Raw genomic sequence first — 144,179 nt, 5'->3', positions numbered from 1 at the left:
ATTTTATTTGTTAACTTTTATAATTCTCCGACCAGTCAATTTTCTAACGAGCATTTGTTATCCTTAGAGGATTTCCTATCTACTCATATTGAGAATAGCTGTTTCGAGTATGAGGTAATCCTTATGGGAGATTTTAACATCCATCCTTGCCTGGCAGGTTGTCAGAGGGAAACTGAGATACTTCCTTTTTATCCTTCATCTCCGCATTTTGAACACACTCCAAGCGGAGAGATATTGGAATCATTTTTGGCTACCCTCAACCTTTATGAATTTTGTACCTGCTCAAATGATTTGAGGCTACCAACATATGTGGGCCATGATTCTGGTACAATTATTGATTACATTTTTGTTTCTTTAAGTATTCTACCTAAAACATTTGCTTATATGGTAGAAACTTCTGTTTTTAGTGATCACAATCCTGTGATTTTAGAGGTTTTAGCATATGGAGTCCTGGAAAATAGGAAGATTGACACATTGTGTGCGACAGGTCTTGCGCTAAAAGATCAAAATCGTAGACTGAAATGGGACCAAGTTATCCCAACATCCTTTTTACAGGAGACATTGGCCAAAGTTGCTGATGAAATTGCTATTTGTTTAGATAACGAAAACCCGAGTGCCAAAATGGTGGATGCCTTTGGTGTCATATGTCATCAAGTTAATTCAGATTTGACTGTAAAGGCAAAGTTAAACAAACCAATGGGCCCTAGATGGTTTGATACAAGCTGTTCTAGGGCCCATTCAGCCCTTCTTAAGGCCTTAAAGTGTAAACCCAGAGACAGAGTACTGATAGCAGCATTGAGGAAACAATATAATTTTGCTATTAGGAAGAGGAAATCTGAGATTAAAAGTGAGGCTTGGAATGATTTGCTACTGCCCGAGACACAGAAAGATAGTGCTAAATTTTGGGCAGTCATAAATCACCCATATTTCGTGGGACTAGATAATCAAAGAGCTGACTGTATTATCCCAGACGAACAGTGGGTGTCACATTTTAGTAACATTTATAGTCAAACTCACACTACAATAGATTATGAAACAACAGTATTAAAACCATTGACTCATATTCCTCCTTTTACTCAGGAAGAGGTGATACTTGCAATAAAAGACACACTTTGCAAAAAGGCACCGGGGCCAGACGGGGTCCCTGCGGACTTCTTTAAGAGCGCTCCTCAACTTAGCTCAAAAATTTTAACTAATATTTTTAATGTAACAAGGGAATTTATTTTCCCCCCCAGTTGGGCAATTTCGACCATTGTGCCAATCTTCAAGAAAGGACAGAGGACAGACCCGGCCTGTTACAGGCCTATCTCTCTTATTGATTCGAGTGTCAAAATCCTGGGGAGAGTCCTGTTAGGCAGATTGTCCACGATTCTAGAAAGTAAGGGTATTTTATCTAATGCACAATACGGCTTTAGAGCCAACAGAGGAACTTTAGATCAGTGCCTAAACCTAGAGCTAATTATAAACAAATATGTAGTCGCTAGGGGTGGTTCACTGTACATGGCCTTTATGGACCTCTCCTCAGCTTTTGACCTGGTTAACAGGTCAAGGCTGTGGGGGATCCTTTTGGGCATGGGCCTTGACCCACCTCTAGTCGATTACTTAGCCGAGCTACATAAGGATCTCATGACTTCAGTTAGTCACTAGGGAAGGAAGATGCACCTGCCTCTTTAAGTCTGAGAGGGGGGTTAGGCAAGGGTGCATACTCGCCCCCCTCCTCTTTACCCTATATATTAATGACCTTGAGGCAGTAATGAGAACATCACATAGTGATATTCCGCGCGCAGGGGAGACAAAGATACCTGTCCTCCTGTACGCGGACGATGCTGTTCTTCTTGCACGCTCTGGAGTTGCATTGAATAAACTCCTTTTATCTTTTGGAGCTTTTATGGCATCTTTGGACATGAAAATTAATACAGAAAAATCACATGTAATGATCGCTGGACAAGCAGGCAGAAAAAAAAAGATGCTAACATTTTATTGCGTGGGGAAGGAGGTTAAGAGAGTTCCTTCTTTCCCATATTTAGGAGTGACTTTTGACGAAAAGGGCAATTGGGGCCCCCAGCTTCTGGTTAAAAGTAGCGCTGTTGCTAGAGCGACCGCTGGGTTGTTGGGTTTTGCCAAAAAACTGGGCGTTCGTCCTATGGAAAGCATAATTAAAGTTTATAAAGCAAAATGCTTGTCAGTCGCCCAGTATGGCTCTATTATTTGGGGATATATTAATTCTACTAAAATACAGAATGTAGAAAATAAATTTTTAAGATCTCTCCTTTCTGTTCCCCAATCAACCCCGATATTTGCACTACATACAGAGGTAGGCTTGGGCTACATATCTGATACTTTAAAATTAGCCCCAGTGATTGGTTGGCTAAAAACCTGGCTTAACCAGGAGCTCACATTAAATCACATCATTTTAAAAGATTGTTTAGCCCTGGACAGAGCACTTAAAATCCCATGGTTAAGATACGTAAGAACTCAGCTGTCCCTAGCAGGCCGTCCGGAGCTCTTCTCATCTCCAGATGAAATAACTCACGAAGATTTAAAATTAGTTAAAAACACCCTGTTAAATCTATATGCTATGGAAAGGGAAGCACAAGAGCTAAAAAAACCCATGGTAAGGAAACATTATTTGCTTACCTCTGTTCCTGGAATGGAACCATACCTTTTTTGGGTAACAAATCCTTACCATCGTTTTCTCTTAACGAGATTTCGTTTCGACTTAATTCACTTCATATTGGGTAATTTTGGAACTTGGGCCAGACCTGATGACGCTGAACCATGCGATTGCGATTGTTTCTCAGTTCAGGACACGATGCATTTTATTATGTTTTGCGGTCATTATACTGAGATTAGAAAAAGATACTTGCTCCCTATTTTACGTACTCAGGGCTTTATTCAGGTAAAACCAGCCCTGTTGTTTTTGCAACTTCTTCCTAATACAAAAGTAGCCTTTGCTGTCGCTAGTTTTCTAGTGGCAGGAGCACGTCTAAATAAGTTCCAAATAAGGGACAGGCACTTTATCTCAGAAAAATGAATTTCCTCTCTTTTTTAATCAACCCTTCTTTTTTATCCTTTTTAAAATATTTATGTATGTTTTATTGTATAAATGTAATGTTTCTTTTTGATAATTGTATGCAAATTTAATGATCTGATGAAATGTTGTTATGTACTTTTGCTCGATCTTTTATGATTTTTAATAATCGAATAAAGATAATTGACTGACTGACATGATAGATATTTCGTCCGTCGTATTACAAGTCCCACAGTATACACTAGATTTGTAATACAAGGGACAAGCTGTTCCACACGTATGTGACGAGTAACCAACCGCGGCACGCACTGGCCACGGCTGCGAGTAACCTTTCAGCCAAACTCTGAATCTGGCCCTTAGTCTGGTGTAGAACGTTGTTATTCATGTGGACTGTGTGATGTCATGAGCTGCTTACATCACAATCTCCGGGACAGTTGGTTCCGGGATAAATTACCCGGATGCTTACTACTTGCCTCCTAATTCTTCATTCCAGTTTGCAACTTCTAGACTCTACAACAGCTGACCAGGGTCCTGAACTCACATTCATGTGCTTAGATCTCACTGATATGTACACAGGCGCGCACACAATTGGCAAAGTTGCCATCAGTAGGATTTATTATGAATCTCAACTTCGAGATGAAACTCGAGAGTCGTGATTTTTGGCACCAGGCCGTCTCTTTAATTTATTATTTTCAGTCACAATTCCCCTTCACCCGGTATGATTCTGGTCGTGTTTAGCGTGAAGCGAGATGGCAGGGTGACAAATCAGTATTTACATTCAAGCTTGACGCCATTTGAATGTTATGTTCCTAAATGCAGGGGTGATAGGCAAGTGTTGTGTTTATTATGCGCTTCTGTTCACATTCTGGTCCATACCTCGCTCTGTACTGTCCACATCAGCATGAGTTCTAGAGTGCTGGTCAGTGGACGTTGGAGCCGAGCAGGGACCGGAGGCATTTGCTGTACCGGTGTTTCCTTTGAATAAATCTAATTTGAACTGTCCCTTGTCTGGCTCCACTTTACAGGAGGGCCGGATCCCTGTCAGATTTTCAGGATCAGAAATGTATAATAAATGAGAAAACGTAAATTATTTTATATGCAAATATATTTTATGCTATCATTTTGAAAATCTGGCATGGGCCCAACCCTCCTGGCACACTCGCCTCCCGTTTTACCCAGGGCTTTAAGTGTTCCGGGTCTCACCGGTGCGGAGCACCGGCAGTTTTTTAAAGGGGGCCTCAAAACGGGTCTCTATCGGCTCTGTTTTGTGCCCTGGCAGAGGCGGACTGCAATGACTGCAGGCACATCCATGTGCGCTGCTCACACTGCTCACTTCTCACTAGTGCAGAAGTTACGGCATGACGTCAGGCCAGGTGAGCGCTGTAGGGAAGGGAAATCCTTTAAAGAGAGTCATTTTCTCTCTGGATTTTCCTTCTCTTTTTGCAACTCAGGAGCAGCAACATTGTCGTGGTGTCACCAGGGCTTTAAGTGGAAGCTTTTTAAATATTATATACAAGCCATAGTTGCTGCTTATTTACTCATGCAACTAACAACCATTGACAAAGTCAATAGTCCTAACTTGTTGTGGGTATGATGTTACTTGTTGTATCATATATCTGGATGCAAAGACAGAAACAGCAAAATACATGTCGGGATGCACACTATGCTAAGCACAGATTTGTCATTGGCCACGCCCCTTTGAGAAACACCCCAGTTTTTTCATCCCACTTAAAGCCATGGTTTTACCCAATTTAGTTGTGGGTTATGGTTTCTAAAATGCAGTGCTTGCCATCACAAGAGATAAGAATTCAGGGTAGCTTAGTACAAGGGCAGACTTGAGATCAGAAGACGATAATTTTCCAACCTTAAACTCATATTATTTTATGTGCAAATGCAAATCTATATGATAACTGACTGACGATTTGGAAACTGAACGATATGCAAACCAATCAAACGGTTTTAACTGTGTTCAAGAGTGTTGAGCTTCAGGCATCTATGCAGATTTAGTTACGTAATATGCAAATGTGAATGTCAGTTACAGGGCAGAAAGATGCAAAAGCTTTATGCAGCATTTTACTTTGTTCTGAGCGACAGGGTTTTATGCTTCTTCAAAGCGGGTCCCAGTCCTGAATTCAAATAATCCTGTCATCGCGGGGCCGATGATCAATATTTCGCGCGCGCTTAAACCCTCGCGGCGCTCCGTGGACGACATGGAAATGAGGCTCTGCGTGAGCATGTCAGGCGAAGACGATGATTATTCCCTCACGCTGGAAGGAGCCGGCTCCAAAAATAGAACCGTCGAGTTCACAAGACGTAATGCAGGATGCTGTAAGAGTGGTGAGAGCTGACCTGGCAGTCTGGGATTGGGGGGATCCCGTAACCATGGCAACGCCACGCTCAGGACAGAATGATAGCATCTTCCGCGAATCTGAGGGATCGCTAATGACAGGCCCGGCCGCAGACGGCTCCAGGGCGATCATTTATGGCGCCCCCCCCCCCCCCCATGCACGTGCGGCGTGCCTCGGAAGGGGAAGGCGGAGCCTGGTTGGAGTGGGGAGGGAGGCCTTCCCAAACGCACGCTCGGAGATATAGGTTAACCATCTGGTATTATTTGGGGTTGTCCACTGAGAACTGTATAAAATGATCCAGTTAAAATCTTTTTGAGGGTCTTGAGGCCTACAAAAAAAAGTTTTAAAACGTTGAATCTCGGTGGCAGGATGTCGAAAGACTTTTGCGCGCTGGATTTGGTTCGAAATATTACTCGTGACATTACACATGCCTACAATACTGGATTTTACCTGTGATTTGTTTTTCCAGGTCTGGTGGCTTAGTGGACTAGTGCGTCCACTGTAGGGGTCTGTGTTCAACCTCATGGTCATAGATTCAAATCCCAGCGGGTCCACTCAGCCTTTCATCCTTCTCAGCTCGATAAAATGAGTACCATTGAGGTAGGGAACAATACACGTAATATGTTATACATCAATAAATATAAACAGTGTTGTATTTAATGCTGTAATAGAGCGCTTGCAGGTGTACATCGACACACAGGCCAATTCCTATATGTATGTATGTGGTATTTGTGTAGCATGAACCTATCTGGTAGGCACCGGGTCACTTAGAGGGTCAAAGCAAGCATACCATCAATGAGCGGTAAGAGAGGTCGCTGGTTATTGGACTGTGGCTGCATTGTGATGCAGTGTTCTGTAAAGATTTGTGGCTGCAGCTCACTCCTAAATTGGAGCAGTGTTGGGGAGCTCCTGGAAGATAGAGGTATGTTGTTCCAGACCATGGGTGCATAGATGGAAAAGGTCTGCTGGCATGTGATTTTTTTCATTTTGTAACACTTCTTAATCTGCAGTCTGATAATATCCTGGCTGCTGCTGTGCAGAGTACCACCAGAGATAAAGAGCTACTTTTGGACAGGGGAGATCAAGAGGGAGCTATACCCAAAGAGGCTTAGCCTAATGGAAGGGTGGGTTCCTCAAGGGTTGGGAAGAGAGAGCGAGGGGAAGGGGCACTTAGGGGAGGTTATAGGAGTAGGGGGGGAGGGTTCACAGGGTGGGGAGCAGATAGGGAAAACAATCACACAAAAAAAGCCTCACCTCACCAAATTAATCATTTTACTAACAGATAAAGTTCTAAGAAAGAGAATTCATCATCTGGTAATATATGGCCACAACAGGTAGGGCGAATGATAGCCGTAAAATTCATTACATTTCTTGGAATTTAAATGGTCTGAGATGTGAACGTAGACGAAGGCTGATTTTAAAGTATCTAGAGCTTGCCCCAGCACAGATATGTTTACTGCAGGAGACACATTTAAATTCAGTGGAATTTCAAGTACTTTTCTCCAAAGTCTCATGGGTACAGTGTTTCTGTGCTTGACAACAAGCAATAAACTCTCGGGGGGTAGCTATTGTTGTTAAAAAGGGGGTTCCCTGTAAGATTAAGTCTGTCCAAATGGACCATTCAGGTAGATGGGTAACCGCCCTCCTGGATCTAGGGGGAGTTGAAATAACATGTTCATCTTACTATGGACCGAACCTGGATGATCCATCATATCTGGTTAAACTACAGGGAAGCCTAATTTCAGCAACCCCTCCGTTGATAGTAGGAGGTGACTTTAACATAAAGCTTGACCCAGTAAAGGATAGCTCTAGGTTAAGTCATAGTACAACAACTCCCAAATCTCGTAGAGTCATGAAAAACTTAATGTTAAACTTGAATTTAGCTGACTTGTGGAGATCTAAGGAAGGAAACACCCAGGGATACACCTATTACAGTAAAAAATACGGTCACTCCTCACGGATTGACTACCTATTGGTGAATAAAGAAGCATTAAACAACGCCACTAGTATAACGATACTACCAACTCACCTATCAGACCACGCACCCCTATTAGCAGTCTACGTAGCATGTGTCAATCGGCCTCGGGCAAGATGGACATTGAATAGAGCAATGCTAGCAGATGCTGAGATAATCCAATCTATAAGTAAGTCCTCTATAGAGTTTTTTTCCTTTAACTTGGGATCAACTTCTATTGATCAAGTATGGGACGCCTATAAAGCTAACTTGAGAGGCGTATTACAAGTTCAAATAGGTTATAAGAACCGCCTAAAGACCCAAGAACTGTATGCTCTTGAGGAGAAGATCGGCACTCTGGAGACTGAAAGAAGGAATGCCATAATTGGAGATACAGGGCAATTAGTTAAGATAAACGGTAATTTAGAGGAGGCCAGGAAAAATCTTAGAACTTTTTTAGATCAAAAATGTAAAGCACAATGGCAGGCCAGAAACATGGAGATGTTTGAGTATGGAGAGAAAGCAGGGGCAATCCTGGCCTGGAAGGCCAGGCTAGATAGGGCAAAGAATGATATTAACGAACTTGTAATAGATAGTAGTGGAACTAAATCTAACGATCCGGAGGAAATACAACAGGCTTTAATAACATTATTTTCAGATTTGTATACAGAAGATCTTAAACCCACACAAGACCAGATATCACAATGGCTAGTGGATAAATCTTTGCCAATTTTATCGGAGGCCTCTAGGGAAGCTCTGGATGCCCCTATTACCACAGAAGAGATATTGGCTCAAATAAAGCGGGCAAAAAACAAAAAAGCTGCAGGGCTTGATGCCCTTCCTAACGAAGTATACAAACTATTACAAGACGATCTTCTTTCAGTCCTACACAGGCTATTTAACTCAATATACTGTTCTAATGGGGCAATGCCGAGATCATGGAGTGAGGCCACGATAATGTTAATCTTAAAACCAGGGAAAGACCCTTTACTGGCAGACTCCTATCGTCCAATCTCCCTGCTAAATGCAGACTATAAAATATTTATGGGGATATTAGCAGGAAGATTGGCGAAACTGGCACCTAGCCTAATTAATCCCGATCAGAAGGGCTTTATACAGGGGAGGGTAATTCAAGATCAAACCCAACTGCTGATTGGCAATATCGACCTAGCGGAGGCTAGAACTGATCCATTGGCCGTGGTGGCAGTCGATGCAGCCAAGGCATTTGATCATGTGTGTTGGAGATATCTCTGGGGTGTCTTAGAGGCAATGGGAATTGGCCCAGTTTTTGTGAGGACTATCAAGCATTGTTATCTAGGAGCTTCATCCAGAATTCTCTTGAACGGCTCACTTTCCCCTAGCTTTCCAATTCAGAGAGGGACCAGGCAGGGATGTCCCCTGTCTCCCCTGTTGTTTAATCTTTATATAGAGCCCTTAGCTCAAACAATTAGACTGGACAGAGATATCATCCCATTTAGATCATTAGGATATGAATGCAAACTGGCACTCTATGCCGATGACGTGATAGTCTATACCAGCGATCCAGAGCATACAATCCCATACCTGGTCTCCATGTTGAGGGAATTTGGCAAGGTTTCAGGCTACAGCGTCAACTCAGATAAAACTGAAATAATGTGTTGGAACACCATATACACGAGAGGCCCCATAAGCAAGGAGTTTAGGTACTTGGGTATTAAAATAGTTAAAGACCTAAATAAGATTCCTTCTTTAAATCTTGGGAAAATCGAAAAAGAAATAGACTATCTCTTTGCTAAATGGAAGAACCTCCCCTTGACAATATATGGCAGGGTTAACCTTGTTAAAATGTCTGTACTCCCTAAATTGACCTACCTATTCAATGCAATCCCTTTAACATTCCCTGGAAAAACTATAACTAAAATACAGGGTAAAATTGGTAGCTTTATATGGGGTCATAAAAATGCCAGAATGTCATGGAAAAAGCTTAGGAGGAAGCTCCTTAAGGGAGGACTAGCCTTACCTGACATAAACTGGTATCTGATGGCTTTTCAGTTTAAAGGGATAAGAATGCTATTATCTCACCCCGAACGAACATCCTGGGGGAGAGTACTGGGAGAAATGGTTACGGCTGAAGGTGCCAACAGTCAAGACGGGTTTTTGTACAAATTTGGTACTCCAAGGTTTTTTAAAAAGGTTCGGCTAAAGGTATTGAAATCAGCATTACAAACCTGGTATAATTTAAGGAGGATATGGGGAATTGGATATTTCTCGGACTTTGCTCCAATATGGGACTCGCCTGGGACACCGCCCCTTATGTGTGATAGTCTGGCGATTCCGATTAAAAATTCAGGTATGGAGCGATGGCTAGATCTAGTGGACTCAGAGGGCATTCTACCGTGGGCAGCTCTATCAGCCAAAATAGGCCCCACCTTCTCAAGGTTTAAATATATTCAACTGAATAGCTGGTTTGAGTCTGAAAAAGGAGATATAGGAGGAAAAGGGGAATTAGAACAGCTTTTTCAAGATCCGTCCCCAAAGAAGAAAGAAATAGCCTTATGGTATGCCCAAATCCAAGACGCTGAGGAAGCCAAGATCCCCTCCCCAATTTCAGTTTGGAATGACTCACCTTTGGCCGCCCAAATTGAGGAACTGCTCTATCCATCATTAAAGACGCTGTATAAATACATAAAGCCTGCTTCCTTGAAGAAAAAACATTTTTATGTAATAAACAGGCTATACTATACCCCGGCTAAAATAGCCAAATTTGCTCCTATTCCGCCCCCAAGGTGCCCAAGATGTAGTCTCACAAATGCAAATGACATACACATTTTTTTTCAGTGTCCGGTGTTAACCACATTTTGGAAAGGAGTGGAGGAAGTGTTGACATCTATTCTGGAGGTGGATATAGTTGTAGATCTCTCTTTGGTGTTCTTTGGTAAAAATGAGTCTACTGATGGTGTACCTTCACAAAATCATATGGCCTTAATATTATATTTAATCATCTTGGCAAGGAGAGAAATATGTATCAAGTGGAAGGACAAAACCCCCCCTGGTAATGAAGATTGGCTCAGAGCCGCCTTTAAATCGGCACGATTAGACCAAGATACCGGAGTAGACAACCAACCCAGTACTTGGCAACCATTGATACGTTGGGCACAACAAAGGTATTTGATCTGATGGATTAAGGCAATATCCCCCCCCAAAAATGTTCCATTTCCCCATGGTCCTATGATTACACCAGTCCTCCAATACAGGAGGAAGGCCATGGGGCCTAGACAGAAACAGTGAGCCAAAGAGGCCCTCAGGAATCGAGAACAAAACCTGGCTTGTCAAATCTGTGGAAGTTTTTGGTGAGATGAGGACAAAAAAAAAAAAAAGAGATAAAGAGCTACTCTGTATGATAAGCGGGGTGCCGATCGTGATGGCTTTGTTAAAGATGCAGCTGTTTTTTAAGATAGTGCAGGCCATGTCCCACTTTCTAAGATCCCACCCTGAAGACACACCTCTTTAAAGAACACTACATCACCTCACAGTAACAGTTTGCATCTTATCTCGGAACCCATTGCCCCTTCAAATCACTTGTTGATATTATTTTTGCCTTTCTTCCCCTATAGTTGGCTATTCCCCTTTAAGAGAGATATAAGCCATACAAGTGCCATATACATGCATACATACAACAGGAGTACACAGTGTTTCTTATTTGACTTGATTTAATATTTTCTCAAGCACGCGATTGCCCTCGGACTACTTGACACCAGGCACGGTCGATGCAGGTAAGAGCGGTGGGTTAGGGTGGTGGGGAGTCGGCAGGCAAAGACCAGGAAAACGTACATTTTAAAAAAACGAAAACCACTTACCTTGCACTTGCCGCATCGACAACTCGGCGATGTGGCAAGCAAAAGGTAAGTGTTTTTCGTTTTTTTAAATTTAAGTTTCCCTCATTGTCTGTCGACTCCGCCCCCCGCCCCAATACTCCAACCTGCATAGGCCGCGCCTGCTTGACACTAGCATAATCCTACATCTTACGTCCAGCCTAACGTTTTGATAATAAAACAATGATGGCTATATAGAAAAAGAGAACAACCACATTGTTAACTGCTTGTGGAAGCAAAGAAAGTTAACCTGACTTTTGAGATGCATGTGCAGACTATTCCAAAGATTACAAGCGGAATAAACAAAACTGCGACCACCCCATGCTGCCTTCTTAATTTTAGGATTGATTACTGATCTTGAAGTAGCAGATCGTAGTGATCTTTTTGAGGAGTTCCAACTAAATTTGCATTTGCTATACTCTGGTCCAAATCCATGCAATGCTTTGTGTGCCAGGCATAAGGCCTTAAAAGCAATCCTTTACCTGACAGTGAGCCAGTGAAGCGCCGCTAGTGCACCCCGTTATGGACTTGAACTTGGACATTTTCTTGAGTAAGCGACAGGCTGTATTCAGCAACATCTGAAGCTTGTTTAATGGTCTCTGTTTAATGCCCAAACAAACCTTTTCAATTGTAGAGATATCCCACATGAATCTAACTAACCTTCATCACACGTGGTAATTGTCCTTCACTCCTGTCCACATGTTGAATAGATAGCAATAATGCTTAATTTTTGCCAGTTGTTCCAGGTAGCGGATACCACACTCATTTTTGAGTAGTGCAACTTACATTTCTTCAATGAACCTGAACTAGTGGTGGACCCAGAGGAACACAGAAAAAGACGGAAGAGAAAGTAAAACAATGATGAAGGGAGAACCAGGGATAGAAAAAAATCTGCCAGAGTGACTTAACCAGACAGGAAGAGTGAGGTGGGGGAAGAAGGAGGCTTAAGGTGTATTTAAGACTAGGCAGACTTGGTATTCAGCAGCACTGGCAAGCAGCAGAACTGGCAGTGGGCACCTAAGAAAAACTTTCAGCTCTGCACTTATTCAGATCTTTATTTATTACAATTTAACCACTCACTTCTAGACTCAGTTCCATTGATCGTGTGCATTAGAAATAGAATGCCTAGCAGCTTGCATGTGGCATTGATAGTGTGTAAGCTGAAAGGAAGGTGCAGGGAACACCTGCCCAGTATGCAAGCATGTCCTACTTCAATCTGCATCTCTCAACAAGGAGCTCAGATCAGACAGTCCTTCCTATACAGCCAGAATAGCTGTGTACCACGTGTTAGACCTGTCAGCTTTAGGACGGTCTTCCACAAAACTTTTTGTCTGTTTGTCTCCAATTTTGCTGGATTCTTGCTTTTGTTGGACTTAGGACTCTGTGCACCTTACCACTGCTCACCAGTGCTAAAGTGCTTGTGCTCACTCCCCTAAACATGGTTTGATAGGCGTATTTAATTTACTTCTAAGTCACTTGTAGAGTGATATACCATATATCCAGGGGCTGTAACTGAAATGCTACCAGTGGGCCATCAGCCCTTATTGTGCCACCCACTCTAAACTTGACCCAGGCCTGCCATTGCAGCCTGAATGCAGTGTTACCGTGCCATATCGAGTTGGTATTTAAGACCCCTTGCCAGCACTTAAACTCTCCTTTTATTACATATAAGTCACCCCTATCGAAGACCCTAGGTAGCACACAGGGCAGGGTGATATCTAATTAAAAGGTAGGACAAGTACTTTTGAGGTTTGCATGTCCTAGTAGTGAACTACTAGGCCACTACTGAGAGGCCAACCCTCCCATAGGATAACACTGGGGAGTCTTCATTACACTTAACAAGCTGTAATTTCTAATTCAGGAGGTCGATCTGTCATGTTTGGTACCTATGGAATTGTAATGACAAACCCTCTTTAATGGCAAATGTCGAAATTTTCCTACCATTTTGAAAATGCCACTTTGAGAGGGTTGGCATTTTAGCACTCTTCGTCCTGTGTGCCTGCAGCCTGTCTCTGATTGCATGTTTGCTTTGGGTTACAGCTGTGCTTTGTGTATGCCCTCTAGTCTGCCACACATAATGGGAGCTCAGGTGTGACCTGATGGGCCATCCTGGCAGGATGGGAGGGAGGAGCTGGGTACTGCTCACTTTCACCTGAATAGGCTATGTCCTGTCCCTACACAAAGGACTGCATATGCCCTGTAGTGTGTCTGAAACTATGACAGGAAGTGAGGACCTCTGTGCACTTTTGAAGGCCGGCCTTTGAAGTCTCCCCCACTACAAAGGCACCCCTGGGTATAAAAACTGGACCTCAGTCCCCACCACTTCAGTACACTTTTGGACTGATGGATAATCTGCCAGAAAGAAGGACTGCTGTGATGCTGAAGAACTGCCATTCTAATGGACCGCTGCCCTCCTTGCCTGGGTGAGGACTGGGCCTGCCTCACTTGAACCCAGAACCCAGACTGACTCCAAGGGCTAGTTGGCTGGCCTCCTAATCTGAAGTCTCAGGGACATAAAATACTTTCAACCATCCTGCTTCAGCACCTGGACTCAGCCATCTGTAACTCTGCCCTGCCAAGTGATGCCACCCCAGTCCTGGACTTTTGGAAGTAGGCTTTAGGTGCTGCTCCTGCAGAACCAACGCATTGCCGTCACTGCGGACATCAGAACCAGCATATCTTCACCACTGTGTGGGTCGTCTCCACGTATTGCCGCGGTTGTGCGGATGAGAACTGGTGCATCTTCACCACTGCGTGGGTCAGCAGGGATGCTCACTGCTGTTGCACAGATTTGAGCTGGCGCATCACCTCATCTGCATGGGTCTGAGTCACTGAATGCCCTGCGATGGCCGCTTTGACGACGGCGCCAAGAACTCCGCATCGCAGCCCCTGTGCTCATCGGAGCTGACGCATCACCTCATCTGCAACCCGCATCCTTGACGTTGACAGGATTCTTGATGTCAAATCATCCCGGACTAAGGTATTTTTGCTCAGTCGGCCAAGCCTTGACCCTGTATCCAGCCAGTGCTCCTTTGCGGTAAGCCTGAACTGTTGACTTTATACTGGTCCAGCGTGGCTAGATATCTCAAGTAAGCACTTATTGCTTCTAAGCACGATTTTACAGTTTTTTCCTTAAAAAATATCTCAAGTTCTATTTATTGGATATTTGTCGTTTTGGTCTTGTTTTATTTATTAAACAGTATTCTATATTTTTCTAAACTATTGTCAGACCTTTTTGTGTTGTGTTTTCGCTATGTTTACTGTTTGAAGTGTTGCACAAAACTTTATACATTGCCTTTAAGTTAAGCCTAACTGCTCTGTGCCAAGCTATCATGGGGTGAGCACAGGTTAATTTAGGGATTGCTTGTGTCTTAGCCTGACTAGGATTGTGGTTACTGCTTGACCAGCACTCACACCCCAGTCAACCAGGAACTCAATTTCTAACACCACTAGAATGCGGGCCTTGCGAACTGTGTGCTCATCAGGCGGCTTTGGGAACCTCCCTCACGCTCTGTGAGCTTAATACTGGAGAGCCTGGATATATCAAGAATTGCTTTTTTATTGGACCCTACATCTTCCAGAAAGAGAAAAACTAGCACATCAAACTGAGGCCTCTAATTCAGTGCTTATACCCAGCATATGCTATACATCTTACGCCAGTCTATCACCTCTATGCAACAAAATTAACCCTCCTTCCATCTTTCCCAGTACCTAGGGGAAATGTACATGCAAAAACCTCTGACTGAATAAAATGTGAGTGAAACAAGTAATGTACGCTATGCGTAAAACTGGATGCTATACCACTTGTTGGTAGTTGGCTAAGAGGGAGGCAAGGTAGGAGGAGAGTGATTTCCCCAGGCATTTGTTCCAACATAAGTGTGGATGTAGGAACAGTGGGTATGTAGTGGTCTAGGTCATCGAATAAGCGCCTCCGCGTCTGTAGGATCTAGTGTGTCATGGAAATGGGCGTGATCACTGTGTAGCACATGGGGATTCATCTTGTCCGACTAGTTGAAGGAACTGTGTTCAATGTAGCCCGTTGTGGAGATATAGGACGGCTGCGGAGATGTCACACCTTCTCGTAGCAAAGGGCATCCACCTCTGCTTATCCCTACTTGAGCAGTGTCCCATACCAGGCTTTCACCGACGGGGCCGGCCACAATCGCCACTGAAGTGTAAGCATACGCTTGGCTAGGAGAAGCACCAGCGGATGCACACTCTATGTTGCTTCCGGCGTTTGAAGATACCCACGGCCGTCGCCGCCCAGGTCCAGAGATCAGGTAATTCTGTGACCTACTGCAACCCCACATCTCTTGAGGGTGGGGAATATTCATATGACAAAAATTACGTTCCGACATTTGCCAATCAGTGGAGAAATAGTTGTTTCCTTACATGTGGAAAAAAAGCATTATTTTTCCATTTATTGGTAGGCTAATTTTTAGTGCTCGTGGTCAAAATAGTGCTTCTGACCTGTTTGGCACAAACAGAGAATAATGAAAATGAATTCAAAGTGAAGTGGAATAGGATTAGGAACATAGGAACAGATGGGATCATGCATTTTATTAATATAAATGATTTAAATGCAAAAGATAAGTACCATGTAAGGAATAGCCAACAGTCAACATTTGGATGGTACCCTTTCTCCTGCTGAGCCAAAAACTCAAAAAGGGATTACGTGGCTAAAACATGATCAAACTGTGGGTGGCTGTGGCTTTCTAGCAGATATCCAGTTACAAAATAGTTTCTACTGGATGAAGTTTCTGAACTATGTATGAGCTGACATTAAGATTCCTCCAGGTGCAGCCATGGGCGTCTGCAGAAATGTTTGGGGGGGTGGGGGCATAATTTTAACATTATCCAGCCTCCGAACCTTTTTGACAATGTCAAAGGGCAGGGGCGTAGACATTAAAGGGCAAGTGGAAAAGCCGGTGGGGGGGGTGGTAGTGGACGCCCATGGGTGCAGCTTGGAACTAGTCCCTCAGCGCAGTAAATGTGTTATTGCTGCCTAAGGTCGTGGCCCAGGATGCGGAACTTCGAAGCACAAAGGGCATTTTTTGTGAATTGACACATAGATGCACCAAAAACCTTTGTGAATCGGGTCCAAAGTGATGTACTGCTTACCTCACGTTGGAGCTATTCCTGTCGATATAACACTCTCATCTGTACAGTGACGCACTGGTCCTTTCTGCCATGCTGTATACAATGCATTTTGAAAGTGCCTCTGATGGATCAATTTAAAAGCTTTTTCAAATATACTTTTTTACTTTTCTTAGAAGCATTCAATTGCTCCTTGGAATTAAGCTTACATAAGAGCAAATAAATAACTCAAAATAAAGGTCTAACATGTCCCCCCCCCCCATCATTCACTCTGCAGTAGGTGCTTTAATCCATCAAATAATTTTACTGGCTGCTTGGTAAGGTTTAAAGAGATTCAAAAAATGTGTTTTCTTTTTAGAATATTGAAATCCCTTCCATTGGAACCCTCCATATTATCCTCAAATATACATCTCTTTAACCCTGCTCCTAGCCCCTCTACGCCTCCTCGTAGCACCATCCCTTTTAGTTGTGCAAATCATGATGGCTGTCTGGAAACCTCAGACCTGCCAAGTTATTTGATCTCATTGACTAAGAAACTTCCCTGATCAAAAATATTTAGTTTCAAGTGTCTAGAATTCAGCACGTCATGTGTAAAAAAAAATGTAAGTGAAGGGACTCAAAGATGTCCTTTGCAACCCATCACGAGCTCTGCCACGCGAGAGCTGCCTAAATATCATGGTTTAGGCTCACTTCTATCTCATATCTCCACCACCCTACACTTCCTGTCTTTATCTCTCCCCCTTTTCCGTCCCTGTTGTTGCCTTTAGTCACTGTTTTCCTGTCTTTCTCTTCCTCTTTTTTACTTCCTTTTCGTGTCCTGGAAGAGGTGATGGCTTTTACATGCCGCGTGCTGTGAACTGCGGTCTGTAAAACGCTCGGGAAGATTTCAAAGGCCGGGAGAACCCTCAGGTCTGTCTGTGGCAGAAACTGCACGTCTTAAGCTTAATCTGGGCGCATTTAGCTCCTTCTGCCCAAAATAGCAGCGTACAAGGAGGTCAAGTCACGAGTCATCAGTATCTTCAGAGAGCCTGTGTATTTCTTTTTTACTCTTGTGAATGAGTTTATACTGCCCTTTTTTTGGAGAAACAAACTCTTTGTACAAAACCCTCTTTTCAAAAGCTGTCATTACCAACGTCACCACCTACTTGCGGTGAGTTGAGATCTTTGGGCTATTGTTATTTTTAGTTTTGTTGCAAAGTTTGATATTTCACCACTATGTTTAAGAGTACAGCATATGCTACGTTGTACAGAATATAATAAGCTGTTTATTATCAGCGCTGAATGTGGGGAGGAGCTATGCTTTGCAGAGGCAAATCAAGGAGTGGGTCAGGTTTTGTTATCTGTGCTGGTATAGCGCCTCCTACTATTAGTAGGGGGGCCAAAGCGCTTTCTTATGCTAGGCGCACTTTTCTGAGAGTTTTGGGATTTCCATTGATTTGTCGTGTTTGGTTGGGCATGGTAAATACAAATGTACTAAGTGGGAAGTTCAGTAATTGTTTGTTTTGGTTAATGTGAAAGTAAAACGGAGCTGATTGTTCTAAAGAGTTTAGTACTATGTTATGTGCATAGGCAGGATGCACCTTTTCCGGTAGCAGTGGTTATAATTATATTACTATCTGTGAATCTGCCGTGGTGTTTCTTCATGTGTAGTAGTTACAGGCAAAAGCATTGAGCCAGGGGATTGGGTCATACCTCCGCCGTCTCGTTTCACTGTATAAAATAAATAAAATGATTTAAAAAAAAAAAAAAGCATTTAACCAGAATAGAAAACAGTGGCTTGAGAGGTAAGATTGACCCTGGGAGACTGGGCCAACTTGTTTTTTTTAGCAAAGTTAAAAATCAAAATATTTATAAAGTCTTTGATGGTTACACAACTGTAAAATGTAGTCATATGTGTTTCTTACTACACCTAACCCAAGGAATGCTTCATACTGGGCCCCATTTCCTATCACTGGCATAACATAAATGTTGGTGCTGTTTCATCACTGTGTTATGTAAGGCAATAGTTCTGCTAAACAAAGTTTCTGGGTACTGGCTTTCCAGACTGATAGAACTTGCATCCAAATGTTCAAAAGCAAATAAAACAGCTTACATGTCATGTATGTTGCAATAACTGAAACAGTAGTTTATTTCATCATTCTATTAGGTTCACCATCTCTAAAGTTTGTGAAGGTGCAAATAAAAGCAGGAGAAAATGTCCATTAAAAGCTGGTTTGCTAAATAAAAACTCTGTGAAAACTTGCTTTTCAGAGAAATCCCAGTACAGCATGGGGTTCAGTGTTTCAGAAATGCTGTATTCCCACAACATTTTAATTGTACAGTTTGCAATGGGAAATAATGCATTAAAACCCCATGTTATCATGTTAGAAGTTGTAATGCTCAACACGAGGTCGTGTCCCCATTCATTTTTACCAGTTATCAGAAGATGTGTTGGGAAAAACAATATGTAGTCTGATTCTGGGGGAAACTTTAGTTTCTGCTGAATTGAAAATACAACAGAGCACATAATGTATTGTAAATGAAAGATATGTTCTTAGTAAACTGGAGTCAGGTAGCCAGGTCACATAGATTATAAGATGTAGATTTATTGAAGAAGATAACTCTTAGGTTACCGGTTCTATATAAATTCCCCACCAGGAGCAGCATCCTCACTTCTCCACCCACTCTCTCCAGTTGACACTCTTACAGCTCAGGCACTCAACAACATTCCATTACATCACACACAGTGGCTCAGCAACAGGGAACTGAGATACTATGGAAAGGTTGCATTATAAAAACAACAGGTTACAACATAATGTTGTTTCCTTCTACTGTTTTGCTTCTTAACATTGCATGCTATCTCAAAAGCCTCCTCTGTATTCCCCAAACCATACATGAAATATTCACCTCGATGTAAAACTTCCGATTGTCCCCTCTCATTTCCTTGGAATGACTCTCTTCTTACTTTCCATCTTCTGCATGCATCCACTCCCTCAGCACAGCCTGCTCTCATTCACAGAAAATACCAATTTCACAAACAATAACAAAAAATTAAACTTTTTAGGAAAAGAAGGCAATTATGCAAAGAAAAAACAAAGTAGAACAAGAAAACAACCTAGAACAAGAAAACAACCCATATAAAAAATATTAGAACAGTATACAAAATGTATTCAATACATAAAAGACACCATTTAAAACAATACGCTCAGAAATATATACTGGTACATATAATATTTGTTGTGAAATACAAAACCAGGCAAGTGGCAAACAGAAGGGTTTATGTAGCAAGGGAGGTTCAGAACAACACTGAAACGACAACAAGCAAGACGATGCGTCCTTCGTTAGTTGCGGACACATATACGTCGATGGCGTTTCGACCTTTGTATAGTTACATGGTCATCATCAGGGCAAAAATGTATTTCTGAGCGTCCAAAGAAATCTATAAAATACAAAAATTACATTCATATGGGTGTATATGTACACTTCAATATTTCTATAAAACAGGAGATTTGAAAAAAGAGAATGGAGGAAGAAAAAATCCGTAGTGGAGGTGAAAAGAGACTTTACACCAGCACACCCAATGTGCAAAAGAAGTTGTTTGTCAAAATCGAATTTCCACAAGTGAAATACCATCACGGCAATAATCTTGTTAACTTTCTTAAGGGCAGATTTAGCATCACTGGCCACATTGCCTTCATTCAAACACCTCTCAAAATCAACGATAATTTCCAACTCTTTTTTTACTGTGCTCTAAAGCAGTGTCAATGCCATGGACAAGCCAATGGCGAGAGCAAGTCACTCCAATATGGCTAAAGCCCTTTCTAAATTTGGGATCATTTATAAAAATCACAGGGACATTATGTTTTCTTGTTCTAGGTTGTTTTCATGTTCTATTTTGTTTTTTCTTTGCATAATTGCCTTCTTTTTCCTAAAAAGTTTGATTTTTGCTTTGGAGCACAGTAAAAAAAGAGTTGGAAATTATCGCTGATCTTGAGAAGCGTGTGAATGAAGGCAATGTGGTCAGTGATGCTAAAGCTGCCCTTGAGAAGTTAACAAGACTATTGCCGAATTGTAAAAAATCGAACGCAGTAAGAAAACTAAGGAAAGACAGAAAGATATAGCCAACTTTGATTAATTAAAGGCACATCCATATTTACAGGATGAATTTTACTCCCAGCCCAAACATCAATACACTGAGAATTGTCCTACCTGGGGTCGCTTTAAGAAAAATAATGCTATTACGTTTTTGGATTCTTCAGCTAGCTCTGCGGATGAATCTGAGACCAATATAAGTTCCAGATCTGGCCCCTCAACATCAGGCTACAATCCTTTTTTGGAACAAGGTGGATGAGGGAGCGGGAGGGTGAAAACCAGACCCCCTCAACTACTTTGGAACTTTCAAGCGGGCGAGAGACAGACCCGCCGGAAGTTTTATCAGTGAGGGCCGCCCTAATAGAAACTTCAGTATCTGTAGTTACCAATTCTGCTGCCCCATTAGATATCTTGGAGCCTGCTGTCACTGAGTCAGATAGTATTCCTATCTTTCAATTATCTGATTATTCTCTTTCTGCAGCCGAGATTTCTCTTTTGAGCAAGGGATTGAGTTTTGTCCCAACAGAGAAAACTTGTCTTTTTGAAACTCAATTGGAACTCTTGCAATTATTATGCTTGAAAGCGTTTTTGCTTGAAGAAACTAGCAATTGACATTGCTAATCCTTCTGGATTAAGGCCACTTTCGACTTCAATCCCCCTACAAGCAAGATGCCAGTCGAGCTGTTAGCTTTTGAATCAATGGTTCTAAAAGAGGTTTCAGCATTGATCAAAGACTTTGAGTATATACCTTATAATATTTCCCTGACTGAGCGGCAAGCATTAAGAACACTGAAACAAAACCACAAAGCCATCATAAAATCCGCAAAAAAGGGCGGTGGGATAGTTGTACAATCCATCGACAAATACAAACTAGAAATCAACCGTCAACTTAATAATGTTAACCATTACAGGATTTTAAGAACTAATCCCCTTCAGAAATTAATTGCAAATGTGACAACTAATGCCAAATCTGTTGGGTTCCTGAGTAATTAGGAATTTGTTTTTCTCAATTCAAAAACTCCAAGGACCCCTGTCCTGTATACCCTTCCAAAGGTACACAAGGATTTGGCCAATCATCCTGGCCGACCCATAGTCTCTGGATGTGGGTCGGTCCTGGAACCACTTTGTAAATATATACACCACAGCACATATTTCTTTTGATCACGTTTTTGTGATTCTGACATGTTGATCCATCATTGTATTCATGTTAATATGTACTGTTAGTTGAACTCCTTCCTGTTTTTCTTTTTTAGCGTTGATATGAAGGACCCCTGACGAAGGGTCGCTACCAGGCCCAAAATGCATTGGGTTGTGCTAAATAATATATGGATAAAAAACAATACACGCACAGGATTATTACTGTGCGCAATGGAAGAATTTGCATGATGTTGAATGCAATTCTATGAAGATTTCAGTATTAAATGAATGGTTATCACTTATTTGAAGTGTATCAACTTTTTTTTCGAAATTTATGATTTGGAATCAGTGGATAGTATTTTTGCTCCAGTAAATTGTGCTCACACCCGCAAGAAGGGTTGTTCCCTTTTGCACTCTTCACTGAATTTATCTTCAAGGCGCCACGGACGGACGTCAGGGTGTTCAAAGCACAGCATTGAAAATTAATGCACTGCAAATTTGAATTATCTAAACAAAAATGTGCACGTTGGCAACAAATAGGTATTTCTACACAATCGGTCTACAGCATCCAACGGTGCACCTACATCAAATGTCGTTCGAAGAAATAGCTTTGCTTACATCCAATAAAGCAGACACCTTAGCGTTTTCCAATGAAGCAGCCTCGTAAATTTACAGTTTGGTACAGGAGGCTAGACTTTTCAGTCCACACATATCGTCAACAATGCAACTATTGAAACAACTTGAATATCTCAGTCGTAAGGAAATCAACCAAAGACTTCATGCTACTACTCTCATTCACTATCACAAGGCTAAAAGGATCCCCAGAGGCCTACGGATTGCTCTCAAACCTATGCTCAAAACATATAAACAATTCATGGAAAGATGGTACCAGATTCTAAATAAGTGCTCGCTGGATTTGATTCTCTTAATAGTGGAGGAATTGTCTAACATTTTAAAATCCTTAGAAGAGGAGATTTTCAACATCAAAGAAGAATTATCGAAAAAGTCTATCGAGAATTTGGATGAATTTCTACAGGAGCTCAATGGCAAACTCGACAAGTGTGCAAAAGAACTTCATGAACGAAAGATTAAGAAATTTCGTCGTGATACCCTAGATTATAAACTCGATGAGGTGTATACATGGGCGGAGTTCTATAATCAACGAAAATGGCAAAGACCACAAAATTCTGGTTCATCACAAGACAGCGTAGTACCCGACTCTGAGTTAGCCCAAAACCGTCCACCAATAAATAAGGATGTAATCACAATTGACAACAGTGCTAGCACGTCAGGAGTAAGTCGGGCTTCTAAATCAACTTTTTTATCTACCAGCCCAGCGTCAAATCACCAACCGGAAAAACCTACACAAAAACAAGGAGGGGAAAGAGGAAAAGATCAGGAAACAGAGTTGGACAAGAGATCTTTACGCAGAAAAACGAGAGCAACTTAGTCATTAACATCTCTAAAGTACAGCTTTCAAAAGCTCTGTTAGACGGACCGGGAGGGTCGGCCGAGGACGAGGGGAGAGGTCTCCAGGGAGAGCCGTCTCCAGCGATCGTACAGACGAGTAACTTCCCCCCCACAGATGTACACCACACGAAGATAAGGTTTAACGTTCTTTATAAGCAATCTTAGGTACGATAAAATGGTACAAGGAGGTCAGGACTCAGGGGTCCCCTCGATTCTAGTCTCTTGGTTGGGAAAGGGGGTAGCGGGACAGTCTTGTTACCAATCTGGTAGATACGATGATATGATGGGTAGCTCACAATCCTCGAGCTCGGTGTTCTAGATGGACGGGCCGCGGCAGCGCCAGCAGGTCCCGGTGAAGGTGGTAGTTACAACGGTCCGCGGCAGCGCCAGCAGGTCCCGGTGAAGGTGGTAGTTACAACGGTCCGCGGCAGCGCCAGCAGGTCCCGACGAGGATGAAGGATGCAGAAGGTTGCGGCAGCGCCAGCAGGCAGGACGGTAGTTCGCAAGGCAGGGCTACGGCAGCGCCAGTAGTCCATCAAGGATGAGTTCTTCACGGTGTCTCTCGACTCCAGGATACAACTGCCTTCCTGCTCTGGAGCTCCCCCAGTTTTAGGTCTGGCGCCCTTTGATGTCCGGACCCTCGCACTTGGAAGTCGCGAGGTCCGGGATGAGGGAGTCCAGACACCCAGCAGGGGGGTGGAGCCAGCGCCCGGGGGAGCTGGGGGGCAATCGGCACCTGGCGGGGGAGAGCCATCGACCCTTCTTTCTCCCATTGACCTGCCAAGTGGTCCGTTCACCTCCTGGGTGGATGGTGGTGCCGGGATGTCGGGGCCTGGCCAGGCCCAGGGTTAGGGTCGAGCTGAGGCCACGCGGCCTCGTGGTGCAGTGTCCAAGATGGCGGCCGGGCCGGGCGAGGGAGCCGGTAGTGGTTCGGCCCCATGATACCGAGATGTCCGGGGGCAGGAGTCCCGTATGAGACGGGGTGCGGGTTGCTTCTGTGGGTAACACCTGGAGAGCCGGGGCTCGGGCCCTGTCATGCGGGGAGGGAGCAAGCCCTTTAGGTGGCCTGTCCAACATGCGTCCCCCCCAGCTGAAGGCGGGGAGAGTCACCCATCCTCTTGGGGACTCTCCTCGTCAAGGCGGAAAAAGCGTGACAGGCCATCCGCGTTGGCGTGGTCTTGGCCAAGTCGATGTTCCACAGTGAAGTCCATCCCCTGCAGGGAGATGGACCAACGCAATAGTTTGGGGTTTTCCCCCCGCATCTGCATTAGCCACTGCAGGGGCCGATGATCTGTTTGCACCCTGAAGTGGGTACCGAAGAGATAGGGCCGGAGCTTTTTGAGGGCCCACACCACTGCGAAGGCCTCCCTCTCGATGGTGCTCCAGCGCCGTTCTCGGGCCAGGAGGCGTCTGCTGATGAAGGCCACGGGTTGGTCAAGTCCCTCGGAGTTCAACTGGGAGAGGACCGCCCGATGCCATGGTCGGAGGCATCTGTTTGTACGATGAATTCCCGACTGTAGTCGGGGGCCTGGAGCACAGGAGCAGTGCACATGGCGGCCTTCAGCTTCTCGAAGGCCGCTTGACAGTCTGGGGTCCAGTTGACCTTCTTCGGATGGTTTTTGGATGTGAGTTCCGTGAGGGGCCCCACAATGCTGCCATAGTCCCTCACGAACCGCCGGTAGTAGCCGGTGAGCCCCAAGAAGGCTCGGACCTCGGTCTGCGTGACTGGAGGCTGCCAGGACTGGATGGCAGCAATCTTGAGTTGTAGAGGGGCCACCAGACCGCTTCCCACCTGGTGTCCGAGATAAGTCACGGACCCCTGACCAATTTGGCACTTGCTGGCCTTGATTGTGAGGCCGGCCCGTTGGAGGGCCTGCAGGACCTCTCGGAGGTGGTGGAGGTGGTCGGACCAGTGGCGGCTGTACACAGCGATATCGTCCAGGTAGGCGGCGCTGAACCCCTCGAGTCCCGCCAAGACCTGGTTCACCAGTCGCTGAAAAGTAGCTGGGGCATTCTTCATGCCGAATGGCATGACTTTGAAGTGGTAGTGGCCATCGGCGGTGGAAAAGGTGGATCGTTCTTGAGCCCGGGGTGTGAGGCCGATCTGCCAGTAGCCCGCTGTCAGGTCGAAGATGCTGAGGTAGCGGGCAGCCCCCATGCGGTCGATCAGCTCATCCGCTCGGGGGATGGGATGAGCGTCGGTTCTGGTGACAGCATTCAAGCCCCGATAGTCGACGCAGAATTGGAGCTCAGGAGTGGTGCCGGGGGCAGCAGCTTTGGGGACCAGCACGACCGGGCTGGCCCAGGGGCTGTCCGAGGGCTCGATGACCCCGAGCGTGAGCATCTTTGACACCTCCTCTTGGATGCAGGCCCGTACCCGATCTGGTACGCGGTACGCCCGATGTCTGATAGGGGGACTGTCCCCAGTGTCCACGTCGTGCAAGCACCAGGGGGTGACCCCTGGGGTGAGGGAAAACAGGGTCGCAAACTGCAGCAGGAGGTCCCGGCAGCCTTGGCGCTGTTCCGGGGTGAGGGCATCTGAGAGTCGGACCCCGTCCACGGAACCATCTTTCTCACGAGTCTTTAGGAGATCAGGGAGAGGCTCGGAGTCTTCTTCCGCTCCACTGTCTGTAGCCATCAGGAGGCTGAGCTCCGAGCGCACAAAGTGGGGTTTGAGTCTGTTGGCGTGGAGGACCCGGAGGGGGTTCCGTGGAGATTCCATATCGATGAGATAGGTGACGGGGCTCTTGCGCTCGACCACTTTGAAGGGCCCCGTCCACTTGTCCTGCAAGGCACATGGTTCGGTGGGGGACATCACCCACACTTGTTGGCCAGGTTCGAATTCGATGGTGGAGGCATTTTGATCGTACCATCTTTTCATGTCCTCCTGACTGGCCTCGAGGTTCGCTTTCGCCATTTCTCTGAATCGCCTGGTCTGATTGCGTAGGGTCAGGAGGTACTTGAAGACGTCTGGAGGGGTCTTTAGCGGGGCCATCTCCCAACCTTCTTTGACTAGGCTGAGGGGCCCTCGCACCGGGTGCCCGTACAAGAGTTCGAAAGGGCTGAAGCCGAGGGACTTCTGGGGCACCTCTCGATATGCGAAGAGGAGGCACGGAAGTAGTACATCCCACTGGCGACGGAGGGGCTCTTCCAACCCCCCAATCATTCCCTTGAGGGTGCGGTTGAACCGCTCGACTAGCCCGTTTCCTTTAGGGTGATAGGGGGTCGTGAATCGGTAGGTGACCCCGCACTGTTGCCAGAGGGACTTCATATATTTTGAAATAAAGTTTGTGCCTCTGTCGCTGACGACTTCTCGGGGGAAGCCCACCCGGGAGAAGATCCCCATTAAGGCCCGGCCGACCACCGGGGCTGTCACAGTTCGCAGGGGAACAGCTTCGGGGTAGCGGGTGACGTGGTCCACCAGTACCAGGATGAACCGATGTCCTTGTGCTGTACGGGGGTCCAGGGGCCCCACAATGTCTATTCCCACCCTCTCGAATGGGGTGGTGACAACTGGGAAAGGTTGCAGAGGTGCTTTAAGTTTGCGGCCGCTCTTCCCGCTGGCCTGGCACGTGGGGCAGGACCGGCAGTGGTTGAGGACGTCATTCCTCATCTTGGGCCAGAAAAAGTGGGTCACCAGGCGACTGTAGGTTTTGTCCTGGCCCAGGTGTCCAGCCAGAGGGACATCGTGGGCCAAATTTAACAAGAAGTCTCTAAAACGGAGGGGCACCACCAGCACTCGACTGGCCCCCAACTCCGCGATTCTCTGTTCACTGTACAACAGGTCGTTGTCCCAATAGATCCAATGGGCTCCGGTGGTGTCCCCTGCGCTCTGGGCGAGGGCTTGCTGGCGGAGTCCCTCGAGGGAGGGACAGGTCTTCTGCTCTTGACGGAACTGTTCCTGGGTGGGCCCCCCCTCTTGACGCCACTGAGTCAGGTCGGGAAGGTCCTGGGGCTGAGCGAGCCCTTCGGGGGTTTGCTCTGGGTGGTCGGTATGGTCGGTGTCCTCCACTGGAGCGATCGGGGGAGGAGGTGCTGGCCATTCTGGGTGTTCTGGTCGGGGGATGGCACGGCCGGCCATGGACCGGGTGGCTACGCACGCCCAGTCCGGGAGGCCCAACATCCCCAGGTGCTCTCTTCTTTCTACGGCGGCCCACGGGGAACTCTCAAGATCATTCCCCAGGAGACAGTCCACGGGGGCATCATCTCGGACCGTCACCTTTAACATGCCGGAGACTCCTCCCCATTCGAAGGGGACGCAGGCCATCCGACATAGACTCTCTGAATTGTCGGCGGAACGGACGGGGCAGAGAATGTTCGGCAGGATCTGTTCCGGGGTCACCAGGTGACAGCGGACGGCCGTCACACTGGCCCCCGTGTCACGTAGTGCTTCGGCCCTGCGTCCATTAATGTTCACCCACTGACTATATTTTCTGGTGTTGGCGGGTAGGGGAGCCCGCGGGACCATGTCTCTTCCCCCTAGGCACGCTAGAATCATGGCAGCCGGTTCCCACTCTTGTTGTTCTTGTTCGCGTTCTTCCTGCTCTTCGGAGATTTGTTCTTCCCCCAGGGCGGCGGCAGCTACCTGGCGGGGTCTTGGGGTTTGGTTCTGTGGACAGCTCGGGTCATTGGCGTAGTGGCCGACTCACTGGCATCGGTGACACGTGATATTGGCTCGGAACCCCGGGCGCAACGGGGGGTTGCCCCGGCTGGCCGGGGGCGTGGTGCTGGCAGCGGGGGCGGCCGGGACGGTGTCTCTTCCTCGTCCCTGGCCTCCTCCTCGGGGACGGTGCTGACCTTGGTTGTTCCGGTTCTGTTCGTGCGGCCCCCTCCGGCCTACTCGGGTGCTTTCCCACCGGTCAGCTTCGGCGGCGAGCTGCCGTGGGTCAGTCAATTTACTGTCGAGGAGGTGCTGCCGGAGCTCGACGAAGCAGTTGTTAGAGAGGTGCTCCCACACCATGAGATTAAAAAGTTGCTCGTAGGTCGTTACGTGGCTTCCCTTGATCCAACCCTCGAAGGCTCGGCTGAAATAGTTCACATATTCCACCCAAGTTGTACCCGGGATCCGGGTGCAGTCTCGGAACCTCTGGCGGTACATTTCGGGTGTGAGCCCATATCGGGTGAGGAGGGCAGCCTTCATGTGGTCGTAGGATGTCATCAGATGGTCTGGGAGCTGTAACAGGGCATCGCGGCCTTCATTGACGAACCTCCCCCATAGACCGGCTCCCCAGTCACTTCGATCGATCCGGTGGGAGGTCATGGCGATCTCGTAGGCCTTGAACCACTGTTGTATGTTGTCGTCTCGGACATACTCTCAAACGACATCCTTGGGGATGTGTACTTTCTTTTCTGTTGCTCCTGGGGTGTGCGGTTGCTCGGGCACCCCCAGTTCCTTGTTCTGCTTCCGTAGGTCTATTTCTGCCAGTTTGCGCTCGTGTTCGTACGCTAATCTCTTTTCTTCGAGCTCTCTCTGCCTCTGGTTTTCTTCCCGTTCTTCTCGGAGCCGCAGATGTTCTAGGTTCAGTTTTTGTTCGGCTAATTTTAGTTCACCGTCCATTTTGAGCCGTGCCATTTCTAACTCATGTAGTCTGCTTTTTTCTCTCTCTTGGATCTCTTCCTGCGAGAGACCCGTTCTTCGCTCCTCGGGAGCCGTGGTGTTCCTCTCTGATGCTGCAATGTTTTGGTCCAGGGGTCTGGCGGCCCCGGTTTCTGCCCACGACTCAATGGCGTGCTTGAAATCGTTTTTGGTACTTAGAACGGTGGTAGCAATGCCTAGTTCAATGCAGAATTGTTTCAACTCACGATGGCTGTACTCTTCCAATTTCTCCATCTGGAATTTTTCGGTGGATCCGCTCTCTTTGGTTGTCATTGTGGTTTTGTCGTGGGGTGAGCTACTCTCTGTACGATTACGCGTTGATTCGGATCGCGCCGCTGGCCACCAATGTTAGACGGACCGGGAGGGTCGGCCAAGGACGAGGGGAGAGGTCTCCGGGGAGAGCCGTCTCCAGCGATCGTACAGACGAGTAACTTCCCCCCCACAGATGTACACCACACGAAGATAAGGTTTAACGTTCTTTATAAGCAATCTTAGGTACGATAAAATGGTACAAGGAGGTCAGGACTCAGGGGTCCCCTCGATTCTAGTCTCTTGGTTGGGAAAGGGGGTAGCGGGACAGTCTTGTTACCAATCTGGTAGATACGATGATATGATGGGTAGCTCACAATCCTCGAGCTCGGTGTTCTAGATGGACAGGCTGCGGCAGCGCCAGCAGGTCCCGGTGAAGGTGGTAGTTACAACGGTCCGCGGCAGCGCCAGCAGGTCCCGGTGAAGGTGGTAGTTACAACGGTCCGCGGCAGCGCCAGCAGGTCCCGACGAGGATGAAGGATGCAGAAGGTTGCGGCAGCGCCAGCAGGCAGGACGGTAGTTCGCAAGGCAGGGCTATGGCAGCGCCAGTAGTCCGTCAAGGATGAGTACTTCACGGTGTCTCTCGACTCCAGGATACAACTGCCTTCCTGCTCTGGAGCTCCCCCAGTTATATGTCTGGCGCCCTTTGATGTCCGGACCCTCGCACTTGGAAGTCGCGAGGTCCGGGATGAGGGAGTCCAGACACCCAGCAGGGGGGTGGAGCCAGCGCCCGGGGGAGCTGGGGGGCAATCGGCACCTGGCGGGGGAGAGCCATCGACCCTTCTTTCTCCCATTGACCTGCCAAGTGGTCCGTTCACCTTCGTATGCTAATATATATGGCAAAACTGGAGACTGAACACATTTTGAGCAAACCAGAATGGACACTACATCTTGTTCTCTACAAACGCTATATCGATGACATATTAATAATATGGAAAGGGGATCCCAACCAATTGGAACATAACATCATCGCTTTAAACTCAATACACGACCGCATAAAATTCACACATCAAATTGAAAAATTGTGCATTAATTTTCTGGACGTACTAATCCAAATAGAACATGGCACTATAAAGACAAGTGTATTCACTAAACCTACGGACAGAAACAATGTTCTACATTTTGCCAGTTTCCACCACACTGCTCTAAAAGAACATTTACCCTATTTCAATTCAATCAGGTTAAAAAGAATTACATCTGATCCAGAAGAAACAGAGGGTGTTGTACATCAATTCATGGAAAAATGTCATCAAAGAGGATATCCATTGAGTATTCTAGAAAAAGCCAAACAAAGAATGGCAACATTCGATCGAGCGAGATTATTATGTCCTACAGTCCTCAAACAATCTGATTTTATAGTGTGTGTTTTGAAACATTCCACACAAGCGAATGCAATTAAATCTATAATCATGAAGCATTGGGACATCATCCACACGGAACCAGAAACCAAAAAAAACCCCACTTTCGCAATGCAGGGATCTAAGAATCTAAAAGAAACGCATAAAGGCATGCAAAGGTGTATGAATTGCGTACACTGCAACAATGTTATTGTAGGAAACTCTTTTATCCATCCCCCCCAAAGGTAATAAAATCAGTGTAAGGCACTCCAGCACTTGTGACACCTCTAATGTTATTTATGCTTTAAAATGCCCTTGCGGAAACATTTATGTGGGAAGGACAGAAAGAAAAGTAAAATTACGTATAGGAGAACATAAAAGCAATATACATAATAAAAATTAGAAATCGACCGTTGCACTACATTGTATGGAAGCAAGACACAATGTAGCTCAACTACGTTTCACGATACTAGAGTTACAAAAACCATCACATGACAGGGATCCACAAAAAGCATTAGCAAGATCTGGATTTTATTGGACCAAAAAATTACAATCTTTACAGCCTCTAGGGATGAATGACAGAATCAAATTTAGCTGTTTTCTTTAAATAGTTAAGACAACATTATGTCAGAAGCAATTTGTTTAGTACACTATTGAGGACTTTTTGCGTTGTTCGAACATTCTGTTAAATACATGTTTATGGCGTGTATTCAATAATTGATGTCATTATATGTGAATAGAGCTACCGCAAACAGCAAAATGATGGAACTGTTTATTATATGGTTCTTTTTATTGCCCACAGTGTGATTGTATTATTTGGCAACTCTACTTTGGTTTTCACTTCGTGTCTGTTCATTTTTTTTGTCTCTAACTTTATTATTTGTACTTGGTAGATCGACTACACACTGTTTCTGTAATACGTTAGCGGCACGGTTAAATTGGCACGTTTGAGCACGTCACTCGCGTTCGTGCGTGAGAAATTCACATGGAAGAACAACCCGGTAAGAGCTGCAGCTCAGCTGCCCATAGAGTGTTTCAGAAATCACTGACGTAGAATTGGTAAATACTTGCGGTAGCACGTAAAACACTCCGGTTTGCATGTTTTAATGAATACGATAAGAGTTTCAGCGTTTCTGCCTTTCGGCTGGCGTATTGCATGTGACACGATAAGAATCTCAGCGTTTCTTACTTTCGACCGGGTTATACACGCAAAGATTTTTCTATCCCACTTCATGTATTGTGTCAAGCTTCTCTATAAAGCGCACATCTTATAATTCACGGTTTTATAACACAGTAGTTTTCTCTGGAACTTCCCATGCACTGCGGAATGAATCATCCATTTCTAATCGGCAATGAGCACACTTTTCACGTCTTCTGCCTTTAGTTCAAACAGGCGGAAATTAGTTATTGGTGTACTAGATGAGTTATGCTCTATATCTTGTTTATGTTTGCTTTACACAGTGCTATTTGGCGGTTCTCTGCACTATTTGGTATGAAGATGCACATATTTCTTTTGATCACGTTTTTTTGATTCTGACATGTTGATCCATCATTGTATTCATGTTAATATGGACTGTTAGTTGAACTCCTTCCTGTTTTTTCTTTTTAGCATTGTAATGAAGGACCCCTGACGAAGGGTCTCTACCAGGCCCGAAATGCATTGGGTTGTGCTAAATAATGTATGGATTAAAAACAATACATGCACACGATTATTACTGTTTGCAATGGAAGAATTTGCATGATGTTGAATGAAATTCTATGAAGATTTCAGTATTAAATGAATGGTTATCACTTATTTGAAGTGTATCAACTTTTTTTTCGAAATGTATGATTTGGAATCAGTGGATAGCATTTTTGCTACAGTAAATTGTGCTCACACTCGCAAGAAGGGTTGTTCCCTTTTGCACTCTTGACTGTGTTTTTCAAATGACAGCTACCATATTCCACTGACACTAATCCTAAAAGTAGAGCTTATCCATCATAAAGCACCCCAGCTAGCTTCGCACATAAAGGTAGATAGGAAGAATGGCATTAGCCTCAAATGGTCTAGCGCTGATGCTTTAGCAATCATGGGTAGAGGTATAAATAAGAATCAAGAAGATGTTATGGTGTGTACAGATCCAGAGGAAACCCCTGAAAGGATTGTAGATGCCTATAACAATATTACCATTACAATCACAGACACCTTAAAAGTTACCATTAAGAGACTAATAATAAGCCCAAAGGCTGGTTTGACACCTCATGTTCATGAAGAAATCGTAACTTTAAAAAAGCCCTACCGACAGTAGGAAGGAACCACAAGGAGGTTACAAAATTAAGACACTGTTATGAACAATTGTTAGGACAGAAGGAGAAGTTACTGCAGGAACAGACATGGGCCAAACTGATTCAGGCAGCAAAGTGTAGAGATCAGACACTCTTTTGGCAGACAATATATTCCCCATTTTGTAAAGATGATATTGACCAGAGGGTTAGGTCCACTGTCTCCTAATCTGATTTGCTTAGTCATTTTGGTAGTATTTCCAATCCAAAAAATAAAAAGAGGGATAAAATACAAGAAGATCAAAAGTCCTCAACAATGATCCCTCTAAGTTCAGTTAGTTTGGCTGAAGTCATTAGTGCAATAGCCAAATAATGATAATCAGGTGATAACTGATACTCAGTAGGATTTTTGAAGGGGTATCGGCACCACCGAACTATGTATCAATAGCAATGTAATGATAGGTAAATGCATTGAAGAAAGACAGCAACACACCCATCTCTGCTTTGCAAATTTGACCAGTGGGTTTGAACAATCAATATCATGACAGAGCCATCATTAGGCGAATGGGATTGAACCTTTAGACACTTCCCCTCATTAGCTTTGTAAATTGATTAATCTGAATTGAATTTAATCTTGAATTCGCTTGACTTTGTGGCTGTAACTCGTTCTGCAATAAGAGGATCATACTGTTTTCGTGTGACTTGGATACTCCAAAAATTAGGCATAAGTTGTGAGTGTCAGATCAGCTCATATATTCAAATTGATTAGTTCCTTCTTTCAAGAGAGTAAAAATTGAGACTTACCTTGCCAAGTACTAATGGTGGTATGTAGCTAGCAGAAAGAGGACATACACTATCCAGGTTATGACTAGTATTTAGGTTTCTCCTGAACAATGAATGAATGAGACAGGCGACTTATATGGCATCATAAGGGATCCCACTTTTTGTCTTCTGGTAGTAGCCACAGAGAACACCTAAGAGTAGGAGAACACTACAGGGTTATATTTTTGTAGTAAATTTACGCTCAGATTTTACTTTTACTGATTTGGCCTGTTGTTGTGTCAAGATCCATTACTTTACACCTAGGGTTCAGTGAGGCCACTAACAAGATCAATATAATGCCCATATTTTCCAGGACCACACCCTCCTCCAGCAACATTTATATTAATATGTATACATTTAATTGCAAGCAACCCTGCCATCTTTGTAAACAATATTGCTACTTCTGTTGGCAGGCTCCCAATATGACGCCGGATGCCAAATGTTCCCTTTCCCTGAGGTATGTTTAGTCATTGCTTGGAAATAGATGCAGTTTATGACAAGTGACCAAAACAGAAGATTTATCCAGAGGACCCTGCATTAAGTTGAGCTCCAGGCTTCAGCATAGCCTCTGACAAGCCTATTACCAGGAGTACTCCCCATCCATAATTGCTGCAGATAGGTTAGAGGGCAAGCCTTGATTTGCATTGAGATATCACTCTGCTAATAAGGCCCACCCCCTGCAGGTGCCACATACTAGTGGTGGTATGTAGCTAGCAGAAAGAGGACTTACAATATCCAAGTTATGACTAGTAATTATTTTTTCACTGAATAGTGAATGAGTGAGACATCAGCTGAACACCATGAGACAGTCGATTTATGTGGCCTCTTAAGGGATCCCACTCGCTGCTGTGCTAGTAGATACAGAGGACACCTAACAGTAGGAGAACACCACAGTTATATTTTTGTAGTAAATTTACACTCATATTTTTGTGAATAGGCAAAAAGTAGTATACTTACTAAAAAGTGTAAATTACTTAAACCTGTATAGACCCCAGGTCTTTCAATTTGATGGAGACATGTGAGTAACTCTTTTAGAGGAAATTTACACTTGTATTTTGTGAATAGCCAAAAAGTAATAAACTTACCCAAAAGTGTAATTACTCAAAAGTTACCTTTTTGAATTAGGCCCTCAGATTTGCTATCTGTAGTCACAAGTTATGTGCAGAAACATTGATTCCACAGCATTCTTCTTACTGTACTATGAATTGGGCATGTATAAAGCACCTTGTACTTTAATGTATATGTAATGCGAATATTACTTGTCTGTATTTTGAAAACAAGCATAAACATTAACATTGATATTGACTGATAGTTTGAAGACATACGATCTTCAATCAGTACTTGATAGTTGTTAGCAGCATTCAACAGGAAAGTAGACAGGAGTTATCGAAAGTAAATCTTGCTGCACACAAAGCTCCTTCTGCACGACTGCAAGAAATTAGATTATAATTGGAGGAAAAAAGTATATTATGTTTATTTCTGGGCAACATATTGATAAAAAAGTCACAATAAAAATTGAAAGAAGTAATGGCTAATTGGATTGTGGCTCCTCTGTCCCGTTCACTATATAAAATATTTTGTTGAACTCTAAAGAAATATCAAGAAATATATTTCCTTAGGTTTGTGGAGATAAACAATAGTGCTGTGTTTGTGCACATACACAGCAAATACCTCCACATACACAGCACTATGGTTTGTTATGAAACTACTAACAAACTTTTATCGTAAATTATTCCAATGTACAGAAGAAAAGAAGTTCCGTTTACCTAATCCCGCGTTGCTAACGATCACCAGCAACAGGCATTCCAGAATATCACACTGCCCACCATAATCCGAATGTGCCAGATTTGAGACGTATTGTGACGTCATTCACTGAGTGGACCCTTTAATGTATTTCCTACTGAACACTTTATGGGCCTGATTCACAAAGGTAAATGTACACTTCTGTGTAAGCTTACGATTGTTTTCTAGTTACAAATTTATTTTATGAGTAGTATCTTCACGACTGCGGAGTCTGCACACATAAAAAGATAGGACAGTCCTATCTTTTTATGTGTGGAGACTCCGCAGTTATAAAGATACTACTCGTAAAATACCTTTATGAATACAAAACAATCGTAAACTTACTATAAAGTGTAATTTTACCTTTGTAAATCAGGTCCTCAATGTTTGATGATGTCAGATTGTGTTTTGAGACATATTGTAATGTCATTCACTGGATGGACTCTTTAATGGATTTCCTAATGATAACATTCAGGGATCCCCCACTGCACCACAAACCCTGTACAGTTCTATAGCATCTTATACAGATTAACTTCTTAAATCAATGTTTTCCTCAGTTGACAATGGCTTCTATTCATAACCTTTGCTCAGACTGATGTGATGGATGCAAAAACTCAATTTCTGCACTAGTCAGTTGATGCAAATGTATTTTTGCACTTGCTGCTCAATGCAAACTTTGGTGCTAAATAACACTGCTCAGTTGCAGATTGATGTGATCTGGTCCCTTATGTGGTTTGCCTCTCAGTTGTTACAGGTACTTTAAAATAAAATGCTGCTACTCTAGTTGCAAGACCCGAAGAAACTTTATATTGAAGCTTACTATTTGTCATGCAGAAATTAGTTGCATTCACTATTTTCGTAGGGCTGAAATTATGAAGAATCCCTGCGCATACCTTAAAAAATGGGAAGTAATGCAATTTATGGATGAATGTAATAATATTTAGATGTGCATTGCAGCCTTAATTACTCCTCTTTAGATATCATTTTCTTAAGAGACTGCAGCGAAGAGTAATTACATATTGCACGATTGCAGAATCATACCCTCTCTCTTACACTCGCATAATCTATGCATGAAGTATTCTAGTTAAAATATATTCATTATCTCTCTGGATATCTAATTAACAACCGTATTAGAAACTATGTTCAGTGTCACAGCCAGTTCTAAAAAATGCCCAGAAATTTGGTGTAAAATATAATTCAAGACGTGAAAGAAAACACTAGAAAATGTTTTCCCAAAGGTGTTGAATCTATAATCTTTCAATTTTCATAGGTGTTTGTAAAACAGTTGTATGGCAGGCTGTGAAAGAGAATGGCAATTTGGATTATGTCACCATGGTAAAACTTTAGTGAAGGAACAGCATTAAAAAGGCACCCCTTCTAAATAAAAGTAGAATTTTCTATTTTAGTCACCAAAAGGAAAATATAAATAACATTTAAAAAAAACATTTTTTATCAACAATAAATGCAATGTGACATAAAATAAATGAGAAAGGCCATTGGAAATGGAAATGATTACCAGTAGAGCAGACTTAGTGACAGTGTTAGTTTATGGGTTAGATTTAGCGATGAAGGAAAGTTTATGATTAGAATTAGTGTGAGTGTAATGTTAAGAATTCCACTAAAGGTTTAGCATTGGTCTAGGATGGGTAATTTTGGTTGAAAAGCTTTTACCTCATCAAGGAACTTATCACACCAGCTTTCTTATTCTAGTTCATCTAATCTAAACCTAAACTTACTTATTTGTGATAACTCATCTTTATCAAAGTATTCTTCATTGCAACATATGTCTGTGGTGAAAGGCTCAGTCATTGAAATAAATATGTCAGTTAAAAGACAAGGATTGGCTAACCCAATATGTCTTGTCTTTGGAAACTATTATGCAATGTTCTTTGGAATTGCTGTCCAGCGTTTGTAAAAAGCAAAATGCTTTTTGGTACATGTAGTGCAACATCAGAAAATAAATAAATAAAAGTGTCATGGCGTGCATTTCATGACAACACTGAAGAGTTAAGAACAATGATTCAAGTATGGCCCAAAAGGGTCCAATAGAAAAGGTGACCCAAGCATTCTTTTTTAAGAGAAGTGAAATCAATTCCGTAGGGAGCAGGAAACAAAGTACGTAAAGGGTCATGTAGGTCAAAAGATAACAGGTATTTATTTAAACAAAGTCAATTTTAGAATGCTCACATAATAAGAAAGCGTGGCGTGAAATAGAGATAGTAGTTTTAAAAAGACATCGCATTGACAACAATATAGTAGTTGAATTCCATAATTGATCTTTACAAGTTATAAGGAATTCATGTTGTGGGGTGGTCGACGGCGTTTCGAACCCAATTATTGGGGTTCATCTTCAGGACAGTGGTGAGCATGTATTTTGAAGGTAAACTGCCTGTAAAGTTCCTAGAGGCTCCAAAGTGGGAGGCAGGGGCTTCAAAGGTTAATGATTTGAAAACAAGCAGCTTGGCAGTACATAGATCCGCCTGGAGAATATAATTTTCTTTTGAGGGGCGACAGGGCAGTGAATGGGAGCCTGAGGCCGAGCAGTCAGAGACGTCCTGCAGCTGCTGGGGTTGGCTCATAACACTACTGGCATTCACCAGGTGCGCACATATGTGATGACGTATGTGGGTGCACACCACCAAGCATGAGCACACGGAATGGATGACATAAACGCCATATATTTTTTTCTTTTTCTTATTTAAAATGGCAGAGTAGCAAATGAAAGTTGCCGGGCCTCAATGAAATGTAAAAAAAAGTACCAATTAATATTAAAATGCCCATGATGGGTAGCCTTGAAACAGTGGATAGATGGAGGGATACAACTGAGAGTGGGGAATGGAAAAAAAAAAAGCTGGTGGAGGACAAGGGCTAAAGAAGGAAAGGAAAAAGCAGCGTACAAAGGAGAGAACAACATGGAGTACAGGGGAGTTGGCAGGAGAGAAGCACATGAAGGGAAAGAGCAGCACACAAGGGAGAGAGCAACACAGACCGCGAGGGGGTGAGGGGATTTGGCAGTGGAGAAACCCACAAGGAAGAGAGCTGGAAACACATGCACTCTCTTGGAGTGCTTCATAATAAAAGAAAAAAAGTAGTTCAGTAAAAGTGAGCTCTGGAAGGATACAAATCAGCCAGTTAAATATATGGTAAAGAGGCTGTGCTCCAGGGAAGGGACAAAGGCAAGAAGAGGAAAGCAGGCCACTAAATATGAAGCAAGTAAATGAGAGTGATAATAAAACCAACCAGTGGTAAGCAATGGTCATCTTTAAGCCTAAGGTAAGTGTTTTGTATGTACCCCAACCGGTTTTCGCACACATACAACTAAAAGCTGTCTGGTGAGTGAGACCTTAAACAGAAATGTATACTCCAAACGAAAAATGTATCAGGCCACTATCATAACACGTCTGAAAAAAATATCAAGCTAAACTGGAGAAAATAGGTTCACTCATTCTGATGGACGTCAGTGAGAATAACCATTTATATTAATGTCTATGGGGGGCACTTTTATCCTAGTGGGAGTGGTCAAAATGCTAGAAAGAGTGACAAACAGGCAGAACTTGACTTATCGGGTCGCCTACCAGTCTGCCAGTTCTGGAGAAGTCTTTGCCTCCATATTGCCAGCAGAGGACTGCTCACCTCTGACCCTGTTTACCAGGCAGGTCGCTCCCCTCACCGCCACGCAGCCCCCTGTGTGACCACTGACCGCTGCTGCATTGTGTCTGCCTGCGTTAGAGTGACTGTGCCCTCCTTCTCTTCTGTACCCACGAGTGAGTGATTCTCCCCCACTGTACCTGTGTATTTTGCTGCCTTGATTGTCCCCCCTCTCCTTTGGTGCCCAGATTGTGTCCCTTTTTTCTTCTGTCTTTCCCCGCGTCTCCCCCTCGCCGCCTGTTTCCCGCCGCCGCGTCCTGTAGCTCCGCCCCCCTCGCACCCTATTGGCCGCCCCGCTCCCACCTCCCAGCTGCTCCTCCCTCCCTCTCCCACTCATATGGAGGTCGCGCAGCAGTAGAGAGAGCGACCTCTGACTCTGTTTACCAGGCAGGTCGCTCCCCTCACCGCCACGCAGCCCCCTGTGTGACCACTGACCGCTGCTGCATTGTGTCTGCCTGCGTTAGAGTGACTGTGCCCTCCTTCTCTTCTGTACCCACGAGTGAGTGATTCTCCCCCACTGTACCTGTGTATTTTGCTGCCTTGATTGTCCCCCCTCTCCTTTGGTGCCCAGATTGGGTCCCTTTTTTCTTCTGTCTTTCCCCGCGTCTCCCCCTCGCCGCCCGTTTCCCGCCGCCGCGTCCCGTAGCCCCGCCCCCCTCGCACCCTATTGGCCGCCGTGTCCCATAGCTCCGCCCCCTCGCATCCTATTGGCCGCCCCGCTCCCACCTCCCAGCTGCTCCTCCCTCCCTCTCCCACTCATATGGAGGCCGCGCAGCGCCCGTCTGCACCTGGCCCGCGCCCAGCGCCAGACCCCCTGGCCCCCGCAGATGCCAGCCCACCCGCAAGACCTACAACGCCGCCACTCTCATCGCACTCAACACCGGCCGGAGCCCCGGCTGCTGCAGAGCCACCCCAGGACGCACCCACGGACCCTTCACCTGCCAATCCTGCAAGTTGTCCTGCATCCGGACCCGTACCGCACCCGCCAAGCCAACCACCAACAGCAACCACCTGAAGCACCTGAAGTGCATCCTGCTCAACACCCACTCCCTCCAGGCACGCAGTGTAACTCTGGAACCTGCTCGACGCCACATGCCCAGACGTCGCCTTCCTCACAGAAACCTGGATGAACGCCTCCTCAGCACCCGACATCGCCATCGCCATCCCGGACGGATACAAGATCACCCGGAGGGACCGTGCCAACCAGAATGGAGGAGGCATCGCCATCGTCCACAAGAACACCATCCGCATCACGACCAACTCCGAAGATACCCTCACAGCCGCCGAACACCTGCACTTCCAGATCCACACCGACCCCAAGACCACCCTCAGAGGCACCCTCATCTACAGACCCCCGGGACCTCGCACACAATTCAGCGAAGACATCGCCGACTTCATCAGCCCGCACGCCCTCCCCTCCGCTGACTACATCCTCCTCGGGGACCACAACTTCCACCTGGAGAACAACAACGACCGCAACACCACCACCCTGCTGGACAACCTCGCCAACCTCGGACTCAAGCAACTGGTGACCACCCCCACCCACTACGCCAGCCACACGCTCGACCCCGTCTTCTCCTCCAGCAAGGACATCACCTTCAGCCACGCCACCGGACTCCACTGGACAGACCACAGCTGCGTCCACTTCAGCTTCAGAAGGACCACGACTCACCACCACCCGCAACTGGTCCCCCGCAGAAGCTGGAACAAGATCACTGCCGACCAGCTCACCACATCCCTGAGCCAGAACCCCCCCACCAGATCAGCGAACCCCAACCAAGCCGCCAACAACCTCACGAAATGGATCAGCAACTGCGCAGACGACCTCACTCCACTGAAGACCCCCCCGCCAGACCCGGCACCAAGAAAGCAGCTTGGTTTACCGACGAACTCAAGAGCTCCAAGAAGAACTGCCGGGCCCTCGAGAAAGCCTGGCGCAGAGACCCAACTACAGACAACATGACCACCCTCAAGCTCGCCACTCAAAGACATCACCAGCTGATCCACGCCACCAAGAAATCCGCATTCAAGGAACGACTGGACAACAACGCCCGCAACAGCAAGGAACTCTTCAACATCGTCAAAGAGCTCTCGAACCCCAGCGCCGGAAACAACGACATCACGCCCTCGCAAGACCTCTGCAACTCGCTCGCCTCGTTCTTCCACAGCAAGATCGCAGACATACACAACAGTTTCAGCACACAGCCAACGCACCCTACGACCGGAACAACGCCCCCCACCACCACCCTCCGCGCCTGGACCCCAGTCAACACCGAAGACACCATCCGCACGATGAACTCCATCCACTCAGGATCTCCAACCGACCCCTGCCCTCACCACATCTTCAACAAGGCCGGCTCCGTCATCGCACCCCACCTGCGGGACATCATCAACGCCTCCTTCGACACCGCCACCTTCCCAGAGAGCTGGAAGCACGCCGAACTCAGCGCCCTACTGAAGAAACCATCAGCGGACCCCACCGACCTCAAAAACTACCGCCCCATCTCGCTCCTTCCTTTTCCGGCCAAAGTCATCGAGAAAACCGTCAACAGACAACTGGCCGCCTTCCTCGAGACGAACGGATCCCTCGACCACTCGCAGTCCGGCTTCCGGGCCAACCACAGCACCGAGACCGCCCTGATCGCAGCCACCGACGACATCCGAGCTTTGCTCGACAACGGGGAAACAACGGCCCTCATCCTCCTGGACCTCTCCGCGGCGTTCGACACGGTCTGCCACTGCACCCTAGTGCAGCGCCTCAACAACATCGGTATCCAGGAGAAGGCACTGGAATGGATCATCTCCTTCCTCGCCGGAAGAACACAGAGAGTCCGCCTACCCCCGTTCAGATCCGAGGCCACCGAAGTCATCTGCGGCGTACCACTCAGCCCCACCCTCTTCAACGTCTACATGAGCCCCCTCGCAGCCATCGCACGCCAACACAACCTCAACATCATCTCCTACACCGACGACACCCAGCTGATACTCTCCCTCACCAACGACCCCGCCACCGCCAGAACCAACCTACACGAAGGGATGAAAGACGTAGCCGAGTGGATGACTAACAGCCGCCTGAAACTGAACTCAGATAAGACGGAAGTCCTCATCCTGGGATCATCACCCTCCGCCTGGGACGACTCCTGTTGGCCCCCTGCCCTTGGCAGCGCACCCAAACCAACAGACCACGCACGCAACCTGGGCTTCGTCCTGGACTCCTCCCTCTCCATGACCAGACAAGTCAACGCCGTCTCCGCAGCATGCTTCAACATCCTACGCATGCTACGTAAGATCTTCCGGTGGATCCCCACCGAAACCAGGAAGACGGTCACCCAGGCCCTCGTCACCAGCCGACTGGACTACGGCAACTCCCTCTACGCCGGAACCACAGCCAAACTCCAGAAATGACTCCAGCGCATCCAGAACGCCTCATCACGCCTCATCCTGGACATTCCCCGACACAGCCACATCTCCGTACACCTGAGAAACCTGCACTGGCTCCCCGTCAGCAAGAGAATCACGTTCCGACTCCTCACCCACGCACACAAAGCTCTCCACAACCAAGGCCCAAGATACCTCAACGACCGCGTGACCTTCTACACTCCCACCCGCCAGCTTCGATCAACCAGCCACGCCCTCGCCGCGGTCCCCCGCATCCGAAGAGCCACAACAGGAGGAAGATCCTTCTCCTACCTGGCTGCCAAGACGTGGAACTCCCTCCCCATCCACCTCCGCCTGACCCAATACCACCTCTCCTTCAGGAAGCAACTCAAGACCTGGCTGTTCGAGCAGTAGCGGACCCCCCTCCCCCAAGCGCCTTGAGACCCTCCGGGTGAGTAGCGCGCTATACAAATGCTTAATTGATTGATTGACCATAATTTGAAATCCCCACCTGCTGCCGGAGATCTCTAGGCAAAGAGTGCACCCACCAATGCAGCAGATGTACAGTAGACAGAACTGAACTCCATGGATGGCATCATTTTTTTGCCCGCTTGGCATTCTTTTTTGCATTTATAAAACACACTCCCAAAGCTCCTCTTGGTGTAATAAAAAAAAAGATCATTGGCTCTCAAGCACTGGTAGTTTTCTTTCTGCATGTTAGGGTTATTGTTTGTTTCCCCTTTTTGCTTGTGCCAAGACTCACATACTGGACACAATCAGGAAATAAATCACTGGTGGTAACCCCACACTAAATAGGGCTGGGCTGTCACAACCAGGTGACCCTGTGGTCAGTGAGCAGAGGAGTTAAGGATTTCTGATGGCAGAGGCAGCTAAGGCTACACCGTGTGAAACCCCGCATCCCAATGAGGTGGTGGAGCAGACAGATTGGTGGGGTAGGAGCACCAACAATTTTTGATAGTGCTCTTACCCATCAAACTCTGAATGACCCAATAAGTGTCCTTATTGATATTTTCAGGGGGACGGAGGTCAAAAGAGATCCAGCTTATTAGTACACACATATTAGCACGGTTGGGTATTTCACTCCAGACAAGAAAGTTACCTTGGGACTTTCTTTCTTTGCTGCAATGCAAATTTGACACCTAGAGGGGGTTTTCAAGGATGTATCCAGTGAGGCTTCAATAAGGTTGAATATTACAGTTGGATCAGCACAAAAAAGAAAAATAGAGAACTTCAAAAAATTCTAAATTGTTACTACCAATAGCCATTGCTGTCAAGGACATCAAAAGTTCTGGACAGCTTTTTACATTTGGTTCTGCTTTTGCTATGAAAATTTAATATGTTATCTGTCCAGCTGGCAGGATGTTTAGAGATTGAGTAGGCATTTAGAATCTCAGCTAGCACTGGTGGGAGCTTCCTGGTTAGATGTATGTAGAGATTCACAAAGCTCCAACCAAGTGATGGTGCTGATGATACTTCCTCTTTTCTGTATCGGAGGTGTTACTTCAACCCAGCATAAAAAATGCTTCGTAATGTTCTCAGCTGTACTGGGAAGTGTTTTCTGGAAATATGCAGTTGCTTTTTTTCTGAACTGTGATTACCCTGTACACATTTGGAGACATTGAAATATGGGTCAGATATACAAAAAAACTTGCTTCAAAATACTAGGTCACAATTTGCAACCAGTATTTATGTGCCCAATAAAGAATTTTAATAACTTACCTATTTAATGATAAGTTGGTTGGCGTGTGCTAAGAACACTGTTTTTCTTGCTACATCTGAGCTGTAACTGCAACCATGGCATCACAGGGAAGACACTTTGGGATGGGATGCAGGTTTTAATGTCATGCAAGCCAAGCGTGTACCTGGGATTTATTCTGGCATTTGTGAGCTAGGTTACTAGCAAAGTGGCTCGGGTATAGAAATGTGTACAAAGGGAGTGCTACATATAAACAGGAAGTGGTCCTAGAAAAAGAGCTGAAAACTTAACGCGGCACAAGTAACTTCTTCAACTACCTTGAGACAGTGCAACAAAGGCAGTAAATGTAAATGTCAAGGTACTTATAGAGCGCACTGTCACCAGACGGCCACCTTGCGGTGTTGCCTTTTGTGGTTTCCTGGCGCTGATACTCATACCACTGTGGAACCCCTCCTGGCTTTCCCTGTGAAGTGTCCACTCCTGGGCACCCCCAGGGTGAAGCCAGGCATCCTTAGCGCTGTTGGGGCCGGTGTGGAGGCTAAGCAAGCTATTGCCCAGAGTTGCAGCGTGGGGCCCATGATTAGAATAGGCACCGAGGCGAGAATAGACAGGTCTGAGGAAATTGAGCACAAGCCCCGCCAAGGCGGGAATCGAACCCTGGTCCCTGGCCAGAACTCTGCTTTAGGGTCTGCCGCTCTAACCATTGAGCCACACTCCTCCCCAACCAGTACCTTAAGTTTTAGAGAATAGATAATAAACTGTACAGCAACCCAAATCACTGCTCCAACTTCTCTGTTCCAGTAGTGTTAACATGCGGAAATTGGCAGGCACAATTAGCCACACCAAAATCATATTGAACTCCAGTCTGCCTGGTTGTTATGCAACCTGATTCCCATTAATTGACTACATCTAGGACCTACACTGTGGTGCTAGATCTCTGAATGCTTGTGAATTCCTAAAGAATCATTCTTATTTTAATTATTGGCACTGTAAGGTAGTTAACAGGAGGTGGTTCTCACTCTCAGTGTATAACACATGAGCTATTTGAACTCCATCATATATTCTTGTGCCTTTTGAATAATGTTCAAGCTTTTTCAGGGTTCATACTTACCTTTACGATTATCTTGCAGTTCCTGATGAGTCTTATGAGTTTATCTGGCACACCATAGCAGTGGAGGAGTTTCCAAAGGTTCCATTCCACCGACTGCTCAATGATGATGCGCAGTGTTGCTTTCTGGTCTGTGCGGGATCTCTCATTGTGGAAGCCAACTTGCTGGTCTCGTAACTGAGCATTGACTTATTCCTTTATTCTGTTCAGGATGACTATTTTGAGCACTTTGCCTGGGCTTGATGAAAGAGTTATCCATCTGTAGTTTGCGCAGTTACTCAGATGACCTTTCACTTACCTGGGTAGTGTCATAGACAAGCATGGTAGCTCAGGCGCCGACGTCAAGGCAAGAATCAGTAAACCAAGGGTTACGTTGATTCAGCTAATGATCTGGAGCTCCAAGGAGCTAACGCTGCAACCCAGGATCAGGCTTTGTAACACCAACATAAAATTGGTCCTTCTGTATGGAGCACAAACTTGGAGAACAACAGTAACCACCACCGACAAAGTTCAGACCTTCATTAACACGTGTCTGAGGAAAAGACAAGCCCTCACCTGGAATCCTCAAGAGAAAAGTAAAAGAGTAAGGCCAAGAAACACCTGGCATCGAGACCTCAAGGCTGGCTACTAGGAGATGGGTTACACCAGGGGTCAGATTTAAAGAATAGTCCACGACAGAGAAAGCTGGAGATTCCTGGTTGGGGTAGTAGGCATAAGTAAGTAAGTATTTATCTTTAACAATCTAGGGCATGATGTGCAAAGGTCTTTCTCAAATCACTTGGTGTGCGAGCCCAAAAGGGGTTTCTTTATGTACCAAAAGCCCTTTTACGGGTCAGAAACCCTTTCCAACTGATAAAAGGACGTTTGTAATCCTTTCTAAATCTCAAATAGGGAGGGGTGTGAATGGGTTGTCCTTCTCCTGTTTCTGATTGAGAAAGATCATATCCATGGATTGGGACAGCAATTGTGATTGCAAACCGCAGATGAGTTACTGGCCCCTGAGGTGTGGTGGTAACTGATTCTTTAAGGGGAAGTGGTCCTCCTTGGGACCCCTTCCCCTTTAGAAATCCTGTTGGCAACTTAAGGGAACAACTGCCTTCGCCCCCTAAAGTGTCTCCAATTTTTTTTTCTCCAATCAGCAGCAGTTTCTTTAAGGAATAATGTGTTTTAAAAAACAAACAATAAAAAAAGCTTTCCCTTTTTGACTGAAATCATAGGAATGATGGTCTCCTATTCCTTGCTGGCCACCATTGGTTTGATTACAGCCAACCATGGCATCGTAAATAGTAACATACCTCACGAATATTAATAAAGAAGGTCATTCTCCTATCCACTGGGATTCAATATTTTATAAACTGGCCTGTTGTATATAGGTTGATTTGCAAAATAATATTCCACTTGAAAAAAATCAGTTCGCAAATTGCAGTATTTTCTTAATGAAATAATAATTGTACATAAGGCCCAAAGTACCTTCACTTCACATTGCTCATTGAAATAAAGTATATTTCTTGTAAAGTAGGGCAGGCAGCCAGATGAGTAAGTAATTGCTTCTTTATTTTAAGTAATAGGAAGGGAGAGCACGGGAACAGGTCCTTCGCAGAGGACTGTAATCTCCAACTGACACAAACTACATTCGGAACCAGAATCCCCAGGAGCGTGGCACTTTGTTACCATAGAACCATGACAACAGAACACCACACTTTTTTATATGTGTCAATTTTAGGAAACATGGCAAAAAACATAATCTCTGAACATTGAGGGGCCCATAATGATGGCGGGCGGAGGCACCACCGCGGTGCTGGCTGAAAATGCAATTTTCCAAACGCAAGCAGCAGACCTCACTCCCGCCATATTACAATGGTGAAACATAGCCCATTTCCCGTCCTCCGCGGTGTGACGTGAACCGCCATAAAAATGCGCCCGCAACCATGGTGGTGGGAGCCAATAGAGACCCATCGCTGTGCGGAATGATGTCCCAACCACCGTACAAATCAGGATGCTCCAAACAGCCAGTCACACCGCGACGGCGAAACCACCCAACCAGAGACGGCGGAAGCACGACAGAGGAGCGCAAAACCAGACTCCTGGTCCCCTCCACCCGGGCCCAAACGCAATTAATCCAGCTCTACATATCTTCCCGGTGCTGTACCTGATACACTACTAGCAAGTAATGCACCGTTGCGGACAACGCCGCAGGTACGCAATGATACAATTCCGCACACAACCACAACACACAACTCCTGGGCTGATATACGGTTCCTGTCCACACCAAACACTCTCATTGGGACAGGAACACATCCACAAGTGTACCCACACATGTCTTACCTGTCACAAAATCACCCCTCCGCATCCAGGTCACCCGTTAACCGCGAAATCACAGCAATCTAACGGTCACGTCACCACAGCGGTGAAGATGCGGGAAAACATGCGCACAATGTAGTAGACAGGGCCAGCACCAGGCATGGGCAGTCCACAAAGACTCACAGGGCTACAACTACACCCTTCACACACTAGGCCTCCCACACCCACCAGGGGACATGCTGTGTGCCCCTCCTGTGCTCCCACCTGCACAACTAACCAGCCAGGTGAACCCAGACCCTGCACCACACACACTAAACAACCAGGGAACCAGTCACAGCAGAAGAACACACAGCACAGAAGCACAGGGCCAGGGCAACTCTCCTCCCCACACCCACACTCCACTCATGTCACGAAAACTGAGTCCAATCACAAAATGAACACACACACTGAATATGAACAATACCCTAACTGTACACACTGCCTGTCAAGCCACCCAGACACACCCCACACTGACACACAGCCACATACACAAACCAGATGGCAGCAGCAATGGAGGACATGAAATGGGCAAGAAAAAGGTGAGGTAGACAGTGATGGGAACACAAGAGATAGCCACAAAGCAACTGTACATCACATGCAAGAGAAAGAACAGATCACAACACCCTTAGGCCAACTAATAACACATGGCTGGCACAGTGAGTGAAATCAAACCACAGTGATCTCTGTGCAACAACTCAGGGCGACAGCAATGCAAGCCATGCATAGGCACAGGGATGATAGGAAGTGTCTAAAGTCAAATAGTGAGCAGTCACACAACTGTACCTACTTACTTGACATGTGTATGTCATCAGCACAACACACAGGCCCATCGACACACGCCATGACTGTCAAACACAACTTTGACCCTTCACACCTACCCCTCCTCCACCCACCTCACACCTGCACCACTCAACACTAGTGACAAACACACAGAATTGTGCAAATAATGTCCTGTGAATACACTGAAAAAGAATCACACTCCCTGGGGTGCATCCACAGACATCACACACACACTCAGGGATGCCGGAACCAATGCTAGCAAAAATACAATAGCCAAACACAAACTTCACAAACAACAGACACAGAAGTACAACATGTGCAGACAAACAGTGGAGAGGCAATGGGATCACAGACAGAACAGGTGTACACAACACCATCACTCAGGACCAATGCACCGACACCATAACCCAACACAGACAAGAAGTGTATCATTTCCAAACAATCATGGACACAAACTGGGAGCAATGGGCCAATAACAAAAAACAGACAGGCATACCACACCACCCATCAAGTCAACATGGTGTACTAGTGTACCACATGCATGCACATATACAATCCTGACAAGTGACAGGTCAAATATGAGAGGAGAAACCACCAAGGTGCACTTAAAACAAGCTCAGGAACAAGAATACTCCTAAGTGCAAGTGACAGACACACAAGTAATTCACACTACACTTGCAACACACATCTGAATGTATCAAAGTGCACAAACAACTCACGCACAATGAGAGGCAAATAGAACATCACACACAGAGCATCTGTCAGCTGAAAGAGACAACACAGGCAAAACACTGCACACATCCACAGCAAACACACAACAGATGCACATGCTAATCCTTCACTTTGCAAACACAGCTAGACATTGGGGGATGCACACCAGGCAATTACAAGGCAACATACACTCACAGCACTGCATGCACAACAAGCAGTGTGTGCACACCAACTAAACCAGTAGCACACTGTTCTGCTTGGGTTTTCGGATCAGATAGAACCCGCTCATCAGAGCCTCACTAACCCAGCCAGAACGTTACCCCCTCCCTCTCCCTAGGGCCTATCTACAACAAGTAACCACATATATCTTACCACCTAAGGACAGGGAATTCCTACTATACATACCAAGACCTCTTATAATCGGCGGCCTCGCGATCCCATACGGATCCAGACCTCTCTGCCCATACGACAGTATCACAAGTGGCGGCCTCGCGATCCCATACGAATCCAGACCTCTCTGCCCATACGACAGTCTCAGCACAATCGGCGGCCTCGCGATCCCATACGAATCCAGACCTCTCTGCCCATACGACAGTATCACAAGTGGCGGCCTCGCGATCCCATACGAATCCAGACCTCTCTGCCCAAACGACAGTATCACAAGTGGCGGCCTCGCGATCCCATACGAATCCAGACCTCTCTGCCCATAGGACAGTATCACAAGTGGCGGCCTCGCGATCCCATACGAATCCAGACCTCTCTACCTAGACGGCAGTCTCAGCACAATCGGCGGCCTCGCGATCCCATACGAATCCAGACCTCTCTGCCCATACGACAGTATCACAAGTGGCGGCCTCGCGATCCCATACGAATCCAGACCTCTCTACCTAGACGGCAGTCTCAGCACAATCGGCGGCCTCGCGATCCCATACGAATCCAGACCTCTCTGCCCATACGACAGTATCACAAGTGGCGGCCTCGCGATCCCATACGAATCCAGACCTCTCTACCTAGACGGCAGTATCACAAGTGGCGGCCTCGCGATCCCATACGAATCCAGACCTCTCTACCTAGACGGCAGTCTCAGCACAATCGGCGGCCTCGCGATCCCATACGAATCCAGACCTCTCTGCCCATACGACAGTATCACAAGTGGCGGCCTCGCGATCCCATACGAATCCAGACCTCTCTACCTAGACGGCAGCCTCAGCACAAGTGGCGGCCTCGCGATCCCATACGAATCCAGACCTCTCTACCCAGACGGCAGTCTCAGCACAATCGGCGGCCTCGCGATCCCATACGAATCCAGACCTCTCTGCCCCTACGACAGTATCACAAGTGGCGGCCTCGCGATCCCATACGAATCCAGACCTCTCTACCCAGACGGCAGTCTCAGCACAATCGGCGGCCTCGCGATCCCCTACGAATCCAGACCTCTCTGCCCATACGACAGTATCACAAGTGGCGGCCTCGCGATCCTATACGAATCCAGACCTCTCTACCTAGACGGCAGTCTCATATGACAGTTCATCCTATGATCACCATAACATACAAAAAGGGAATCAGTCTCACTATTCATCAGATCACACAAGGATTGCCAGTTCGAGCATAGCCTGTTCTCAGGTTCGAGGGGCTCCTCTTTCCCTTATTCAGTTACCACTTACCTGATCAGGGTTAACATCTGTTCACGTAGCCGCAGCTGACTAGAAGAATAGGCTACCCTCTCATACAAGAACACGCAGCACATGTTGGTTCACTACAAACTGGGTACTTTATTACTCATTACATACGCACTCACATAACATTACAATATAACACATAACCTGCAAAGAAAAGTGAAAGATTAAGTTGTACACTCTAATAAGAAAGGGTCGACATCACCTTAGTAGTATGTAGCCTGCACTCAGTGGTCATCTAGGTTCCCTTCTCGTCTGTGCCTCGGCTCGCCTGGAAGTCACACCTCCGCAGTCACGGATACATGTCTGCACCACTATGCGCTGTTCTCTTCACCCTTCTCCGAGTCACTGGGACCTCTTCCTTCTCGGCTACTCTCTCCTCTCTGGCTATTCTGCTAGGAGAGTATCTGTCTCTCGGTTCTTTTCCGCCTTCAAGATGGCGTCTGTCTTCCCTGGAATAAGTAGTAGCTTTACTGCTAACGGCTAGATGCCGCCTACGGACTGAACATGTAACTGCCTCAGACTTTCACTAATATAGAGGTGCGTTTCCTCATGGAAAATTCCGGCCTGTAACCTGCCGCCCACCAAATTCTTGTACCTCCCCGTACCAAGGACACGTTCCCAGCCGGCCGGCCTGATGTAGTGTCTTCGGCATGAAGAAAAATACAATCCTTCGATAAGGGCCGGCCTGAACCGGTTCTCTCCAAGCGAATAACACCTCATAACTAAAACATTACATTTGACCTAGAAGCATCCCAAGCTGCCGGAGCAGAAAGAAAGATGGAGTCTCTCCCGTTTGAGGCCTACCAGGCCTGAATTCAGCACAGCTCCATGAAATACCCTCACTACAGGACAGGTTATCCCTAATACTAACGAATCTATCCCCTAGGCTATGTGTGCAAGCCCTGATCTATGGGGAAGAGCACAGAATCATGTCGAAGTGCCTAGTAAATAGGCTCCATTCACTACTCTAACCCTTAGACTTGAATGATAAGAGACTGAAGTCACATTCCATCATTGTTCCTCACAAGAAGGCCGGGAAAATCGAGCAGAACACACACATATCTGAGTGCCACAACATGATCCCCCACAACACAAATCAGCACAGCACCCAGACAACATCACACTGAGGAAGGGGAGCAGTACCTCAGCAAACACGCATTCAGTTTACCCAACACCCACAAGAAAATCACACATAACCAATTGAGAAACTGTCCTGAGTGGCACATTGGTCCTGTGCACAGATCAGCACCACAAAGCATAGTGTAACAAATGAAGTGGTGGGGAGGGACACACACTGGCAACCTAAGGGTATAGCTGACAAGTGAGTGAAGTGGTGTGTACGTCAGTAGTGGACATGGCAGGAGTGCACCATACACAAATAGATGGAGTGCTCACTCACAATGGGTAGGTATCATAAGCACAGATAGGGGATGGTACAACTCCACATCCCACATGCCATACAGGAGCAAAAAATGGCTTGAGTGACAGCAATGCATGAGAAAACACACCCACAATGTCAGTGTGGCTGTGCAGGTCTGCACAATGAGCACAAACAGTATCAAGAGACATGGCTGATTAACAAAACACAACACTGACGTGCCAGTCACACACTCTACATACTCACAATTGGCACCAACAACAAGTAGGTGTCCCCCAGAAGTGCAAACACTGCACAGTGCACAGCCTACAGCTCCCACATGTGCACACAATCACAAGCACAGGGCGGACCAATCCAATTAACAGGCACTCACATTAAGATTGACACATGTGTGCAGTTACAGGGGCACACACACATCAACACTACTGACAAAGTCACCCCCTTCACATCATGGCCACACAAGTGCACATATTGAAATTTACCCATGTGACTAGGATGACTGGCCATCACAAGATGAGCATACACCAACACTGTCCACACATCAAGAAAGATCACACAGACATGATGGACCCTGGCCAGCCTGCCTGCAATCCTGTGGATAGAATCCCACTCTGTGCTGGCAGGGCATCCAAACATGACACGTGTACAATTTAGCTAACATCACCATAGATTGAGTATGTTAACAGTAGTTCATCACAAACAAGCATCATTGCACCCCCAAGCCTCAGAGTCAAGAAGACCTGAAGTGCCTGTCACCTCTGCGAAACCCTGAAAAAGTGAAATCAGCCATTGGCAATGTTAAAGTTGCATGCAGATAAAGCATACCCTTACATACAACCCTTTATTTAGCAAGGACACTGACAAAGCAGACAACAGGAGTAACTATCTTTATTCACATATTACACAGATATGCATCAAAAGTAGACAACAGCAAGGCCAGTGGCCAGTCCAAAGTGCAGAGTAGGTACATGAGAAGCTGCACAGGGAATGGGCAAACACAGTAATGAACAGCAAGGCCAGTGGCGAGTACAAAGTGCAGAGTAGGTACATAAGAACCTGCACAAGGAATGGGCAAACACAGTAATGAACAGCAAGGCCAGTGGCCAGTCCAAAGTGCAAAGTAGGCACGTGTGCATGAGATCCTGCACAGGGAATGGGCAAACACAGTAATAAACATCAAGGCCAGTGGCCAGTTCAAAGTGCAGAGTAGGTACATGAAATCCTGCAAAGGGAATGGGCAAACACAGTAATGAACAGCAAGGCCAGTGGCCAGTACAAAGTGAAAAGTAGGCACATGTGTGCATGAGAACCTGCACATGGAATGGGTGAGACTGTACACTGCCATGGTCAGCAACACAGTTGGGGGGATAACAATGGGCAGTCCAGGCACCGCTGTGGGAGAGACAGGTGTGTTAGGGGGACTTTGGCTCAGACTTGGCTGTCAGTTGGACTGGGAGGTGGCTGAGTGTCGGGGCCAGTTGTAGGTCTGGACCTGGGAGAGAGAGGACCAGCTGAGGTAGAGGCATCAGTGGCTTTGGGAGCCGGAGGGCTGCTTGGACCGGGTGGTGTGGTGACACGTGGAGGTGGAGTCATGCTGTGGTCAGACACAGTGTGGGAGGGAGAATGTGGAGGGGGTGCCTTTCCACTTCTTAGGGACTCGATAGGGAGGTACTGTCTTTGGTGGAGTGGTAAGTGGGGCGGGCACTACAGGCACACTCTCCACCAAAGCTGCATCAGGTGCAGCCGGTGGGCCACCCTCTGGGGACCTGCTGGATCTGGAGGAATGCATGGCCTGGCCTTGCCTTTTCCCCTCCATCACCTGTTGAGCAGGTGAACCCCCTACACTGACCTCCTTTGCCTGCTTCACAGGGGTCTGGGTGGGAGTAGGGGTTGTGGGTGAATCTGCCTTAGCGGCCTTTTTCTGTTGAGCCTTAGCAGGCACCAGCTTCACAGCAGGAACGGGAACTAACTTATTTTCTTTGCAAGATGCTTTTAGGACAGGAGAGTCCTTGGCTGGGGATGCCTCTGAGGCATGTGAGCCTGAGACCTGCTTCTTGGCTTTATGCCCCTGAGTGTCACCTGAAGGGCTTATGCCTTTGCGCTCTGGGGTGGATTTGGTTTTTTGGGGGGATGGTGTCTGCGCTCTGGCCCACTTGGGCTGCTGCTGTTGTGTGCTGCGTGTGCTGTATCTTGAGCCTGAGGTCTGTGGTGTGTGGTCACTATCGTCAGATGTAGCCACTGGCAGGGCGGTGGCCAAAGGGACTGGAGCTGGACTCTGAGCCTGTGACAGCTGAATGGCTGCTGTCACTGTGGATAACAAAGACTGGACAGTCCGGTGTAGGCCACCCACGTCTGAATGAATGCCCTCCATGAAGGCAACTACCTGTGCCAACTTTTTGTCGTGGTCTAGGAAGGCATTGAGGAGAGTTGTCTGACCCACACATAGCTGGCCCAAAAGGTCCACAGACTCAACACTGATGGCAGCAGGGGAGACAGGGGCAGTGGTGCCTGGGGTAGAGGACACTCTTCCCTTCTTACTGATGCGAGCACGTGCAGCACTGGTGGAAGTAGCTGGGAGGGTGGGCACTGGACGTTGTGTGGTGGAAGAGGAGGCAGAGTTCCCACTCCCTGTGCCTGCCAACATAGATGTGTCACCACTGGCATCAGATGACGTTGAGGTTGGTGTCTCTGGCTGTGATTCCTCAAGCTGACTCCTGTCCCCCTCCGAGGTGCTGGTCACATCAGTGTCAGTGTGCTCGTGTGTGTGTAGCAGTCGTGCTTGATGCCTCACCACTGGTGCCCATCCCCTGTCCTTCCCGTGCCAATTGTGGGTGCTGCAAGAGACAGAGACGTAGGGTCAGTTCAGTGGCATTAACACAAACATGATATGCAAGAAAAGCACTAAACAAGATGATGATATCTCCATGTTGCACACCACCCTGTGCAGTAACATTGTGCAACCTCAATACAAAACTCTAATTTTGCGTATCATCATGCAAACTTGGCATAAGTGACCCATGTGATGACCCCACAGCCAAATTGCCTGCTCGTGGCTATGTGTAACCAGACATACAGATCCTTCTGAGCATACCTAGGGCCCTGAGGGGGTAAAAGATGTACCTCCCAACATGTTGCCACAGTCACATCTGGAGGCAGCAGAAGGGGACAACACAGATACAGACTCCAACATATCAGTCCACAATGGTCATGAGCTCATGCCATCCACCATGTCGTACATTGGGGCACAACTACAGTTGCACATTGGTGTCAGATGTGTAGTCCTCACAATTCTGACGTCAAGCAATACACACATTGATGAAAGCCCACTCAGATGAGGCACACTGCCGTTCCCCTCCATGGGATATCCCTGACTTCCCCAGTGCAGAGGATGCCAGAAGGCCACAACTCAGAATGCAATGTCAAGAGTCATTACTTCAATCACATGAGAAAGTACAGGGAAGGAAAATGCATGACAGCTGCACCCAACACAGAGGCCACTTACAAGCCATTGCATCACACTATCAACATCACAGAGCTCAGCACTGGCCCAGGCTTGGAACACATGCAGCCACTCACAACCAAAGTCACCCTTCCCAGAATACTCGCCCCCAGCTTCATCTCTGCCACGTTTTTGCTCAGCCGGCAGATGTCATCCTACTTCTTGTGACAGTGTGAGCACCGTCGGTTGGAGACACCCAGAGCCCGCACCTTGCGTGCAATGGCCCTCCACACGGCCTTACGCTGGTGGACTTTGAGCTGCAGACATGGGAGACAAGAGTGGGAAAAATCAATGATACAGGGTTATGTACCACTATCTCTCAGTACAGGAGCATGATACTAACTCAGCACTACTTCACAGATATGTCTAGCAGAGACAATACAGCATCTCACATAGTAAATTAGCATGGGAGAATCATTCAAAAATGCATGCAGGTATGAGGGTGGACACAGTATCTGCCCATCTCATACACATGCAGGATGCCAGCACAGAAAGCTATGTGTAGGGGGCCCACATCTGCTATCCAGTTTGTGGGTGAGCAAGACATTCATTATATTGGAAATTATGTTTCGGGGCAGACTCACTGTGTCCAACACTGCGCAGCCCTCAATGTCCTTCCCCTGTGAATGGCTCACTGTGTCATGGAGGTCACATTTAGGGACATGGTCTTACCATCTAACACCCTTCTCACAAGGCCTGTTGTGTGCAATCTACAGGGCTGAGATAGCTCTTTCATGGATAGTCTAGCAGACAACCCATATGTTTCACTCTGTATATTCAGTGATGTGCCCTTGTCAGATTGGGCAGTGCCTGTGCAGACCAGGTGGGCGCACACTGAGGTCCAACGTGGGGCATCAGAAATGTCACATGAAGGGACAATATGAGAGAGTAAACAGTGCCTACACATGCGAGTCAGTACACATGCTGGTGAAAATGGAAGGGGCTCTGTACAAAAGTACAACAATCTGCTGTGTCATAGGTGAATTACCACCAAGAGTGTCACACTCTGGCATTTAAGTCCTGTGCATAGTGCTGACCTATACATGATGGCAATTTTGAGTCAGACACACTTCAATCAGTACCTTCTGGATGTAAACCTTTGGTAATGTCACAGATGAGCCCGTGAAGAACATCATGGACCCACACATCCATTCACACAGGCAATTTCTGTCCTGACTCCTGCTTAACCAACTTGCTGCGATACATGTCTTTCCCATTCTGATGTGCAGCCAGGGAAACATGTAAAACAGGCTACACACCCCTTTCCCCTGGAGTCAGCATGCTAGGCAGTGTATGAAACAACCGCACACTCTCAGGCACATACCGCAGCAGATCAACTTCATGTGTGCACTCCCTGCACTCTCACTTCCACTCTGAAACACTTACCATGACATCTGGAGCACCATATAGCCTCCCATTCTGTGTGAGCACCTCGCCCACCAGGACCTCCAGCTCCTCGGTGGTGAAGGGACGGGCCCTGATCTTCTCAGTCCTCGCCATCACTGGGTCCAGGATAGAGGAGCAGCACCAGTTGGTGGTGAGTGGTGTCAGGCAGCAGTGTCTGGAGACAGGAGCAGCAGCAGTTGGTGGTGAGGGGTGTCAGGCAGCAATGTCTGGAGATGGGAGCAGCAGCAGTTGGTGGTGAGTGGTGCCAGGCAGCAGTGTCTGGAGACGGGAGCAGCAGCAGTTGGTGGTGAGGGGTGTCAGGCAGCAGTGTCTGGAGCCGGAGCAGCAGTCAATGGTGCTGAGGAGCGTCAGGCAGCAGTGTCTGGAAGCAGTGGAAATGTGAGGCTCTCTCCCACACATATATAGCTCCCTGGGGTAGTTTCAGTGGTTCTAAGCTTCTGCAATTGGTGTTTCAGGTCCGATTTTTTCAAATGCATCCATTGACCGGCTCCGCGGTGGTGGAGCACGCCTACCGCTATTTTCAAAATTGCATTAGGCTACTACGATTGCGGTTCCCATTGGCTGTAAGGGCTTGGTCATTGGCGGTTACACACCGCAGGGGCCAGGCGGTCACTACCGCGATCATGCATCTTTCAATTGCATCCAATGAGTGGCCCCGCCGTAGCAAAGCACGCCTACTGCGATTTTTCAAAATTGCATTAGGCTACCGCGATTGCGGTTCCCATTGGCTGTAAGGGCTTAGGCATTTGCGGTGACACACCGCAGGGGGCCAGGCGGTCACTACCGCGATTATGCATCTTTCAATTGCATCCAATGACCGGCCCCCAGTAGTGGAGCACGCCTACTGTGATTTTCAAAATTGCATTAGGCTACCGCGATTGCGGTTCCCATTGACTGTAAGGGCTTTGGCATCGACAGTAACACACTGCAGAGGCCAGGCGGTTACTACCGCGATATGGCTCCCATACATTGGAGCCAGTGACCGTGATTTGTTTAGCAGAACATGCCAACCGCCATTTGACTATAAACATATGTGTATCACTACCGCAAGTTTGGCTTTGGCATTGGCAGTGACACACTGCAGGGGCCAAGCGGTCACTACCGTGATCGTGCGTCTTTCAATTGCATCCAATTACCGGCCCCCAGTAGTGGAGCATGCCTACCGCGATTTTCAAAATTGCATTAGGCTACCGTGATTGAGGTTTCCATTGACTGTAAGGGCTTTGGCATTGACAGTAACACACTGCAGGGGCCAGGCGGTCGCTACCGCGATATGGCTCCCATACATTGGAGCCAGTGACCGTGATTTGGGTGGCAGAGCATGCCAACCGCCATTTGACTATAAACATATGTGTATCACTACTGCAAGTATGGCTTTGGAATTGGCAGTGACACACCGAAGGGGCCAAGCGATCGCTAACACGATATGGCTGCTATACATTGGAGCCAGTGACCATGATTTGGGTGGTGGAGCATGCCAATCGCCATTTGACTATAAACATATATCTATCACTACCGCGAGTGTGGCTTTGTCATTGGCAGTGACACACCGCAGGGGCCAGGCAGTCACTACCGCGATATGGCTGCTATACATTGGAGCCAGTGACCGTGATTTGTGTTGCGGAGCACTTTGACAGCACCTATGGACACATCATGCTGTGTGAATGGCCAATGGCCAGTTCTCAACAGTTCACAGTAGACACATGATTCATGGCACATGATTGTTCACACAATGCCAATGTAACATTTACCCCACTGCTGACTACACATGCCATGTTGGTGTATATGATTGAAAACATTGGCATGTACTCCCTCACATGTCACTTGTGATATTGCTGGGCATGTACCCAGAGCGGTGTTGTGATGGACTCTCCAATGGGTACACACGTCAATGTGTGTTAGGGCTGAGCAACTCACAGTCATGAATGTCTGACTACACATTGTGCATATGTCACTGTCTACTTTGCTTGGCTCATGCACACACTTGTTGTTTACGCACAGACTGTGATCATTGTGTTGTTGATGTGTGCCCTGTTCGACTTACGCAAGAAGGTGTGGCAGGTATAGCAGCTAGGTAGGAGACAGTAGTGTTGCAGTTTCACATATATGCTGTGTGAACTACTCTCAGGGCTGCTCATGCAAGATATGACCATATCTCTTTGGGCATTCACATAGTCAGATATTGTTTTGGAGGTACTCGCTGTGTGAAAAGTGGACAAGTGTATGACTAGTGTAGCTGAAAGTGTCCCTACATTAAGTTGGGCTGTTAGCTGAATTGTGATGACAGTCATTGTTGGTGTTGTGTCAGTCAAAACTTAAGATGTTGGACACATCTCATGGCGGATTGCATCGCACCTAGGAGGAGACCAAATGTGCATCGTCCCTTCACAGTGCTGGCAGACATGGAGGATGAGGGCATCATGTGGAAATTCCGTCTGCATCGACCCACCCCACAAGACCTATGTGCTATGTTGGAGCCCCACCTGCGGCCTTGCAGAACATATCCGACTGCTTTCACACCAACGTCTAAGGTGATGGCGGCCCTGCATTTTTTTGCTACTGGATCATTCCAGTACATGGTGTCCAGCGCAGGTGGGATGTAGCAACCTATGTTCAGCATGGTGCTATGTGATGTCCTGTCCGCTATGATGACCTACAAGGACATATACATCCATTTCCCCAGGAGGCATGAATTGGCAGCTGTGAAGGGTGATTTTGATGCCCTTAGGCACATCCCCAATGTTGTTGGTGCCATTGACCGCACACATGTTGGCCTGGTTCCACCATAGGCTTGTAAGCACATCTACAGGAACTGGAAACATTTCCATTCCATCTATGTGCAAGTGGTGTGCCAGGCGGATATGATCATCGCATAACAGCATTGTGCCACAACTGATGGCTAATCTGCTTCCAGAGCCTGCATGGATTGTGGGTGAGTACGCAGAGTCAAGTTGGTTGCTGTGTGTGTGACATGCTGTCCTCTGCCACAGTTATATTACAAAGTTGATCTGTGTATCTCACACCTAGGTGACTGCATATCCCAACTGTCCTTGGTTGCTGAGCCCACTGCGGAATCCCAGGACCCCAAGTGATGTACGCTACAATAATGCCCATGGGAGGACACGTTGGGTGGTGGAGTGTACTTTTGGTCTCCTGAAGTCACGGTTTAGCTGCCTGGACAAGACCTGAGGTGCACCAAAAAGGTGTGTCAGATTGTAGTTGCATGCTGCAAGCTCCACAACCTGGCCTTGCTCAAGGAGATCCCCCTGCTCCTGGACGCTGATGAGCAGCCGAGGCCCCCGCCTGCAAACCAACCCATGTCCAGTGACGAGATTAGTGGAGAGGAGGAAGGTGTTGGCCTGCGTCAACAGCTCATCAACCGCTACTGTACTTGAAGGTGAGTGACAATGTACAACGGGGCCATTGTCTGCTGATGTTGTTGGTGAAGAGGTCTATATGAGCTTTGTGACTGCAGCCTGTTGTTGACTCAGTGCTGGCTGCCAATGTTTCTGGGACAGGGTAGTTTGGCACAGATACAGGATGTCTATGTCGGTACTGTTGCTCATTGTAATGTGTGCAGATTGGAATACCTTGATGGCAAGTGTTGTATGATGGGTGTGATGCCACCGCCTGACTAGTGAATATTGTTCTGTTGTGTTTTCCTAGGGCCCCTCAGCCTCTCCTTGCCTAAAAAACAATCTGTGTTCCTGGTACATTGTAATCATGGTGAACTTTGCACATCCTGTGATAAACACGGAGCAGACACAACGACATAGGTGTGTAAGGAGTGTTTATTTACAATGGGTACATGTGACAGGGGAGTGAATATTTACAAAAAGGTGAATAGTGAAGCAATGAGTTGTCAGTGATGAAAAATGTGACAATCGAATAGTCACCACATTGATGTGGTGGCGCAGTCCTAGAGATGGATGCCATTAACATGGTAGTGTGGGGAAGGACAGTCAGCAAAGTCAATGGCAAGGTGAAGAGGGGTGACATCATGGCTGGCTCCTTGACTAGCGTTTGGCAGGTGCTTTGCCATGGGTTCCTCCCTTGGATTTCTTTGGACGGCCCCTTGGTCATTTGGCAGGGGGGGCCTCTGCTGCGGGGCCAGTGGGGTCTGAGGTGTCTCCCCTCTCTGTTGTCGTAGGGGAGGATGTGGAACTGTCATCCTGCGGGCCACCGGAGGGAGGTGAAGGTGTTGTTTGTGCCCCAGGCCTGTCCCTCAGAACCTCCAAAGAGGTCCACGATTTGGCCCATGCGGGTGTCTATGGACCTCAGCAGCAGGCGGAGCTCACGGGAATGCTCCTGAGCCTGGCCCGTTTGTCCCTGGACACGTTCATAGGCCCCAAGGACTCTGGTGATGTTGTCCAGGGCTTCGGTCCCAGTTTCCCGTTGGCTTAGACTCCCCCTTGCCCTCCCACCTGCCCTGCTGCCACGGACCTGTTGCCTCACCACTGTACGCACCCACCTACTCTCCCTGCCCTCCTCAGTTGGTGGGGTGGGGTGGTCATCCTCTGGGGCAGGGAGAGTGTTTCAGGCAGCACTGGTGGTGGTGGTGGAGGCCACACAGGTCATTACAGCAGTGGTCAGCGTAGTTGTTGTTGCTGATGTGGTGGAAGGGAGACAGTGGGGTCCTGGGACCTGTTGCCCCCTGGCATGCCAGATGGGCCGGCTTCAAGCTCCGCATCCTCGAAATCTAGGGAGTCATCATCAGAGAGTCCATGTTCTGGGGGTGGAGACTGGCTCTGCAGGTTGGTGTTGTCATCCTCTGTAGTCAGTTCTTGTTCACCTGTGGGACAGAGGGGAAATGGTCATTGACGTGCACTCCTCAAGCTTGGTGTTCAATGTATCTTATTTACAGGTTATGCAACACACAGTTTACCAGTTCTCACCTTGTATGTCTGCACAGTAATTTGCTTCATGACATGATGTGGAGGTACATACATCAGTTTTCCATGGTGTGACATGTCAATGGATACCATGCCCCACGTGCAGATTTTATGATTACGAGGACATGTTGTCATCTGACAACTAGCGGAAATACGACTTGATGTGAAGCATCTTTGCTGATTACTCTGCCTGGCAGGCGTTACATCTGCGCATGAACTAGCCATTGTCTTCTCTTGCAAACCTTTGTCATGTCCTGTGCTTTGATTTATTTGTTCTACAGACCATCCTTGTTTTGTTTTCATATGGTCCTTCAAGCTCAGCCCCCATGGAACTTACAGATAGCATTCAGTGCTTTGCATGTTTGTGCCCTGATTTTCTCCAACATGGGATTTGGTGAGTCACACTTTTGTTTCTGTGACAGTTACATACACTTAGCTGTCTGTACACTGTAATTAGTTATTGTATCTGTATCAATTTTGGTGGGATGTGAGGGCTGGTGTTGTCATATGGTTCCATGCTTTTGAGAGGAATGGTGGGGTGCATGCACTGTCTACTTACCTGTTCTGTTGTCACATTGGGTTGAACCTTCGGACACATCTCTCTGGGTGTGTGTTTAACTGCTCCATCCTGCTCAGGGATGGCACAGGGTTGCCTGGTGGGAGTCTTAGTGCAGGCCTCCCACCCCAAAACACCCCTCCCTGGGAAGATGGATACATACCTGTAGGTTTGCTTGTTGTAATACAATGGCTGACACATGCTTCTAGGGGGGTGCTCCATCCTGCTCAGGGGAGACTGATTGCTATAGTTACTTGTTGTCTTTGTGCTGCATGGTGAGGAAGACCAAATGTTGAGAATATCCCTGAAAAGTCTGCTAATTGAGACAGCAGTAATTGCAATGTGTGTTCATTAATGGATAACATCTTCCTGAGATTCGAGCGAGAAGGGCCACAGCTTAAATACACAGGTTTTCATAAACAATTACAATTAAAGAGAAGACATAGGGAAAATCATGAGAACTGGTTGGGGTTAGCTAAGAGTGTTCTCATTGTTCAGTGGCTGTTGGACTTCAGCGACTGAATCTTATTTTGGGATTGCCCTTGCCAGTTGTCCTCTGGCATGATTGTGGCCGTTCCTAAAATAATGCTGGCCCTGGTATCCTAGTGGTAATTTTTTTCTTACAGCAAATACCTACTGCACAATGGTACCATCAATGCTACCCATGCCACAATTGCGATTTGGAATATCAGAAGAAATTGTGGTATATTGTATAGAACAATGGCAAGATGGTACCCGCAGCTAACACAGTGCTGGGATTTGCATTATAGTGATGTGAAAAAGTGAATTATTATTTAGGGCTATGGTAATCGATCATCGGTAATAATGTCACTATTCTTGTTAGGTCCGGGAAGGTTTCAGTAATTTCAACCTGAGCTTAAACCCTGGTAGCTATGGCACGGAACTGGCCGGCTTAACCTAAGAAGATGTGTAAAGCACTTTTAGAAGAATCTAAAGACTTGAAAAGTCAAAAACACAACACAATTACAATCCCACTCAAATGAATAAAATAGAGAATAATTTAATAAACAAAATGACAAAAATCCAACAAGGAGAGCCAGAGACATGATTTTGTGAAGTTTTAAAAGCACCTAAACTTGAGTTCTTTGCTTCCTTTTTTGCATAATTTATGCATCACTCTATGCCTGAAAGGGTATTTTTTTAACTTATACTGGGCGCTCCCTTGTATCTGGACAAAGCTATACCTCACTGAAGAGCTCTAATTAGAGCAAAACACTGTGTCAGGGGTTGCTTTTACTCATTTCAGGTTGGCTTGATTGGTATTTTACCAATTCAAAGCTGTAATATTGTGCCTGAAGTGGTAAATGGCTTTTGTCATTTTACAGCTCGGCATGGATAGCACTCTGCTAGACCTATGCTTAAAGACTTTGCTGTAGAAATGGCAAAAGACTTTGTCCCTTTCTATCTCGGCATGGATGGCACTGTGCTAATCCTATCCTTAAGGGATTTGATAGAAAAGCAGACATTTGAGGTGAGCAGAGCTAGAGTATCGCTGGTGTTGAGAGTGTTCTATACAGGAGCTGCTTTCCACCTAAACTTGAGTTCTTTGCTTCCTTTTTTGCATATATATACATACATATATATATATATATATATATATATATATATATATATATTACCTACTGGCGGTCGCCAGTAGGTAGTTATAGTTAGGACCACGTTTCCATAGGAAATCCGCAACATTCTATTTTGAATAACTTTGGCGCCGGTCGACGAATCCTCGCGAATTTTTCAAAATAGGTGGGGCGCTACGCTCCGCTCCTACCCTGAAAGTCTCGGGGGGATTCGTCAAGCGGGGGCTGAGATAAAAGGGGGGTCCCAAAACGCGTTTTTCCCATGCATTTTTCCATAGGACCTTTAGACAGGGCTACAGCCCGAACGGCTGAACAGAATTACTAGAAATTTGGCAGAGAGGTAGTCCTCAGGTCAAGGAAGTGCCTTTTGTAGGTTTGGTGTAAATCTGTTCAGTAGATTCTGAGAAAATAGCCTTTAAATCAATACATATATCTGAGCCAGCTTACGGTGTGCTTACGGTACGCTTACCGTACGCGTACGGTGGCGTGCGCGAGCGCGATTCTGATTGGCTCTTAGATCTTAGTAAACATTCGAATCGGCCGAAACCAGGAAGCGGCGGCCGCCATTTTCTCTCTCGCACTGAGAGTGATTTCTAAAATATAAAGCCCAAAAACATGTAAAGGGGCTGTTTAGACAGCTCCCACACACATAGCCATGTTGAGGGAGTCCACAAAGATCCCCCAAGGCCAAAAACGGAATTTTAATTTTTTCGGTAATTTAGCCGATTACGCTTACCGTACGCGTACGGTAAAAAATTTTAAAAAAAAAAAATTATCCACACTCTCTCCACCCCGTGTGCAATTGGTGCCCGCAGGGCACCAATTGTGCATGGCTTTTTATAGATGAGATAAACTAAAATAATAAAAAAAAAAATAATTAAAAAAAAAATTATCCACACTCTCTCCACCCCGTGTGCAAATGGTGGCCGAAGGGCACCATTTGTGCATGGCTTATAAAATATACGAAAAATTAAAATATTACCTTTCAAAACGAAGTGCATCATATGTCCTCCATGTGCGCACGGTGCGCGAAGCGCATCGTGCGTACATGGCCCATCTAGCGTAACGTGGGCACGCGGTGCGCGTAGCGCACCGCGTGCCCACCGCGCGTGCACGGCACTAACTGCGTAAAGTGGGCGCGCGGTGCGCGAAGCGCACCGCGTGCTCACTGTGCGCGCACGGTGCGCGAAGCGCACCGTGCGCGCACGGAACGAACTGCGTTAAGTGGGCGCGCACGCCACGAATGGCGTAAAGTAACTTAGCATTTAAAAAAACGTACAAATTCACTGAAAAAACCATAGGTTTCACACACGTTATAGTTAGGAATTAGCATTTAAAAAACCTTGCAAATTCACTGAAAAAACCATAGGTTTCACACATGTTATAGTTAGCGGAAATTTTACTGATAAAAAACCAATGAAATTCCCCCGTTATAGTTAGTGCAGGCAACTATAACTCACGCGACCGCAATCTTCTGCTGATGACATATGTGTCTTTATGAAAAAAAAATATTTGTAATATATGTATAGCTAAAAATGTATGGAAGAAGACATGGGCAAATAAGTGTCTAAATACAGTATTAGCATCAGCAGAGGATTGCGGTCGCGTGAGTTATAGTTGCCTGCACTAACTATAACGGGGGAATTTCATTGGTTTTTTATCAGAAAAATTTCCGCTAACTATAACATGTGTGAAACCTATGGTTTTTTCAGTGAATTTGCAAGGTTTTTTAAATGCTAATTCCTAACTATAACGTGTGTGAAACCTATGGTTTTTTCAGTGAATATATATATATATGTATGTATTTTTTTCAAAGACCCAGGAGGTTTGAAGGCGCACTCGACAGTACTTGCGAAGCCGTAAGACTTGTGAACATGGAAAGTCAGCATTTTCAGGCGAGGTTAAAAGTTCTTGTCCGACGCGTTTCAAGGCAGCAGCCTCTTCCTCATAGACAGGTAGAAGTTCTGCACGGATGACTCCAATCGCTTTTAAAGGTGCATGCTAAGACCCGCAGTGGATCGTGGTAAGTGCGTTAGTTTAGTACAGTGCATGCTGGGATCGGAGGGAATTAATGACCTTAGTAGGTTCCGTGTAGTCTTCATTAAAAACCATTAATTTGCATTTCAGTATGCCCCCATCTGTCATGCTGGCTGATTAACTTGCAAATTCTGTGCTGGTCGCGGTAGCGGCATAGTTCCTATCCCGTCGTGTGCCATCCCGATGCTGCAGGGCACTTTGAATGAAAATATGAGACACGGCAGCCTGACCGTGGGGATAGAGCACCATCGTCAGCTGGGAAAGGAAGGAAAAACCAGCTTGGTGAGGCTTTGGTTCTGCACTGCTCAGGACTTTCAGCACGACGTTCTATATGCTAATTAAGCATGCCGAATTGCTTTGCAACCTACTATAGGAAATAATGAGACTTTTAAATGTAAAAAGGACATCTGAACTTACCTAAAGGTGTATTAATACTCGCTAGGACTTCATGTCCCATCGTGCATTCTAATAAATATCGCACTGAGCACACGCCCTCTGTGGCGGAAATACCAATAAATAAGAAGCCGGAAATTGAGAACTGTGAGCTTCAGCTGTCCTTTTTAAAGCCCAGGAAGAAGGGGTTTGAATACCCTGAAACGCGTTGGCAGCATTAATTTGAAAACAGAGCAAGAAGGCAAGCTGCATTGAATAGCCGCATGGCAGAGCGCCGTCGTGTGCCATCCCGATGCTGCAGGGCACTTTGAATGAAAATATGAGACACGGCAGCCTGACCGTGGGGATAGAGCACCATCGTCAGCTGGGAAAGGAAGGAAAAACCAGCTTGGTGAGGCTTTGGTTCTGCACTGCTCAGGACTTTCAGCACGACGTTCTATATGCTAATTAAGCATGCCGAATTGCTTTGCAACCTACTATAGGAAATAATGAGACTTTTAAATGTAAAAAGGACATCTGAACTTACCTAAAGGTGTATTAATACTCGCTAGGACTTCATGTCCCATCGTGCATTCTAATAAATATCGCACTGAGCACACGCCCTCTGTGGCGGAAATACCAATAAATAAGAAGCCGGAAATTGAGAACTGTGAGCTTCAGCTGTCCTTTTTAAAGCCCAGGAAGAAGGGGTTTGAATACCCTGAAACGCGTTGGCAGCATTAATTTGAAAACAGAGCAAGAAGGCAAGCTGCATTGAATAGCCGCATGGCAGAGCGCCGTCGTGTGCCATCCCGATGCTGCAGGGCACTTTGAATGAAAATATGAGACACGGCAGCCTGACCGTGGGGATAGAGCACCATCGTCAGCTGGGAAAGGAAGGAAAAACCAGCTTGGTGAGGCTTTGGTTCTGCACTGCTCAGGACTTTCAGCACGACGTTCTATATGCTAATTAAGCATGCCGAATTGCTTTGCAACCTACTATAGGAAATAATGAGACTTTTAAATGTAAAAAGGACATCTGAACTTACCTAAAGGTGTATTAATACTCGCTAGGACTTCATGTCCCATCGTGCATTCTAATAAATATCGCACTGAGCACACGCCCTCTGTGGCGGAAATACCAATAAATAAGAAGCCGGAAATTGAGAACTGTGAGCTTCAGCTGTCCTTTTTAAAGCCCAGGAAGAAGGGGTTTGAATACCCTGAAACGCGTTGGCAGCATTAATTTGAAAACAGAGCAAGAAGGCAAGCTGCATTGTAGCCGCATGGCAGAGCGCCGTCGTGTGCCATCCCGATGCTGCAGGGCACTTTGAATGAAAATATGAGACACGGCAGCCTGACCGTGGGGATAGAGCACCATCGTCAGCTGGGAAAGGAAGGAAAAACCAGCTTGGTGAGGCTTTGGTTCTGCACTGCTCAGGACTTTCAGCACGACGTTCTATATGCTAATTAAGCATGCCGAATTGCTTTGCAACCTACTATAGGAAATAATGAGACTTTTAAATGTAAAAAGGACATCTGAACTTACCTAAAGGTGTATTAATACTCGCTAGGACTTCATGTCCCATCGTGCATTCTAATAAATATCGCACTGAGCACACGCCCTCTGTGGCGGAAATACCAATAAATAAGAAGCCGGAAATTGAGAACTGTGAGCTTCAGCTGTCCTTTTTAAAGCCCAGGAAGAAGGGGTTTGAATACCCTGAAACGCGTTGGCAGCATTAATTTGAAAACAGAGCAAGAAGGCAAGCTGCATTGAATAGCCGCATGGCAGAGCGCCGTCGTGTGCCATCCCGATGCTGCAGGGCACTTTGAATGAATATATGTATGTATATATATATATATTCACTGAAAAAACCATAGGTTTCACACACGTTATAGTTAGGAATTAGCATTTAAAAAACCTTGCAAATTCACTGAAATCTGACATCATCAGCAGGGGATTGCGGTCGCGTGAGTTATAGTTGCCTGCACTAACTATAACGGGGGAATTTCATTGGTTTTTTACGAGTGAAATGTCCAGCTAACTATAACATGTTTGAAACCTATGGTTTTTTCAGTGAATTTGCAAGGTTTTTTAAATGCTAATTCCTAACTATAACGTGTGTGAAACCTATGGTTTTTTCAGTGAATTTGTACGTTTTTTTTAAATGCAATTTTTTTTTGGAGATTTTTGGTAAACCTATGTATAAAATAATATATGTTCTATATCCTCCATTATGGAATGGTTAATTTTTTTTAATGCATTTTTTTCCGTGCGCGTACGGTAAGCTGACGCTACGCGCTCCGTACGTCATAAGTACAGCGCGCTTTCGTGATACGTACGTGACATACGCGTACACGCGGAAGCAACGTCGCGGTTACGCAGGGGCGTGTAATGCGCATGCGTGAGTGCGTCTTACGTACGCGCTCCGTAAGCGCTCCGTAAGCGTCACGTTCGCGAATGCGTACTTGTTTCCGAGCGCGTACCGTAAGCATAGGGAGCGCGCACAGTAGGTCATGTGATCCACAAAGAACACTTTTCATTGGTTGAAACTACTTTCAGTTCCAGAAACTTCAAACACCACACCCATTACCCTCATTACTGCTTGAGATCCCCTAGGAGAAGGAGCTGAATTGACATTGAGATACAATGGCAGAGCAGCAGACCTCTTCTGAGAGTGAGGCTAGCAGCACCACCATCATCCAGAGAAGGAGGAAACAAAAGAATTCTTTTGTATGGGAGTATTTTACTTTTCCAGAGGGGGAGAAAAAGGTCAATGCTCTATTGGTCACTTGCACACTTTGTGACCGTGTTTTATCTAGAGGAAATCCAAGGAAGAAGTATTCCTTTGGAAATCACTCTATGATGAGACACCTTAGGGATAAACATCCCAGGACCTTTGCTCGACATACTGGAGAAAACTCTTCAGTAAGTCACCAGAGCCCAACTTCAGAAGCTCAGCCGAGTACATCATCGGCAGCTCAGCTGAGCCCTTCCTCTGAGGTGGGAGCATCACCTTCTTCTGCTCCTTTGGACGATAACCCTCGATTTGGGAGGGTTGCAATTAGGTGTACAACGTGTTGTGGTCTTATTGTTTTTGGGGAGACCAGTGTTTCCCTTATTAACAATAAGATAGACCAGCACGTTTGTAGATGCTCATAATATTCCCATTCTTTCTTTCCTCCATCCCTGTATTAACCCAACGGCTCTTTTAAGAGCCAACCTTACCTCACAATTTTTTTTATTTTTTTTTAAGCTTTCCTTTTTGTAAACATTTTTTTGCCGCGCGTGCACGGTACGCGTAATAGTTACGCGAAGTTCGCGGAATTCCTCCTCGCGGAGTTTCTCCGTTTACGCCGTGCGCGTACGCTGCGCCAATTCGGCGATTTTTTGAAAAAAAATTAAAATTAATTTTTGCCCTTGGGGTCCTTCTGGGACCCCCTGACCAAGGCTAGGGGGTCAGGAACTGTCCAGCCTGCCCCCTTTTCACGTTATCCACCTTTGTTTTTCACCCCCTTAGATTGCGAGAGACAAAATGGCGGCCGACACTTCCTGGTTTCGACCGATTCGAATGTTTACTGAGATCTAACAACCAATCAGAATCGCGCTCGCGCACGGCAGCGTGCGCGGACGGTAAGCTTACGGTACGCGCTCGGAGCGCGCCCATAGATATATATATTGATTTAAATGCTATTTTCTCAGGAAATACTGAACAGATTTACACGAGACCTTCAAAAGGCACATCCCTGACCTGAGGGCTACCTCTCTGCCAAATTTCAAGTAATTCTGTTCAGCCGTTCGGGCTGTTGCTCGGACTAAATGTCCTATGGAAAAATGCATGGGGAAAACGCGTTTTGGGACCCCCCCTTTTTCTCAGCCCCCGCTTGACGAATCCCCCCGAGACTTTCAGGGTAGGAGCGGAGCGGAGCGCCCCACCTATTTTGAGAATTTTGCGAGGATTCGTCAATCGGCGCCAAAGTTATTCCAAATAGAATGTTGCGGATTTCCTATGGAAACACGGTCCTAACTATAACTATCTACTGGCGACCGCCAGTAGATAATATATAACATTTAATAGAAAACCTTTCAGAACGAAGCGCATAATATGTCCTCCATGTGCGGACGGTGCGCGAAGGGCATCATGCGTACATGGCCCATCCAGCCTAACGTGGGCACGCGGTGCGCATAGCGCACCGCGTATCCACCGTGCGTGCACGGCACTAACTGCGTTAAGTGGGCGCGCGGTGTGCGAAGCGCACCGCGTGCTCACTGTGCGCGCACGGTGCGCGAAGCGAACTGCGTGAAGAGGGCGCGCACGGCACGAACGGCGTAAAGTAACTTAGCATTTAAAAAACCGTACAAATTCACTGAAAAAAACATAGGTTTCACACAGGTTATAGTTAGGAATTAGCATTTAAAAAACCTTGCAAATTCACTGAAAAAACCATAGGTTTCACACAAGTTATAGTTAGCTGTACATTTCACTCGTAAAAAATCAATGAAATTCCACGTTATAGTTAGTGCAGGCAACTATAACTCACGCGACCGCAATCCTCTGCTAATGACATATGTGTCTTTATGAAAAAAAAATATTTGTAATATATGTATAGCTAAAATTTAATGGAAGAAGACATGGGCAAATAAGTGTCTAAATACAGTATTAGCATCAGCAGAGGATTGCGGTCGCGTGAGTTATAGTTGCCTGCACTAACTATAACGTGGAATTTCATTGGGTTTTTACGAGTGAAATGTACAGCTAACTATAACTTGTGTGAAACCTATGGTTTTTTCAGTGAATATATATATATATATATATATATATATATCCAAGGTATCCAACAGTGCATGAGTACGCTCTCAGGAAGGAAAGGCAGACACGATCATTCCCATCACCAGTTTAATGCACACGACGCGTTTCGGCAGAAGCCTTGTTCACGTGTGACAAGCTGTCAATATTCCACACTGATAAAGTTAACACGTTCCAAAGTGAGCAAAATCAACATAGGACAATCCCATAATGCATGACCGCCATCTTGGAATGGGTAGAATACCATATCTTACAGAATCTGGGCTGCACGAGTAACTGGCAAAGTACAATTCCTGTGGAAGGAAAATACGATATGCATACATGTATCATGAGTGCTGAAAACATTGTACCCAGTTAACGTAGAAGATATACAAACGACAAAATGTCGATATACCACACTCTTAAATTAAGTAAGATCCAAAGTAAATAAGGGACAATCCTGAAATGCATGGCGGCCATCATGGAATGGGTAAAATACCCTTCCAAACAGTAGGGAACAAACCAACCCCTGGTCAAAATAATGTGTAATCAAATATACAATTGCTGGGGAAGAAAGACATAATGTGCATTCACGTTAGAGAATAAAATAAAAGAGAGCAAATGTTATCAACTAACCAATACCGGTAGGAGATAAGCACAATGAACACATGGTGTGTCGCTAATATTGCATGGTTATGCATAATGACGGAGAAGGAGAGCGTCAACCAAAATGGTGCGAGTGAGCATCTCATCTAACTGTGAAGAATACAGAATAATAATAAGACTGCGTGGACCACAGAAATCCATGGCTAAGTGCCAAACAATTATGGCTAAGCGAAGGTTTACACATAGTGTGTACAAATTGAACCAGAGACAGTCCAAGCTGTGAGGATAACGTGAAAAAAGTAATATAGGCACACAGAAGAACAAAGTAGTCCCAAAGTTGTTCCGCATAACAGAGCTACCTGGTCAACCTGGAACGTGTCAAAAACAGTGGACGTGGTTGGTGACAGCATAATTAAAGATGTGGCAAACGTGTAGGTCATACCGGATGAAAAAGGTAGGATGCCCGTGCTGGTGAATACGTGAAAGTGGGCCCCTTCCTTTTCTCCTGTAAAGAATGAAAAACCACAATTAGAATTCAAAAATATAAAACACATACAAAAGTTGCACATCCTAACGAGAAGTGGAAGAAGCAAGGAGGTTAAGTATTAAAGTTAACTGAATATACTGACTGTCCAAGACAAGAACTGAAGAATAGTAACAACCTGTAAGACAAAGACATACACAAGGCAAGTCACAATCATACGTGTATGTCTCTACATAATGAGGGTTGAAGGCACTTTCCTTGTCCTGGAACTGTACAGTTTCACAATAAAAAGACACAGTTATGAACTTTCTTTGAGGTGAATGGATAACTCTTCATCCATGTTAAGCCCCCCAGGGGTCTTCGTCTGAAAATCTATGATGTATCTAGATTCGCGTTGTCGTAAAGAGAGTACCCTATCACCACCTCTAGGATTTCTGGGAACATGTTCCAAGATGGTGAAACTAACATTGGAAATATTAGAGAAATGAGATTCTTCAAAGTGACGTGCCACAGGATATTTGGGGTCATGATTGGAAATGGCTCTTAAATGTTCTAAGATCCTCTTTTTCGCAGGACAGGTGGTCCTCCCAATGTACCATAATTTGCAAGGACACTCAATGGCGTAGATCACAAAACTGGTACTACATGTAAGGAATTGTGTAATACTTTTCGTAGTACCATTGTAAGAAAGAGTGGTTTTGAACTTACTATATTTACACGCCTTACAGTGGCCACATGGATAAAATCCAATTAGACCGTGACCTGTGGTGGTGGGTGATTGTGTGATGTCATTCCTAACCACCAGATCTCGGATGTTCTTATTGCGTCTGTAAGTGATGGTGGGTCTATTGGGAGTGCTGCTACCCAGGACACTGTCATTTTTCAGAATGTCCCAGTGTTTGACCAGTATGTGTTTGATTTTGTGTGAATCAGAATTGAAGGTCAGGATCATCCTGGTGTAATCCGAGTCTCTATCAGTGGGAGGCTCTATGGGATCAGAAAGAGTGTTTTTTCTCTCAATCAATTTAGCCCGAGCAGTGGCTTTTTTAAGAACCCAATTGGGGTAACCCCTGTGTTTGAATCTTTCAATGATGTTATCCCTTTCCTCAGCATAAGATGTCTCATTGTTGCAATTTCTCTTGGCCCTGAGTAATTCCCCGTAGGGTATGCTCCACTTCAAAGCTTCCGGATGACTACTGAGAGCATGTAAAACACTGTTACCCGCAGTAGCCTTCCGAAAGAGAGAAGTGCAAATCTGGCCCTGTTTGATCTCAAGGCAAACATCAAGGAAATCAGTCCGTTCCGCATTAATGTTACCCGTGAGTAAGATGTTGTACTTGTTCATGTTAAGTTGCTTGATGAAATTTTCAGCCTCCCCTTTGGTGCCTTTCCAGATAATGAACAGGTCATCTATGTAGCGAAGCCACATGACGACCTGTTCAAAATCTCTCTTGAGTGTGGTGCTACACATAATCTCCTGTTCCCAAAAGCCCATAAACAGATTAGCGAAGCTCGGCGCGAAGCACGAACCCATGGCAGTGCCATTGATCTGCCTGTAGAGGGCGCCATTGAATGAAAAAATATTGTTGTTGAGACAAAAATGTATCATTTCCATTATCATCCTGCTGTGTTCACGGTATCTGAGCGGTCTCTGTTGTAAAAAATGCTCGCATGCCTCCATCCCCTGTTGGTTGTCTATGATGGTGTAGAGTGAATGTACGTCAAGAACAATAAACAGAAAATTGGTGTTCCATTTTAACTTGTCGATTTTACAAAGAAAATCTTTGGTATCTCTCAGATAGCTGGGTAACTCGGTAACGTACTCCCTCAAAAAATGATCAACGTATTTAGATATATGTTCGCTGACACTGCCAATAGAGGAAACTATGGGGCGCCCAGGTGGTCTCATGTTATCCTTGTGCAATTTAGAGAGAAGGTAGAGTATAGGAAGTTTGGGATGGTCATTTTTGAGGTAGCAATATTCCTCCCACACTAACAAACCCTTATCTTTCCAGGTAATGAGTTTTTCCCACAAGTGGGTAATGCTCGAGTCATAGATATCTTGAGTGATGGGTGCATAGAATTTGGTGTCATTCAACTGCCGTAAGGCTTCCTTTATGTAATCATCTCTGTCTAAGATAACAATGTTACCCCCCTTATCGGCAGGACGGATTACAATGTTGGTGTCTTCACGTAGGTTTTTGAGAGCTTGTCTTTGACTGAAGGATAAATTATTGGCGTTCTCCCTAAAGTGATTTTTGTTTTTGCGTCTTAACTCCATGAGTGCCTGTGTGGTGCAATCATGGAAGGTGTCAATATTATCATGAGGCAGTGTGGGTAAAAAGGTGGATTTGACCCTAAATTCCGTCCTAGCGGATGCATCTTGCTCTATTTCCATGTTTTCAAGAATTTGAGAAGTGGAGATATCTTCATTAGGACTCTCATTGGTGTTATCAAGTGAGGCCAGGATAATGAGATTATCGACATCACTGATGGTGAGGTTATCGTTAGACATGATAGTGTGTTGTTTCACCTGAGCGTGATTAAGCCTTTTCAGTTTATGCCATTTTTTTAGTTTTAATTTTCTCACGAATTTGAACAGATCTATTCTAGCATCCGTATAGTTAAAAGGCGATGGATAATGGATAGAAACATGGTAAACAAAACAGTGGTTAACCTGTCTAGCAGACCTATCAGTGACTTGGATAAAAAAACTTTGTGTCTGGGACTCTCCTTCTGTCCCTCCTCGCCTTTTAACTATACGGATGCTAGAATAGATCTGTTCAAATTCGTGAGAAAATTAAAACTAAAAAAATGGCATAAACTGAAAAGGCTTAATCACGCTCAGGTGAAACAACACACTATCATGTCTAACGATAACCTCACCATCAGTGATGTCGATAATCTCATTATCCTGGCCTCACTTGATAACACCAATGAGAGTCCTAATGAAGATATCTCCACTTCTCAAATTCTTGAAAACATGGAAATAGAGCAAGATGCATCCGCTAGGACGGAATTTAGGGTCAAATCCACCTTTTTACCCACACTGCCTCATGATAATATTGACACCTTCCATGATTGCACCACACAGGCACTCATGGAGTTAAGACGCAAAAACAAAAATCACTTTAGGGAGAACGCCAATAATTTATCCTTCAGTCAAAGACAAGCTCTCAAAAACCTACGTGAAGACACCAACATTGTAATCCGTCCTGCCGATAAGGGGGGTAACATTGTTATCTTAGACAGAGATGATTACATAAAGGAAGCCTTACGGCAGTTGAATGACACCAAATTCTATGCACCCATCACTCAAGATATCTATGACTCGAGCATTACCCACTTGTGGGAAAAACTCATTACCTGGAAAGATAAGGGTTTGTTAGTGTGGGAGGAATATTGCTACCTCAAAAATGACCATCCCAAACTTCCTATACTCTACCTTCTCCCTAAATTGCACAAGGATAACATGAGACCACCTGGGCGCCCCATAGTTTCCTCTATTGGCAGTGTCAGCGAACATATATCTAAATACGTTGATCATTTTTTGAGGGAGTACGTTACCGAGTTACCCAGCTATCTGAGAGATACCAAAGATTTTCTTTGTAAAATCGACAAGTTAAAATGGAACACCAATTTTCTGTTTATTGTTCTTGACGTACATTCACTCTACACCATCATAGACAACCAACAGGGGATGGAGGCATGCGAGCATTTTTTACAACAGAGACCGCTCAGATACCGTGAACACAGCAGGATGATAATGGAAATGATACATTTTTGTCTCAACAACAATATTTTTTCATTCAATGGCGCCCTCTACAGGCAGATCAATGGCACTGCCATGGGTTCGTGCTTCGCGCCGAGCTTCGCTAATCTGTTTATGGGCTTTTGGGAACAGGAGATTATGTGTAGCACCACACTCAAGAGAGATTTTGAACAGGTCGTCATGTGGCTTCGCTACATAGATGACCTGTTCATTATCTGGAAAGGCACCAAAGGGGAGGCTGAAAATTTCATCAAGCAACTTAACATGAACAAGTACAACATCTTACTCACGGGTAACATTAATGCGGAACGGACTGATTTCCTTGATGTTTGCCTTGAGATCAAACAGGGCCAGATTTGCACTTCTCTCTTTCGGAAGGCTACTGCGGGTAACAGTGTTTTACATGCTCTCAGTAGTCATCCGGAAGCTTTGAAGTGGAGCATACCCTACGGGGAATTACTCAGGGCCAAGAGAAATTGCAACAATGAGACATCTTATGCTGAGGAAAGGGATAACATCATTGAAAGATTCAAACACAGGGGTTACCCCAATTGGGTTCTTAAAAAAGCCACTGCTCGGGCTAAATTGATTGAGAGAAAAAACACTCTTTCTGATCCCATAGAGCCTCCCACTGATAGAGACTCGGATTACACCAGGATGATCCTGACCTTCAATTCTGATTCACACAAAATCAAACACATACTGGTCAAACACTGGGACATTCTGAAAAATGACAGTGTCCTGGGTAGCAGCACTCCCAATAGACCCACCATCACTTACAGACGCAATAAGAACATCCGAGATCTGGTGGTTAGGAATGACATCACACAATCACCCACCACCACAGGTCACGGTCTAATTGGATTTTATCCATGTGGCCACTGTAAGGCGTGTAAATATAGTAAGTTCAAAACCACTCTTTCTTACAATGGTACTACGAAAAGTATTACACAATTCCTTACATGTAGTACCAGTTTTGTGATCTACGCCATTGAGTGTCCTTGCAAATTATGGTACATTGGGAGCACCACCTGTCCTGCGAAAAAGAGGATCTTAGAACATTTAAGAGCCATTTCCAATCATGACCCCAAATATCCTGTGGCACGTCACTTTGAAGAATCTCATTTCTCTAATATTTCCAATGTTAGTTTCACCATCTTGGAACATGTTCCCAGAAATCCTAGAGGTGGTGATAGGGTACTCTCTTTACGACAACGCGAATCTAGATACATCATAGATTTTCAGACGAAGACCCCTGGGGGGCTTAACATGGATGAAGAGTTATCCATTCACCTCAAAGAAAGTTCATAACTGTGTCTTTTTATTGTGAAACTGTACAGTTCCAGGACAAGGAAAGTGCCTTCAACCCTCATTATGTAGAGACATACACGTATGATTGTGACTTGCCTTGTGTATGTCTTTGTCTTACAGGTTGTTACTATTCTTCAGTTCTTGTCTTGGACAGTCAGTATATTCAGTTAACTTTAATACTTAACCTCCTTGCTTCTTCCACTTCTCGTTAGGATGTGCAACTTTTGTATGTGTTTTATATTTTTGAATTCTAATTGTGGTTTTTCATTCTTTACAGGAGAAAAGGAAGGGGCCCACTTTCACGTATTCACCAGCACGGGCATCCTACCCTTTTCATCCGGTATGACCTACACGTTTGCCACATCTTTAATTATGCTGTCACCAACCACGTCCACTGTTTTTGACACGTTCCAGGTTGACCAGGTAGCTCTGTTATGCGGAACAACTTTGGGACTACTTTGTTCTTCTGTGTGCCTATATTACTTTTTTCACGTTATCCTCACAGCTTGGACTGTCTCTGGTTCAATTTGTACACACTATGTGTAAACCTTCGCTTAGCCATAATTGTTTGGCACTTAGCCATGGATTTCTGTGGTCCACGCAGTCTTATTATTATTCTGTATTCTTCACAGTTAGATGAGATGCTCACTCGCACCATTTTGGTTGACGCTCTCCTTCTCCGTCATTATGCATAACCATGCAATATTAGCGACACACCATGTGTTCATTGTGCTTATCTCCTACCGGTATTGGTTAGTTGATAACATTTGCTCTCTTTTATTTTATTCTCTAACGTGAATGCACATTATGTCTTTCTTCCCCAGCAATTGTATATTTGATTACACATTATTTTGACCAGGGGTTGGTTTGTTCCCTACTGTTTGGAAGGGTATTTTACCCATTCCATGATGGCCGCCATGCATTTCAGGATTGTCCCTTATTTACTTTGGATCTTACTTAATTTAAGAGTGTGGTATATCGACATTTTGTCGTTTGTATATCTTCTACGTTAACTGGGTACAATGTTTTCAGCACTCATGATACATGTATGCATATCGTATTTTCCTTCCACAGGAATTGTACTTTGCCAGTTACTCGTGCAGCCCAGATTCTGTAAGATATGGTATTCTACCCATTCCAAGATGGCGGTCATGCATTATGGGATTGTCCTATGTTGATTTTGCTCACTTTGGAACGTGTTAACTTTATCAGTGTGGAATATTGACAGCTTGTCACACGTGAACAAGGCTTCTGCCGAAACGCGTCGTGTGCATTAAACTGGTGATGGGAATGATCGTGTCTGCCTTTCCTTCCTGAGAGCGTACTCATGCACTGTTGGATACCTTGGATTGATTTTCCGGTTTTGCTCCACCGGAGCGTACGCCACTCTTCGAGGGTCCCAGCGTTCCAGTAGGAGCTCTGTCTTGGAAGGATATATATATATATATATATATATATATATATATATATATATATTCAATCAAGGCTCCTGGTTCAGGAAAAAATCCACACGCACTCCCTGGTATGGTGCAGTTCCAATTCAATTTAATAACATCCCAAGCATGGCAAGCAGGTTTACAAAACCCAACGCGTTTCAGTCAGCTTTGCTGACTGAAACGCGTTGGGTTTTGTAAACCTGCTTGCCATGCTTGGGATGTTATTAAATTGAATTGGAACTGCACCATACCAGGGAGTGCGTATGGATTTTTTCCTGAACCAGGAGCCTTGATTGAATCTTACAACGGCTGACTCTGCCGTCTCCACATTTCTCGCACCGCCAAGAGCGCCAAATGCCGCCAGTAACGAGTCCTCGCTGTGGAAATATATATATATATATATATATATATATATATATGCAAAAAAGAGAGCAAAGAACTCTGGGTAGTTATATATTAGGGCAAGGGCATTTTTAGGGTTTAGGGTAGGTAGAAGTCTTTGGATGGCAAGGGTATTTTAAGGGTTGAGGGTGTGTAGGGGTATTTGCGTTGCAAGTGAAGTATTAGGGTTTAGGGTGGGTAAGGGTATTTGGGTGGCAAGGGAGCTTTTTAGGGTTTAAGTGGATAAGGGTATTTGGGAAGGAAGGGAATTATTTAGGATTTAGGGCAGGTAGGGGTATCTGGGAGGCAAAGATAGCTTTAGGGGTTAGGGTGGTAAGGGTATTTGGGAAGGAAGGGTATTTTTAGGATTTAGGGTGGTTAGGGGTATTTGGGAGACAAGGGTAGGTTTAGGGTGGGAAGGGTATGTGGGTGGCGAGGGTATTTATAAGGGTTAATGTGGGTAAGGGTATTTGGGTGGTATGTGAATAGGATGGGTAGGGGTATTTGGGTGACAACGGTATTTTTAGGGTGGGTAAGGGTATTTGGCAAGGACATTTTTAGGGTTTAGGATGGGTAAGGGTTTTTGGGTGGCATGAGTATATTAAGGGTTTGGGGTGGGTGGGGGTATTTAGGTGGGAAGGGTATTTTTAGGGTTTAGGGTGGATAAGAGTATATGGGTGATAAAAGTTTTTTTTTCATAAACACTGTGAGCATCGTGGCAGACTGTGAGCAAGGAGCTGTGCTTTGAAACGCATTAGGCCAGAAGTAACTTCCAAAAGTAAAATGCTGGTTGCTTTTAATAATCTGTTGTGGAGTGCGTTTTTAAAATGCGGGCAATTTGATGAATATATATATTTATCAAATATATGGTTGCAAGTAGGTAGTTATAGTTAGGACCTGGTTCCCATAGGAAAAGCATTTTTTGATTGGCCAATATATTTGCACGGTTTGGCGAATCTTCACGAAATTCTTAAAGCTAATGGCTCACTCTGACAGCTCCTACCTTGAAAGTTTCGGGTTGATCCGTCAAGCAGGGGCAGAGAAAGAAGGGGGTCCCAAAACGCGTTTTCTCCATGTTAATTTCCATAGGAACTTTTGTCATGGCTACAGCCCGAACTGCGTTCAGTAGTTTCTGAGAAATGTCAAAATAAAAAATATCGATATCTGGTGACTGAGGAGGATTTGGGAACCCTCCCGAGCACGAGCTTCATTCTGATTGGCTGCCAACACTTCAAATTGAGAAGTGTTGGTAGCCATCTTGTGACTCCGTAGAACCGAGTCACAAGAAAAAGGTTACAAATTACAAAAATGGGGCAGGGTAGAAACACCCTAACCCTCTAGGCATGCTCAAGAGGTCCCCTGTTAAGGGGGTCCCTGCCCATAAAAGCATTTTTGGCGGAATTCTCGCTGGGTGCGCAAATCCGGATGAAAAAATGAAAGAAAAAAGAAGCACAGTCTCCCGCGTTTTGTTTTAATAAGCACCCGGGTAGGCCAGGTCCCGAGGGCAATGTGCAAAATATATGTGGGGGTTGCGCAGGCCCCCGCAGCAGTCCCAGGGACCGCCACCTTCCTGGGGCTTTTCATACATTTATGCAGGGGGCCTCGTGAGCCCCCCAAGCCATGGGGACCGCCACCTCCCCGGGGCTTTTATTTATTTAGTGGGGCCTCGCAGGCCCCTCCAAGCCCCGGGGATTGCAACCTCCACGGAGCTTTACTTAATTATGTCCCACCCCCAGGACATTGCAGTTTGCAATGGCGGGGCAGGAGCACTGCTCTCGTTTCCATGAAGGATGTGGTCTGACGGCTAGACTGCCGACTTTGAAGCTGGGAAACCAAGGTTCGAGCCTCGGGGTCGCGTCCACATCCTGTGATTCTGGGCAAATTACTTAATCTCCCCGTGCCTACCAGAAAAAAAAAATGAATGTGCCCTTGTGTAACGTAACTGGTGCTCATGTAAAGCACTCCAATACCTTTGGGTCGAGTACACGCTATATAAATCTGCAAAAAAATAAAATAAAGCAGAATTGCTTTTGGACAAGGGGAGCTGCATGTCAACAGCTCCCCTTTTCCAAAAGCAATGCCGGCTCCCACAGGAGGCGGGGAGCCGGCTGGGACTGGGGGTGCATTGGGGCTCCCACCGCAGTCACCAATGTAAGGCCAAGCACCTGGGGATTGGTTCAGCAGGGCCATAATTGGCCTCAGGAGGGGGTTCACGCACCCCCTCCAAAATCAAAAATAAAGGCTGGCCAGGCCCAAGGGGATGAGGTCCCCTGGGCCAAAAGTGGCCTAAGGAAGGGGGGCCACACAGCCACCTCCCAAATATTTAATTTTTTTTTTTAATGAGGCAATGCCCAATGGGATTGGGTCCCTGGGGCCGATAAAGGCCTCAGGACGGGGGCCCGCGGCCCGTGTCATTTAAAAAAAAAAACGATGTCTCAGGCCCTAGGGGATGGGGTTCCCAGGGTCAAAAAATAATTAAGGGAAAAGGGGCTACACAGCCCCTCTTCCGAAAAAAAAAAGGAAAAAAAAGCTGGTATCTAGCCGGAGGCCTCACCCCCTCCCTGCAACACTCTGGAAACGCGCCTCCGGGCGTGTTCAGGGTTGAGGAATTAAGTCCCCAAGAATATTAAGGGTTCTTAGGAGCCAACTAGCCCACCTGGTACCTCCAGTAAGCCCCACACAGTGGGATTGCTGAGAGCTGGTCCTAGGTCACACCCCTTTTTACACCACTCTGTAAACATGCCTCTTGGTGCACTGCTGGTGGGGCGATGAGGTCCACATGTGTCCTGAGTACCTCAGGACTAAAGTGGCTTCATCCCCCGAGCTGCAGTGTGCCAGGAGGTGCATTTGCAGAGTGGTTTAAAAAGGGGACGTGGCCTCAACCACTCTCAGCAATCCAGCTGTGTGGGGCTTACTAAAGGTAACAGGGCTATTTGGCCCCCAGGGACCATCAGGAGGCAAGGGGACTTCATCCCCCAACCGTGCCAGGAGGTGAGTTTGCAGAGTGGTGGAAAAATGGGAATTGGCCTGTATTCACCTCTCAGCAATCCCACTATCTGAGACTTACTGGAGGTGTCAGGTAGGCTAGTTGGCCTCTAAGAAACCCCAGCATTGAAGGGGACTTTAATCCCCATCCAAGAGCGAACCGGGTAGCGTTTTTGTAGACGGGTGGGCAAAGGGGGCTTAGCCTGCTTTAAGAACTTACCAATGCTGCTCTGTGGGACTTACTAGAGGAAATAGGAAGGGCAGTTAGCCCCCAAGGACATCCTTGGGGGCCAACTACCCCTCCTGTTACCTCCAGTAAGTCCCACACAGTGGTATTGATAAGAGGTCTTCGGAGGCCGCGCCCCCCTTTCTCCACCACTCTGCAAATATGCATCCTGGCACTCTACAGGTTTAGGGATGAAGTCCACTTTACTTCTGAGGGACTTTGGAGGCCAAGAAGCCCTCCTAGTACCTCCTGTAAGTCCTATGAAGCAGAATTCCTGAGTGCTGGTCAGAGGCCCAGCCCCCTTTCAGTACCACTCTGCAAACACAACTACTACGTTATAGGTATAAATTAGCATTTACAAAACTTTAGAAATTAACTGAAAAAACCATAGGTTTCAGGGACGTTATAGTTACTTATTAGCATTTTTTTAAACTTGGAAATTCACTGAAAAAAACATAGGTTTCAGGGATGTTATAGTTAGTGATTAGCATTTAAAAACCATAGAAATTCACTGAAAAAAACATAGGTTTCAGGGACATTATAGTTAGTTGGACATTTGACTCATACAAAACCAGAGAAATTCAGCCGTTATAGTTTGTTGAGCTAACTATAACTCCGGCCCCAGGAATGCACTGCTGATGACTTCACATATTACATTACTCATGACATGGTCAGTGACATCACTGATGACATCTCAAATGACATCACTGATGACATCATCACTGGGTGATTTTTAAAAGTTTAAGAATGTTATATATAGATACGCAAAGGTGTATTGAAGTATGAGTGGGTGTATGAGTGTTTGAATGGATGATTTAGCAGGTGCGTGACTGACTATAAGTGAGTGATTAAATGTGTCTTAGTTAATGCATGGGTGAACGACTAATCTGTGTGAATGTATCAGTCTGTCAGTTTGTGTATACGTGGCTGCATGGGTTGGTGAGTAGCTACATGAGTGTCTATATGGGTTAATGATTGGTTGTCTGAGTACCTGTATGCGTGCCTGAGTGTCTGTGTGCTTGTAACTCCCTGCATGGATGTGTTAGTAGGTGATTTAGTGGGTGTATGGGTTCATGGGTGCGTCTGCGAGGGGCTGTATGGGTGAGTGAGCGTGCCTATGGCTGTGTCGGTGAGTGAATGGATGTCTTAGTGGTATATGTGTGAATAACTACATATGTGAAAGGCAGTATATGTGAGTGTTGGAGTATATAACTAACTATATGTGAGAGTGAGTGATTGTGAGAGTGGTTGTATGCATGAGTGTGTGCTTGTATCAGTGATTGTAGAAGAGAGTAAGTAATTGTTAGTATCTGTATGAATAAGTGAAGTGGTGTGCGTATAACTGTATAAGTGAGTAAAAGGCAGTGTTATTGATTCTTTGCATGACTGACTAGGTGTGTGAGTAACTCTATGGGTGAGTGACAGTATATGAGTGTCTGTATGGGTGTATGAGTGCATATATCAGAGGCTGTATTGATGAGTAACTACGTGTATGAGTGACTGTATTGGTGAGTGAGTGGATGTGTAGACCTATGAATCAGTGAGTGGGTATGCACTAACTGGTATTGGTGTGTCTATGGTTTCAAGAATGGTAGTCTGCATTTTAGAGATGGTATATGAAAGGTTATTTTAGGGTGTGAGGAGGTGCATCAGATATTAACCGGGTGATGTCATCAGTGATGTCATCAATGATGTCATTTGAGATGTCATCGGTGATGGCATCAGTGATGTCACTGACCATATCATTGGTGATGTAATATGTGACGTCATCAGCAGTGCATTGCGGGGGCGCGAGTTACGGTTAGCTCAACTAAATATAATGGGCGAATTAATTTCTATGGTTTTGAATGAGTGAAATGTCCAACTAACTATAACGTCCTTGAAATCTGCGTTTTTTTCACTGAATATATATATATATATATGTATATATATATATATATATATATATATATATATATATGTATATATATATATATATATATATATATATATATATATATATATATATATATATATATATATATATATATATTACCTACTGGCGGTCGCCAGTAGGTAGTTATAGTTAGGACCCTGTTTCCATAGGAAATCCGCAACATTCTATTTGGAATAACTTTGGCGCCGGTCGACGAATCCTCGCGAAATTTTCAAAATAGGTGGGGCGCTACGCTCCGCTCCTACCCTGAAAGTCTCGGGGGGATTCGTCAAGCAGGGACCGAGAAAAAAGGGGGGTCCCAAAACGCGTTTTCCCCATGCATTTTTCCATAGGACCTTTAGACACAGCTACAGCCCGAACGGCTGAACAGAATTACTTGAAATTTGGCAGAGAGGTAGCCATAAGGTCAAGGAAGTGCCTTTTGCAGGTCTGGTGTAAATCTGTTCAGTATTTCCTGAGAAAATAGCATTTAAAAGCATATATATATGTGGGCGGAGCCTAACCACACATCTCATCCTGAGATCTGATTGGCTGTCAGCACTTCATCCAAGAAGTGTTGGCAGCCATCTTGGGACCAATATACATGATAGCACCTCATTAAAAAGCATTGCAGTTAATAGAAGGTTTTCAGACTTTAGTTACATTATAAATCATTTGTTGATGGTACCATACTCATTTTAGGAATTGTGGTATGTTCTAAGGTGATTTCACCATGTGAAAAAGCCTTCTGCTGGGATATCATGATTGAGAGAAAAATATTTTCTCATGCTTTTACCACAGAGGTTTGGAAGGTGATCTATAGGCTAAACTGAGAGCTTATTTTCTGTAAATTCACATTATCTTTCTCAGTCATGTGAGAATGAAGTCTGACATTCTCAGTAAAACATGTACATCCAACAAGGGCAGAGACTGTCAGTTGATTCCTTTGTGTTCTACTGCAGCTTCCCAGAGTGTTCCAAAGAACTACTAGAGCGCTAACAGTCCTACTTATGATAAACGTATGGCACACCTGAAGCCATCTTGCTTGGATTAAAGTGGTAACTCTTAAAACATTTGATTTAAAAAGGAACAAAATGAGGGGGTTCATTTTTCCATAAAAAGTATGATTAGTGCTGCAGAAAGAAAAATTAGGGCACATTTTGAGTGACTTCTCAAATCCTCTTCTATTTCATTAAAAAATTCTGACATGCAGACTGAAACATGCACTTTCAATACCAGCAGCAGTTTTCCCTGGTGAGCAGTAGCTTTACTACAGTGATCTAATGAGCAAAAAGAGTGCTAACATTCTGAATTTATGGCAAATGTGTGACACTTTTGAATGCCTTCTTGATGGAATCAAAGTAAAAAACTGAAAGTATTTCCTACTGAGGAGACTGCAGTAAATGAGGAAATTAGGAAACTTCATAACAAATAAGTCTCCCAAGATGGCCACCAGAGACAAAAGAGCCCAAATGTAGCCCAAATATCACCCAGATGTAGCCCAAGTATAGCCCAATGACAGAATGTCCCAGAATGTTCTTAAAAACAACTAGAGCGCTTACTGTCTTCATTATGACAAAAGTATGGCACACCTGAAGCCATCTTGATTGGAATAAACTGGTAACACTTAAAACATTTAATTTAAAAAGGAACACAATGAGGAGGTTCATTTTGCCATAGAAATTATGATTAATGCTGAAGAAAGAAAATGAGGGCACATTTTGAGTGACTTCTCAAATCCTCTTCTATTTCATTAAAAAATTCTGACATGCAGACTGAAACATGCACTTTTAATACCAGGAGCAGACTTCCATGGTGCAGTAGTTTTACTACAGTGATCTAATGAGCAACTAGAGTGCTAACATTCAGAATTTATGGCAAATGTGTGACATATCTGAATACCTTCATGATGGAATCAAAGTAAAAAACTGAAAGCATTTCCTACTGAGGAGACTGCAGTACATGAGGAAATTAGGAAACTTCATAACAAATAAATCTCCCAAGATGGCCACCGGAGACAAAAGAGCCCAAATGTAGCCCAAAATCACCCAGATGTAGCCCAAATATAGCCCAATGACAGAAGTGTGCAAAACACTTATTATTTTGTGTTTTTGCAGTGTTATATAGTGCAGACTTGTCAGGTATTGGAGTGCTTTACATGAGCATTGGTTACATCACACAAGAACAAATTCATTTTGGTTGTAGACATGGGGAGACTAAGTGATTTGACCAGAATCACAGAATGTCGAGCTGAAGCAGAAACTGCAACCTGGTTCCCCAGTTGCAAAGTCTGCAGTTCTGGAAGTAACACCACATCCTCTCCCCTAAGTGCAACATTTAATCAAGTGGTCAACTGGATAAAAAAACATAAAGATAACAAATAATTTAAAAGTGCTTTGTCGCTATTTGAAAACTCAGAAAATATGTCCTTATTTTAGTCTTTTAGAGCACTAACCATAATTTTGATGCCAATAAGACCCTCTCATATATGTAATTTCTAAAGGAAATGCTCTAGGTATTACAGTTTTGATTACATCAAGATGATGTCAGGCGTTCCACACTTTTGTAATAAATATAGAATGTTAGCAATCTAGTTGTTCATTAGGATACTGTTGAGAGGCAGAGGCCAGGGGCACGGACTCTGAAAATTGAAGGCAGGTAGGAGGGTGCAAAGGCAACAATTTAACCACACTGAGCAGGCAGGAAGGGCCATGGAAGCACAACAGACTATGGAGGGCAGTGGAAAGGGGGGCAGGGGCAACAAACCAACAATACAGGACTTGCAAGAGAGGCTGTTGGAGGGAAGTTCTATTACGGGTCAAGGAAGCTAGGGGCGGTCCCCAGATCCCCGGGAGCCACCACAGAACTGAGCAGGAGAGTGAGTCAGGGACAAAAGGGGCACCTTAATTTGAGCCGGGGTGCCTAGGAACGCTTGCTCCAAAAATGAAGAAAACAGACATATGAGACATGGAATTGGAGGCAGAATACAATGGCAGTTTAATGAGAAGATGCAACTTCAAAGAAACCGCAGAATAGAGACATAAAGTACAAAATACAGAATCCAGATAATCATACAGCTGTCATAATATTCTCTGTATCTCAATTAATGTACTGACAGAGAGAGAGAGAAAACACATCTATAAATGCATCATGAGAAACAAGTTACACCAAGGAAAATGTTACCTAGGAACACTCACGTTTACTCTTAGAGCAAGCATTCCTGCAATTACAATACAAAATCTTTTAAATGCAAAAGTAAAGAGAACAATGGTTAAACATAACATGACATTTCATATAGGTAAAATAGAATAAGATACTTCAAGCAAAGCAGAGCAAGACATTTTAAGCAAAGGAAGACAAGAGCTCCCAGCTCTTGGGGAAAACCTGCACTGCCTGTTAACCTACATACAGACGGCGAGGTAGTCCGTCGATATCTGTGGGTGCTCCCTTTTTATATCATTTTGTGGGCTCCTTTGCACGCTACATCTACCTACGTATGCTACCCAAAAGCTTCGTCTGCAGATTTTACCAGACATTTCGTCATTTACCCACCTAATGCTGACAATGGACTGGGTGAAAAGGTCAGTCTCTCAGGCCAATCGCTTATCGTAAGTTCCATAGAGCAAGCAGAAAATAATGGGTATTGTACGGGAATTCAATATATTCATGTATAAAATCTCCTCAGTTCTCCTAACTTGACGCTCTGCGGTTGCCACTTCCTTAAAAGCGGGAAACCTGCCCAGGAAGCAAGTACCAGTCCAGGATGCAGCCTACTGTATGTCGACAGCTTCAGGGGGATGTTGAACTTTGATACCGAGCACGGAGCACTCGGGTAGGGTGGGGGCTACTAGTTTGGATCAGAAGGCCTCGCAGACCTGCCTTCAGACTGCTATACACTAAAATTGCAGAGCTATGGTCAATTTAACAAAGAGGCCTACATATTGAACAGAAGGGCCTACACAGGGGTTTTATGCTGGCTGAGTGGTAAGGATGTCTCAGGATAATTATATAGCAACACAGGACCCGCTGGTCAATTTAATACGGCCTACAAATGCAGCTGGCAGGGCAAGGACAAGGGTCTCATACTTCAGGTGTGGACAGAACGGGCCAGGGGCCCCCTGTGATACAAAATCTACCCTCCTTCAAGGCTGTGGCAATGTAATAGACCATTGTGGGCAGAAGGAAGAGGCAATGGTAGTACAACCATACATGCCAACAGACCCGATTCAGCCAGGAAACGTCCAATGTTTTTAAGCTCAAATGGGCTTTATTTGATCTGTCTCCTGTCTACAATATCCTCTTTTTCAATGTAACTCAAAGGGGAAAATCAATACCCCAGTTTTTTTTCAAAATCTCCCTCTTACCAAGTTCAAAATGTTCGCAAGTATGGTACATTGGATCATGGAAGGAAATGGGATAGGGACATGGACTTGGATAACAGAGGACAGGAGGGACATGGAGAGGTGCACCAAACTGACCCTGCAGGGCAGGCATCAGGGTTTGCAGCAGCACAATACACCACACAGGGCATGCAGGACGGGAGTGCAGCACAACAATCCATAGAAAGCAAGAGGGAGGGGACAGGACCATGCACATGGACAACAGAGAACAGAGGGGCAAGAGGCAATGGTAGCTAGCTGACCATAATGGACAGACAGGAGAGAAAGCTGCAGCATAACAGACCATAAAGGGCAGGAGGGACGGATCAGGGGCATTACAATGGAACAGACAAGCCAGGAGGGAGGGAGTAGGGCTGGGGGCAAGGGGGCAGGGCAGGAGCAGCAAGATAGCCATGGAGGTCAGGCAGGATGGGCACTAGAAGCAAGACACACCATGAAGAGCAACAGTGAGACTGTGATGGCATACACACAGACCATGGAGGGAAGGTGGGAGGGGGTCAGGGGCAGCTAACTGACCACACAGGGAAGGTGGGAGGGGCCATGGCAGCACAGAAGACCATGCATGGCAAGTGGGAGGGTTAATGGCAGCACAATGGCTATGATGGGCAAGAAGGAGGGTGGAGGGGCATGCACAAAGGACGATGGAGGATAGAAGGGAGGGTCAGGACCTGTGCACAGACAAGAAAGTTCAGGGGAAGGGACCTCACAACAGACCACAAGGGGCAGGCAGGAGGAGCAGTTGCAGCACAACAGACCAGGGAGGGCAGAAGGGTGTGGCAGTACAATGGACCATGTAGGACAGGAGGAAGAGGATAGGGGCATGGCATGTGGACAGGCAGGGTGGAGGTGGCAGGGACAGGTTACAGTCATCTGACAATGCTAGGCAGGTGGGAGGGGAGTGGCAGCTCAACAGAACACTCAGAGTAGATAGGAGTGGCAGGTCCATGGGACATGGTGGGCAAAAAGGATGGAGCAGGGGCATGCACAAAGACATCGGAGGGCAGGGGGAAGGAGAATAGGGGCAGCAAGCTAAGCACAGAGTTTAAGCAGGAGGTCAATGATGGGGCATAGAATTGGGCAATGGAGGGCAGGAGGAGTGGACTGGTACATCATACTAAATTGAGGGCAGTGGCAGCACATCAGACCATGCATGGCAGGAGGGAGGAGGCTAGTCCATGGATTCACACAACAGAGGATAGGGAGGAAGGGGATGGGGCAGCAAGCTAACTGTTCAGAGAAGGCGGGTATTAGGAACTTTATTGTTTTTAAAACATTGTGTCTGTGCGAACTACTTAAAATATGAACAAGTATGCAGCATAATCTCACTTTTATTCAGGAAGAAGAGGACGTTTGTGACTGTAACTCCGGGCTCACTTGGCAGAAACACCCCCTGACCCTCCACCCCCTATCGCAAAATGTAATGCCCGTGAAAAGGGTAGGTGAACACAGTGTTATATAGAACATAGTCCTGAGAGCACGATTGAAAATGAAAACTAGATATAGTGTATGGTATAAACTATGCACCAAAAAGTGTGATATAAGATGAACCGGGCGTGAAATATAATATGTAATACATTGTGCGCAATGACAGATTCATTGGAGAGCGCGAGATAGCACAGGCACTAGCGCGTGCTATGCGATATGCGCCTTGGAGTGTAATATGCACAGGGCAGTGTTGTGTAACCTAACTAGTCTCTAAAGTTGTAATATAAAATATGTGCTGGGGAGTGTAACGTTGCATATGCACTGTGACAAAGATATGGATCCCAGATTGTAATATGTATGGCATAGCACTGTGCGTTATAACATAGGCATCGAGAAAGGCACGTTAGATGGGGCAATATAACCCGTGCGAAGACAAGTGTGGCATGACATATTCACGGGGTGGTGTTACAGTGCACAGGGGCTAGAGAGTGTCATAGCATATGCACTAGCTAGTGGAATACAACACAGAGGTGTGTGGCACTCGGCAGGCAATGGTGGGTGTAACACAGCATTGGGCTCTGTCAGGAGCACGCTGTGACTCTCAAGTGATGTTCGTCCCCTTTCCAGAGAGTAAAATAAAAAGTATTACACATCCGGCAGTGGATGTGTGTTTTATTAACAGTGAGGGGGGTTTCTTGCATAGTTTTGGTCGAATTTTTGTCGAATCCCCTTTGAATGGCTTGGTGTGCATGTGTATTAAATGTGCCCGTCAATAGCTACCCATGTTTGTATAAATAAACGACAAGGGTGTCTACCAGGATTAGGCACGGTAGGGCATCAGACATGTCAGAGCTTCACTAGTGGTGTAAATACATTCCACGTGGATTCATTGCATGCATAGTAGGCCTGGGCGGTAAATTCCGTTCCGTTCGCGGAATTTGCGGAATTTGGGTAATTTCGCGTTCCGCGGAGAACGCGAAATTGCCCAAAAATCTGCGTTCCGCGACTTCGCGAAATTTTTTGCTTGTTCGCGTTCTCAATATGCGTGTTCGCGAGATATTTCACCCCGAGCACGCAAACAGCGATCGCGAACAGGAAAAAAGTATCGCGAACAAGCAATTCCGCGTGTTCGCGGAATTTCTGCGTGTTCGCGGAGATTTTTTACCGTTTCGCGGAGATTTGCGTAACGCGATTACGCAAATTCCGCCCACCCCTAATGCATAGTCGCCTTTTAATGAATATCACGCAAATCGTCATGGTGATAGGTACGTACGGTTTGTCCAGCATGTCCTAGGTGTGTCTATGAATATATATTTTTTAAAAATAATAAAAAACAGTGGCCGGCCCTGGGGTTTGGGGTCAAAAAAATATAATTAGGAGACTGGCCCTGGGGGATGGGGTCATCAGGGCCAATAAATTAGAATAAGAAGGGGAACCAAACAGCCCCCCTTCTTAAAAAACTAAAATAAATAAAAGACTGGCATCGTGCCGGAGGCCATGCCCCCTCCGTGCAGCACTCTGCAAACGTGCCCCCAACAGGCATCTCCAGTATGCGCCAGGGAGCTGCGCTGCAGCCAGGTGTTCTGAGGCCAAGCCCCTTTTTACACCTCTCTGCAACGCAGCTCTGTGGCGCTTACTGGAGGTACCTAGTGGTCTAGTTTGACCCTAGGGACCCTTAGGATTCAAGGGGACTTAATCTCTCAACTTAGAACAGCCACAGGGCGCGTTTACACAGTGGTGAAGGGAGGGGACGGGGCCTGAGGTGACGTGTGCAAACACGCACTATGGCACGTTTTAAATTGGGGATATAATTTCCCTTCAATACTGAGGGCCCCTGGGGGCTAACTAGCCCACCAAGTGCTTCCAGTAAGCGCCACTGAGCTGCATTGCAGAGAGGTGGTCCAGGCCGTGCCACTTTTTACACCTCTCTGCAACGCAGCTCTGTGGCACTTACTGGAGGTACCTAGTGGGCTAGTTGGACCCTAGGGACCCTCAGGATTCAAATGAACTTAATCTCCCAACTAAAAATGGACACAGGGCGTGTTTACACAGTGGTGAATGGAGGGGACGGGGCCTGAGTTAACGTGTGCAAAAACGCCCTGTGGCCTGTTTTAAGAGGTAGTTTTAATCCCCATGCCCTATTATATACTAGGGGCTTACAGAGGAGGTCATGCTAATCACAGGGGGACCCCAACGCATAATGTTCCCTAGTGTATGTAGGTGTTTTCACTGTATTCTAAGTGTCTTTTAACATAGCACTGGCTCTAGGACTGGTTAGTCAGACTCAGTTACCACCAGTATCCGTCTGAAAAAGTTGAGGGTACAGGATGATTTTGCAACAAGGCTTCTTTCTGCTCTTCTTTTTGTTCTTTCTGCACGTTATCCTTCTTCCTGCACTTATCTTCGTATTTGAGGACTTCTGTTGCTTCTTTCTGCACTTCTTTTGTTTCTTTCTGTGCATTTTTTCTTCTTTCTTCACATGTCCTATCTCTGTAGGCATAGTTAGAAATTAGCATTTAAAAAACCTTTGAAATTCACAGAAAAAACCATAGGTTTCAGGCACGTTATAGTTAGGAATTAGCATTTAAAAAACCTCAGAAATTCACTGAAAAAAACATAGGTTTCAGGGGTGTTATAGTTAGCTGGACTTTTCACTTGTACAAAACCATTGAAATTCCCCCGTTATAGTTAGTTCAGCTAACTATAACTCGCGCGCCCGCAATGCACTGCTGATGACGTCACATATTACATCACTCATGACATGGTCAGTGACATCACTCATGACATCACTGATGACATCTCAAATGACATCACTGATGACATCATCCTTCTGATAGAGTGGCAGACCTCCTCTCACCCTAATATAACCTTTGATACACACATTCAAAAATAGAGACTAAAATTTTCAAAACAATGGACATACCAATACCAGTTACAACAACCTCTTCAGTAATTCTAAGATCCACATACACATCCACTCATTCACCAACAGTCCTATACAGTCACTCATACATGTACTCACTCATCATATGTACTCATACACCTATACATCCTGTTACACAATGCCACTCATCCATAGAGTTACTCACACACATAGTCACTCATGCTAATAAAGAATCAAACATACATTTACTTGCATATACAGTTATACACACACCACCATACTTACTTCTACGGAAACTTACACATACTTAGTCTTTTAAACAATCACTTATAGAAACACATACTTATTCATACAGGAACTCTTTCAATCTCTCACTCTCACATATACTCACATATATACACCAATAGTCACATATACTAGTTTAAAACATATGTAGTTACTCATAAAGACACTATTGAGACAGTCATTCACTCACTAACACACCCATACACACACTCATCCACCCATACAGTCCTGCACACATGCTGTGTTCAACCCATACAAACAGTGAGTCACTCATTCATGCACCTATGCACTACGTAATACCCCCCACCGAACCATGCAGACACTCAGACTGATACTCAAAAAACCAACTAATAACCTATATAGACACCCATGTAGCTACTCACCAACCCATGCAGCCACTTATACACAAAGTGAGAGACTGATACAGATATTTACATATTTAAACATTACTCACTAAGCCATGTATTCACTATGATACACTTAATCAGTCAGTTACACAATCAATTTTTCAAAAACAAATCATCCATTTAGACACTTATATACCCATTTATTCTTCCATCGACCTTGAGATATACATATATAAAACATATTTAATTTTCAGAAAAACACACATTCACTGGATGATGTCATCAGTGATGTCATCAGTGATGTCATTTGAGATGTCATCAGTGATGTCATGAGTGATGTCACTGACCATGTCATGAGTGATGTAATATGTGACGTCATCAGCAGTGCATTGCGGGCGCGCGAGTTATAGTTAGCTGAACTAACTATAACGGGGGAATTTCAATGGTTTTGTACAAGTGAAAAGTCCAGCTAACTATAACACCCCTGAAACCTATGGTTTTTTCAGTGAATATATATATATATATATATATATTATATATATATATATATATATATATATATATATATATATATAAATCAACAAACTCGGGTCACGTTAAGTAAAGTTCCCAAAACATCGTGTGAGCAAGACACATTCGTGTCGAAACGCGTAACGATTGTTGGATGAAATAAAGAGCTGACCTCTGAGAGTGCGTTACTTTGGTTTTTGGACAATATTTATATATATATATATATATATATATATATATATATATATTATATATATATATATATATATATTACCTACTGGCGGTCGCCAGTAGGTAGTTATAGTTAGGACCACGTTTCCATAGGAAAACCTCAACATTCTATTTTGAATAACTTTGGCGCCGGTCGACGAATCCTCGCGAATTTCTCAAAATAGGTGGGGCGCTACGCTCCGCTCCTACCCTGAAAGTCTCGGGGGGATCCGTCAAGCGGGGGCTGAGATAAATGGGGGGTCCCAAAACGCGTTTTTCCCATGCATTTTTCCATAGGACCTTTAGAACGAGCTACAGCCCGAACGGCTGAACAGAATTACTCAAAATTTGGCAGAGAGGTAGTCCCTAGGTCAAGGAAGTGCCTTTTGTAGGTTTGGTGTAAATCTGTTCAGTAGATTCTGAGAAAATAGCCTTTAAATCAATATATATATCTGAGCCCGCTTACGGTACGCTTACCGTACGCTTACGGTAAGCGTACGGTGGCGTGCGCGAGCGCGATTCTGATTGGCTCTTAGATCTTAGTAAACATTCGAATCGGCCGAAACCAGGAAGCGGCGGCCGCCATTTTGTCTCTCGCACTGAGTGTTGTTTATCAAACATGATGGCCAAAAACATGTTACGGGGCTGTTTTGACAACTCCCTCCCACATAGTCATGTTGAGGGAGTCCACAAACATCCCCCAAGAGCAAAAACGGTTTTATTTTTTTTTCGGCAATTTCGCGGGGTACGCTTACCGTCCGCTTACCGTAAGCGTACGGTAAAAAAATAAAAATAAAAAAAACACTATCCACACTTACCCCACCCCCTGTGCTTTTGGTGGCCGAAGGCCACCAAATGTACAGGGCTTATTAATAGGTAAAAAAAACTAAATTTTGGCAACATGAAATTATAAAATTGAAATAAAAAAAACACTATCCACATTGACCCCACCCCCTGTGCTTTTGGTGGCCGAAGGCCACCAAATGTACAGGGCTTATTAAAGTTGATAAAAACCGTGCACGGAACGAACTGCGTTAAGTGGGCGCGCACGCCTCGAATGGCGTAAAGTAACTTAGCATTTAAAAAACCGTACAAATTCACTGAAAAAACCATAGGTTTCACACACGTTATAGTTAGGAATTAGCATTTAAAAAACCTTGCAAATTCACTGAAAAAACCATAGGTTTCACACATGTTATAGTTAGCGGAAATTTTACTGATAAAAAACCAGTGAAATTCCCCCGTTATAGTTAGTGCAGGCAACTATAACTCACGCGACCGCAATCTTCTGCTGATGACATATGTGTCTTTATGAAAAAAAAATATTTGTAATATATGTATAGCTAAAAATGTATGGAAGAAGACATGGGCATATAAGTGTCTAAATACAGTATTAGCATCAGCAGAGGATTGCGGTCGCGTGAGTTATAGTTGCCTGCACTAACTATAACGGGGGAATTTCACTGGTTTTTTATCAGTAAAATTTCCGCTAACTATAACATGTGTGAAACCTATGGTTTTTTCAGTGAATTTGCAAGGTTTTTTAAATGCTAATTCCTAACTATAACGTGTGTGAAACCTATGTTTTTTTCAGTGAATATATATATATATATATATATATATATATATATATATATATATATATATATATATATATATCACTTAAAAAACCATAGGTTTCACACATGTTATAGTTAGCTGTACATTTCACTCGTAAAAAACCAATGAAATTCCACGTTATAGTTAGATCAGGTAACTATAACTTGCGCGCCCACAATAAACTGCTGATGACGTCACATATTACATCACTCATGACATGGTCAGTGGCATCACTCATCACATCAATGATGACATCTGAAATGACACATTGTGGATTGCGGTCGCGCAAGTTATAGTTACCTGATCTAACTATAACGTGGAATTTCATTGGTTTTTTACGAGTGAAATGTACAGCTAACTATAACATGTGTGAAACCTATGGTTTTTTAAGTGAATTTGCAAGGTTTTTTAAATGCTAATTCCTAACTATAACGTGTGTGAAACCTATGGTTTTTTCAGTGAATATATATATATATATATATATATATATATATTAGGGCAAGGGCATTTTTAGGGTTTAGGGTGGGTAAGGATATTTTGGTGGCAAGGGAGCTTTTTAGGGTTTAAGTGATTAAGGGTATTTGGGAAGGAAGGGTATTTTTTTAGATTTAGGATGGGTAGTGGTGTGTGGGAGGAAAGGGTAGTTTTAGGGCTTAGGGTGGTAAGGGTATTTGGGTGTCGAGGGTATTTTTAAGGGGTTATGGTGGGTAAGGGTATTTGGGTGGTATGGGAATAGGGTGGATAGGGGTATTTGGGTGGCAATGGTATTTTTAGGGTGGGTAAGAGTATTTGGGTGGCTAGGTTATTTTTAGGGTTTAGGTTGGGTAAGGGTTTTTGGGTGGCATGAGTATATTTAGGGTTTAGGGTGGGTAGGAGGTACTTAGGTGACAAGGGTATTTTTAGGGTTTAGGGTGGGTAAGAGTATTTGGGTGACAAGTGAGCTTTTTAGGGTTTGTGTGGTTAAGGGTATTTGGGAAGGAAGGGTATTTTTTTGGATTTAGGATGGGTAGCGGTATTTGGGAGGAAAGGGTAGTTTTAGGGCTTAGGGCTTAGGGTGGTAAGGGTATTTGGGTGTCCAGGGTATTTTTACGTGGTTATGGTGGGTAAGGGTATTTGGGTGGTATGGGAATAGGGTGGATAGGGGTATTTGGGTGGCAATGGTATTTTTAGGGTGGGTAAGAGTATTTGGGTGGCTAGGTTATTTTTAGGGTTTAGGTTGGGTAAGGGTTTTTGGGTGGCATGAGTATATTTAGGGTTTAGGGTGGGTAGGAGGTACTTAGGTGGCAAGGGTATTTTTAGGGTTTAGGGTGGGTAAGGGTATTTGGGTGGCTCGGTTATTTTTAGGGCTTAGGGTGGGTAGGGTTTACGAGCTGGGGTCGATAAGGAAACATATATTTATTTATATACATGATTAAGGGAATCATCCTGAAACGCGTCGGCGAAATGATACTATTGGCTGTTTGGTCCTTGCTTCGGAGGCTGCAGTTTCAAGCACAATAAAAGGGAGAATAAAAACCTACCTGTGTGGATCTCCACTTGTGGGAGCAATTTCGTTTGGATGTATGAGCGGCTGGCCCCCGGCCGCTGGAGAGCCCCTCCGCATAGCAGCGGTCCCTGAGAGACAGAACTAGAAGTCTCCGCCAATTTGGGAGGTAGTGCCCGTACTTGGAATACAAAATGGCAGCCTTTGGGGGCGGGACTGTACAACCAACCCACTGTGGTGTTTTAAGAACAGAAAATCAGATTTGACGAGACACGCTCACTGTAGTGACAATATGAACTCAAAGAACCAGAATTCCTTGTGAGTTCCGCCCACTGGGCGGGATTACAATGTTATAACCAGGTGAAGAAACAGTCTTGCTTTGGAAAGTATCGCCATGATTAAGGGAATCATCCTGAAACGCGTCGGCAAAATGATACTATTGGCTGTTTGGTGCTTGCTTCGGAGGCTGCAGTTTCAAGCACAATAAAAGGGAGAATAAAAACCTACCTGTGTGGATCTCCGCTTGTGGGAGCAATTTCGTTTGGATGTATGAGCGGCTGGCCCCCGGCCGCTGGAGAGCCCCTCCGAATAGCAGCGGTCCCTGAAAGACAGAACTAGAAGTCTCCACCAATTTGGGAGGTAGTGCCCGTACTTGGAACAAAAAATGGCAGCCTTTGGGAGCGGGACTGTACAACCAACACACTGTGGTGTTTTAAGAACAGAAAATCAGATTTGACGAGACACGCTCACTATAGTGACAATATGAACTCAAAGAACCAGAATTCCTTGTGAGTTACGCCCACTGGGCGGGATTACAATGTTATAACCAGGTGAAGAAACAGTCTTGCTTTGGAAAGTATCGCCATGATTAAGGGAATCATCCTGAAACGCGTCGGCAAAATGATACTATTGCCTGTTTGGTGCTTGCTTCGGAGGCTGCAGTTTCAAGCACAATAAAAGGGAGAATAAAAACCTACCTGTGTGGATCTCCGCTTGTGGGAGCAATTTCGTTTGGATATAAATTTATATATATATATACACACACACATATAGAAATATTCATTTATATATATGTAAATATAGATGCATTTGTATATATATATATATATATATATATATATACGCACAGATATATATTTGTGCATGTGTATATAAGTATATGTATATATGTACATACATATGAATATATATATATATATACATATATATGTACATAAAGAGTTTATGCTTACCTGCGAAATACTTACATTTGCATTGTAAAAGCATGCGTATTATAGGTATATGTGTGGGAAACGTTTTTGTGATAAAGATGTGTTGTAAAGACTAATACATGGTTAAGACTGCGTGTTATAGCATGCGTGGTAATGGCATGTGTGGTTTCATTATACATCCACTTAGGGGGTGACTTATTAATATTTAAAAAGAGGAGTAGGGCCTGTCGAAAGGGGCATTTTGACACATCCAATTTTCAGTTTTAAAACATCACAGAATACAGTGGGAAGCCTGCTGTCATGTTTTCACTGTCATTGCAGTGGGTGGCACAAGGGATGCTACAGTCCACTAATAACATTTAACTTACAAGACCTCAGCACAATTAGTACTATAAATTTAGGACTTATAGGTAAGTTAAATATGCTTATTTGAAGTATAGCCAATTGTGACATGTTTTACTGGTCAGAGTACATACTCTGGGCCCTGGACAGCTGTGTCCCAGTCTGCAGAGTATAAAAACCAGTAATAAAATCTAGAAAAAAAGGGAGTGCCAACGGAAAAAGGGCACTGTCCTACAACACCACATTAACCAAATTTGCTGTGCTACCTTTGCGCAGGTGGGAAAGCAATGAAAGGCCATATCTATTAAGCCTAGCCTGCTGCTGACTTTTCCTGCTCTGCCCTGCAAAGGCTGCCTTGCCCAACGCACATCCTTGCATAGGTCAGTATGTGCTGTGCATCATAGGATTTGTATGGCCTTTCAGGAAAATGTCCTATGTGTAGACAAACATTGAAGGATCCCATGCACTGGATATATGCTATGAACTTCAGCACACATGCAACGAGCGACATGATGTAAAGTAACACAAAGCAGCACAGAGCACTATTTCTGCCAGAAAAAGGGCCCCTGTGCAACGCAAAATACCTTTTGCACAGGGGAGTAAATATCAATGCGTTGCTTAGGAATGCTTTCCAAGATCTGTGTCACTTTGCACCAGGACAAAGTGTTAGTTAATGTGGTCCTAGGTGATCTCTTGATGCCCTTCAATACAGAACAAGAGTTTGTGATGGAAGAGTAGTAGACATGGTTATTTACCTTATCCTTATTCTCTACCTGCCATCCTACCAAAAAAACTGTATCCCTTTCCTGCTGTCAGAGTTTGAAGTACCCAAATTACAAAGCAGGCTTTATAAAACGCCTTAATTTTTTTGTAAAACGCATTTCGTGTTTTGCACAGCTCTTTAAGCTGTACATGTGTGCTATTCTAGGACACCCATATGCTGAAGATTATGTTCCTTGGATTGGTGTATGCTTAAATAATTTTCTGGCTAAACTAAGATAGATTTGCCTACAATTCTGCCAGAAAACTGACATTTGAACACGGAATGTGGAGTGTTTTGTTGAGAACGACTCCCACCTAAATTGGCAACATCCCAGTGTACTTTACTTCAGTTTGCATAATTTATATATTTATGTGGCACTCTAAAATTGTAAAGAGATGGTTCAGAGGTCATCTAAAGGTTGAAGGTATGTTCATGATAACGCTGAGCTTTACCTGGAGAAGGCATCTTATATTCTGTCACTCATCAGAGTTGCCTTTTAATGTTTTATCTGCAGAAGCTATTACTGTTTGCCTTTCTCTGTCACCAGGCCCTCTCAGGGATTTTTCTCCATTCTTAAAACATATCGTTTAGTTCCAAGTGAGACTCTTTTAAGTCCGGCGAGCGTCTTTGTAGCGTGGCACAGCGGGCCATGCCCTGCGGCGTGCGAGTGTGTACAGTAGATCTCTGACCAGCCATGACAGGAGCTCCTCCGGGCCTAAATTTAAAAGGTTTTTGACACAGCATCAAAGCAGGTGTAGGTATTTTGTAAATGGACCTCCCGCTGTTCCACTCCCTACACTGCTATTTCACACATGGCCAGACACAGCGCGGGGACAGCTCCGCCCATGAGTGCAATATTGTGGCATGCAAAAGTGTCCCCCATTACTAATGTATGTGTGCAAACTGTAGCCAGGGACTTTGTCATGAATGAGAGTGGCATACAGTCTTTTACTTTCATCAGCCAGGCATGCAGAATGTGGATCAGCTAAATAAAAGAGGGAATTTGCTGAAATCCCTCTTGTTCCCCTTTCTAATCCATGTATTTGATGTGTCTGACATTCTGTCAATCAATCTGTCCTCTGCTGAGCATATGTTGTGTCATCATTTTCTTAACTTGGTGACTTGTGAGTTTCACTCTCCCTTTCAAAGCTTTAATTAGTGTAGCTGAATAAAGGAGAACGTTAAAAGAAAGAAGGTGTTCCATAAATTAGTTAAAAGCAAAATGTTTTAGGTCAGTACATCTATATGCTGGCTGTCCAATATGCAGAGTTTGTGAAGGAATGAGGGGGAACCACAGACCTGCATCCCACTGCAGGCGGGTGGATTTTCAAATCTTCAAGTTAATGGGGAAAAAAGTCACACACATCCAGTTCTTCATTTGTAAAAGAATAAGTGCTGGGGCCCAAAGTTTTGCCCAGAAGCCTGTGTGCCTTAACACCGGTCTTCATTCCACCTCATGCCTCTTTAACGGTTAGAGCTGTCGACCTGGAAGCAGGGATTACTCAAGCCCCACTCCATCATAGTCAGTTTGAAATTGCACTGAGATCCTAGTCTACCTTGTAAATTGACTTTGATTGGCACTTTTGCCTTAAACAAATTTAAATCCATTTCTCTACTTCCCTTAATCGAATTTAAAATCATTTCAGTGTCAATTTCTTTTTCTCTTTCTTACTTTGTCCTTGATTTTCTTTGATTTTTCTAAATTGTTTTGGGAATTTTATTATGCAGTTTTCTTGAATCTCATTTTGCTTCATGCTGCTTGAACCTGCCATGCATTTATCTGCTGAGACTCCTGCTGCTTCTGACATATCTAAAAGAGGTTGAGCAGAGTTTTCACATTGAACTGTGAAGTAATCAAGCAAGACATTGTGTTGTTAGCATGGTGGGGAAATCCCCTCCAAAACAGATGACTCCCCATTAGAGCAGTGTTTCCCAAACTGTGGGTTGTGACCCAATCTGATTCTGGGTGAGTCGCAAAAGTTCAAGCAATAACAAAAGATGTCTTTAAATTCTGTATTTATCTTTCGACATTTGCTGCACTTCAAAGACAGAGGCCAAATGTCAGGCTATGTCTTCTGACAAATTGCTGCTTATTTTTATGACCTGATCCTTGGTGTTTACAAACTCCTCTCCCTTTGTAGTCAGAGAAAGACATGTAAAGTGAATTATGTGACAATCTTGCAGGGTACAGGGAGTCTGAAAGGAGAGACTGTAGGATGTAATTGTTTGTAACACTCAACAAAAGGTGAATACCTGTGAATGAACTATACACATTCAGCAGTTAGGAAAACAAAAATGAAGCATATTTTTTGTAATTCTAAAGTGGGATGGAAACAAAGATTTTATTTGAATCAAAACAGATAAAGACATTTTGATAAGTGATGCACAAATGATAATTATTCACTGAAACCTGATTTACACATATTATCATTTGAGGGCAATTTAGTTTTATGAATAAAACGATTTATTTGCAAAGAGGCCATTATAATGGAAAATGTGCTGCCTCATCCATTAAAGCTAGGTGGGTGGCAAAAGTTTCTTGTTTAAAATGTGGGTGCTGGTTCTAAAAGGTTTGGGAAGCAATGCATTAGAACATGTTTTCCTATGCATCTTGTGAGCAGTTTTCCAATTATATGCTGATCCCAAAACAGTTGTGCCCAAGCAAAATCTTGGAAAATGAAGTCAAAACAATGTGATGACTTTTTGGAAGCACAGAAAGCATTATTTTGCAGCCTATTAGGTTTCAGACCAAAGCACATTTGTTTTTTATGAACAAAGCTGCCTCTCTTACATAATTTAGGTCTCATATGTTATCAGTGAGTCTTCTATCTTAGATCCTGGGGACTGCTTGTCTTATATCAGCAAAGCTTCCAGCCATATATTAACAAAGCCTCTTATATCAGTGAGGACCCATTCTTATATCAGTAAGAAGTCCTTTCCCTGAACAGTATGATGTCCATTTCTATATCAGTGAGATCTCCAGTCTTGTATCAGCAAGGTCTCATAGTTATATCAATGTGGTGTCTTGTCTTCGCAAATGCACAATGTTTTAAACTCGAACTTAGCAAAAAGGTTGCCCCGTCTGGTATTGCCATGATGCACCCATGGTATGGCTTACTGGCTGCATTGACCATGCTTGCTTTACTACAATACATTTAGAGCCCTAAAATCGAGCCACTCCCTGTCCATCACACTCCTCAAAAACAATTGGATTAAGCCCGGTGACATGATTTTTGAGATCACAACACTAATCACCAGACTTTTCTGACCTCTACCCTGAAATCTCAATAGAGGTTTTTCTACTTTAAATAGGGCCTTAACACACCGTTTTGGCAAGCCTTTGGAACATAGACATGTCCAACAAAATGTACTTTCAAAAGAGAAATGAAACATCTATGTTTTAATATCGCTGCACAATCAGGGGCTACTCCCACAGCTCTGCCTGTAGTCAACTACATGAAGTTCTAGAGCCTGATTCACAAAGGTAAACTTACCTATCTTTATATGTGCGTAGAATTCACACTCGTAAATAGACTACTCATAAATCACTTTGTGAATAGAAAATAATCATAAACTGACATGAAAGTGTAATTTTACTTTTGTGAATCAGGCCCTTAGATTCCACTGGTGTCCACTAAGGTGGTATTAGATGAGAAAAATGCAAGATGATTACATATAATTAAATATAGCAAGACAGTACAAATTTGTAGGATGCCAAATAAGCAAATTACATTTGAGAAAATATTTTATAGTTTATTGAATTAAAATCTTACCTGAATAAAGGTTTGCAATGTACCCACAGATATCAAGATATCCTGTAACAGCCTGTTTCTTTTCCATCTAGATTTAGTAACCTAAATCTTTGAAGAGTTACTACACAATCTAATCATTCAACTATTATGTTTATAACTAATTCCCCTATTTCCATCCCTCTTACAACATACTGTAAAATACCTTTTCAACTGGTTAAGCTCCCCTCACAGTCCTTCTACTAGTCATATGAAATTACCGGTGACCACATACTTATTTTCTACAGAGTACCCATACTTGTGTTGCAATTGGTTTACTTTCTTTTTTGATATCGGAGTTGCAGAAATTATTTTTAAATTGGAATATTATATTCCAATATTGTGAAAGCTGGTAACACATTTTGAATTTTATCAGAGTAAACATGCCCTACTATTAGCAAAATTTGTAATCTCTAGAGTGATTGACACCCAGTGCTTTGCATACATAAAGATGTGTCTTCATGTTAATTAGATAGTCAGTTATCACTCAGAAAAACGAGACACAATAATTACTACCTTGACTATTACTGGCCTATGCTATAATGTAAAATGGAAAGAGAAACCATGAATTAAATGACAGACAACTGATCAACTCTTATGTTCATACAAACAATTCATTCATAATAGTGCAAGCATGCTAAAATAAATACTTTAACACATTAATTTGTAGTATTTTACTGCTTTCCAAGACCGGAAAAAATATTTGAAATTCTAAAACTGACAAAGCTGCAAAAAATCAATTTCAGATTCCGAAAGTGTAAAAAAGGAGACATCTACACATTATGGTTTTTTATTAGGATTCCTATAGTTGTTGCAATTTAGGAGGTTAAAAAAATGTGCACTTAAATGTTCTCCTTTACATGTGCACCTGAACATGTTCTGTCCTTGCAGTAGTGGGATACCCGACCCTTTAATTTTGTCACAGTCTCTCATCAACAATAAATAAATCTATAAATCCAGCATGTTAAAAATTATACACTTTAAAGCCATCATTGACATGGCTGAAGATTCACTTATCTGATCCACTAAGTGTCTTTCTCAAAACAAATAATAATGCAAATTAATGGTGGTGTCTCATATATTCATACCAATAGTACTACATTTCCATGGGCACTGAATAAATGCTGTCACATCATATACATGAGAAAGTACCTTCTGAACGAAAACATGAAGAGTAATTCTTTTCCATCTTTAGAGAGCACAATAAACAAACTGAAACTCATATATCTTTCCCTCACAATGTTTCATAACTAATTTTCATCTATATCAGCATGGGAAATTAAAATATTTAGAGAATGTTGTTTCTGCACATCAATTTATGCACATTAGCCTGTAGGTTGGGAACACATTACAGTCATGATGATTCACCCTTAATTGGTAAACATACTTCTAGTAATAGTCATTGTTATTTGGCTGCTGTTAAACACAAACTGCTCCTTATGCATCATACATCTGTAAAACATATTTATATGTCTTTAAAGGAGTGTTGCTAGTTCCTCATCCATATTCAGGCCTCATGGCATGAATATGGATGAGGAACTGAAGAAAAATCATAGAATAAGAACAATAATAAGAATAATATAGTAATAGTCTGACTATCTTATCTCGTGTATGTGGTCTCCTCCTCATACATTACTATTTACTGTGTCACTCATATAAGGAAGGAGTTAGAAGGTTGCAATCTCCCTGTAGGGGCTAACGAAAATGTTGAGCACCATAATATGTATCATCCTTCTTTAGAATCACATGTATATGCTCCAATAGGACTTTCTTTACTTTAAATCTAGCTCTACCTAAGTAGCTCTTGGAGCACGGGCATTCCAGCACCCAGGCAACAAACTCTGAATAACAAGTAAGCAATGTCCTAATCTTTCATTCCTTATTACAGTACTGGAAATATGATCCTAATTGTTTATTTTCTTGAATGCCTCACATCTAGAGCTTAACCTCTTTCTCTAGTGAGCAAAGTATCAGGGGATCTCTAATTTTGGGACTCCACATCAACTGATTCCAAAATAGTGGCAATCATCTGTAGGTAATAGATGGGCAACTTAATAATCTTAGGTGTACTATATTGTTTCAAAACAAATCCAACATTCCTGTTCAATTTAATAAATCTGTTTGTAATTGTGAGATATATATATATATATATATATATATATATATATATATATATATATATATATATATATTCACTTAAAAAACCATAGGTTTCACACATGTTATAGTTAGCTGGACATTTCACTCGTATAAAACCATTGAAATTCCCCCGTTATAGTAATGTTTTTTTTTTTTTTAAGGGTTTTTCACTGTGCGCGCACCCCGCGGTTTTTTGAAAAAAAATAAAATGTTCTCTTCACCCTTCGGGGTCCTTCAGGGACCCCCTGACAAAGGCTAGGGGGTCAGGAACTCTCTACCCTGCCCCCTTTTCACGTTCTCCACCTTTGTTTTTCACTGTCACACACAAAATGGCGGTCGATACTTCCTGATTTCGACCGATTCGAATGTTGACTGACATGTAACCACCAATCAGAATTACGCTTGCGCACGTTAAAGTGCGCTCCGTGCACGCACCGTGCGCGCACGGTGCGCGCTTATAGATATTTATGTACTTTTAACTGCAGTTTTCTCAGGAACTACTGAACAGATTGACACCATATATGCAAAAGGCACATGCCTGACCTGAGGACTACCTCTTTGCCAAATTTCAAGTAATTCTGTTCAGCCGTTCGGGCTGTACCCTCGACTAAAGGTCCTATGGGAAAATGCATGGGGAAAATGTGTTTTGGGACCCCCCTTTTTTCTCAGCTCCCGCTTGACGAACCACCCCGAGACTTTCAGGGTAGGAGCTCAGCGGAGCACCCCATTCGTTTTGAAAATTTCGTGAGGATTCGTCAACCGGCGCCAAAGTTATTCAAAATAGAATTTTCAGATTTCCTATGGAAACTCGGTCCTAACTATAACTATCTACTGGCGACCGCCAGTAGATAATATATATATATTTATATATATAAATGACTGAAAAAACGATATCCATATGTGTGTGTGTATGTATGTATATATTTTTCAAAGGTTACAGGGACCTTATCGTTAGGCTCATATTCCACTCGTACAAAACCAGTGAACTTCAGCACCTATAGTTACTTGAGCTAATTGTAACTTACGCCCCCAAAATACTTATGACCTCACATATTACATCACTGGTGACATGGTCAGTGACATCATCCAGTGATTTTGACTGTTTCATAAAATTCTGGGAGTGTTAAAAATATATATATATATATATATTTATATATATATCTATAGTATTTTTTTTAATGATTTTTTTCTGCCGTGCGCATATGGTAAGCTTACCGTACGCGCACCCCGCGATTTTTTTAAAAAAATTTAAAATTTATTTTTCATACTTTTGGGACCTTCTTGGACCCCCTGACAAACGCTAGGGGGTCTGCAACTCTCTTCGTTGCCCCCTTTTCACGTTCCCCACCTTTGTTTATCAGTGTGAGACACACAAAATGGCGGCTGACACTTCCTGATTTCGACCGATTCGAATGTTTACAGTCATGTAACCACCAATCAGAATTAAGCTCGCGCACGGCAGCGTGCGCGTACGGTAAGCTTACCGTACGCTCTCGGAGCGCGCCTATAGATATATATATTGATTTAAATGCTATTTTCTCAAGAAATACTGAACAGATTTACACCAGACCTGCAAAAGGCACATCCCTGACCTGAGGACTACCTCTCTGCCAAATTTCAAGTAATTCTGTTCAGCCGTTCGGGCTGTAGCTTGGACTAAAGGTCCTATGGAAAAATGCATGGGGAAAACACGTTTTGGGACCCCCCCTTTTTCTCAGCCCCCGCTTGACGAATCCCCCCCGAGACTTTCAGGGTAGGAGCGGAGCGGAGCGCCCCACCTATTTTAAAGATTTCGCGAGGATTCGTCAATCGGCGCCAAAGTTATTCAAAATAGAATGTTGCGGATTTCCTATGGAAACACGGTCCTAACTATAACTATCTACTGGCGACCGCCAGTAGATAATATATATATATATGTAAACGCTCACTTCTCTTGATTCCCATGTACAAGAAAGAAGCACTCACTGGGGTTTTCTCTCCTTATCCATCCATTTTATTCAGGAGCAAACATGACACATTTCGGCATCCGCCTTACTCTAATGTTTTTGGATAGCACACCAAAGGACGGTGCATTTTTTATAAAAACAATCAATCACATGATGTACTTCGACATAAACATTAACAACGGATCAACAATAACATTAGATTGTTTTACGAATGTCAGCGCCATATTGGTACATATACCTTCAACATATAACCAACATATAGCCAACCTTCATTCAAAATTATGTTGTGTGTCCCAATCTTATTTATGCTTTACCACCAAATAGGCTTGTCGATTTCATCAACGATTTGCAAAATCCACAGCACCAGAGTATTTTATACCAAAACGACAACATTGGCTTTAGTCTCAGCTAACAGTCATACAAATTGATTGTATTAGACATTACAAGCTTATACACTTGTATTAACCATGACCATGGTATAGAGGCTGTAAGCTATTTTTTGTCAAAAAGACCACTCAAGTTTACTGAACATAATAATATGCTATTGCAGTTTACTGAGTTCTATCTTACGAACAATATATTTATGTTCGGAGAAGAATATTATAGGCAGGTCTCTTGAACAGCGATGGGCACCTGCTTTACCCCCAGCTACGCGAACTCGTTTGTGGGCTGGTGGGAGAAGCAGGTGTCCAGATCGCCGAATAATGATGAGTGGATGAAAAATGTAATATCCTGGCATCGCTATATTGATGATTTGTGCATAGTTTGGAAGGGGACAACTGAATCAGCTATGCAACTCATTGACCATCTAAATAAGAATAACATCAATCTGCAATTCAGTGGGGAGGTCAGTTCTGAGACGGTCAATTTTCTTGATTTAAAGGTTAGCATAATTGAGAGAAAGCTGAGCATGTCACTGTATCACAAACCAACAGCCGTCAACTCAATTCTGCATGCTAAAAGTAATCAGACTGATAAAAAGTATCCCCTATGGGGAATTTTTTAGATTGAAAAGGAATAGTACTGAGGATAGGGATTACAGAATTGCAGTGCAAGCCAGTTATGACAGATTCAAAATGAGAGGGTATGATGATAACTTATTGAATACTACCTTACAATGGGTTGAAGGTATTCCAAGAGAGAATTTATTTATTAAAAGAAAAGGACAAATATAACAAAGAAACAAACATAACACAGTTCAGGATGATAACCACTTTTTCAGATAACGCAAATGATCTCAGAATGATACTAAAAAAGAGCTGGCATATCCTGAAGACGGATAATGTCATAGACTCAGATATACCTGCAATAAATCAGATAACCTTCAAAAAGCAAGATCTATAAAAGACTGCCTAGTACACAGTCATTTGGGGGAAAGATCTAAGCCAACTGGTACCCTGAGAGAAATGAAAGGGTTCTATCCCTGTGGAAAAAGCAAGGCATGCTCTTTTAGCAAAAGAACACTCACTTATAATGTACCAGGTCTAGAAAGGCATAAGACCATAAACAAGTTTTTAACGTGCAACACTGCTTATGCAGTGTACTGTTTAGTGTGTCCATGTGGACTGAGGTACATCGGTAGCACTATCCACCCGGTGAAAAGCCGCATTTTAGAGCATATGCGGCCAATAACAAAAAAGGATGCCACATATCCTGTGGCAAGGCACTTTTCAGAAAAACATCGCAGTGATAGGGCTCTATTACGCTATTTTGGTATTGATCAAGTGCCACCGAATGTGAGAGGGGGCGATAGAGTGATGAGATTAAGAAGGCTAGAATCTAGGTATATAATAGATTTACAGACAAAAATCCTGAATGGGATGAATAGTGGGTAAGAGCTGATGGTACATTTGAGGGATCGGAGATGGAAGTCCCAAGTGATTAAATATCTGTAATTTCATGTGGGTGAAAATTGAAGATGAAATATAAATTGTATGAATTCTTTTAAATGTCAAACATGTTCCAGTGCCGCTAGTGTTTTTAAATCAATAGTGACATTTGTTATTCTCATTGGTGACTATTTGCCGATACACGGCATGATAAATTCGCATGGTACTCTTTCCGCAAATCGCACTCCAAATAATAGGTTAGGCCAATACATGGCGCGATATGGTTGTATGACTACTAACTGAGACTAACGCCAATGTTGTCGTTTTGGTATTTTGCAAATTGTTGATGAAATCGACAAGCCTATTTGGCAGTAAAGCATAAATAAGATTGGGACACACAACATAATTTTGAATGACGGTTGGCTATATGTTGAAGGTATAAGTACCAATATGGCGCTGACGTTCGTAAAACAATCTAATGTTATTGTTGGTCCGTTGTTAAGAGAAGTGAGTGTTGCTAATTTTTTGCGGACGCACCTCCACGATCAAAGCACCCGTCCACGTGTGCGCTGGCAAGGTGCAACGGAGCGGCTATATATATATATATATATATATATTACCTACTGGCGGTCACCAGTAGGTAGTTATAGTTAGGACCTATTATATATAGGAAATCACCAACATTCTATTTGGAATAACTTTGGCGCCGGTTGACAAATCTTTGCGAAATTTTCACAACTGGTGGGGCACTCCGGTCCTCTCCTACCCTGAAAGTCTCGGGGTGATTCGTCAAGCGGGGTCCGAGAAAAAAGGGGGTCCCAAAATGTGTTTTCCCCATGCAATTGTCCATAGGAACCTTTAATCGCAACTACAGCCCGAACTGCTGAACGGAATTACACCAAATTTGGCAAAAAGGTAGCCCTTGGTTCAGAGTCGTGCCTTTTGGATAAGTGGTGTAAATCCATTCAGTAGTTCCTGAGAAAATCAAAAGTAAAATCACATATATATCTGGGCGGAGCCTAACCACACATCTCATCGTGAGATCTGTGTTGGCAGCCATCTTGGGACCAATATACATGATAGCACCTCATTAACAAGCATTGTAGTTAATAGAAGGTTTTAAGACTTTAGTTACATTATAAATCATTTGTTGATGGTACCGTACTCATTTTAGGAATTGTGGTGTGTTCTAAGGTGATTTTACCATGTGAAAAAGCCTTCTGCTGGGATATCATGAATCATGTTTAAGAGAAAACTATTTTCTCATGCTTTTCCCACAGAGGTTTGGAAGGTGATCTATAAGCTAAACTGAGAGCATATTTTCTGTAAATTCACATTATCTTTCTCAGTCATGTGAGAATGAAGTCTGACATTCTCAGTAAAACATGTACATCCAACAAGGGCAGAGACTGTCAGTTGATTCCTTTGTGTTCTACTGCAGCTTCCCAGAGTGTTCTAAAGAACAACTAGAGTGCTAACAGTCCTACTTATGACAAACGTATTGCACACCTGAAGCCATCTTGATTGGAATTAAGTGGTAACTCTTAAAACATTTAATTTAAAAAGGAACACAATGGGGGGTTCATTTTGCCATAGAAAGTATGATTAGTGCTGCAGAAAGAAAAATTAGGGCACATTTTGAGTGACTTCTCAAATCCTCTTCTATTCCATTAAAAAATTCTGACATGCAGACTGAAACGTGTACTTTCAATACCAGCAGCAAACTTCCCTGGTGAGCAGTAGCTTTACTACAGTGATCTAATGAGCAACTAGAGTGCTAACATTCAGAATTTATGGCAAATGTGTGACACATCTGAATGCCTCCTTGATGGAACCAAAGTAAAAAACTGAAAGTATTTCCTACTGAGGAGACTGCAGAAAATGTGGAAATTAGGAAACTTCATAACACATAAGTCTCCAAAGATGGCCACCAGAGACAAAAGAGCCCAAATGTAGCACAAATATCACCCAGATGTAGCCCAAGTATAGCCCAATGACAGAATGTCCCAGAGTGTTCTTAAGAACAATTAGAGCGCTTACTGTCTTACTTATGACAAAAGTATGGCACACCTGAAGCCATCTTGATTGGAATAAACTGGTAACACTTAAAACATTTAATTTAAAAAGGAACACAATGAGGGGGTTCATTTTGACATAGAAATTATGATTAGTGCTGAAGAAAGAAGAATTAGGGCACATTTTGAGTGACTTCTCAAATCCTCTTCTATTTCATTAAAAAATTCTGACATGCAGACTGAAACATGCACTTTTAATACCAGGAGCAGACTTCCCTGGTGAGCAGTAGCTTTACTACAGTGATCTAATGAGCAACTAGAGTGCTAACATTCAGAATTTATGGCAAATGTGTGACTTATCTGAATACCTTCTTGATGGAATAAAAGTAAAAAACTGAAAGCATTTCCTACTGAGGAGACTGCAGTAAATGACGATATTAGGAAACTTCATAACAAATAAATCTCCCAAGATGGTCACCAGAGACAAAAGAGCCCAAATTCAGCACAAATATCACCCAGATGTAGCCCACATGTAGCCCAATGACAGAAGTGTGCAAAACAATTTTTATTTTTTCTCTTTTTGCAGTTTTATATTGTGCAGACTTGTCAGGTATTGGAGTGCTTTACATGAGCATTGGTTACATCACACAAGAACAAATTCATTTTGGTTGTAGACATGGGGAGATTACGTGATTTGATCAGAATCACAGAATGTCGAGTTGACACAGAAACTCCAACCTAGTTCCCCAGTTGCAAAGTCTGCAGCTCTGAAAGTAACACCACATCCTCTCCCCTAAGCTCAACATTTAATCAAGTGGTCAATTGGATAAAAAAACATAAAGATAACAAATAATTTAAAAGTGCTTTGTCACTATTTGAAAATTCAGAAAATATGTCCTCATTTTAGTTTTTTAGAGCACTAACCATAATTTTGATACAAATAAGACCCTCTCATGTATGTAATTTCTAAAGGAAATGCTCTAGGTATTACAGTTTTGATTACAGCAAGATGACGTCAGGCGTTCCACACTTTTGTAATAAATATAGAATGTTAGCAATCTAGTTGTTCATTAGGATACTGTTGAGAGGCAGAGGCCAGGGGCATGGACTCTGAAAATTGAAGGCAGGTAGGAGGGTGCAGAGGCAACAATTTGACCACACTGGGCAGGCAGGAAGGGCAGTGGCAGCATAACAGACTATGGAGGGCAGTGGAAGGGGGGGGCAGAGGCAACAAACCAACAATACAGGACTGGCAAGAGAGGCTGTGGGAATATAACGGACCATTGTGGGCAGAAGGAAGAGGCAGTGGTAGTACAACCATACAGGCCAACAGACCTGATTCAGCCAGGAAACGTCCAATATTTTAAAGCTCAAATGGGCTTTATTTGATCTGTCTCCTGTCTACAATCTCCTCTTTTTCAATGTAACTCAAAGGGGAAAATCAATACCCCAGTTTTTTTTCAAAATCTCCCTCTTACCAAGTTCAAAATGTTCGCAAGTATGGTACATTGGATCATGGAAGGCAGGAGGAATGGGGGTAGGGACATGGACTCGGATAAAAGAGGACAGGAGGTACATGGAGAGGTGCACCAAACTGACCCTACAGTGCAGGCATCAGGGTTTGCAGCAGCACAACACACCACTCAGGGCATGCGGGATGGGAGTGCAGCACAACAATCCATAGAAAGCAATAGGGTGGGGACAGGACCATGCACATGGACAACAGAGAACAGAGGGGAAAGAGGCAATGGTAGCTAGCTGACCGTAATGGATAGACAGGAGAGAAAGCTGCAGCATAACAGACCATAAAGTGCAGGAGGGACGGATCAGGGGCATTACAATGTAACAGACAAGCCAGGAGGGAGGGAATAGGGGTCTGCACATGGAAACAGAGGGCTGGGGGCAAGGGGGCAGGGCAGGAGCAGCAAGATGACCATGCAGAGCAACAGTGAGACTATGATGGCATACACACAGACCATGGAGGAAAGGTGGGAGGGGGTCAGGGGCAGCTAGCTGACCACACAGGGAAGGTGGGAGGGGCCGTGGCAGCACAGAAGACCATGCATGGCAAGCGGGAGGGTTAGTGGCAGCACAATGGCTATGATGAGCAAGAAGGAGGGTGCAGGGGCATGCACAAAGGACCATGGAGGATAGAAGGGAGGGTCAGGACCTAGGCACAGACAAGAGAGTTCAGGGGAAGGGGCCTCACAACAGACCACGCGGGGCAGGCAGGAGGAGCAGTTGCAGCACAACAGACCAGGGAAGGCAGAAGGGTGTGGCAGTAAAATGGACCATGGTGGACAGGAGGAAGGGGATAGGGGCATGGATTGTGGACAGGCAGGGTGGAGGTGGCAGGGACAGGTTACAACAGAACACTCAGAGTAGATAGGAGTGGCAGGTCCATGGAACATGGTGGGCAAAAAGGATGGAGCAGGGGCATGCACAAAGACATTGGAGGGCAGGGGGGAGGAGAATAGGGGCAGCAAGCTAAGCACAGAGGCTAAGCAGGAGGTCAATAATGGGGCATAGAATTGGGCAATGGAGGGCAGGAGGATCGGACTGGTATGTCATGCTAAATGGAGGGCAGTGGCAGCACATCAGACTATGCATGGCAGGAGGGAGGAGGCTAGTCCATGGATTCAGACAACAGAGGATAGGGAGGAGGTGGATAGGGCAACAAGCTAACTGTTCAGGGAAGGCGGGTATTAGGAACTTTATTGTTTTTAAAATGTGTGTCTGTGCGAACTACTTAAAATATGAACAAGTATGCAGCATAATCTCACTTTTATTCAGGAAGAAGAGGACGTTTGTGACAGTGACTCTGGGCTCACTTGGCAGAAACACACCCTGACCCTCCACCCCCATTGCAAAATGTAATGCCTGTGAAAAGGGTAGGTGAACGCAGTGTTATATGGAATATAGTCCTGACAGCACGATTGAAAATGAAAACTAGATATAGTGTATGGTATAGACTATGCACCAAAATGTGTGATATAAGATTAACCAGGTTGTGAAATATAATATGCAATACATTGTGCACAATGACAGATTCATTGGAGAGCGCGAGATAGCACAGGACCTAGCACGTGCTATGCGATAGGCACCTTGGAGTGTAATATGCACAGGGCAGTGTTGTGTAACCTAACTAGTCTCTAAAGTTGTAATATAAAATATGTGCTGGGGAGTGTAACATTGCATATGCACTGTGACAAAGATATGGATCCCAGATTGTAATATGTATGGCATAGCGCTGTGCGTTATGACATAGGCATCGAGGAAGACATGTTGGATGGGGCAATATAACCCGTGCGAAGGCAAGTGTGGCATGACATATTCACGGGGTGGTGTTACAGTGCACATGGGCTAGAGAGTGTCATAGCATACGCACTAGCTGGTGAAATACAACACAGAAGTGTGTGGCACTGGGCGTGCACTGGTGGGTGTAGCACAGCATTGGGCTCAACCAGGAGCGCGCTGCGACTCTCAAGTGAGGTTTGTCTCCTTTCCAGAGAGTAAAATAAAAAGTATTACTCATCCGGTGGTGGATGTGTGTTTTATTAACCGTGAGGGGGGTTTCTTGCATAGTTTGGTCGAATTTTTGTCGAATCCCCTTTGATTGGCTTGGTGTGCGTGTGTATGAAATGTGCCCGTCAATAGCTACCCATGTTTGTATAAATAAATGACAAGGGTGTCTACTTGGAGAGTACCCACCGGCGGGGGCGCCGGGATTAGGCACGGTGGGGCGTCAGACACGTCAGAGCTTCACTAGCAGTGTGAATACATTCCACGTGGATTCATTGTATGCATAATCGCCTTTTTATGAATATCACGCAAATCGTCACGGTGATAGGTACATACGGTTTGTCCAGCATGTCCTAGGTGTTTCTATAAATATATATATTTTTTAAATAATAAAAAACAAAGGCCGGCCCCGGGGGATGGGGTCCTCGGGCCATAAGTGGCCTGAGGAGGGGGGCAACGCAGCCCCCCTCCCAAAGAATTTTTTTAAAAGAAGGCCAACTAGCCCAACAGGTATCTTCAGTATGCGCCAGGGAGCTGCGTTGCAGACAGTTGTTCTGAGGCCAAGCCCCTTTTTACACCTCTCTGCAATGCAGCTCTGTGGCACTTACTGGCGGTACCTAGTGGGCTAGTTTGACCGTAGGGACCCTTAGGATTCAAGGGGACTTAATCTGTCAACTTAGAATGGCCACAGGGGGCGTTTACACAGTGGTGAAGGGAGGGGACGGGGTCTGAGGTGACATGTGCAAACACACCCTGTGGCGCATTTTAAGTTGGGGAAATAATTCCCTTTCAATCCTGAGGGACCCTGGGGGCCACCTAGCCCACCAGGTGCTTCTAGTAAGCGCCACTGCGCTGCGTTGCAGAGAGATGGTGCTGGCCGTGCCCCTTTTTACACCTCTCTACAAAGGTGCTTACTGGACATACCTAGTGGGCTATTTTGCCCCTAGGGACCCTCAGGATTCAAGGGGACTTAATCTTCCAACTTAACATGGCCACAGGGCATGCTTACACAGTGGGGAAGGGAGGGGACGGGCCTGAGGGGACGTGTGCAAACACGCCCTATAGCGCGTTTTTAAGTTGGGGAAATAATTCCCCTTCAATCCTGAGGGCCCCTGGGGGCTAACTAGCCCACCAGGTGCTTCCAGTAAGCGCCACTGCGCTGCGTTGCAGAGAGGTGGTCCAGGCCGTGCCACTTTTTACACCTCTCTGCAACGCAGATCTGTGGCACTTACTGGAGGTACCTAGTGGGCTAGTTGGACCCTAGGGACCCTCAGGATTCAAATGAATCTAAAAACGGCCACAGGGCGTGTTTACACAGTGGTGAAGGGAGGGGACGGGGCCTCGGTGACGTGTGCAAACACGCCCTGTGGCACGTTTTAAGTTGGGGAAATAATTCACCTTCAATCCTGAGGGACCCTGGTGCTTCCAGTAAGCGCCACTGCGCTGCGTTGCAGAGAGGTGGTCTAGGCCGTGCCACTTGTTACATCTCTCTGCAACGCAGCTCTGTGGCGCTTACTGGATTACTTTTAACCTGCACGTATTGTAGAATGTTCTAGAAAGTGCGTTGATAGAATACGTTGCACTTCTGACTTCTATGTGTTGTTGAATATTTAAAAAAACGGTTCATATGGAAAATTAAAAAGAAACCAATAGAGAAGTTTTGAAACCTAAAAGAATCAAGGAACTATTCTAATTTATTCTTTACATGTATTTATGTGTGCAGCAACAAAATTATAGACACAACAGCACTAGGAAAAAGAAGAAGCAGGGAGTGGGGGGAGGGGGGGAGATGGGCAGAATGGTACACATGCACAATTAAGTACAACACACATATAGACTAACAATGGCCAAAATGAAACACACCAACAAGGAGCACAAGTCACACAACCTGCCAACATCACACCACTGAACCAGCATAGAAGTGAAAACCATGCTGCATTCATAGAGGATGTGTACAAAGGCCAGTCGTTGGTGTTGTGGGATGTCTGCGACCGTGGTCATCATGGAACGAGATGCCCAGCATGTGGCACATGGTCGAGTTCACTGTGTGTTATGTTGCCAAACGGCTGCTCCTCCCTCCCACAAGCCCCCACACGTTTGTACGGTGAGCTGTTGTATCTCGTGCACTCGTACGGCACGCCATTGTAATGCCTATTTGCGCATCTCCTGCTACATTCCAACTACAACATCACAGTGCCGTTTGGAGGTGGTGCATGCCACTTTACAACATCGACTGCTGCAGCTCTTGTAACAGGCCACACCAGAACACAGAGACACACTTACCGCACTTCCTGTACACGGACAAGTCCGAGACACCCTGTTCCCCTTGCCGGATAGGCACACCCCTGCACTGACCTATGAACGACAGACCAGCACACGCCAGTTGTGCATGCAGGAGGATGCGTACGTAGCTACATATTCAGGCTCACTGCCAACGCTGAGGTAACAGCACACTGTGATGTTGCAGGGCTCGTGCCTGTCATGCTAAGACAATGACCACAGGGACACACTTACTAAGATGTGGCTTTGGGGGGCATTGGCGGTCCTGCAGTTGTTGAGATGAGTCTTCTGGCCTATCCCTATATATATTAAACATATTAAAACTGTTCAGAAACACATACTCAATGGATGACGTCATCAGTGATGTCATCAGTGATGTCATTTGAGATGTCATCAGTGATGTCATCAGTGATGTCACTGACCATGTCATGAGTGATGTAATATATGACGTCATCAGCAGTGCATTGCGGGGGCGCAAGTTATAGTTAGCTGAACTAACTATATAACAGGGGAATTTCTAGGGTTTTGAACGAGGGAAATGTCCAGCTAACTATAATGCCCCTGAAACCTTTGGTTTTTTCAGTGAATTTCAAAGGTTTTTTAAATGCCAATTCCTAACTAAAGTGTGCATGAAACCTATGGTTTTTTCAGTGGATTTCAAAGGTTTTTTAAATGCTAATACCTATCTATAACTTATCTCTGAAGATATCATGAAAAGATTTCTTTTTTAAAAGTAGGGTGCACATTAGTTTTGTGGAAAAGCATCTTTGTGATTGGTTAAGAAAAAGCAGTTTCAACGTGGAGTACAGATCAAAGGATACAATTTGCTCACCTCAACCACACCTGCTACTTGCATTTGGAAGGCACTGTTCGAACTTAAAACAATCGTCAACTTTTAACCTGCACATGTCGTTAAATGTTCAAGAAAATGTTACAAAAAAATATCGTAAAGTTTTAAAAAATTGATGAACTTTTAACCTGCACGTATTGTAGAATGTTCTAGAAAGTGTGTTGATAGAATACGTTGCACTTCTGACTTCTATGTGTTGTTGAATATTTAAAAAAACGGTTCATATGGAAAATTAAAAAGAAACCAATAGAGAAGTTTTGAAACCTAAAAGAATCAAGGAACTATTCTAATTTATTCTTTACATGTATTTATGTGTGCAGCAACAGCACTAGGAAAAGGAAGAAGCGGGGAGGGGGGGAGATGGGCAGAATGGCACACATGCACAATTAAGTACAACACACATATAGACTAACAATGGCCAAAATGAAACACACCAACAAGGAGCACAAGTCACACAACCTGCCAACATCACACCACTGAACGAGCATAGAAGTGAAAACCATGCTGCATTCATAGAGGATGTGTACAAAGGCCAGTCGTTGGTGTTGTGGGATGTCTGCGACCGTGGTCATCATGAATGAGATGCCTAGCATGAGGCACATGGTCGAGTTCACTGTTTGTTATGTTGCCAAACGGCTGCTCCCACCTCCCACAAGCCCCCACACTTTTGTACGGTGAGCTGTTGTATCTCGTGCACTCGTACGACATGCCATTGTAATGCCTATTTGCGCATCTCCTGCTACATTCCAACTACAACATCACAGTGCCGTTTGGAGGTGGTGCATGCCACTTTACAACATCGACTGCTGCGGCTCTTGTAACAGGCCACACCAGAACACAGAGACACACTTACCGCACTTCCTGTACACGGACAAGTCCGAGACACCCCGTTCCCCTTGCTGGATAGGCACACCCCTGCACTGACCTGTGAACGACAGACCAGCACACGCCAGTTGTGCATGCAGGAGGATGCGTACGTAGCTACACATCCAGGCTCACTACCAACGCTGAGGTAACATCACACTGTGATGTTGCAGGGCTCGTGCCTGTCATGCTAAGACAATGACCACAGGGACACACTTACTAAGATGTGGGTTTGGGGGGCATTGGCGGTCCTGCAGTTGTTGAGATGAGTCTTCTGTCTCTCATGGGTATCCCTGTGTCATGCTCATTGACTCTATGGCACCTGTGGGTGTTCTGGTGTGGCTCTTGGCTGTCTTCCCTTTCATGGTGCAGGTAGTTGTCCTGCTTAACACCAGTAGAAAGCAGGTGTAAAATCCCTGGTGCTAACGTGTCTTATCGTCTGAATTTGTTTCGCATTGCAATTGGTGTGAAAGTTGTGATGTGTTTTTTTTGTGTGCACAACAATATACGAACTGAGCAGTGTATCTCGTCAAGATCCAGCACCTGACGCACTATTCCCAATCAATATAAATACAATGAGATTTCTTAATAGATTTTGTGTGTACACTGTAAGTGCAGCCAATACCTCAGTGCAATACAATACAGGATTTTAGTATTTAGAATAAATCGTAATGGTGCACCTCGTGTCTTTTTGCACGGGAACGGCTAATCTCCATTTCATTATCAGCACTTTAACGGAAGTAAAGTTGAGATAAATCTAACACACTATTCAGAAGTTGGTGCAAACTGCAGATATCACCAGTATTCCAGCGATAAGTGCCCCAAAATTTAACACCATGGTGGACTCCATCAAATAACAGTAATAAGAACAAGAAAGAGTCACACAGCAGTTAAGAGAACAACCAAAAACATTATTTTTTTTTTCAAACTTTATTTTTTATAATAATAAATATATAAACGATAAACTATTTTCAAACTTTTTTTTTATTAACATAAATATAAACAATAAACTAATAAACAAAATGTAACAACAATAATACAAAACAACAAGGCGGAACACTCCTGTAGGAACCACGGATGTCGACGACAGACCTGGAAAATCAGAAAGATTGTTAAAAAAAAAACAACATGGTATTCTCAACAAAATACCACAAGAAAAAAAATAACAGATATATAAAATGTATACAGCTAACAAAATTTTATACGTTTAACTTACAAAAACTGTAAATGTTGCCGCTTTAAAATATTTACCGAATCTGAGGAATTTTTTTTGCAGAAGGCACCACGCCCACAACGTTTTTCTTCAGTGGTGAAGACATTTTTAACTTTTTCCTAGGGGCAAACAAAGACCAATGCCACCTTCTTCATTCGCAAGAATTGCCAAAGAGTTCTGTTACGAGGGGATCCTAACAAAAAATACTCGTGCGGCACAGCAAGTATGATGAAACACCTAAGGACCCTTCATCCAAACAATCTTGCACGAGAAGAGTGCAAACAGATGAGAAACACTCCTGTTCTGTATCTGTAAAAAAGAATCACAAATAAATGTATATTAATAACTTTCAAATTTATACTATTCCATTACTGTACAAACACATTTTATATAAAAACTGACTAAGAAACTATAGCCCTGAACCACAAGTGTGACGATCGTTAAAACACTACATGCATAGTGCATACTACTTTGAAGCAGTTCATGCCCTAAAGCCTACCTCACTAAAAGACTACATGCTAACTGACTAAATGATTACAGTACTATAAGGAGACACACTGGGTGAGTGACAGGGTGTTTGCTAGAAGAGTATGAATACTAACTAGGGAATTGAAGGTGTGAAACACAACTGTGTAGGTGATTAGAGGACTGCATCCATACTGCATAGGCATTTAAAGCAGTCCATTTAAGGCCTGGCTCACTGCATGACTACTTGGGTACTGACTGAATGATTAGAGTACAGCAAGGAGAGTGCCTAGGTGAATTTATAAGTGCTAGGCTTTTAGCATAGGGAATGGATTACTTCTTGGTACTGAATGGGTCACTAGAGGAGTGCAAAAGCAGTCACAAGTGCTGGACTGTATGGATACTGACTAGGAAATTTAAAGTGTGAAAGACAAGTGTCTAGGTGGTTAGGAGACTGCATGCATAGTGCATAGGGGTTTGAAACAGTCCATGTGCTAAGGCCTGGCTCAGTGTATGAATACTTAGGCAGTGACTGAATGATTAGAGTACTGCAAAGATAGTATCTTGGTGAATTTATAAGTGTTTGGGTTTTAGCACAGTGAATGGATTAGTACATGGTGCTGAATGAGTCACTGGAGGACTGCAAAGGGAGTGATAGGGTATTTCCTGGAAGTGTATGGATACTGACTAGGGAATTGAAGGTGAGAAAGACAATTGTGTAGGTGGTTAGAGGACTGCATGCATAGTGGATAAGGGTTTGAAGCAGTCCATATACTAAGGCCTGGGTCACTGGATGAGTACTTGGGTACTGACTGAATGATTAGAGTACTGCAAGGAGAGTGCCTGGGTGAATTTATATGGGTTTGGCCTAGTGAATGGATTAGTACATGATGGTGAATGGGTCACTAGAGGAGTGCAAATGGAGTGACAGGGTGTTTGCTGGAAGTGAACGGATACTGACTGGGGAATTGAAGGTGTGAAAGACAAGTGTGTAGGTGCTTAGAGGACTGCATGCATAGTGGATAGGGGTTTGAAGAAGTCCATGTGCTAAGACCTGGCTCAGTGCATGAATACCTAGGCAGTGACTGAATCATAAGAGTACTGGAAAGAGAGTGTCTTGGTGAATTTATAAGTGTTTGGGTTTTGGCACAGTGAATGGATTAGTACATACTGTTGAATGGGTCTCTAGAGGACTGCAAAGGAAGTGACAGGATGTTTCCTGGAAGTGTATGGATACTGACTAGGGAATTGAAGGTGTAAAAGACAAGTCTATAGTATGTTAGAACACTACATGCATACTGCATAGACATTTGAAGCAGTCTATTTGGTACTTAGAAACTGACTAAATAATCAGACTACTTCTAGGACAGTGCTTAGGTAAAACTTTTACATTTTCAGTTCTGCCACAGTGAACAGAATAGTACATGGTACTGCACCTTAGTGTCAAACCCTGACTCATTTTATCAATGCATAAGCAAAGACTAGCTTCTAATGCTACTAAAACTTGACAACATGACAGGTTTTAAAACAGTTATCTGTCAGTAAATACACGATGTTACCAAATGCTTCTCTCACAATCCTTACCCAAATGCACACAGACTCACAGTGTGATTTTAGACAATCAACACTATCCTAGGACTTTACCAAAACTCATTCACTACTGTGGAAGGGGTAAGGGGACTGCAAACAATCTACATATTTAAGTACAGCACATCAGTGGCAAAGCATGACTCATTTAATCAACATATAAGCAAAGACTGGATTCTAATGCTACTAAAACTTCACAACATGACAGATTTTAAAACAGTTATCTGTCAGCAAATACATGATGTTACCAAATGATTCTCTCACACTGATCCCAAATACACACTAACTCACAGTGTGATTCTAGACAAGCACCACTATCCCTATGAGTTTACCAAAACTCATTCACCATAGTGCAAGTGGTAAGGGAACTGCACACAATCTACATATTTCACGACTGCAATTTACTGTCAATGCCTGACTCATTTAATGAAAGCATAAGCCATAACTGTCTTCTAATGCTACTAAAACTTGACAACCTGACTGGTTTTAAAACAGTTATCTGTCAGCAAATACACAATGTTACCAAATGCTTCTCTCACAGTGGTTCCCAAATGCACACAGACTCACTATGTGATTCTAGACAAACAACACTATCCCTTGCACTATATCAAAACACATTTCTTCATCTAGAAGTAGTACTACATTTTAGTATAGAAACATAACATAACTCATTTCACAAATTCATAAACAATGACTGGTTTCTAATTCTACCAAAATATAAAAACTGCACAGTTATCTGTCTACAAACACATGAAAAACACAAATGCCAATCACAGAATGGTTTCTACATGCACACACATTGTAGAGAAAAAAAGTACTCCCTACACTTTAGCAGGAAAAATACATTAGTCTGATTAAAATCAGTTTGTAGATTAAGGAGTATATCAATCACTCACCATATTTTCTTTTACAGAATCTCTGCACTGTGCACCTCTCAGCAAAAGCAAAGAATGAAAAAGTTTCCCTTTCATTTTCCACACATATACATGTAAACATCAAATCACAATCCTTCGCACATGAACTCAAAAGCAAACACACATTTCTATTGGTTAAACATTTCAACCCTTTCCAACTGAAATACATTTCAACCCTTCCCCCAATCTGCCTTCTGCCTGTTACCATAGAAACAGGTCATGGAACACTGCACTGAGCTCACAGGTCACAAGTTCAGCACACAATGTTGCTACACAAGACAGGAAGTGTGCTTGACTTTTCAACATATCAGCTTATCATATATAATGTTCCTTACAATCTGTTTTTGTTAACCAATAACAATCATACCTTTAAAAAACAAAAATATACACCCTACCTTTCAGTGTAGAAAGTTGTTATACAACCAATGATTTCTTGTCACTTTTCAAAAAACGTTGCCGTGGATCCACGCACCCACCGCGAGAGAATCCGTGCATCCAACGCGATAGGATGCGCGCACCATGCGTGCATTTCGCCGCTTTTTTTTTTTTAAAAAGGGGGGGCCTCAGGGGGTCCTTCTGGGACCCCCTAAGCAGATCTAGAGGGTCAGAGTATTTCCACTCTGCCCCCTTTATATCTTTTACACACTTATTCCCCTTCCATCTTCAGCCTCGCTTCTACTGAGGCAGAAAATGGCCGCCAACAGTTCCTGGTTTCGAATGTAGAGAGACGCTCGACAGCCAATTAGCATTCAGCGCGCGATCGGGAGGGTGCACGCTCCGTTCGGGGAGGGTGCGCTTACGGTGCCGGTATGGTCCGCGGATCCTCCGCGGCCATAGATATCACTAACTTTTTTACCCTAATTTTCTCAGGAACTACTGAACAGATTCACACCAAATATGCAAAAGGCACGAGTCCGAACTGAGGACTACCTCTTTGCCAAATTTGGTGTCATTCCGTTCAGCGGTTCGGGCTGTAGCTGCGACAACAGATCCTATGGGAAATTGCATGGGGAAAACGCGTTTTGGGACCCCCCTTTTTTCTCGGCCCCCGCTTCACGGATCACCGCAAAACTTTCAGGGTAGGAGCGGAGTGGAGCTGACCAAAAGTTTGGAGAATTTCGCGAAGATTTGTCAATCTGCGCCAAAGATATTCCCAATAGAATGTTGCGGATTTCCTATGGAAAATAGGTCCTAACTATAACTATCTACTGGCGACCGCCAGTAGATAATATATATATATATATATATATATATATATATATATATATATATATATATATATATATATATATATATATATATATATATATATATTCACTGAAAAAACCACAGGTTTCAAACACATTATAGTTAGGAATTAGCATTTAAAAAACCTTGAAAATTCACTGAAAAAACCATAGGTTTCACACATGTTATAGTTAGCTGGACATTTCACTCGTACAAAACCATTGAAATTCCCCCGTTATAGTTAGTTCAGCTAACTATAACTCGCGCGCCCGCAATCCACTGCTGATGACGTCACATATTACATCACTCATGACATGGTCAGTGACATCACTCATGACATCACTGAGTGAAAAGGGGGTAAGAGAAAGTGAGAGATGGGGTGTGAGGGGATGGAGGGATTTAGGAAACTGGAGTGAGAGAAAGGGAGTCAGGATTTCAATGAACAAAGCAGAGTGAGGGAGAGTGAAGGAAAGAATGCGAAAAGGTGAAGGGGTGTGAGATAGAGACAGGAGGAAGTGAAGTAGGAGAATAGGAGTGACTATGAGTAAAGGATAGTGACAGTTAGGGAAGGTGAGGGAAGGAGAATGACGGAGAAGGTTAAAAAATTAACATAGATGGAAAATGAGTGATGGAGAGAGGAGGAGTGGTAGAAACAGAGGGGCAGATTTATAACAAACTAACGCAGCACGGTGCAGCAAGTAATTTTGCTGCGCCGTGCTGCGTTAGTTTCGAATCACAGAGATGCGACATATTTACAAGAATATATTGTATCTCTATGCTTCCCCTGCGCTGGTGCACAAACTGCAGCCATGCGCCGGCGCAGGCTCCCTTGCACCATGCTGCAAGGATGCCTGCGTGGTGGGGAGATTGTCCTTCTGCAGGAAGGGACACCTTCCTACACAAAATCAATCACAAGAGGCTTTTTCCTCTTTCAATGCGTACTGAAAGAGGAAAAAACGAGGAGAAATGAAAACATTTCTCCTCGTTGTGCCTCGCTACGCTACCTCTAGGGTGGCGTAGCATTCACACACATCTCCAGAGTTACGATTTCTCGTAAATCTGGAGATGTGTCTAGTTCTATGGGTGTTGCGTGGGAACACCCACAACAACACCCATTGAACGCCCCATCAACGCACAGTGCTGCGTGTGAAGTGGCTGTATTTACGAGGAGAGGAAAAGCCACGCAGGGTGGCTTTTCCTCTCCTTGTAAATATGGAGGAGCCCCCTGTGCCACCAGTACGTCATGAAAAGTGACGTAGTGGTGGCGCAGGGGGCTTGTAAATCTGCCCCAGAGATGTTAAGGAAATTAAGGGTAAGACAGACAAAGGGAGAGAGACAGAAACAGAGCCAGAGAGCAAGGAACTGAGAAGGAGTAAGGCAGTTAGAATGACTGAGACATATGGAGACAGGGAGAGAAACATGGTTGAAAAAATAGTGATGGAGGCAGTAAACCTAGGGGAGTAGTAGAGAAGGAGTGAGGGAGTTACGAAAGAGCAGTAAAGGAAGAAGAGAGAGAGAAGGGGAATGAGAAAAGCAGAGTGAGGAGAAGTGAACAAAAGGGAGCATGAAAGTGAAGGGGTGAGAAATACAGATATTTTAAACTTACCTGACCAACAAAATAACTTAATTAGAAATAAATGTTTTTTTTTAATTGCAAGAAAAAAGGATTCAATTTCCTAAATTTTCTTTCTCGATCTGAAAAAAAAGAAAAAAAGTAGTACTATTTAACAATACATTTTAGAATACAGTACACATATTTTCATATTTAACAAAGTAATTTTGCCCTTTTTTTGCTGTTTTCAGAATATATTGAATTTCACTGAAAATAGTGATATCAATTGCATTCATCACTTAACAGCAGGCAAAAAAATAAACAATCTGAAAGATTGTTTAAAAAAGCCCTGAATCTATCCTCAGTAAAACATACCTTGATAGAAATGTAACATATATATTTAAAAAAATTCTAAAAACTATAACTATTTGCAATAAATAACGTCTGTAAATCTTGTTGCTTAAGCACATACACCAAAATAATATCTGTCAAAGAAGTCCACAATAGAAACATTTACCTTTCCATGAGGCCAAATGGTAATTTTGAAACCCTTTTTAGGTGAAATATCCAATGGTAATCCTATAAAATCGAAATAATGGTTTCTTCAGATGCTGCAATTTGTATCTAAAATTTTGGTTTTAGAAAAATTAAGTAGGAATTTGGTAATTCTGCAGGCAAACGTTGCTTGAAAATCAATTGAGAATCATTACACAGTGTCCAGCCTTTTTCACATTTTAGATAAACTGTGTAATGACCAGAAGTTATAGAAGGTCCATCATGGAAAATTATTGCAACTGCAACAAAAGTCTTTCCTGATATTGATAATTGATTTCCTATAAACTTCTTTATTAAAGTGTCCAATTTTGTTCCATCAGCTCTATAACGTTGCATCATTAAAATTATATACTGTCCATATTTCTTTAAAAATAACGTTGATAACATTTCTGATTTACATTGAGAACATTCCATGTTGTAATTTGCATCTTTAACTAATTTACTAAAAGTCACTGATTTACTCTCTGGTAATGTTAAATGTATGAACCTTTCAGAATCAACATTAGTGCTGCATGTGTTCATACAGTTTTCACAACAATGTTCCCATTTATAAGAGAGACCAAACATATTTTCTATTTCTACCCCTTCATCTTCCAGTACCATAAGCATATACATTAAGAATTTCTGTGCATCTTGCTGGACATTTTCAGTAAACTGTGTACATCCAGAACATACATCTAAAAGATTTCTAACATCAGAGGCACTTTCTAGTTCAGTTTTATCATTACTCAGCTTCTCATAAAGGAAACTCAACAGAGAACAAAATCTTTTTTCATGATTTAGTATTATCTGCTTTTGCAAACTTTCAAGATAAAATACAACATTCAGCACTACATTAGCGTAGCAGCTGACACCAGAGCTATTTTCAAAATGACAACCAACAACCTCTTCAACATTGTCCTTTTTCTTTTTGCTTGCAATCACATCACTCTCCTTTTGTTTTCTCTTCTGTACATCCTCATTACAGATATTCTCAATTCTCCTTTTCCGACAAACAACACGTTTTTCAAACACAGGATACTGACCTAAATGAGGGGCATAGCTTCTTCTTAATCTATTATACTCCTTTACACAATTTGCATCAGCACTAACTTTTGAGTCATCAAAGTCTATCATGAATAAACCAGATAATTGTTTCACTCGTGACAAAGCAACATATGCCATACCTTCTTTAAACACACTATATCCAATGTTTACAAAAGCACTATCTACAGTTAATCCTTGAGATTTGTGAATAGTTACAGCATATGCTAGAGAAAACGAAAACTGCTTCCTACGTACATATAAGCCTTTCACAAGCAAAAAACGAACTGAACAACGACTAATGTCTTTAACCTCTTCAATCTGATCAAATTTTATTTTAAAAAAATCAATTCCATCTTTTTTCTGGTAGTTAACAAAACCCACAACTTTACCCATAGCTCCATTCACTAAACCTTTTTCTACATTCAAATTACGTCTTAACATTACTCGACAGTTCATACATACATAAAGATTCTTTTCTAAACCAGCTGTTTTCGATATGTTTTTCTCTAGAGAATCCAATTTAGTTTTCAATTTGCCTGTCAATGAAATAGTTATTCCTTCATGCTGTATTTTATCCACTGCTTCCATTTTCATAATCTCTTCATTTCCAATTTCAAAAGTTCTTCATTGAATATAAAGCATTCATGTAGTGTTGGCATTAAGCAGATTACAGTATTTTTTTCTGCAATTTTCTTGTATATTTTCTCTGGAACTATTTGTTCTGTTGGAAACAAATTACATAGCAATCGACTCTGTAAAGCTTTTTTGCCATTTTCTGTGAGTAGTCCAATTCTGATATCTTTGAGAATACTTGCATAATCATCATCATTTGCTTGCCGCATATTGGTAATGAGTTCTTTGTACTCAAAGTATGACCAAATATTCACATTACCTATACTTCCTAACGACTTTTTCGTGTCTTCATGTGTAAGAGTATTAAATACTGGTTGTCCTTTAACTGGAGTGAGCTGCAGTAGATCCCCAAAAACTATAACATGTTTTCCTCCAAATAACACGTCATAGTCTGTCTTTAGAATTTGCTGCATTCTTAAATGCACAAAGGCAAGCATTAAGTTTGATACCATGCTTACCTCATCAATAATGAGAACTTTCATTTTCTTCAACACTCTTGAAACTTCAAAACATGCTTCTCCTGTTAGCTTGTGGTATTCCATTTTGTTCTCATGCTCTACTGGTAACATTAGCAAATGATGTAAGGTAATTCCTTTTATGTTATATGCTGCTAACCCAGTTGGATCAGTTTTTTTCTGTAGGTAGCTTCTAATTACTTTAATTAAGAAACTTTTTCCAGTTCCAGCTTGTCCACTCACATACATTCTGATTGGTTCAAATGATGTGCATGAGCACTCTTTATTTTCATGTAGTAATCCATGATCAATTTGTTTTGTGACTTCTTAATAAATTTGTTGTTGTTCATCATTCAGTTGTTGTTGCAAATTTGGCAAATCTATTAAATCTTCCTGAGCTTGATTCATAGCTGTTTCCACTTCAGTCATGGCTATTGCAGCTTCATTTTCTATGATTGGTTGTCCTAGGGGATTTTCACTGAGCGTACCAGAACTTTGACTGTCTTGAGAACTGTCTCTGGCTACTTCAGCTGCAATTGTAGATTCTTGTTCAATTTCTTCATTTAACATTTGTATATAATTTGAGAAAGTACTGCATTCTATGTTATCTTTGCATGCATTAAAGGAATCTTCATAGCTCTGAAAATCTCCAAGTAATTCATCCTCTGAACGCCATGGTTTAAACAGCTGTAAAAGTGCTAAGTAGTAAAATTCCTTTTTGTCATTAGTGTCGCAACTCAGCATCCTGTGATTAATCAAACTTCCTTTTGTTTGTTTCACCAAACATCCTTCCTCACCAATGACTTTATATTTTCCATTGTTGATGTCTTCTGTGGCATTCCATTTATAAATGTAGTTCTGCAGCACTTCAAGATGATGACTTCTGTTTGGGTAATATGTGTCCAACATATTTGTTTTCAAAATGTCTGTACTTTCTGGTTCGTTCTCTGCTAAATATTCAATTTCTCGAATAGATTTCAGCACCAGATTTCGCATTCCTGCAAAGCCTAAACTTACCCAAATTATTCTTCTGGATTTGGAGTACAGACTTGCAGATGATAACCTATCTGAGCATTCGTATGACCCAATTTCTCGATGCGATAACATCCTTAAACTGAAACTGTATAGCTTTTTACTGACAGTCTTCTTGTGAGAAATCTCTTCCCAATTCTTTCAATTCCGTTTTCTCAGATTTAGTGATGTAAGATGTGACATACCGAGCAACAGCAATAGAATTGTCAGCTACATACTGAATATCCATGTTAGCATTCCACATGGATAAAATGACTGGGTTGTAGTCATTTATATATTTTGACTCTTCTTTTCTTCTTAGGTTGTAGGTATTTTTTGGAGATTTTCTTGTAATGGTGTTTCGCACAGCTGACATAAAACTGTTTACTCTTCCTTTTGAAAGAACAGGTCGTGGAAATCCAAATCAACATTTTGTGTAGAATTTATCTTTACTCTTGTACTTTCGTCGACAGTATTTTCCACACCGATGACTTTGGAAACGTAAAACTTGCTCTTTTAAGTTTTTTTCTTCTGTGCTTTTAGGTATAGCACATATTGCATATTCTTCAGTGAAAGATAAAACTGCATCATCAGAATCTGTTCCAAATTTTGGGGCATCCCTGATTCACAACAGCATATGAATATGAGGAGCACCTCTTGCTTGGTACTCTTTTCTCCAAAAGAAATCCACAACTTCTCCAAGAGGTGGATTTTTTTTATTGCAGCTGAAGGACATCATAGCCTCAAATCTATGATTGAAATATCTGCAAACATTAACCGGATCCAATGAGTACAATTCTCCTGCTGTCTTGTATTGGATGTTTTTAATATTTGAATTTGCCTCTCGAAGAAAATCCAGTAAATCATCCCAAGCATACTCAGCACAGCTTAGGGTAAGGAACCATGTAGGAGTTTCTAAATTCCGTAACATACATTTCAATTCTCCATGGCGTCGGTACCAATATTCATTAGTTCCACGCTGACAAGACATCAGATTAATCAATTGAGATTCCAAATGATCATCTCGCTGTTGCACTTTTTTCATAAAATCCTTTGTAGACACATTATGTAGCTGTACTTCAGTTTTTAAAATGTGATTTACTGCATAAGATAGTGCAGACAAGTCACTTTCAAATAAAATATGGAACAAATAAGGAATACTTTGACGAAATCTTGGATCTTCTGCATATAATCTTGTAGTCCGATACTCAGAAGCAGGAATATGTACTGGACGTTCATCATATCGTCCACCTTTTCCTGTAGGAAACAGCTGGGGAAAACAACGAGCTACCAAGCTCTCCTCCCATACACTCACGGGAGTTCCTTTTGCTTTTTTCATCTGAAACAGATCAATAGTGTTTCCCATAACTTCTTTAGAATGAAGAGGATGTATGCTGAAATGTTCATAAATTTCTTCTTCTTTTGACTTATCCACTTTTTCAATTTGCCCAGTTGGTATTCCTGTGTCTGCTAGTAAAACTTCTTCATCTTCATCCATATAAATTGATTCATAGTACTTATTATTTCTTTTCAAATATAAATTTGCTCTTTGTACTTTTCGTACATCTACTAGCTCCTGCCAAATTTTCTTATTCTTTGTAGGTACACCATTAACCAGAATAACTAATGGTTCAGTTTCCAAACTAGCTGCATCAATTGTTTCAATATTTTTTTTCAAATCTAATGGCAAATAGACAACTCTTCCTTTTAAACCTCTTTGTAAATCTGAAGGAGGTAATTTACCTGTTGTGGGCTCCATACGAACTATAGTCTGAAACGGATGGACACATTGAATGAGTATAGACTCATACGTATTTAAATCCCTAAATTCTGCATGAATATCAACCAATTCTAAATTATTATGTACAGCTCTAGCTGGCATTTTATTTTCTTCTAACTTGTTATAACAGTATTTACAAATACGCTGATCTTCACCCAAATCAAAACAATTTTCCAGAAATAAATATGTAGCAAAATCCTTCCACTCATAAATATTTTCTTTTTCACTATTTTTATAGAGATCAACATTCCTTGTTTGAGTTTTATAATGGCTTCTCCGGCAACAAATACAAGTAATATTTGGTCTTTCATTAGAGATGATAGTAAATTTTGTCATTTGATCTTCAAAATGTTTACTAACAGTGAGTTCTACATTCTCTTCCACATTTTCCTCAATAACTGTGTCAATTCCTGCACTTTCTTGCTCTGGACCAAAGTAACAAAACTGAATATCATCAGTAACCTTCTCTACATCTGATACAGATCCACGGAACAGAGCACTATTCAACTCATTTAACTTTAGTGCTGGACTTTTAGCAAAATACAATCTTCTCACAAACTTTCTCATTTCAGTATGATGTACTGCCAGCATCCTAAAATGGTGAAAAACACTTTGACAAACTTTCCTAGAAAGACAAGCCAGAGAATGTCCTTGCAAACCAGTATTCTTTCTCACTCTGCATGGATCTAGTCTTTGAAGCACCTTAATCTTCTGTTTAACTCTTTTTTTACTATATTCTCTTAGAAAGTCACGTAATTTATCAATAGATTCTTGTCGTACAGTACAAATACTACTACAATTCCAAGTGTACACTGGGGCTTTAGGACGTTTCCCCATAACCTCATCAGCTAACACTTCTTCCTCATTTCTTGGAGCCATTATCTCCTTTTCCATTACACAACCATCTTTAACTTCATAAGCTCGACCACTGGTGTCAACTGCATGCAGAAAACTATTACTTTGAAGATAACTCTCTTCATTAAAAAATGGTTCAGTACTTGAACTATGCTTCCATTCTCCTAAGAACACTTTACAAAAGTTATTTTTTTTCACTACTCTTTTCCTTTTGCTTTTTGACTTCATTACATTGACTATTTTATCTAATGTACGGATCCTGTTCAAAATTAAAATGAATAGTTTTCTTTTTAATTCCAAAGCCTTTGCAACAATTGATTCACTATGTTTCTTTTTCTTATACAATTTTGCTTTCTTCCTATATTTTTTCACATCCTTTAGCAATTTGAACATCACTCTTCTCTGAAACATTTTTCTACGAATGTTTTGAAATTCTGTTTTTCTTTTTAAGTCATTCTTTCTTGCTTCTGATTGTACATTAGCATTTAGTATTTTCTTTCTATTGTCTTGTTGTTTTCTACTTGAAACACTATTTGCAGTGGATATATTTTGTAAATTGTTTCTATGTTTGAGGATATTTTTAAAAAAATCCTTTGTCTGCTTACCAGAAGACTTTTTCTTTTTTCCAACATGAGGTTCTTCAACTAATTTGTGTTGTCCAGTTGTCTTCAAATATAGATGTTTTTGCTGTTCTTTTCTCTTTCTTAATTTTATAGGCATGTTTAATTTATTTCAGTGTTGTTCAGCAATACCTAAAAGAAACTAAAAAAAAATACTTTTATGTAATTTAAATATATTACTATATGTTTTTGAGCTTTTCAAATCCTATCATATGAGCTGCCCCTTTCCTATGAGTGCAAGTCTTACACAATAAGAGCAACACAAATTAAATCTCTGACAACAATGCCTGTGTGCACACAGACTCATGGTGTGATTCTAGGCAGAAAACAATATTTGATTGGCAATTTCAAAGCACATTTACTACTGTGGTAGAGCAAGTGATAATTACTGTAACAGCCTGACACATTTTCCTTATAGTTTAGAGAGGCAGAAAAGAGCACATGTCCTAACAGCTACTTGAGACCATGAGCATGTGCAACCTGGGTGAGTGATTAGACTAGAGCAAAGGAAATGAGCCTTGGTGACGTTGAATGTGTTAGCGTTACACACTGCTATCTGAAATACCACACAGTGCTGAATAGTAAGCATGGGACTGCAGGAGAAGCAGCTGGCTGTGTGCTAAGAGTGCGTTTCTGGAGACTGTGTATTGTCAGGTGCAAGAGAGATCTGCATGGACGCTTGCACAACTGCATGAAGACTGCAGAGATGTATGTAAGAGTACATGTGTGGTAAGGGTTAATTGGAGTTTTGAACATGTAGGAACTACCTCACCCATTGCAGGAGTGGAAGGAAAATCTACCCTGTTGATTTCAAATGTGTTAGCATTTGCCTCTCATCTGTGAGATATTGATTTGTGCTGAATGCTAACCATCACAGTTCAAGAAAACAAGCTGCCCATTTCCTGCGAGTGCAAGTCTTACAGAACAAGAGCAACACGAATTAAATCTCTGACAACAATTCCTGTGTGCAGACAGACTCATGGTGTGATTCTAGGCAGAAAACGATATTTGATTGCCAATTTCAAAGCACATTTACTACTGTGGTAGAGCAAGTGATAATTACTGTACCAGCCTGACACATTTTCCTTATAGTTTAGAGAGGCAGAAAAGAGCACATGTCCTAACAGCTACTTGAGACCATGAGCATGTGCAACCTGGGTGAGTGATTAGACTAGAGCAAAGGAAATGAGCCTTGGTGACGTTGAATGTGTTAGCGCTACACACTGCTATCTGAAATACCACACAGTGCTGAATAGTAAGCATGGGAGTGCAGGAAAATCAGCTGCCTGTGTGCTAAGAGTGTGCTTCTGGAGACTGTGTATTGTCAGGTGCAAGAGAGATCTGCATGGACGCTTGCACAACTGCATGAAGACTGCAGAGATGTATGTAAGAGTACATGTGAGGTAAGGGTTAATTGGAGTTTTGAACATGTAGGAACTACCTCACCCATTGCAGGAGTGGAAGGAAAATCTACCATGTTGATTTCAAATGTGTTAGCATTTGCCTCTCATTTGTGAGATAGTGATTTGTGCTGAATGCTAACCATCACAGTTCAAGAAAACAAGCTGCCCCTTTCCTGCGAGTGCAAGTCTTACAGAACAAGAGCAACACGAATTAAATCTCTGACAACAATTCCTGTGTGCAGACAGACTCATGGTGTGATTCTAGGCAGAAAACGATATTTGAGTGTCAATTTCAAAGCACATTTACTACTGTGATAGAGCAAGTGATAATTACTGTAACAGCCTGACACATTTTCATTATAGTTTAGAGAGGCAGAAAAGAGCACATGTCCTAACAGCTACTTCAGACCATGAGCATGTGGAACCTGGGTGAGTGATTAGACTAGAGCAAAGGAAATGAGCCTTGGTGACGTTGAATGTGTTAGCTTTACACACTGCTATCTGAAATACCACACAGAGCTGAATAGTAAGCATGGGAGTGCAGGAAAATCAGCTGCCTGTGTGCTAAGAGTGTGCTTCTGGAGACTGTGTATTGTCAGGTGCAAGAGAGATCTGCATGGACGCTTGCACAACTGCATGAAGACTGCAGCGATGTGTGTAAGAGTACATGTGTGGTAAGGGTTAATTGGAGTTTTGAACATGTAGGAACTAACTCACCCATTGCAGGAGTGGAAGGAAAATCTACCATGTTGATTTCAAATGTGTTAGCATTTGCCTCTCATTTGTGAGATATTGATTTGTGCTTAATGCTAACCATCACAGTTCAAGAAAACAAGCTGCCCCTTTCCTGCGAATGCAAGTCTTACAGAACAAGAGCAACACGAATTAAATCTCTGACAACAATTCCTGTGTGCAGACAGACTCATGGTGTGATTCTAGGCAGAAAACGATATTTGACTGGCAATTTCAAAGCACATTTACTACTGTGGTAGAGCAAGTGAAAAATTACTGTAACAGCCTGACACATTTTCCTTATAGTTTAGAGAGGCAGAAAAGAGCACATGTCCTAACAGCTACTTGAGAACATGAGCATGTGGAACCTGGGTGAGTGATTAGACTAGAGCAAAGTAAATGAGCCTTGGTGACGTTGAATGTGTTAGCGTTACATACTGCTATCTGAAATACTACACAATGCTGAATAGTAAGCATGGGAGTGCAGGAAAATCAGCTGCCTGTATGCTAAGAGTGTCCTTCTGGAGACTGTGTATTGTCAGGTGCAAGAGAGATCTGCATGGACACTTGCACAACTGCATGAAGACTGCAGAGATGTATGTAAGAGTACATGTGTGGTAAGGGTTAATTGGAGTTATGAACATGTAGGAACTACCTCACCCATTGCAGGAGTGGAAGGAAAATCTACCATGTTGATTTCAAATGTGTTAGCATTTGCCTCTCATTTGTGAGATATTGATTTGTGCTGAATGCTAACCATCACAGTTCAAGAAAACAAGCTGCCCCTTTCCTGCGAGTGCAAGTCTTACAGAACAAGAGCAACACAAATTAAATCTCTGACAACAATTCCTGTGTGCACACAGACTCATGATGTGATTCTAGGCACAAGACATTATTCCTGAGTGATACCAGTACACCTTAACTTATGGTGAAGACATACTCCATAATATCTTACAAGTTCAAGGCAGTTAAATATCTTCCAAAACATAAAATGTAAAACACAACTTTAAAAGAAGAAACACATTTCTATTATTTATATCAAAATGCACCACATACATCCCCTCTCAAATTCATAACTCACCTTTAAAAGTAGTTAGTTGAGAAAGAAATGTGGCACTCACACAGCAGATTATCAGAGCCAGAATCTCTGAGCTGTACACCTCTCACCAGAACCAGTAAATGGCAAACTTTCCCTCTCTTTTTTCACACATATACATGTTAACTTCAAATCACATTGCTTCCCACATTTTTTCAAATGGAAACACACATTTCTATTGGTTGCAAATTTCAACCCTTTCCAAATGATTCCTACCTCCAACATGACTTCTGCCTGCTAGCATAGCAACAGGTCATGGAACACTGGTGTGAGCAGACAGGTCAGAAGTTCAGCACACAATGTTTCTAATCCAAAGAGCAAGAGTGCTTGACTTTTCAAACCTAACAGCAAATCCAAAATAATGTTCTGTGCGAACACATTTTTCTGAACCAATACAAAACATGCTTTTAAAAATTTAAACATACAGCCTAGTTTTTAGTGTTGAATGGTCTGAAACAGCCAATGAGCTCTTTTTATTAAAAAAAGTATGTAAGCCTCCATTTTACAACTATCTTTCTTTTCATATTGCCATTCTACTGAAAGACACCTTCTGAGTGCATCCAGATCTCCTTGAAAGATGTTCACAGTGTGGATTGTAGGTCATAGCTATGTCTTCTGGAGTGAAAAGTATGCAGAAAAAAGAGGTATTGTGAAAGACCTTGCTTTGCCAAATGTAGACATTAAATGGATTGGTCAGAGAGGGTTAAAGTGGCACCAATTAATGCCTTTGGTGAAATCCTTTCTACATCTCCCACAGCCTAACCTTATAATTGTGCACTGTGGTGGAAATGACCTAGGCACTTTAACTGGTGTAGGTCTGGAAATGCTTGTTAAGGACACCTTTGTGCAATAGATGTCACTTTTTCCACAAACTACCTTTGTATATTCTAATATATGCCAAAGGCAAAAGTGGAACTGGTCCAACCAATATTGTCCGCAGATTGAGAAAGCAAGAAAGCACGTCAATAAGTCTGTTTCTGCTTTCCTCAGAGACTATGGTATGGGTCCATATACCACAACAACTTGCGTTACAACATGCAAGGCATTTATAGAGGAGACGGTGTACATTTCACAGATGAAGGGAACAGAGTCTTCCTCTTGAACTTTAGACTGTGCATCGGTACTTACTTGCAGATACCAAAAAACACTCAATGAACACAACGGCTCTTTTTAGAGCCAGCCAACATCTAAACTCTTACACTTGATTTTTAATTCTATTTTTTTTACGAATTTTTTACCACCGTGCGCGCACCCCGCGAATTTTTGAAAAAAAATAAAATGTTTTTTTCACCCTTCGGGATCCTTCAGAGACCCCCTGACAAAGGCTAGAGGGTCAGGAACTCTCTACCCTGCCCCCTTTTCACGTTCTCCACCTTTCTTTTAAATGGAAACACACATTTCTATTGCTTGCAAATTTCAACCTATTCCAAATGATTCCTACCCCCAACATGACTTCTGCCTGCTAGCATAGCAACAGATCATGGAACACAGGTGTGAGCAGAGAGGTCAGAAGTTCAGCACACAATGTTTCTAATCCAAAGAGCAAGATTGCTTGACTTTTCAAACCTAACAGCAAATCCAAAGTAATGTTCTGTGGGAACACATTTTTCTGAACCAATACAAAACATGCTTTTAAAAATGTAAACATACAGCCTAGTTTTTAGTGTTGAATCGTCTGAAACAGCCAATGAGTTATTTTTATTAAAAAAATAAGTATGTAAGCCTCCATTTTACAACTATCTTTCTTTTCATATTGCCATTCTACTGAAAGACACCTTCTGAGTGCATCCAGGTCTCCTCCTCACTCCCTGAAGTAGACTGCTGTTCTGCCATTTTCAAGTAAAATTGATAGCTGTTCAGCTCCTTGTCCCAGGAAATAAGAAGAAATAGTGAGGGGAGTGGGTGTGGTGTTTGAAGATTCTGGAACAGAAACTACTATGAACCAATGCTTCTGAGTGCATCCAGATCTCCTCCTCACTCCCTGAAGTAGACTGCTGTTCTGCCATTTTCAAGTAAAATTGATACCTGTTCAGCTCCTTTTCCCAGGAAATAAGAAGAAATAGTGAGGGGAGTGGCAAGGCATTTATAGAGGAGACGGTGTACATTTCACAGATGAAGGGAACAGAGTATTTCTCTTGAACTAAAGACTCTGCATCGGTACTTACATATAGGTACCAAAAAACACTCAATCAGGCACATGCATCAAAGCTATTTGCGATCGCAAACGGCGCGAATCGCAAAAATCGGCCGTTTGCGATCGCAAAAATAGCTTTTGCTGTGCATGAAACAACTTGCCACTCGCAATTCAAGAAATCGCAAATTATTGTGATTTCTTAAATAGCGATTGCATTTAAGGAATCCCTAATTGAGATTCCTTAAATGCAATGCATTACAGTTTACAAAATAGCGATTTCGCTATTAGCGTGAGCAAATTACCATGACGCTGGACCTCATGGTAATTTGCGAAAACTTAGAAAAATGCACTTATTTGCATTTTACTAAGTTTCATGTTGCCCACACACATGCCCTTAGAGCATGTGTGTATGCAACATTTGTGCAGAGTGAACATACATGGGTGCAATAGGGTGTCATTTTGACACCCTTGCACCATCGAAATTGCGGGAGCAATTTGCGAGTACCTACTGGTACACGCAAATTGCTCCCGCAATCTCTAATTCATTCCTCTGGGCCTGGAGGCCCATAGGAATGAATGGGAAGACATTCCTTAATTGCGACTCGCAATTTGCTAGTCGCAATTAAGGAATTTGTGGGAATCGCTATTTCTTTAGCGATTTCTACATGCATAGGGTTTTGCTATTCCTTAATTGCGATTCCTTAATAATCGCTATTAAGGAATTGCAAAACCCTATGATGATGCATGTGCCTGATAGAACACAACGGCTCTTTTTAGAGCCAGCCAACATCTAAACACTTAAACTTGATTTTTAATTCTATTTTTTGCCGCTGTGCGCACACCCCGCGATTTTTTGAAAAAAAAATAAAATGTTTTTTTCACCCTTCGGGGTCCTTCAGGGACCCCCTGACAAAGGCTAGGGGGTCAGGAACTCTCTAACCTGCCCCCTTTTCACGTTCTCCACCTTTGTTTTTCACTGCCACACACAAAATGGCGTCCGACACTTCCTGATTTCGACCGATTCGAATGTTGACTGACATCTAACCACCAATCAGAATTACGCTCGCGCACGGCACAGTGCGCGCACGGTGCGCACCTATAGATATTTATGTACTTTTAACTTCAATTTTCTCAGAAACTACTGAACAGATTGACACCATATATGCAAAAGGCACATCCCTGACCTGAGGACTACCTCTTTGTCAAATTTCAAGTAATTCTGTTCAGCCATTCGGGCTGTACCTTCGAGTAAAGGTCCCATGGGAAAATGCATGGGGAAAACGTGTTTTGGGACCCCCCTTTTTTCTCAGCCCCCGCTTGACGAATCACCCCGAGACTTTCAGGGTAGGAGCTGAGCGAAGCGCCCCATTAGTTTTGAAAATTTTGCGAGGATTCGTCAACCGGCGCCAAAGTTATTAAAAATAGAATTTTCAGATTTCCTATGGGAACTCGGTCCTAACTATAACTATCTACTGGCGACCGCCAGTAGATAATATATATATATATATATATATATTTATATATATATATATATATATATAGCCGCTCCGTTGCACCTTGCCAGCGCACTTGTTTTTTGAGGACGCACCTCCGCGATCAAAGCACCTGTCCATGAGTGCAACGGAGCGGCTACATATATATATATATATATATATGTATGTAGCCGCTCCGTTGCACCTTGCCAGCACACTCATGGATGGGTGCTTTGATCGCGGAGGTGCGTCCGCAAAAAATTATCAACGCTCACTTCTCTTGAATCCCATGTACTAGGAAGAAGCACTCACGGGGGTTTTCTCTCCTTATCCATCCATTTTATTATATATATATATATATATATATATATATATATATATATATATATCAAACAAACAAATTGGTGTATATAGATCTTTTGTCTAGCTGAGGTGCAATGATCACTACTCAGAAGCAGAACTATGGAAAAATACTACTTTATTGTTTATTTAGGAAATAATGCAATTATTGTTTAATGTTTCCTGAAGTTACAAATTAATTTCTCTTTATGTTTATCGTCGGAAAATGTCAATGAGACCTCCCGTATCATGTCACCATGATGTCCTGTCTTCTATCAGTGTGGCCTCCTGGTACATAAGCAAAGACTCGATTTATATGGAGCCTATGGTGTGCATTCTAAATTATGTACTTTGGGATAACTTTCAGAAAGGTATTTGCTTTGTATGCTGGGATCATGGTGTAAATAGGTATGAGTTGATTACTTTTTCAGTCAGTATATTTACTGAAGGTTTTAAAACAGAGTCAGTATGTTTATTGAAGTGTAAAAAACAGGGATTTCCATTGTCTCCATTTCTATTTGCTTTAGCCATAGAACCATTGGCAATTCTGATGAGGCATGGTATAATAAAAGGAGTTTAAATTGGCAATCTAGAAATTAAATGTTTTTTAATCTGATAAACTTTTGAAGTTATCAGAAATATATTCCACTTTGCCATGACTAATGATCCCTATTATGGAACAGGGTAGGTGTTAGGGTATAAGATTAATTGGAGGAAACCTACTGCTCAATTTTGTTTAAAAATACATATAATGGTTGTTTTGATCAATATGGATATTTGTGGTTCAGCTGGTAAATGAAATATTTGGTCATTTTGATCTCAGTTGTCATTATTGAATCTAGACCCACTCTTAAGAACAAATAGTGTAGTATTGAGAGGTGGGAAAAGTTGAATTCAGTTATATGGTAAAGAATAAACACAATAACGAGACAGTGCTTTCCATATATTTTAGTTATGTAGTGACCTGATTTCTAATCTAAAAATGTAGACAAATTGAACAAAATATTATTTTCTCCCAAATTGGAGCATACAAAACAAAGTTTCTTCAATAAATTGCAAATATTTACCTCAAGGAGTGAGTTTCAGTTTCCTTGCATGGAAAACTGTAATCAGGCATTCACTTCTAAACAGTATAACAATGCAATATGTTTGCATCTTTCAGAAAAAAACAAATAAAGTTTATATTAGCGGTCAATATAATGGTGGTTGCCAGGGGTGGGGTTATTAATTTGGAAGTGGTACCACTACTACCCCAACAAATCCATCCTAGTTAGTTCAAAGCACAGATCTGAGAGAATCTCTGCTCAGCCCGTGGTAGCAATGGCACAATCAGCAGACAATGTGGATGTTAAGTTTTAACAATATTAACAATTTTAATGTAAACAACATAACACATTTCCTTCAACAATTAAATAGATAAAGGGAATCAAAGGTATGAATTTTTAAACTGTTATGGCAAAATTATCAAGAAAAAATAAAGAGCCAATCAAAAGCCCCTGTTTACGGTTGACCAGGACGTAAGTGTGATTGCAGACTGACCACAATGGAGCAGCGATCATATACATCAATTGAGTCATTCTGTTCAAAGATTTTGCCTTTGGACTTACTCTCTGAAATGGAAATTGCAGCAGTGAAAGGTCCTTCAAATTTGAAAAAATCTGGATAAATTTTCGTTAAGCTGCTGCTGAAGTCATTGGTTTTGTTAACAAAAGCTCCAAGCAGGACAAAACCGGATTTGTAGCCACCAAGGTAGCTTTGCAGGTTGGATAGATTTGCTGCTGCACCCCCATCCCATGTCTTACCTTGGAACTTCAAAATTCTCCAACGGTGCAAGGCTGGAAGTTGGGCAGGGCTCCACAAATCTGAATACCTTTGTCTCTAGGTAAGGCTGAACCAGTTCTCAGCATGGCAGAAACATCAAAGTACATAAAAACCTATGGGCAGATTTACAAGAAAGTGACGCATCTGTACAGATGCGTCACTTTCCCTGCGCCACCCTTAGGAACCCTTGCGCCACCATAGATGCGCCATATTTACAATACGGCGCACTATGGCGCAAGGATTGACAGATGCGTCAGAAATTCTGACGCATCTGTTGGCGGAAAAGTCACGCATTTGCTGGAGTCGTGTCGCAAGCACGACGCAACTCCAGCAATGCGTGTTGAGGCCTATTCCCACTACACTGCGTCACTCTTACGCCTGCTTGAAGCAGGTGTAAGGTTTTCACGCAGTGGCGTCCTAAAAGTGGCTCAGTGAAATCTTGTAGATTTCACTGAGTCACTTTTAGGAGGCCTTCCTGCATGGGAACGCCCACCCTGCATACATTATACCTGACGCAGGTATAATGTGACGCAGGGCTTTACAACGTGACGCATCTCCCTAGATGCGTCACGTTGTAAATAGGCCGCATTGTTCGCGCGGCTGTTGCGTCAAAAAGGGACGCAACTACAGCGCAAAATTCACGCAAGGGGCTTGTAAATCTGCCCCATGGTTTTCTTGGCTGTCTTAGGTGCAACCTCCTTGAGCAAGTATCAGCATCTTGTCCCTAGTCCTCCAGAGTGGAACAAATCATAACAGTCCACTTGTTGGCTTGTTTTTCCTATGAAAAAGAGAATAATACACACAACTTCATGATTAACGATGGAGTGTTAGGGAAGCAATCACATCAAATCTGCATGAAACTTTCCAAAAAAAGAGTACATCCACCTCCACTCCATCAAACAGGGGCAGAGAAACAGGGGAGTTATCGCAAACGTGTGATTTCCCATGTGTTCATTTTCTCGCTGATTCAGACAAAAAAGTGACACAAAATTACAGCGGATCTGGCAAAAACTCAGAACTTTACTCATACGTCTTACTTTTTGTGATTTGATGTAGATTTGTTGACATATTTTCAAGAAGTTAGCGTTTAAAGAGGAGTTTGGTTGAGCATGAATGAGTTAATGTTCAATAAGTCAGACGTCATGCACAACTGGTGGTTGGCCCCCCACTAGGGTATTGGGCACATGATGTGCTGTGAAGCCAGGTCCAGTAGCCAAAATATACCCCATACACCCATGCACAACAGGGGCATTTAGAATCAGATTTCCTGAGGGGTTAGGCATATACTCAAGTTTGAATATGATCAAAAACACTCCAAACAATTCCCTGGAAAATCCAAAGGCTAAAATTATATTATTGTTAGGTCTCGGAAGAAGATCTTACTTTAAAAACAAACAGACATTCAGTGGAAAAAAACAACAAATAAAGTAACGTTATAGTTAGGTGGTGAAATGAAAACTAACATTTTAAAACAAAAAATTCTCAAGTTATAGTTTACTGAGCTAATTATATCTTGTGCCCCAGCCAATCACTGATTGTGACGTGTTAAATTACATCACTGCTGACATCACTGAAGACATCATCCAGTCATTGTAACACCTTGTACTAGGGTCTGTTGACTTGATGTAATTCAACACACTACACCTGTGGCCAATTTTCTATCACCAATGTCATGATAATTGATATAAAGTTTGATCATATGCTGGACATATAACATACCTGTCAAGTTACCCACATTTGGTGGCTGTTATCCTCATTTTACTGATATTCACCCACTTAAGAAACCAAAAGCCACCATGGACTTTAAAGTGGTACCTCCCTTGTTTAATAACTTGAACAACCTCCAATAAAGAATGTTTACACTAGATAGTTTAGCATGTTCTCTTTCTTAAAGATTTCACATGAACCACAATTTTTTTGATAAACAAATTTTTATTGTTTTGAGTGAAACAACAGAAAAAACATTGAGCCTGACGAACCACCAAATTACAATCACACAGCATGAGATCACGCCGTCGCCCCGCCCCCACCCGAAGCTCCCCCCTCCACCCCCCCCGAACTGCATAATCATAACACATTGCCCAACCATTTCCCCCAGACCCTACGGTATTTTTTAAGGCAGCCCCTCGCCTGATAGAGAGTCCGCTCCTGTGCCGCACACCAGTCCACTCCTGTGTTCCATTTGGCCAAGCTAGGCGGCTGCGGATGCTTCCAAGCCGCTGCTATATCTCTTTTCGCCACCATTAATGCTGTCATAAGGAATAGCTTCTCTGCGCGCGTGCCATCCAGACCTTCAGTGATGCCCAGAAGGGTGTGTCGAGGGTTATGTGGCACCACCCATTCCAAGACCTCTGTGAGATCGGCTTCTATGCCCCTCCAGTAACCCCCCAAGTCCGAACAAGAGCACACCATGTGGATGAAATCAGCCGGGGCAAAACCGCATCGGGGGCAAGCTGCCGTAGCGGAGAGGCCCGCCCGGTGCAGACGAGCCGGTGTGAGGTAGGCAGTATGAAGATAATACATTTGA

The sequence above is a fragment of the Triturus cristatus genome, chromosome 2_2 (assembly GCF_964204655.1).
Source record: "Triturus cristatus chromosome 2_2, aTriCri1.1, whole genome shotgun sequence".
NCBI classification, from domain to species: Eukaryota; Metazoa; Chordata; class Amphibia; order Caudata; family Salamandridae; genus Triturus; species Triturus cristatus.
This window is presented reverse-complemented; position numbering follows the sequence as displayed.